Raw genomic sequence first — 130,844 nt, forward strand, 5'->3', positions numbered from 1 at the left:
TTGTCAATGTTGTTGTGCTTGCCAAGAAAGTTCCAGTACAGTGAGAGGGCATCATGAAAATCAAAAACAGAAAAAGTTTAGCTACGTCTCATGTGAACTAAACCTGAGTACTGGAAACCCTACACCTTCTACTCATGACCATTAATGTATGCTCCGTATCATGACCTTGCAAATTACACAGTAACAATAGGTGGACTTATTTAAAATTCCCAAGAAATAATGAAATCGACATAATACATTTCTATTTGGGCAGAGTCTTTTGTATCAGGTGATATCATAGGGTGTTGGTCAGACAATGAATTACTGTTCCTTAGGTCATGTGTCAATGAATATACAATTAGCTATAGAAGTTTTCCCTGTCTATAGCCGTACCACCCTGAATGCACCCAATCTCCTTTGATCTCAGAAGCTAAGTTGGGTCGGGCCTGGTTAGTACTTGTATGGGAGAAGTGTATCCTATATGATTCATGTGTCTGCAGCTAAGTGCTATGACCAAGGGAGTTTCTTAAGATGAGGTAGTAAGTAGGAAAGGAAATGCAAAACGTGAGTATCCAGCCTGGCCAGTATGGCTCAGTGGTTGAGCATTATTCCATGCACCAAGAGGTTGCTGGTTTGATTCCCTGTCAGGGCACATGGCCAGGTTATGGGCTTGAACTCCAGTAGGGGGCATATAGGAGGCAGCCTATCAGTGATTATTTCTCATCATTGATGTTTCTATCTCCCCCTCTCCCTTCCTCTGTGGAATCAATAAAAACATACTTTTTAAAAATGTAAGTATCCATATTAAGTGGAAATATGCCACCTGGAATCAACCACAGAATAATCCACTGAATTACCAGATTAGTTAGCCATCCTACAGTGCAGGATCTCAAGGTGATGGGAAAGACCAGGAAAAATTAATTGGAGGGAAGGAGAATAAAAGAGAGGAGTAGAAATTAAGTAAGCTACTCAGTCCAGAGGAGCATGCTTAGATGGTAAGTAAGTGAGTGATCCTTTTGGGCATATAAGGATAACACAGGAGGCTGGGCCACCTGTAGGCAGAGAAGAGGCTTGCTATCATGGAGAGTGGCTGTCAAAGTGGGGTGGATATAAAAACCACCTTTTCCTCTTTCTGAATTTTGCCAGAAGCCAGACCTCTGTGCGTGACATGAAATGGCAAATTTTCCATTTTTATCTGGAAGCTTAACAACACAGATATAGCCTTAATGTTCATGGATAATAAAGCAAGGAATGGAATGCAAGCATAAAACACATAAGCCACCAGAATCTTTCCAAGACTAAAGGGGCAGTAAACAAATACTAACAGCAATGAGCCTAACACATCTCCCCAAGCCACAGAGTTCTTCCTGGACACGGTCAAAGACTCAGATCCTTGTCTTCTCCAGGAAGGGGGTATATGCCTGCCAGTAAAACTACTTACCGTGCACTCTACGAGACCCCATTCCTTCCCAGAGGGTCCAGCTCTGTGCTAAAAAGCACAAGGAAAAGCAAATGGTTTGGAAAGAAAAGTTGTTGATGTCTCTTTTCCCCAAAGGTCCTTCAAGCAGTAAATGAACACACACAATCTGTGTTTATTTTCTTTTTAATATATTTGTGAAAATATCGTGTGATCCAAAATATGTGTTTTCAATTTCGCTTGTCATGCCCTGGCCATGAGTGATGTATTTTATCCATATTCATAACCATGCACAAACTTTCTATTCATAGCTCACGCTGCAGCATAAATTCTGGCGGTGAGGAGGAATTTCCTTGCGTGGCCCGCACATGGCAATCCTTTACCAGAGGCCTGGCTTCCAATCAATGTTTGCATTCTTCCAACGGCTCGGGTTAAATGTAAAGGAATGAGGTACCTGGGCCTTTCAAAAAAGTAACTGCGTTTACATGTCCAGGGAGGATAGGACAGCGTGTTCATAAGCGCTTGCTAGCTTCAGGAATGTCTAACCTGATTTCCTGTCATAAATATTCCTTTAAAAAAAAGACTTTAGAAATATGCCAGTTCAAACTCAGTGCATACCCTTCCAACACCAGCTCTCTGTGGCAGTGGGAAGCCAGGACCGCAGTCCCCAGTGCCCAATACCAGCAGGTCATGGGCATCCCCGCTGTTCTTTGCTTCATTCTCAGTGTGAGGGAGCCATTCCCCTGGGGTTTCTCTTGGGTGGTAGGAGCAGAAGTGTGGGTGGTAGCTCAGTGTGTGTGCACAGCTTGGAGAGGAGGCATGTTTACTAAGGGATGGCTTCAAAGCTGTCTCAGAGAGGAAGTATCTGTCCCCAGGTCCACCCCTGCTCCAGAGAACAGGCTTTTAGTTCAGGTAGGAATCTTGGTTGGAGCTTCCTCGCTTGATTGGAGACTGCCAGATCCTCTCCTTTGCATTTTGATGAGGAGGCACTGGCTCATCACAGGTTCCTCCTGCTGCCCAAGCTTGGAGGGTACCACGCAATGCATGCCTGCGGGCTCTGGAAGTGAGTGAAGTTGCCTCCTAGGTTCAAACAGTGAGCCCAAGGCATTTCATTTTTCAGAGTTCTTCACCCAGTTACATCTTCCCACTTGGCGTTCATTCCCGGGGCTGCCAGTGAACTGAAACTGAGAAGCTATGAAAATATACACAGGAGAGAGACGTGAAGGAAGGGCATTGGTTGTTCCCCTGGAGCCCAAAATCATACGTGTCTCTGTTTTCTTCTTGCCTTCCCTTACTTGGCAGTCCCGCCCCAAATCAGATATTCTCCTGCTTCCTTTGCTTTGCCCTCATTGGGAATGCAGGGTCAACGTTGGGGAGGAAGCATAGGAAGCACCTAAATGCCCTCGGCCGCCACCACAGTGCTCCTTCTTCCTGGCATTTCTCTGGGGTGAAACAGGAACAGAAGCTGGGTGTTTCCCTCCGTACATTTCCCAGGTGCAGCTCTCAGGTTTCCAGCAGTGCAACTCAGGAAGATCCTGTTTTTACTGTTAAACTTGGATTCATTCATGAAAGGTTGTTGCAATCGCTGTTTTGAGTGTTTTCAAACCGACTGGCACAAAGTTAATAACTTAGATCAAGGCCAGCTGTGTCAACAGAGGCTAAGGAATTTGAATGGCCAATTCATTGATGATATTTATAACTCAGACAGAAAACACATCAGTAATTATCACAAATAACAGGTAGAAAAGGTAGATCTACATTCTGCGTATACCAAAGACAACTTCATCAATATCCCTCATATTAATAACTTACACTTCTGACTTTCCAGGAGTAGTCTACATTCTGCTTTCTTCATCAATTGTATACTCGGTCATGTATCTAAGAAAGGTTAATGAGCAGCAACTTTTTCTGGGAACACAGAAAATACCAGTCAGAAAGATGGGGCTTTCTTTCTTAAACCAACAATTATGATACAATGCTATATAATGTAATTTAGAAGATGTGCTTAAGGTGCTATGGAAGTCAGAGGTCTATATCTAAGTCATATTGGAAAGTGGGGTGTCAGGAAATTTTTCTTTAGAAGGGAACTTTAGTTGACTCTTGACTGATGGATAAGATTTACCAGGTTTGGATGGGGTAGGAAGTTTAATGGGTTGTTCTAGCATGTGCAAAGATATTAATATGGAAAAGTATTAGGAATCTGAAGAATCCATAATATGCACTTTGGGAACACCAGGAGTTAAGGTGGGAGATTAAGTAACAGAATGATTGATTAAAACTTGGATGCCATTCTGTGGAATTGGCAATTATCTAGCATCATCACCTTCCTAGGGAAGCCAATGAAAGATTTTCTCAAGAGAATCATCAAGAGAATTTTAGAAAAGATAATTACAGAAGTAACATTGAAGACTGATTAAGAAACAGAGAGGGATGAGGCTGGATTTAGAGAGGCTATTAAGTAGCTACAGCAATTGGGTTTCAAAGAAAAATTATAGAGCTCTGAAGAGGAAATACTCTACAAAGTCCAGTGCCCATTTTGGGGGAAGGGTGAATACATGAGTGAGGGAAATGTCAAGAATTATAAAAGGTTGGAGATTTTACCCTACCTGTTATCTAACAATTTAGCCTGCCATAGTTTCATGGATGCTGAGAGAAGACACTAGTCTCTTAAGTCAGAAACAAAGGACTGTTTATTACCAATAACAGTAGCAATAGCCAGGGTATCTGCATTGTTGGGCCAGTGCCTTGGACCTCTATGTCCACATGGTGACACAAAGAAGGGTGAGATGACACCTATAAACACAGTAGGTTGTATTATGGGGGGACTGAGTTCTGGGAACCCAAATCACATCATGAGCATTAAGCCTGCCTGCCCTTTTCTCTGGAGGGAGGCACTATATCTGTCTTCTAAGACTGTAAGCAGATTTGTACTTTGCTCCAAAGAGAGACACTGCCTCTATCTTTTAAGTCTCAGCACTCTCCACACATCCTTATAAAGATGATCCAAAACAATGAGCACTTGGTGCTTTGCTTGCAAGATTTGCAGAAATGCAAGATACCCAGGGAGAATTAACTGTCTCACAACAGAAAACACCCAGGAAAAGAAGAAGTAGAAGGTCTTCTAATTCTGTGGCATGAGCAACTAGGTGAGAGGACTGAAGGAGGAACAGGAGAAGGTTTGGTTTCATGCATGTATCAGAACCAAAATGGCAAAGAACATGACACAAATGAATTCTCAGTATCACAAGGAAGAAATATCAACTCATGTATGGCAATGGTTGACCTGTAAGTTGTCTTCACAATACTGTAGTGATGAACCTTCTTAACCAGTAACATCCTTTCTGAAAGAAATTCAGAACTTTGCCAAGTTTGAACCAATGTCCAATTGAATATAGGTATACCTGTCCTTCTAGCCTCCGAGAAGAATCAGTGAGACCAACAAAAACCATTGCAAGAGCAGGATTAGCAACAAATGCCCAATTCAGCCTTTGACACATGCTATGAGGAACTGTAGATCCTTCTCATATGTTCTCAGACTAAGGACAGGAACAGGTTGTCTCAAGATAATTATCATTCACATGGCATCCTCCAAACTAAAAGAAAGACCGCTGAATTTGTTGTGGACTGAAGTATCATTTGGGAGACTCTCATACATCTATTTCCGACTCCACTGTAGCACTGACTTCTATGGTTACAATTGTTCATCTGTCCCAATAAACCAAAAGTTTCTGGAACTAGGGAATGTCTTGTTCATCTCTATATTTTCTCACACTCTATCTTCAGTCTGACTATATTATATAAATCAGAAATAAGAAGTCATTTTACTTGAAATTTAACATTTGCACCTTAAAAACTCTTTTGTGCTCCATACCACATAGCTTGGAAACCATACAATAAGTCAGATTATCTTCAGAAAATAAGTAGAATTGCTCAAGCAGTTTCTATAAGCAAGATTTACACAGTCTTCCTTACGTGCCATTAATATTTTATTCATGGATGAACATAATCTCCTCATGCCAAAAAAATGAATTGCTGTAATCCGTATTTTCCTTTCTAAAGGTCATTAATGGCTTTGGCTACTTTTATGGAACAATAAGTAGATTTGTAAAGAAAATAGTAAGATCACTATATTAATATACAGATTAAGTATATAATTTTAATTGCTCTGAATTTTAACAGCCCAATTATCATGTTTCTTGCTGTTAGCCTTTTAAAAGATGCAATCTATTTACTTGTGTTCATGTTTTGCAGTTGCTCTAGCTTGCCTAAGCCCCAAGGTCTATGTCAATAAAACCATGACAGCATTATAAAGTAATTTTGGTACTACACAGAGAACAATCCATAGTTTTGTATACCACCATTGACTTACATCTAAAAACTCAAGGTCTACTGTTGTTCCATAGGTGGAATGGTAATAACAAAGACAATCTGACAAGAAAGAAGGGGAGAGTTTTCAGACACTTGATTAGGATGGTTTGGAACAGGGTTATAGAGACTTTGCTAAAGATTTTCTTAAATCAAATACTTCCCTAAAGCGTTCAGCTATTGTATTAGTTTCCAAGGGCTGCTGTTCCTGGTCTGAATTGTATTCCAAATACATAAGGTTGCCAAGTAGATGAGTTTCTTAATAGACCAGGTGCTGAAATAATGAGTGCATTTATCTTGCACCTGTACAATTATGCTCACCTGCACATTTCAAACAGAGCTTGGATCTGTGTAGTGGTTAAAAGGCTGAGCTCTGTAAACTGGCCTGACTGCTTTCTTAACCACTTAGCAGCTTTGTGACTTTAGGCAAGTTGTTAAACCTTTCCGTGCCATGGTTGTCTCATCTACAAAACAGAGGTAATGACACTACCTAACTCATGGGGCCAGTGTGAAGATTCAATATGTAGAGTCCATAGCACCTTGCCTAGCACAGACGAGGCGCTCCATGAATGTTAGCTTTTATTAAATTGTTATTGCAAACCTAGAATTGTGGATCCTGTGTGTTAAATCACTAAGGTGATCAATATCCAAGGCTCATTTGAATTCTGCTTCCTGGAAAGAATGTTTCCAAATGTAATTGACCCTCTCTTTAATCAGGGAAACTTTGATCTACTTTTCTTTTGGTGTTTATCCAATTACAGTCATGGGAAAAAGCTCTATAGAGGGCAAGAATTATAGTATCGATCACCGTGACCTAAAGCACCCACATCATTTAAGACCAATTAAAAACTAGTTGTGAGTTGAGAGTAGACATATATTTATGTATTAGGCAGCTCTTTTACTCAAAAGGTATATGTACAAATCACATCTTGAGGAACATCCCTGCTTAATGATCATCTTACAGAGAAAATCTTGTCCTGGGAGTGAGTAATGTTTAACAGAAATATACAGTTTTCTAAGTGCTTTTTTGTGGCTGTTAAATCTCAGGCCTGCAAGTCAGGAGAAAAAACCACCACCCTGAAGACTGTGACTTTCAGTAATACCTGCGGGACTTTTCCTCTCACGCCCAGACCTTTCTCCAAGAAAAGGAAAATTAGTCCCTGCAGGGGATTTTCCAGGTCAATCCCCTCCCATGCTGCCCTGCTCTGGCAACGCTCGCTGACAGCCCAGATGGAAAATGTTGAAACTTTTATAAGAGTGCTCTTCCAACTACATCAAGCTGAGGCCTCTGGAATATCTTTGATATTCCTACCCTTTTTCATACTCTTTCAAGTCTCTCAAGTTAGGGGAAGGATGTGGATTAAAATGCATAACACTTGATCAGTGGTAACTGGTCTGTTTGAATCATTGCTTATAGGTTATAGTACTTAGATAGTTCATGTTCTATAAAAATATCCATGGACTCCACTCAAAAATGGGTTATGGCTGAAGAAGAAAAGTTGCCCTCTGTGGGGGGTATGTATTGTGTGGTCACTTCTAAAGACAAAATCTTGAGGGAAATTTAGAGAGAAAGAGCTTCATGTTAGGTACGGAGGAGGAGGTGGGAAGAGAAGCATTGCTGTGTTGAGGAGAGGGAGGAACTTGGCCTCTGAAGAAAGTACTACTTGCATGCATCCAGTTTCTTGATTTGCAAACATGCCCCCCCCCCCCCCACACACACACACCTCAGCTGCTCTCCTTCCCTGATTTACCTCTGAGGAGGCACTTTCCCTTCTAACCTTCCCTAGCCTGCTCTCCTGGCTACAACACAACCCAGCTAGACTGGTCTCTTTGCTCCACCTTGTGGCGACATCTAAACACCTTTTAAAACGGGGCTGTTTTGTTCCTGTTACTCAGGAAGATTCCCAAAGCCTTCCTGCAGCTCTTCCTTTTCTAATTAAATGTGTGGGTTTTTTAAAACACCATTTAAGGTAACCAAAAATTTCTTTCGTACTATTAAATACTGTAACAAATACTATTTTGTACTTCGGTAGCACAGGTTGTTAAGGATGCCTTACCACCCTTCGTATTTGTGTATTCTTAGCTTTAGGCTACTGATTAGCAACAAACTATTATAATGTAAACTTATTTTTCTGTTGAAAAAACTTAAAGCAGAACTACCATGGAATCAGTAAAAATAATAATATGAAATATATGCAATAATAATAACAAAATTTTAATGTAAGAAAGATATGGAGAAAGAATCATTTACTGGGCTTTCTACGGTCTGCTTATGGTTTCAGACCTTTGCATGTCACCGGAAACACAAGCTCTCCTGTTTTCCTAAGCAAAAGCTTCCTCAAATAGTCTACAATAATCATAGGCCTTGTATTGTTTCATCCCTTCTAATAAAAACTCTATAAATAATTAATATCTTCCAGCCCCTTTGTTCCCAAAGATTCCATAAGTTGGAAACTATATGCTACAGTGGTTTTAAAGGGGCCTGACACTGGATTTTTAGGTGGGTCATTTAGCCATTTTCAGTTGACAGTTCTCACATCCTCATTTGAAACCTTAATTGCTTTGTAAAGAGATTGACATTTTTTAACTGAAAGAAAACCTGGCATTCTTAAAAACTGTGGAGAAAGTTCATCTACACTTTGTGGTAGAATGTCCTGATTTTTATTCTATGATTTCAAAACTAAATTTAGTTATCCAGCCAATAATGTCTAGTATCCTAAGCCAACTGAATTAAGTCTAGGTTCTCAGAAAAATAAATGAAATGAAAGGAGTTGTTTTTTTAAAAAGTAATTCTTACACCACAAAAGACAGCTGTTTTTCAAATATTTTTAACTGGATGTTTAGTATCACCTATTAGAGCTTTGTTTTCTTCCTTTTTTGGAGACACTTTAAGTCGAATATAGCAACCCAAATCTACAGTTTGGCTCTCTTCTCTCCAGGCATTCTTATGTTCAATTCCCACTATTTTTAGCCTTATGCAGTTGTTCCAAGAACATACCTTTTCTCAGAAAGTAATATTTTCTCCACCTTCAAAGAGGAAATTTAGGAAAAGGTCAGAAAACGCAGATGCTCTAAAAATGTACTTGGCCTGCTTCTTCTCAGAACTTAAAAACAATTGGGTTTCTTTAGTGCAGTCACTAAAAAAACCAAGGCAACAGCAAAATCCATTGTTGTAACTATATAACTTAACCAATGATAAGCTATCCAACTTAGACCTCAGTCCCTTCAAACCACGTATGTCCCTATTACTCATTCACTTACTTTATTTTTTTAGTTGGTCCCTTATTTTCACTGATTCTTACAGTCAAGACTGGTCTTGAAAATCTAGAAAACATTAGCCCAAAAGACTTGAAGGTGCCTGGCCAGCATGGCTCAGTGGTTGAGCATCAATCTTTGAACCAGGAGGTCTTGGTTTGATGATTCCCAGTCAGGGCACATGCCCGGGTTGCGGGCTCAATTCCCAGTAGTGGGCATTCAGGAGGCTGCCGATCAATGAAGCTCTCTCATCATTGATGTTTCTCTCTCTCCCTCTCCCTTCCTTTCTAAAATCAATAAAAATATATTTTCTTACAAAAACTTGAAGGGAACCAAAGTTTTACCACCCTAAAACTGTCCTTTTGGGATACTGATTCAAAGCTGGTTATTAAGAAACAAAAGACTCAGATAGAACTTTTGACCCTCCCCCTTTCCTGATGGAAAGGACTGCTTCAGGAAGGAAATCTTAGAATGCCACCTTAGCCTAAATTGAAATAATTAAGGTAGAAAGAAAGGGTCCAGGCAGGGTTCTGGTAGCTAGATCACCCTCTGTGTCCCATTGAATCAAGAATTTGCCTGCCATGTGTGTTTTGCTCTTCCTCAATTACCTGTGAACTGCCAATTTTTACTTTTAAAATATAAGACCCAGTACCTCCTTTTCTCCTTTGTCCAAAATGACATACCCAATTTTCTCTCACTGTTTTGGGGGATTTTCATGTTTATGTGAATTCCCTATTCATAAGTATTAAAATTTTGCTAGTATTTTCTCCTGTTAATCTGTCTCTGTTTATTTTATTATTTTATTAGCCCAGCTAGAAGAATTTAGAAGGTGGGAGGAAAAGTATTATTTTAGCCCCCACAGACTCCATTGCTCTCTTCAGTTTTTCTGTTTCAGATTAATGGGAGCTTGGCAGGAAAATTATATATGAAAAACTTGTAATAATCAGGTACGGTACACAGTAATTGCACTGTTTTATTACAGGGATATGATATAATGATCTATTGTAGGGGTGTGACATCATGTAATATGTGATATAATGAGCTACAAATAGATCAGAACAATTGATACTGTTATCAGTGGAAGTGGAGTTTCTTGGGGTGCCGTGAGGAAAATAATTTCCTGAGGCTCCCATGGGAGGATAGCATTTCTTGGAAAGCTTAATTGATGATATAAAATTAAGGGGGTTTTCCTTCAAGATCCCATCTCTGTCCATTTTGCCATGGAAGAAGTCCAATCTTGTCTTCAGAAGAGCCAGGATCAAGGCCACTGCCCTGAATTTCTGCTCCATATTAAAGCACAGTCCACTCCAGTGTCTGACTAGCTTAGCTTGTGTTCCCAGCTGCAGTCCATTGCATGGGGGATTCTGTACAGCCATGGGCCTTGCGGCTGCTTAAGACCACATGTCAGGTGAGTGTGAGTCATGGAGCAAGAGAGAGAAGGGGGAACCAGAGGCAAGAGTAAAAGGGAGGGGAAATGCTCTGTCTGAGGAGTTTACCTTTCCTAGATTTCACACTCCCAGGAGCTCCACCCTCCTAGCCAATGGTCTTTTTCCCAGGCTATACTGACAGACAAGCACCTTCCCTACATCTCTTGACCTCACTGCGCATGCGCCCATCTCCCTTGTGTTGGACCCCCTCCCCCAGTGATCTACAGGGAATGGACTAGTGGTTCCCTGTGGAGAGTGAAGCTGAGTTTCCTGGAGAAGCTGCCCAGATGACCATGCTGATGTCTGGCCTCCCTTTTGCTCTCTTCCTATATTAATATTAATAAACTAGCTAATTATGATGATAGCAATACTAGTATAAAATACTTAGGAAAACATGAGTTCAAGAGTCAACTATAATTCATAGAGATGAAAATTCTTAAAAACTAGGGGTCCAGTGCACAAATTTGTGCACCTTGGAAGGAACTGTGGGCCGTGAGGCTGCGGTGGGCACAGGGGCGGGTCTCGGACCATCCTTCCCACCTCTGCTTGATCCCTCCTACCATGGCCCCTGGTCCTCTCTCTGACACCAGCAGCCCCACTCCCGCCGCCACCACTCCCACACACTGACTGTGAGGAGCAGTTAGGGCCAGCTCCAGCAGCAGGTGCGATTGGCGGCTGCTGCTCCCATCATCCCTCAGGAGCAGGGGGAGGTGGAGAAGCCCTCAGGGGCGATCGGGGCTGGCAGCTGCTGCTCACACCTGCTGACAGTTCCAAGTGATCTGGACCAGCGCCAGGCACTGGCAGCGGGTGTGAGCACCCAGTGGGACTGTGGCATGCAGGAACAAAGAAATTTCAGTAACCACCAGAGGCTCGCCCTGATAACAGCGACCTGCGCCCTGCCTTGGTCTGGCCTGCCCCCTCACCTGCTCCACCATCCCACCACGGTTGATGCCCACCATGTTCTATGCTCTGCCACCTGCTGCTGATGCCTGCAATGTTCCGTGCACACCCCCTAGTAGTCAGTGCACGTCATAGTGACCAGTTGTTTGGTTGTTCTGCCATTCAGTCTATTTGCATATTAGGGTTTTATATAGAGAGATGAAAACTGATTGCAGTGATTTCTACTTTCTAGGGGGTTATGTTTTGTTTGTTTATTTCTTTGTTTCTCTTTTGTTTTGTTTTGGAATAGAAGGAGGAGGTAAAGGAAGGAAGTTGCTATATTTTTTAGTATATATTCTCTTAAAGTAAAAGAAATCTGGCGCTTTTAGTTTCAATAATTGATAGTGGAAAAATAAATGTCTGTTCTGCTTACAGAAGCTGAAGGCAAAAAGCTGGAATTTTAAAGCCTATGTTATATGATGAGACCTGGAGTAGGAGGGGTTTTTTTGAGTGGGTCATATTAATGAGTCTTTTGGTGATGAGAAGTAGGCTCATTGATGAGAGGATGGTGGAGAGTCAACTTACAAGACTTACAGGACACCATTAGATGATGGGCCAGGGAAATGGAAGTGCAGAGTGAAGTAGGAGAGACCTTGAGAAAGGGCAGGGGTTGAGTAACATGACCTGAGTAGTAAAGGCAACCAAAGCACTTAAGAACATGATGGGAGATAATTAATTTTGAAATATTTGCATTCCAGCTGTAACCGGTTTGGCTCAGTGGATAGAGCGTCGGCCTGCGGACTGAAAGGTCCCGGGTTCGATTCCGGTCAAGGGCATGTACCTTGGTTGCAGGCACATCCCCAGTAGGGAGTGTGCAAGAGGCAGCTGATCGATGTTTCTCTCTCATCGATGTTTCTAACTCTCTATCTCTCTCCCTTCCTCTCTGTAAAAAATCAATAAAATATATTTAAAAAAATATTTGCATTCCATAGCTGTAAAAACTCACTGCATTGTACCTACTCTTAGGCAAAATCTGAAATAAATACAGTGCCACCCGTTGGTCTGGTGAACTATTAATCATTCTTAAGCATTATCTCAAATGTCACCCTTTCAATGTGCCTCTACCAACCCACCTCTGTGCTCTTATAGTACTTCAAACAGAACTTCCAGAATTTACCTACATGAATTATGTTACTATTTTACAAATCTGTTTCATGCATAAGACCATGTGCTATTTTAAATCGGGCATTTTCTATTTATCTTTGTAACTACAAAATCTGAGCACTATACCTGGTTGGCATCTAATAAACATTCAATAAATCTTGGTTGTGGGGATGAAAAGGGGCCACATGCTAACCTGACAAGTTCAGGGAAGGCCTGTGTAGTGGCCTTGCAAACTCAGAGACCTAAAATAACCACAAAGGATGGTCAGAAATTAAAACTTCTTAACTAAGAGCAGTTTATGACAGATAGCCATGTCCTAGGCTAGAATCTTCCCTGACAAAAGTCAATCTTTACCTTAACAGAGCCTGTCCATTGTCTTTTCTATCTACCATAACATACCTTTGGAAAGTCAGGGTAACTGCCCTTTTCCCAAACCCCTCAGGGCACAACCAACAAACCAGGGCAGAGACCATAAGTCATTTCATTGTTATTGTTATCATGTTAATTGTTGATTGTTAACTATCCTGTGCTGACCTATATATGTGTCTATCATTTTACTTTTCATCCAATCACAGAGGTCCCCCCACCTTTACTTTCTCCTGCTTCCTAATCTATCACCAATGGTTTTCATGTACTAACTCACTTATGCCTCCTCTTTTTATTGTAATGTATAAAATACCGTGCAAAACTGCCATTCTCCAGGAGCATTATCTCAACCCATTGAGATTTTGCTTCCTGGCAATTGTTGACAATTTGGCTCAAATTAACTCACAAAAACTCTCTATAGCAGCGGTTCTCAACCTGTGGGTCGTGACCCCTTTGGCAGTCGAACGACCCTTTCACAGGGGTTGCCTAAATACATCCTGCATATCATATATTTACACTATGATTCATAACAGTAGCAAAATTACAGTTATGAAGTAGCAACGAAAATAATTTTATGGTTGGGGGTCACTACAACATGAGGAACTGTATTAAAGGGTCGCAGCATTAGGAAGGTTGAGAACCACTGTTCTATAGGTTTGAATGTTTCTTACATTGACAGTTGAAATGTATTAGTTAAGGCAGCCTTCTAAAAATAAGTAAACTTTTAAAAAGAAAGATGAGTTAAAAATAAAAAGCATCAACAACCATGTACTGATCAGATAGATAGATGATACCAAAACAAATTGTATTTGAGTAGCAGTTAAGGACTTGTAACGTTTTGCAGGGTTTTCCAGGACACACTTGGTGCATGTACTCCGTTGTGGCATCCATAAGGTTGTCTGGTACTAATTCTTTCCAAGTCTCCACTAAACTGTAAATACCCTACTCTAGCTGGTTTGGCTCAGTGGATAGAGCATCAGCCTGTGGACTGAAGGGTCCCAGGTTCAATACTGGTCAAGGGCACATGCCTGGGTTGTGTGCTTCATCCCCAGTATGAGGTGTGCAGGAGGCAGACAATCGATGATTCTCTCTCATCATTGATGTTTCCATCTCCTTCTCCTTTTCCCTTCCTCTCTAAATCCAATAAAAATATTTTTTTTTTCAAAAAATAAAAAAATAAGCTGTGAACACCCTGATGCCAGGACTGTTTTGTATTCCTGAATAAATCTCCAGCCCCTGCGCCGTACCTGATATGCAGAGTCAAGAAACAGTTTGAGGGAGGAAGGAGGAAATGGAATGAAGGAGAGGAAAAACTATAACAGAGTGTGTGGGTGGGGAAAAGGGTAAACATTTAAGACTGTGGTATAAAAATATTACAAAAGGTTTTTTTTATGGGATTGGGAATACCAGGCCCAACAAAGTACTCAAAATATAAGAGTTTCCAGGCTGACAGTGATTGAGCCAAAAGAAAATCTGTTCTTCCCAATCTCCTCCTGGTTGCTCAGGTGCCACATGCGTATCTGACTAACGTTCAAACAGAACGCTGGACTCCTCATGCAAAAATGTGCTGGCAAGCCATCCGTGACCTTTAAGAATCAATCATTGCACATGGGCATCCGAGCAAGAGGAAATGATCTTCAGCTGGGCTGGTTCTCCTCGGCTGGCAAAGAGGCTGGCACACGATTACAAGGAGCACACTTTTTTGTTTTCAAACTGCCTGCCCAAATCTTCCAGTATTTTCCATAGCTTTACTGCAAAAACTAATGCTAGCCTCAAGTTTAACAGGATGTGAACACTCCCTCCATGTCTTGAGACAGTTCCCCTCCTAAGTTGCTGCTCAGCCCATTGGCCTCTCCTTATTCGCCTAGTGTGATCTGCGAAAATTGTTTTAGCAGCCAGATACCAAGAGCAAATATTGGTCTTTCTTCTTCCTGTGTCTCTGAGTTTTTCCTTTATTCACATGCACCTGGCAACTCCCCAAAGTCAGGAGACATGGCCTAGGACCTAGGTCGTATTTACTAGCTCAGTGTGGATAACCGCAGCTGACCTGTAGCCACCAGTCCTCCTTCCTCATTCGGCCCTTCCCTTTCCCTCCCTGCTCACCTGAAGCTGCCTACCTGTGGCTCTTGTCAAACACCACATAGAGTAGGGGGTTAGGCAACAAATGCAATACCTGTCGGCCATTTAAAAATTGACATAAAATATCCTTTCTAAGATAATATTACTCCTTTGGCATTTCTCAAAGTTCCCACTCACAGGCTTCCCATCTTTTTGCTACGAATAGTTCATGGAAATTGGCAGTTCCCGGTGTTCTTCTAATGCAGACACACACACAGGCACACACATGTGCAGGAAACATGTTTTGTTTGTTTATTGCTTTGTTTCTCTTTTGTTTGTTTTTGGAATGGGAGGAGGAGTTGAGGAGAGAAAGTTGGTTTGTTGTTTGGTGTATATTTTTTAAGGTAAAAAAAAATCGGGTGTATTAGCTTTCGGGTGTATCAGAACTTTGGATATACGTCATTTTTTCATAAAAGATAAATTTCTAGTACAAGTGAAGGAGGTCAGCCAGAATGAAGTTAAGCTGCTCTCTAAAGCAACAATCCAACTTTGTTATAACGTTTTGTCACCGATGATAAACAACTGCTTCACTGAAGAAGTTCGCATAATGTCCAGAAGTGAATCTAATTTTGTAGATGAAATACTACTGTTAGAAATGTTTCTATTTTGAACAAATCCGTAAACTATAATACATGTAATTGTCACTGTATATCTAACTGTGAAAAAATGTGTGGGTGTAAATGCTTTTGAATAAAAGTCAACCCCATCTTCTATATCATATGGGAATAAATGTCAAAATCTCTTCATCTTTGCTCTCCTAATCATATTTCTTCTTAGAAAACTTGCTGTGAATGTGTGTTCGGAGCCTAAGATCGTATAAGAGCCCATCCTGTCATCTCAAAGTCTACCTAAGCAGTGGGAAGCCTTTTTGTCAATCGGCTGGTGTAAAACTAGGCTTGCTGCACGGCGCAGGCGCCATCACTCCGCGGGCCCAGCACCCTCAACAGACATCACTAATTCAGCAAGTTACTTTCTCCTGCAGAGACTAGATTAGACTCAACCCTGCCAAATAGGAAGCTGCCCCCCCCCTCCCCCGCCACCACCACCCCCACCCACCCACCGCCCCAACTGGGGAAGCCTATCTCTTGAATTGATTACAGAACTGGAGGAAGCAGATGCAACCCTTTGATGTCTCTCTCAGTGACTTGTCACTGTGTCTCTTATCTATCACGTTCCCTCTGGGGGTTCATTGTGGCCAGTTTGGGAAACGTGGTAGCTACTGCTTTTCCGCAGATTTATAATAGAAAGGGGGGAAAAAATTTGTGTGTGTGTGTGTGTGTGTGTGTGTGTGTGTATGAGCCAGAGACTCTCCAGTTGTATGAGCCAGAGAACCTTCCAGAATATTAATAGCACTGGGCAAGACCTGCTCCTGGGGCAGCTGTGCCAGGACAGGAGGTCTCTGCAGCTGTGGGAGCAGCACATTCTGTTCCTTGTCTTGATCAGCCAGCCAGACTGATCAGGTGCCCCTGGACAGGTGCCCCCGACGTGCTCTTTCCTCCTGGAGAGGCGCTCGCATCCAGCAGAGGCTCCGCACGTGCTGGCCGGGGCGCGGGGTCAGCGTGTCCCCTCCCGCCTCCGCACACTGGCTTCCTCCGACCGCTGGAGCCAGTTATCCTTGGCACGGGGACGATTTATAATTGTTGTGTCTCAAAGCTCCTAACTCTCTAGTAACGACCAACTGGTGGAAATGTCAGTGAATGGAGCTTTGTTGCGCTGCGAACTCCTGCCGGGAGCTACAAACAGAAAGACCCTTTCTGCGGGCTGTTCCTGCACAGACCCCGTCTGGCTTTGCAGCCTGAGCCCCAGCAAAAGCAAGCTTCCCAAGGAGGCGCAGGTCCCGGCGCTCACGTCTGTTACCTCCTGGTCTCCTCCGCCCGCCGGCCTGCTCTGTCTGGACGCAGCTGCCTCCTTTCCAAGAAGCAGTGTGAGGGAGAGGGGGCGGGGGCCTGAGGCCTGTGCCACGTGGGAGCAGTCCTGGGGCCACCAGCTCCCCAAACCCTCCCGGGAATGTCACTTGGTCTCTGTGCTCACAGAGGTTGTCAAAGACCCGTGAGACTACGCAGCGGGGGCTGACTCCAAGCCCCAACCCGAGCACTTGACTTTGGATCCCCACCACCACCTCCTCCTCTAGCTCCCCAGGTGCCTTGACCTCACCAATGCGCTCACCTCACCATTACCAGTCTGTCTCCCCGCAGACCTGCCTTCCTGCTGACAACATGAACCTGTGCTCCGGGGTCCTTTCCCTCCAGATCTCTAGTGTCTTTCTGGAAACTTCCAGTCAAGAGCCAGCCTCGCAGAAAGCAGGAGGTTGGAACACAGCGCAAACAAGGGCGCCCGCAGGGTGAGGTGCTCGGGGCTGGAGCGGGGATGCTGGGATGACAGCACAGCCTGGGGGCCGTGGCCTCACCTGCTCCCCCGACCTTATGCAAGTCATACCTGCTCTGAGCTTGCTTTTTATTTTCATCCTAAAAAGGAGCTAGCACAAAAAGCCCAGGACTAATCAAATACTCTCTTCGAAACCTTTAGCCCGGCACGTGGTGCTTCTCAATATTCGTTTTTATGATTGCGGCGGCACTGACCAGCATGTGATCTCAGGATTTGCCATATCAAAATGCGTTCCAAGTTCAAATATGCCTGGGGAATGCTGTGAACTGAAGCTTACCCGAGGACACATGGAGGGCTATGATGTTCAGAGTTCTTGCACACAGTCCTGTCCACTTTCTCACCCATAATATGCGGCCAATAATCGTCTCTTCCTCCTATTATTATGTGAGCATGAGATAAGGTGCCATATATTAAACACTTAGCAAAATACTTGGCCTTGCACATGTGCCCAATATATGCCAGCAAGGAATGTTACTACTACTATTCAGACGGTGACTATTTAATGATATTGAGAACTCCTGAAATGTAAAGAAAAGCAAAAATCTTTTCAATCTTGAACAAAGTGTTTCCCAAACACATTTGACCACAGGGCTCCCTTCGCTCTGCCCTTTGTAAGTACCTAGATTGTGCTGACCATGTAGGAGAGTGTCTGTGATTCACTGTGTGAAGGGAATAATAGACTGGCAGGTATCCAATCACTCCTGTGTAGGAGAAATTATTCTTCCTGCATTAAAGTATTATTATATTGAATTCAATCGCAGAGTCCCCAAACTGAGGGGAAAAAAATCCAATGGGTATATTATTGTGCAGCCTCCGATCTTCCCTGATAGTGTGTTAATTCCCAGGCATCTAGTAGCTTCGGAAAAGCTGCAGAATGCTTAACCACTGCTGCTAAGGCATAAATCAATGTCACCTACTCTTTTCTGAACATTTTTGCTAAGATAATTATATGAAAAAGGAAACCTCTTATATCTGAAAGTCTTGTGATCTCAAATCTCTACTTTCTGTAATTGGACAGAAGGCAGAAGTAATTCTTGTTCATTTCATGTGTGAATCTGACTGGCTAAGGGATGCCCAGGTAGCTGGTAAGACATTGTTTCTGGGGGTATCTGTGAGGGTGTTTAGGGAAGAGGTTAGCATGTGAGTTGGTGAACTGAATAAAGCCACTGTCTTCACCAATGTTGTGGACCTCATCCTGTCCCTGTGGGCCTGCTTAGAACAGAGAGGCAGAGGAAGTGTGGGTTAGTTCTCTCCTGCTGCTTGAGGTGAGCAGCCATCCTCTCCTGCCCTGGGGCCATCTATGCTCCTGTTCCTGGGCCTGGGGCTCAGACCAGGACTTACCCCATTAGCCCCTGGTTCTCAGGCCTTGGGATTCAGACTGAATTATACGGCCAGCTCTGCTGCTTCCCCGATTTACAGACAGCCTTCTCTGCCTGTGAGCCAATCCTGTAATCAATTTCCTCTTTTGAAATATCTAAACATATCCCATTGCTTCTGCTGCTCTGGAGAATCCTGACTAATACAGACCTCATAGGATAGCCACGCGGTGCAGTTTTATGGTAACTTACATTTTATTTATGCTTTATTTTTGAAAGTTGAAAAAACAGCCATAAAAGTACACCACCTTTTGGGAAAACTAAATTAATATATACTTTATTTTAAAATGACTCTACAATCTAAATATTCATTTTAAAAAATGTAAAATAAAATTTAAAAAATAATGAAAAAAGTTATTTGCTTCGTTAGTGAGTGTACTTTTAAAGTAAGAACTGATCTTTTTTCTCTAGACAGCTTGTATGCAGCACTGTACCTGACACTAATGTATTTATCCGGCACTAAATACATTTTTAATATAATAATACCTCTCCAAGTACATTTAAAATATAAAAATTAATATACATAGCTTTCATTACCTAACTCATCAGTTTCATGAGAAGGATTCTGAATTCTTGCAGACAGGTAATATAATGTGAAGCTTTCTATTAATTCAATGAAATCCAATAAAACCAATATTATTATGCCAGACACCTGGTATTTACTCAAGTTTTTGGGATAGAAAATTTGAATTTAGCAGGATTTCTCCTAAATCGACATTAACAATAAATTTGGAGATGTTCCATTATTTGTTAAATTGTTTCCATTTGAAGTGGCTAGAAATATTTGGTCATGTCATTATGTTCCATAGATTCCACTAGTGTACACAAGACCAGATACTGTGAAGGAAAACACTATTTGGGGTCAAAACCAATACTATATAACAAATGTCTTTTAAAAGACTGTATTAAGATAAGTCTTTTGTTCTTCTTGCATAACAATAATAGAAAATATGAAATTCTATTAGGGTTGCATTAAGATTTTTATGCAGATCTTTTTTTTAAATATATTTTATTGATTTTTTACAGAGAGGAAGGGAGAGAGATAGAGAGTTAGAAACATTGATGAGAGAGAAACATCGATCAGCTGCCTCCTGCACATCTCCTACTGGGGATGTGCCCACAACCCAGGTACATGCCCTTGACCGGAATCGAACCTGGGACCTTTCAGTCCTCAGGCCGACGCTCTATCCACCGAGCCAAACCGGTTCTGGCTTATGCAGATCTTAAAATGCCCACCAGGCCATTTGACAAAATTCAAATCCTTCTTAAATTCTTACTTTGGAATCCTTCCAGGGAAAATTAGCATTCTCTTTGCAATGTGACAAGTCTACCACAAGAGGACACTGTACTCCCAATTCATTGCAAAAGAAGCTAAAATTAGAAACATTCTGTCCTGGCTTACTGCAGATTCCAGATGTTGCAAAAGGAACGCCTACACGTGTCTATTGTACTTGGACAAAGATGAAATAGAAGCCTTGTTAGCTCAATTCTTCCAAAGGCAAGAAAACAAATGTAATGAGAACTATTGGTTTGTCAGAACTTCAAGTAATTTCTCATTCGTCCACAAGGTGGCACCTCTTCCTTGATGATAGCTGTGCTGACCCACTGAGCCAGCTGCAAATTTTTTTAGAAACTTTGTCTTGACTGTCATTTTGAAAAAATAATATTTCTGGTAAATAGAAACTTTATTAAGAAAATTTTAAAGTTTTTTTCATCTAACTATGAACATTTTTTTTATCTTCAGAGAATGTGTTTCTGTTAACAGTGCAATAGAGACAATCTTCACTATGGCTAAGGAATTTTCACCAGTGCCTGAGCAGAGGTTCATTAACACAGGTAATTCTGAGTCTCACATGTCTCTCATTTCCCGTGCTCGGTTCACACTCTCTCAACAAAACTGACAAAAAATCCTTATTTTAATCCAGGGGTCCTCAAACTATGGCCCGAGGGCCACATGCAAATACAAATATTGTATTTGTTCCCATTTTGTTTTTTTACTTCAAAATAAGATATGTGCAGTGTGCATAGGAATTTGTTCATAGTTTTTTTTTTAAACTATAGTCTGGCCCTCCAATGGTCTAAGGGACAGTGAACTGGCCCCCTGTTTAAAAAGTTTGAGGACCCCTGTTTTAAACAATCAGTAACAATTTATCCAGGAAAACCATGAAAAAGATAAATTCTATTTTGAGGAATATGATTTCATTACTTAGTGTTGCAGTTAGGTTTTAAATTATGCTAAGTTTATCTGGATACTTTTCTCACTCATAAGATCCTTTTTTTTTTTTTGCCTTTTGACTTGCACAGTCTATATTAAAGTTCTCAAGCTCGAGGCATTTCTGGGCTGCATTGAAGTGCTTGGAATTGTGGTTTCTTTTTGTCACATTAGGGTGACCTACTCTCCCCTTTAGGAAGCGGAAAGAAGCAGCAGGATGGGTGAGAATGGGATTATATAAGAAATGTAGACGGGTATGATGTAACAATATTGATGAGCTATTTTTTTGTTAATCCTCACCTGAGGACATTTTTTCCATTGACATTTAGTGAGAGTGGAAGGAAGGGAGGAAGGGAAAGAGAGAGAGAGAGAGAGCTGGACATGCTTTGCTGGGAAAGTTGTTTGCTCCACAGCTTGTTTCTTGGAGAATGTTCCTCCACCACAACATAGGTACAGTGGTCAATGAGCCTGGGTAATGTTTCACACTACATGACTCCTCTTGGACTTTCAAATGCACATTTACATACTAAAGACTGAGAGTTCTACAGTAAGCCTGCTCAACTTTGTAACAGTTTTCCACGACTCTTTATATTTTCCATGAAACACAGCTCTGGCCAAGGGAGTTGAGAATCCTGCCATGAGTCTATGCAATTGACCATTTTCTGCTCATAAACTGCCAGTTTGATTCTGCTGGATTTGGATACAACTGTCGATCAAGGTCTTGCAGGGCTAAGATGGTCAAACTAACATATAAGCGAGATTCCTGGTCCAAATAGTCTATGGAGAAGTGATGGTCCATGATGATGAATAAGCTTTTCATTAGCTGAAAGGTTGTAAGTATAGTATTTAAAAACAAACAAACTCCTATATCCTTCATCCAGATTCCTCAATTGTTATCATTTTACCATATTTGAATTATCATACTCTCTTTGTAGACAGACAATAGATATAGATTGAATTCTTTTCTAAACTCTTTGAGAATAATTTGAACAAGTTGAAGACATCTAGCAATAATCATCAAAATTCTCAAATATTATAATTATTAAATAAAAATTCTCAAAAATATATAATTATTACATCTGTACTTGCACTTAAGGTAACTTATTGTGAGGAAATATTTATACATATGAAAGTTTTAATTATAAGAATGTTAATCATAGCAATGTTGATCATATTGAAAAACTGGAAATGGCCAGTATAGTCAACAATAAGCATTTAGTTGAGCAAATTGTATCAGGCAAGTAGATACTACTTGTAAACATCCTCCTGTCTGCCACTCCTCACTGGCCTCTGTAGCCATTAGGAGAAAGTTCAAAACCCCGAATATGTCTGCCGCTGTTGACTGTACCACTCTTCTCACTCCCAGGACTCCTTTGATCCTGTTTGATACTCTTCAGAGAAACTGATCACTCAAGACACCCCCAACCTCACAGGGCCTTGATGAATATTGGTTTCATCATATGCAGGTCTCTCCTCTCCCCACCCTACCTGCTTTAACAATCACACTGTAGACCACTGTACGTGGAGGCTCCATTTCCCCTCAGGACCCAGGCACTCCCAGCCCAGGACAGATAATGTGACTGGATCCAGTGCAGCAATGACAAGCCTGGGCTGTTCAGGAAGGTCTTCCAATGTTAAGAGCAAACTTAGAATATAATCAGAATCTTACCAAGTCTTCATTAGATAACCTATTCCAATTTCAAGTAGAGTCAATTTCTCAAAATTCTATATATTCATAAGAATTTGTAGCAGAACAATGACAGCTTTATTCTTAGCAACATCAACTGAAAAAACAGATTCCCATTTCTCCAAAAATGCAAGCTTCCCAAAGCTGTGTATCCTTTTCTAGCCAGTATGTTTACCTTCCTTACCAAGAACAATGAAAGCAGATAATATTACATGATTTCCAAAGGAAATCATTCTACTTTGACATCTCAGATTCAGACGTCCTGAAGGAAAAATAAACATAAAATTTCAGATAGGGATTATCATATTTCTTATATAAATATTTGGATGGAAAAATAATAAAGTCTGATATAGCAGTTGTAAAATAAAAAGAAGAAAAGCTAACTATAATATATGCCTCATAAATATTACAGACATTTCATTATGTGGACAAAATTCTTAGGACCAGGAAGGAAACACACCAAAACATAACATTTATTTAAAGGACAATATAGTTGGTATTGAAGACATTGTTTGCTGGGGAGAAAGGGCTTAAACACAGGATAGAAAATGCAAAGTGCTTAATTGATGTGACTGGAAACCTCAGTACAGAATCACTTCTCTCTAGGAGTGTACAAGATGCCACACAAAAAGTTACTTTCATTTGGTTGATTCACATGATCCCAACTTAAGAAATGAGGAAAGGACACTTAACAAGATTTCACTGAACTCTACAAAGAGAACCCAAAAACTCACAAGATTTTTCAATTGGTAGCAACTGCATTATGGAAAGTTAGTCTGTTACTTCATATAAAAATAAATCTACAATAGCAAGTGTGACTCGAATTGAGCCAGTAGGCAACACGTGCGACCCCGACCGCAGTCAGTGAGGTGCTACGTGGAGCTCGCACTCTCCTGGGCTGGCTCACACTGTCTGGCCTTTGACCTGGGACCCCCAAAAGGACCCCTGACAGCACAGGGTTGCAGCCAACTACATTTTTTCCTCGGCCTACAATTGGTTAGGTACCAGTTCTCTGTTTCCCACAGCCTCTTTCCTTTCTCCCTTTTTAGTGCCAGAGCTCACAAAACACTCACCTGGCCAGCCCAGCGCTGAGCAGGATGCAGATGTACTCCGAGATGGGTTAGGGGTTGTACCGACAGACTCAGATAAATGAGGAGATGAACATGGGCATCATCAAAAAGCACCGAGGTATGGGGCCCTCGGGGAATTCACAGAAAAGGACAGAACTGGGTAACACTGAAAGGTAGGGGACCGTTGTTTATGCTCAGGAAGTCACACCCAAAGAGCAATAAAGGGGAAGAAAACTGGAGTGGAGAGTACTTCCTTTGACAGTTTTTAAAAGGAATATAGAAGCCAAACCAACATTTAAAAATTAAAATAGCAATTACAAGTGTTTGCATAAATGTAATGCAGAAGGAAATAAAGAATTCTTTTACTTCCGCTTGACTTGGTCCACATTTTGATCAGGCCAGTTTTGCTTTATTGGTAATGGATACATTTTATCAGCCATGTCTGAGGAAAAGGAGAGAACCCAGGATATCTCTCAGGGGGACTGGGAGAGTGGGGAGGAAGGGAGTATATGAAAGGGAAGTCTCCACACTCCTCATGCCCCAAGTGTCTTTAACCCGCACATTAAACGAGTTTCCAATCACAGAAAACATCGTCACCAAGGACCACAGAACTAGGACCAGGAGTGTAGGCTGCTCAGCATGCTGCCCAGGACTGTGAGGCACACCAGCAGCTGAAGAGAGAGGCTTCTGTGCAGAGAAGAGGAAGAAGAGGTGCACATCAAGGGCTCTGCTTTGTAAGGTCTTTCTATATCTGGAGGTAAGGCCGTCATCCCTTGGATCTGAAAGAGCAGACAACGCCAATGAGTGTGCGATCACAGAGCAGGACTGTGGCCACGCTCGCTCAGTCCTTGCACTTCTGCAGGAATCAAAGGGGGGGGGATGGAGGTGGGGGGCACAGATGGCTGCTGAGGTTGTCAAACATGAGGACAGTCACAACCTTAAGGATTCCCAGGGAAGTGGGGAAGAGGGCCAGAGAGGCCTCTGGGACGGTGGGGGTGGGGGGAATACAAAACAGGCTTCATCACTTTTTGAAATTCTCATCTCATCCTATTCCTGCTTCACTACAAGTTTAGTTTTAGAATAAATTTTCTCTTAAAAAGAAAAGAAATCAGGAGTTTTTGGTCAACCCCAGGTAATCATTAAACAAATTATCGGATGGATCGTTGGATTGATGGGTATTCATCTGTTCCCTAGATTTCACCTGTTGTGGATTCAGGTAAAATGTGACATCTGGTTTCCCCCAAAGACAAAAACAAGCAGGGCTTACCGACCACTCTGCATTGTCGGTCTTGGAGCATCTCACGTTCACCGGCAGGCTCAGCACAAGCTTGTTGAAGGACAGACCTTCCTTTTTAGTCCACTTGAACTTATTCATCGCATCCATGAAGGAAAGGTTTTTATATTGCTTGGGGCTTTTGATAATGAAAGGCCAGGTCCTGAATTTAAAATGTAAAAAAACACACCCACAATTAGTAATATTCAGAATAAAAGCATTACATGTTTCCATTACTTTTTAGTAGATATCATGCTTGTTCATTTTTACAAACAAAGATGACCTAATGCAACACACTGATGAACTCATCAGCAGTTACTAGAGGAAATACATACCAAATAAGGAGGATGACATTTTTAAAAAAATGAAAGTCCCTGTTTTATTGGCAGATGGGTATTACTTTTAGACAATTTTAGCTCTGAAAGCTTCCCCAGAGTCTCACAATTCCTCGCTTATTTGTTTTGGCTCTAGTTAACAATATAACTACTGACAAACAGTTCTAAATATTGAAATGCTAATAGTGAAATAAAGAAATGTGTTGGTCCCGGCTGGCATGGCTCAGTGATTGAATGTTGACCTATGAACCGGGAGGTCACTGTTCGATTCCCCGTCAGGGTACAGGCCGGAGTTTCGGGCTCCAGACCCAGTGGGGGTTGTGCAGGAGGCAGCCGATCAATGATTCTCTCTCATTATTGATGTTTCTATCTCTCTCTCCCTCTCCCTTCCTCTCTGAAATCAATAAAGATATGTTTAAAAAAAGAAATGTGTAGCATCTTAAAAAGTACTGTAACTGAGATGGACATTTCAGTTCCATACAGTTGAGAAGACTGACCCCTAGTGGCCACCTTATTCTGGCTTGCTGACATGGAGATAAATTCAAAAGACTTGAAATTGAAACAATGTTTTTACAATTTTACTGAGAAAAGAAATATTCTTCAGCAATGAGCTTTGCTTCTACTTGCTGCTCTAATAAAACAAACCTGTTAAATGTCCAAGAAAGAAAGAACAAATCGCAGAAGAATGACAAGACCTGCTTGAAAAGTTACTCTTTGTTAAATATATTTATATTATTGATTCCTGAAAGAAGGAAAAGTGTAAGTGCTGATATATAAAAAAATTTACATAAATTATTCCATGGGCCTTCCAGTAGATTATCATGGTAACCATCAGGTATCTGGGTCCCATGACACACCAAGATGTTCCAATAATTACCAAATAATTAACCTCCAACTGAGGAATCTATATTTTCATATTTTATCTTCACAATTTCTTCTTTTAAACACATAACCTATTCAGGCACATTGAATATAACTTTATTAAGGAAATTAAACATCTTTTATTAATTTTTTAGATTTATAAAGATAAATTATTAATGTCTAAATTAAAATTATTTCCTCTATATTCTGGTAAATAATACAATAAAAAACAATGCATACCATACGATGATATTTCTATTCTTCAGTCCTAACTTCCTTTTTACCTTTAATTAAAGTCAATATATCTTTGTTGAGTTTTAAATGCACTATTTTGTACAGAGACTCTAAGGTTAAATGCTATAAAGGAAGAGCAGTCAGCATCACTCTACATTAAGCATATCTATCAATGACCTAGAATCCGTGGCATTTTAATATTTAAACATGCTGTGAAGATTTGTAGAGATGCAATTCAGAATCAGTATAAAGTAAAAACTTGACTTGAAAAGTGCCTATTATGTTTATGTACAATGTCCTTTTAAATACAATAAAAGCTACATCTAAGTTTTATTAAATATATAATAATTTTAAAATCAAATCCTGAAAATTAAATTTACTTTTCAAAAAGTTAAGGTATCTAGCTGGAAAAAAAGAAAATCAACTTCATAGCTAAGAGAATACAGGGCGGGAGGGGGAGGGGTGGTTATAATATACCACAAGGTGGCACTGGAATCTCTGCTAATGATCTGAGGTGGCCTAACCCCTCTGAGTTTTCAGCAGACTTGCTGATGAGAATGAATACTGTATTACTGTACGTTGATAAAATCTTAAAAAGCTTTGCTGCTAGATTATATCAGAAAACTAGTATTTCTTGACATGAGGTATAAACACATTTGTTAACTTACTTTTAATAAATGGAAAGGATTTTAAAGGAGAAGCTCAGTGGATCATATGTGGGAAACAAACAGCATAGCAAGACTGAGTAACCTGGGCATGGAGTCACCAACCTCTCTGAGATGGCATCCCTGGCTCACGCTTACTGCCTCCTTTCCATTCCTACTGACTTTGTCCAGGCCCCTACTCTATGACAACATCACACCGTCACTTTCAGCCTGTCCTACACCACACTGTCAGGTTACCGCCGGAGAAAAGAGGACAAAACAGAAAGAGGAGAAATCCTGAAAAAGTGAACATTTATCCTGAGTCCTTTTCCTTATAAGACTAAGCTTTAAACCAGAAATAGTTGACCTTGAAATAGCAAGTTCTTCTGCTATCACTAGGACTGGGAATTAGTTAGGAAGACTAAGAATGTTCTAGAAATTAAAACAATTAAATTTCTATACATCTAGGCATACTGTAAATGTCTACCCAGATAAACATTTTAAAAAGGGTATTATTTATATATTACTGTAGTTGATAAAAATAAATCACATTATATTGTTTAATAATGAGTAATTTTTCTTTGTAAGTTTAATCTAATTGATAAGTTGATTAAAAAATGTATACAAAAAAGAAATAAACTTAGACTATCCATAACAATTTGGAGGAAGAAAAAAATGACAATGTTTAGGGATTTACACCCTCTTATTTAAAGATATACTATTATAAAACTATAATAATTGAATGTGGTATTACATTAAGGCTAAACATGTACAACCATGATACAGAATTCAGAGTCCAGAAATAGTCAGTTCATGGTCAAATGATTTTAAACAAACATTCCAGTGTAATTCAATGGGAAACGGGTGGGTTTTTTCATCAAATGGTTCTTAAACAACTTGATATCCATAGGAAAAACAATGAACCTCAGCATTTAACTCATACCACACACAGATATTTATTTAAAATATATCATCAACCAAAATGTAAAACCTAAAACTATAAACTTCTTAGGAAAATAAAACACAGGAGAGATCTTCATGACCTTGGGTAGGCACAGATTTCTTACACAGGATACCAAAAGCACAAAACAAACCATAAATGATTAAATTGACTTCAAAAATAGAGCTGAAAAAAAGAAAACCAAAACACAGAATGGGGATATTATTTGCAAAAATATATATGACAAAGGACTTATATCCAAAGCATAAAGAACTCTTTAAAAATATAAAAAATTCTGATATGTCAATAATAAAATAAATAACCCAACTAAACAATAGACAAAAATTTGAAAAATTAAAGAGGATCATATATAAAAGACCAATAATCATGTGAAAAGAGGCTCACCATTGTTAGTCACAAGGGAAATGGAAAATAAAACCACAATAAGATATCACACAACATACACATTAAAATAGAGGAAATTTAAAATATTGTAAATATTGAAAGAATGTTAAGCCATAGGAGTTCTTGTATATTAATGGTGAGAACGTGAAAAGGTCCACCATTTTGGAGAAAATGATGAAAGTCTCATTAAATAAATGTAAACTTTGTATACAATCCAGTGGTTCCACCACTAGGCATTAACTCAGAAAATTGAAGACATATGTCCATACAAAGACAAATACAACAATGTTCACAGCAGCTTTCTTCATAATAGTCAGAAACAGAAAACAATACAAATGTCTTTTAACTGGTGAACTGATAAATAAACTTGGGTGTATCCACACAGGGGAATACTGCTCAGCAACAAAAAGGAATGGACTGCTGATACATGTACCAGCGTAGATGAATCTCAGAAACCTCTAGGTCAAAACAACAACAACAAACAACAAAAAAAAACAGGCTTAAAGAGCACATACTATATGATCACATTTTTATAAAATCTAGAAAAGATCAAACTAGTATAGTCACATAAAGCAGATTCACAGTTCCATGGGATTGTCTCCAGATGGGCCTAACAGTGGTCGGCAAACTGTGGCTCGCAAGCCACATGCAGCTCTTTGGCCCCTTGAGTGTGGCTCTTCCACAAAATACCATGTGCGGGCGCACATGTACAGTGTGATTGAAACTTTGTGGCCCATGCGCAGAAGTCAGTATGTTGTGGAAGAGCCACACTCAAGGGGCCAAAGAGCCGCATGTGGCTCGCGAGCCGAGTTTGCCGACCACTACTAGGAGAACCTATGGGGGTGATGGCAATCTCTATACCTTATTTGTGACAGGGTTACATAGGTGTACACAGCTGAGAAAACTTCCTAACAAAAATGGGTGCACTTTATTGCATGTAAGTTCTGCTCCAAGCAATTTGACTTTTAAAATAAAGGATAAAAAAGAAATAAGAATATACCAACAAGCAAATGAAAAAGGATACAACATAATGCCACAAACTTTATAATCTAACTGTTAAAGAATGAAGCCAGGAAATCTGACTGAACAAGGTTCAAGTCCTAACCCCCTTGGCACTCTAGCCGTGGTCGGCAAACCGCGGCTCGCGAGCCACATGCGGCTCTTTGGCCCCTTGAGTGTGGCTCTTCCACAAAATACCACGTGCGGGAGCACATACAGTGCGATTGAAACTTCGTGGCCCATGCGCAGAAGGCGGTATTTCTACACTACTGGGAAGTGCACCCTGAGGCAGTCTCCCTAGTAAGAACTGAGGGCTTCGGGCTGCAGGGGCTTTGGCAGCATGATGGACGGCCTGGGACATTCCTCCATGGAGAGGGATGCGGTCCTTACCAGTTAGAAAACTTCCTCGAATATAGATTTTTAACAAAATCTGAGGAAGGGTGAATGCATGCATTGTAATATAGAGTCTACAGCCCCACCTCCATACCCACAGGCCTTTACCATCAAAATATATAAAAGTAGGCACATAAAATATGTCACCTAAACCTCTAACTGTGATGTGGCAAGAAAGAAAGCTACTCTCAGATTCTCTTAGAAGGAAGTCAAGAATTCACCTACATTGTGTCAAAGGTAAGTTTTAGGGAAAACTGACTCCTCAGAAGGAAGAAATGACATGACCATGCAAACACAGGGAGAAAAGGAAAGTATTTCACACTTCATGTAAAGAGACAGAAAAAGAAACTGACTCTAGAAGAAAATATAAACCAATTATACTGGAGAAAATTCCTACACGTGTTTCATGTTATCAGCTCATTTAACAAGAACATGAATTCGATTAAACAAGAGCTCAAATAAAAGATGATGAAACAACAGAGTGAGATGAACAGGAAGATAGCAGAACAAAGGAAATAAATTTAGGACAAAACAACTTTAGTAGCAAATACATTTTTAAAAAGCAAGATGCAAAAGAGCACTTCTGAAAAATTATAAAATTCTTGAAAAAAAACTAAAGTAGATTAGAAAAAAATGTGTAGCTACACTAAAACTTCCCTGAAATGCAAAAAAAAAAAAAAAAAAAAAAGGCGGTGGGGAGTGAATGTATGTACTGAAAGAACACTTTGTGTCTCAGGAAAATTTGATTCAGATGCTCAACACTGGAATATGTTCAAGTTAACTTATGTGTTCTACAGGTAAAGGACGAATGCTCCCATTCATCCCAAGAGATCTTCTAAGGGGCAGGGAGAGGGAGAAAAGTGAACCCAAAATATCTCCACCCAAATGCTGTCTAAATATAAGTGCAGGAATTCAAAAAATGTAAAAGAACTCAGGGCATATAGCACCTGGAACCCCTTCTTGATTAAACAACTTGAGAAGAAAATATGATGAATCAAATTAAAGAACTCAAAAATGTAGAAATGATATAAAGGTTGTGAATTATCACTGAATCTATTTTAAAAGTATAGTTGCCTTAAATATTCTTAGAATTGGCTTTTAAAATTAAATGTGAAAATTGAAAATACAAAAATTATAATATGAATAACAAATATTTTGGAGTTTTAGAAAAAGGTGGTTAGAAACAATGGGAAAGTATGAGTGTTCTCCTTAGCTTTTATGATCTAAAATTAAAAAATGTAGTTTGGGGGAGGGGGAGAGAAAGAAAAAAAGAAAAGAATAACAAAACAAATATAAGAAAAAAATCATCAACAAAAAAAACCCAAAATTTAAGAAATAAGGGGAAAAAATGCCAAAAAACCCAATCATGTAGTTTTTAAAAAGTGAGTGTGACATCGTAATGCTTTTTACAATCTATTTTCTCAACATTTGTGAGCTCCTTTATTAAATACTGCCTCTTGTGGTTAAAAACAACAGCAACATTTATTTGAAGTTCAACAACTGTTCAGTATCTTTTTCTTCTGATAAAGTAAAACAAAATTAAATGTTAATGTTTCTGTTTAAAACACTGAACAAGTTATAATCTTTATAATAGTAATATATTCATCTTTATATCAATACCTACATAGAAAGATTCTGCAATAACTTTCAATTAATGTTAGTATTTAGTCTATTTTTTTTCTACCAGAAGTTGAGGTGATGGCTTTTATCTTCTTTTTGAAACTTTTTCTGCATTACCTACACTCTTTAATAATAAGCATTTGTGATTTTTACACATTATAAACATAAAGTGATTTTGCCTATAAAGAAAAAGAGAAACACCTCTCTCGGTTCTTTTACAAATAACACAGGAACTTTGTAGCATATGAACCTGCCTGGAACTGCATGGATGTGTGGTGCTGCAGAAAATAGAGAATTCATATAAACTCATTATCTATTCTGTTATCTAATCTTTGTAACTTTTTGCTCTTCTTTAAGCCTTGCCAGATCTGTAGGAGGCAAAGAAAAACTGCATCCTCCAGAACAGACAAATCCTGTAACAGGATATAGTTGTCTCTGTTTTCCTACCAAGTCATCCTCTAATCTTAGAATGGCTATGGGATGTTTAAAATGAAATAGGGCACCTAACTAATTATTATATTAAAAGCACAAAATAAGAGATTTAAGGTTACATGTTATATATTCCTTTTTAGTACTGTATCCTGAAACCAAATTAGCAATTTTCTTTTAAGCAAAACAGAAAAATCACCCAGACCATTCCTCTCTTTCTGATCTTTTAACCAGTACCTTGTTAGTTTGGCCTTCAATAATATTTATGTCACTGTGGTAATGAAAAATACGAAAGTTTGATTTAAAGTCCCGAGGCTTTTTTTCACTCAGAATTTTGAAGAATATTTAACCTGTAGTTAAGTGGTTTTAGGTGGGCAATGACATCTCAAAAGTGACCTTGTTCTGTGAAGCCATTTCCCTGTCTCTCTAAGTGACGAAAAACTCCACTTCCTGGGGGTAACCTAAGGCATGGGCATCACCGAGCTTGCTGGGACATGGAAACAGGGCATTTTCAGAGGCTTTACACAGATAAACACAGAAGAAAATTTAAGACTATATCCCAGTGTTTTTAACATGACATTTTATGTATTGTTTTGATTTTTACTATTTTACTAGAGGCCCAGTGCACGAATTCCTGCACAGGTAAGGTCCCTCGGTGTGGCCTGTGGGGATTGGGCCAAAACTGGTAGTCCAACACCACCTGCCACTCCTGACTGCCACCCCCGCTCATCCCGGCCCCACTGCACCTGCTGAGGGCTTGCACCCAGTCAATCCTGACCGGGAGAGGCTCACGTCTGGCACCCATCCTGTAGGGCTGTGGTGGGGGGAGGCCGGAATGCAATCAGCCCTCTAGGAGGGCAGTGGGACACCCTTGCCAGCCCAGGATCCAGATCCATCCCATTGATGTTCCCACAAGAGCCACCTGGCGGCTGCTTTTATATTGTTTCTTTCTTACGGAGCGTCTAGGGAGGGAAAGTGACTGTGGTGCCCAAGGCTGACTTCCAGAAGGCCGGCAGCACTGTCGGGATCCTGCTGGTGGTGCTGGTCCATTGGTGCCTGGCCCATTCTCCAAAGATTGGACTTGCAGGACTACTGAGGGAGTGAGTGGCTGCCGCCTGGTGGTCAGTGTGCATCATAGCAACCGGTTGACCAGTCGTTTGGTCATTTGGTCGTTCAGTTGCTTAGGCTTTTATATATATAGATTTCTTTTTAACAAAAGGCATATCCTATAAAATAAAAGCCTAATATGCAAATTGACCAAATGGCAAAACGACAGGTGGAACAAAGGGGAGTGGGCCTAAGCCAGCAGTTGGACATCCCCCAAGGGCTCCTGGACTGTGAAAGGGTGCAAGCTGGGCTGAGGGACCTCTCCCCTGCCACCACCCCGCCCCCCCCCCCCCCCCCGTGTGCATGAATTTCATGTAACAGGCCTCTAGTATACATATATATAAAATCATAGACCACAATATAAACAGTTTATTGTGAATTACAGAATGTCTTAATTCTCTCAGTTTTCATTTCCTGCTCTATAAAACTAAGATTGCCAAGTCCTGCTCTACCTATTGAAATTGTGTGAAAATAACTTACATGAAATCATGCATTTAAAAATACTTCATAACTACAAACTAATTTACATAACCATTTTGTTATTTGTATTTTAGTAGATCCAGATTTCTGTTTTGATGGTCACTGGGTTAGGTAAATAGGAACTCAGTACAACACATCTACAAATAATAAGTTTAATTTTTTTAAAAAGAGTCTTTTTAGTTCATAATTTCTAATCTCTACAATACTTAGAAATAAAAAGTAGACCATAATTGTAGTCTCCATCTGAATTGTACCACATCTTCATTCTTTTTTTACCCTCTTCTTAAATATACCCCCTCAAAAATCTATGCATAACTTTTGCCTATCACATTAGTCTCTTTTAAAAAGTCCTAAGCATTAGAAAATCTTTCTTTATATTAAATAAAACATATACTCCAAAATTTCCACTAGGCACCTTAATTCCTCTCCATTATTTTTTCTACATCTACCTTAATATATCCAAAACAGAATTTTCAATTTTTTCTTCAAACAAGTTTCCCTACACCTATACCAATAGACCATTCACACATCGTCATGTTTCCTTCACTCGTCTTCTTCTCTAACCAATTCCTTGTGATGCAATCAAGCAATTCCAGGGAGTGCTACCTTCAAAAGATAACCTGAAGGTAACCATTTCTCACTAACTCTACTGCCACCACCTTGGTCCAAGGTACCCTTACCTCTCACCTGAGCTACCACAATAGTCCCCAGATTGGTATTATTCTTTCCAATCTTTTCTCAACACAGTGGCCAAATTGACTTTTAAAAAACACACTGCAATGGCTTCTTTTTGCACCTAAAACCCCAAGTTCTGATGCTGTCTATAAAGGCCTACATGATCTGGTCCCACTTGCTGTCAGGCCTCCTCGCTCATTCCCTACCATATTCCATCTGCTCCAGCCAAACCCACCTTCTTGTTGCTCTTTGAACATGCTAGCCTCATACCCGCCATAAGGTCATTACCTGACTCTTCTCTTTGCATAGAGTATACTTGGATATCTTTGCGTGACGGGCTTCTCGTCACTTAGGTTTCTGCTCAAATATCACTTCCAGCCATAGAGATTGAATGTGTGTGTCCACCCCAAATCCATTATGTTGAAATCCTAACACCCAAGGTGATGTTATTAGGAGATGAGGCCTTTGGAGTCTCTTCCCTCATTTATGGATTAGTGCCCCTATAAAAGCAGCCTGAGAAAGCCCTCTTGCTCCTTCTGCCCCATGAGGTTACTGCGACAGGATGACTGTCCATGAGGAAGTGGGGTTTCACCAGTCACTGATTCTGCCCCGGCTTTGATCTTGGACTTCCCAGCCTCCTGGGCTGTGAGAAATCAGTTTCTGGAGTTGATAAGCCACCTTATTCAGACCTGAACTGTTTGTTCAAATGGTGTAGTTTATATTGAATACCGTTTTCCTCCTGGGAGTCTGGAATTTAGGTAATTTGCTAAGGAGACTAGCCCCCAATAAAAACTCTGAGCGCCCAGTCTCTAATGACCATACATGTTGTCATAATATTTTTGTTAATCCTTACCTGAGGATATTTTTCCATTGATTTTTTTTAGAGAGAGTGAAAGGGAGAGAGAGAGAGAGAGAGAGAGAGAGAGAGAGAGAGAGAGACGGAGAGAAACATCGATGTGAGAGAGACACATTGATAGGTTGCCTCCTGCATGTACCCTGACCAGGGCCAGGGAACCTGCAACCAAGGTATGTGCTCTTGACTAGAATAGAACCCAGGACCCTTCAGTCCACGGGCCGTGTTGCCATAATTTGATGCTGGTAGAATTAAGCACATTCTGTGTGACTCCACTGGAAAGGGTTTCTTGGGAACTTGCACCTGTTTTCCTGTTGACTGTCCCATATGCCTTTTTCCTTTTGATAACTTTCTTTTATATTAATTTCACTGTAATTAATATTAGCCACAAGTACAATTATAAATATCTCTGAACCTGGGGGTAGTTTTGGGGACCCTGGACAAAGCAACCAAGAAGCTCACCTGGTCTTCCCAGTTGAAAATACTCAAATAGAACAACACGTAAAGGAATTCCATAACATGGTGATAGATCCAGTATAAAAATAATGTCATCCTGTTCTGAAGTATATTACCCCGACCATGAGCTTCATTTATTACTTACGTGACTGGCCTATAAATCTCCTTAACACCAATGAACTGAAGTTGCTCCATAATGTCTGGGATACTTGCACATCGAGCAAGATTAATTCTTGGGTAATAAAGAAGGTATGAGAGACACATCTCATTCCTGGTGCTTAGTCCTCCCTGCAAATGGAGATGTTTTATTTAGAAAAGTATATTCGACTAATTGACACTTAGAGCACAGAAACCACCAAGATCAGACAGTTCCTTCCAGTGTTAAAATGTAATAAATCTTAAAGCTGAAAAATAATCTAAGTGACAATTTATTTATAAATTAATGTGGTGGCTATTATACAATGACTTTACAAATTGCAAAAATATAATGTCTTACTTGATGAGCAAGGCAGGATTGAGTAAAGGGAGAAGCCATTCTACAAATGAGGCTGCAACTGATGCCTCAGTAAATATCATATTTAAATTATTCTTGAGCTGAGGGGGCTAATTAGAATTTTACCAAATTGTAGGAAGAAAGCTGGGCCTTTGTATCCTCACATCAACCAGTCATCAGCTGCTGGCCGCCCCACTGGAGGGAGTGTAACTCTAAGTGAGGCATTCCCTGACGCCAAGGGCAAGGCCCAATGAGGGATACAGTTGTGAGCTCTTATCATCTGATATTTTCAGTGGCTGAGGTGTAGCTGTATTGGCCCTAAAAAGGGAGAGTATCCAACCAAAGCACCAAAATATACACTAAAATAATAATTTATTATATACTTAGTAAAATACGTTATGAAAACAAACTTATATACAAGGCATACCTTCTGTATGCTAATCTTCAATTCTCCTCTTCCCCACACTACACAAAGATGATGATCATCTTGATATTTTGTTTGTTATTTTATTGCTTTCCATCACACTTTACATTCAGTTCACTGATGTATGTATCCCAAACAATATAATGTTTACTTTTGTATGTCCTTGAACTTTAGATACATCATAGTCTGGTGAAAGTTTGCTCTTTTCAAGCAACATTATGTCCTTCAGAATGGCTTTAGTTCATTAATTTTCATAACTATATACTATTCATATATTATATGAACATATTATAATATATTTATTTGTTTTCCTTTTGATAAGTAATTAAGCTGTTCCCCAGTTTTTGTTCCTGGGTTGTTGTATGTTACTATGAATATTTTATATATTCCTCTCCTGGAACACTGCCCACAAAAGTAACCTCAAGGTTAAGTCCACATAGGAATGGAAATGGTTAGAGCGTGTATCAATCTTCAACTTTACTAGAGAATGGCATGTTTTCCCCAAAGTGGTTTTATACATTTATATTCATCAGCATATGAGGGGTCCAGTTTCAGTATATTGGAATTACAATTGTAAATACTGCCAAACTGGTAAGTATAAAATATCTCATTCTGGTTTACATTTGCACGATCTTGGTTTCAAAAGAAATAGAGGATCCTTTCATATGTTTATTATCTGTTTGGGCTTTTATTTTTTTGTTCTTTTTCTATTGTATATTTGTTTTATGTTACAGATTAATGAAATTTCTTTCAAATGCTGGATAGTAATGCTGTTTTAATCTATGTATTGCAAATATTTTTTTTTAGCTTAAAACTCCTTTCCCCTACTTAACCATGTTTTTTTATAACCAAAAGCTTTAATGTAGTCAAATTAATCAATGTTTTAATTCATAGTTTGTGCTTTTTATGTTTTGTTACAGAGTTCTTACCTACACCAAAGTCATAATGATATATTTATATATATTTCTCCTAAAGGTTTTTAAATTTTTCTCTTCACATTTAAATATTTTTAATCTACCTAGAATTGATTTTCTGTATATTGTGCAAGACAAAGACATAATTCTATTTTTTTCATTTGGATACCTAATTGTGTCAGTATTCTTTAATGAAAAGTCCATCCTTTTTTACTTATCTGAATGCCATGTCTATCTTAAACCAAGTTTCCATATAAAGGATTTGTAGGTTTGTTTCCAGGATCCCTACTCTGTTCCACTCTTCTAACTCTGGACCCAAAACACAATACAAATCACCATAGCTTTAAAATAAGCCTTCAGAGTTTTGACGTTCTGATCGATGATTCTCTGTCTCTGGATCTGTTTTTGTTCATCAGTTTATGTTGTTCATTATATTCCATAAATGAGTGAGATCATGTGACATTTATCTTTCTCTGACTGAGGGAAGGTAGGGGAGGGTGGGGGTAAGGGGGAGAGATCAACTAAAGGACTTGTATGCATGAATATAAGCCAAACCAATGGACACAGACAACAGGGGGGTGAGGGCATGAGTGTGGTAGTAATGGGAGGATAAGGACACATATGTAATATCTTAATCAATAAAGAAATTAATAGTAAAAAATAATAATAATAAATAAAATAAGCCTTCATCTCCAGTAGTTTGTTTCTCATCTTGTTCTTTTTAGTACTGTCCTGCCTATTATTAACATTTTGCTATTCTATGTAGATTTTAGAATCAACTTTCTTCATGTAAAGCTAAAACTGTAAAATATTTAGAAAATTAAACTAGGAGAATAACTTTGCTGTTATGGCTAGGTGAAGATTTCTTAATACCAAAATCCCAAATCATAAAATCTCTCTGAACTTTTTTACTGAAATTATATCAAATTTATAGACAAATTTAAATAGAAGAATTATTTTTATTTTTTAAAGGGATTATTTTCTTTAAAAAAAGATTTTTATTGATTTCAAAGAGGAAGGGAGAGAGAGAGAGAGAAACATCAATGAAAAGAGATAAGAGAGAACCACTGTTTGGCTGCCTCCTGCATGCCCCTCCACCTGATTGGGGTCGAGCCCACAACCCAGGCATGTGCCCTGACCAGGAATTGAATTGTGATCTCCTTGTTCATAGGTCGACAATCAACCACAGAGCCACCGAGGATGGGAAAGAATTATTTTTATTTTACTAAGTTTTTCTATCCATGAACACAGTACCTCTTAATTTCTTTAGGTGTTTCTTTAATGTCTTGCAATACAGATTTATAATTTTTTCCATAGAGATCAAACATAACTAATGTTAGATTTTATTTCTATGGAACTTAAGAGTTTTTAATCATATTTTCTTATATACTAAAGTATAATTAATTTTATATATTACCAAGTTTGAGATTTTTGATGTAGAAAATTACGTATCTGTGAATAAAGTGTTTTTCACCTCTTGGCTTCTTTTCTAGCCTTGTCTCCCATTTTCTTCTTTCTCAGTACAATTTTGAATAGAAACAGTGATAATGAATATCCTTGTCTTCCTGATTTTCAACAAATACTTCACCTAATACTTCATTTAATTTGATATTTGCTATAGATTTTTCATAACCAATTTTTATCTTAAGAAAATTCTCTCTCTTACTCTTGGTTTGCTAAATGTTCCTCTCTCCCCCATGGCTGACTTAAATTTTAAGCTGAGGCATATTTTTCCTTTAATATCTTAATTGAAGAATGGCACTAATATATTTTCTAATTTAAAACAATTTGATATTTCTTGGCAAAACCCAAATTGATCCTAACATTATATTTTTATATAATGCATTTTTTTATAATGCAGGATCTGACAATACTTTGTCAAAGAGATTTCCATCAGGTACATATTGATGACCTCATACTGCCATTCTTAGGTTTAAGTTTAAGATTACGCTAACTTCATAAAATGAGTTGGTGAGAGATGTTTCCCCAGAAAAGATAAGTAAACCATGAATGATCTAATTATTTAATGTTTAGCAGACTCCCCAGTAAATTGGTTGGGATGGAATTGCTGTTTGTGTCAGAAACCCCAAGGTCATGCAATTCGTTCTTCCTTTCGAAGTCTTGATTCATCTAAGTGCAGACTCATGTAGATGGTCATTAGTAGCCACAGGTATTTTATTAATAATATTTGGTGAGGAAAAATTAAAAGACTAAGGGTATCTTTTCATGAAAGAGTCAATAAATTACAATGCAAATATGACCATAGTATCATTAGTTATTCTGATAAAATGCTAAAACAGGTCTGTTTTCGCTTTTATGATGTTTCATGTTCAAGACATTCAGGGATTTTGCTTCCCAATGGGAATGTTTTTTAGCTTGTTTCCCCTCTAAAACCAAAGTTTATTCTTCCCTCTCTCTCCACAGATAAATTTTAATAATAAAAAATTTCTTACCCAAGTCATCCGGTCTCTATCTTTTGTGTTGTACCGACATTCGGTAATTAGATTATCTCCCTAAAACATAAAAGAATGAGCTTTCAGATTGCAGTTTCATTTATCTAATACATTTGTAGGCCAACAGTTTAACTTGCTATATGAAGGGATGCATTAAGTCATTTGATTCAAAAGAAGACCCTTGATTATTAAATTCTAGAATAATAAGCAAGCAAACAAGCAAGGTGCGCTGGGTTCAGGCAGGGCTCCCCCATGTTCTAGCTGCATGACCTTTAGGTCAGGAAATGAGTCACTGGGTACAATGTGCTCATCTAAAAAATAATAATAAAAATAGCACTTGTTTTTCACAGCTATTGCAAGGGGATTAAATGACAAAACACACATTTAATTTTTAGGAGAGATTAAACACTTCATAAATGTTAGCTATAGCTACTAGCTATTGTGATTATAGCTTCATTTACATTATTTTCTTTAAAGGTCTTTAGTCATGTATTTCCTTACAACAGAATTATGAGGCAAATTAATAGTAATTTACTTTTCCAGTGTTTTTCAATCTTTTGGACAATTCAGCACACGTGGAAAAGAATGATTTTTTAGGCCACCCACTCAGGTAAGTGAACAGGCTACTTATGAACCAAAGACAGATAGCTCTGTGTGCTAGCCCTCAGGCCTGCTCTCCGTGCCCTGCTCCTCAGGGGGACCAGGGATCAGTATCCCAACACACTTATACCCTATTCCAGCACACCAGTTGGGAAGCTCTGAGATAACAATAAAACTGGTTGGAAACCCTGAGACAAAACAACACAACAAGAGTGTGTAAGATCTTGATAATATCAGTGTTTCTCACACTACATCTTTCTATCCTCAGGGTGTAGCAAGGAATCTCTGCATGCAGAAATATTTCATTTCAAAAATAGTATATCAGAACTGTACTTTCAAGAATGAAATAAGGGTAGGAAATTGTATGATGATCTTGATAGTCATGGGATAAAAAGTTTTGAAAAAAATGATTGCAAAAAAATTTTTTTAAGCCTTCATTATTGTAAGGCATAAAATTCTCTTCTGCTTCCTCCTGCCATGACCCAAAGTATTGTTGCAAGCAGATTACACAGCACAGCATAATTAGCTATGTCCCAAACACCTTTGCCAAATGAAAGAATTATCCTTATAATGATGTTTACTAAAATGAAACTTCTAAAAAAATATCCTATGGGGTAAGGAATCCCCTGATTTTCCCTTTACCATAATTGCAGCCAAAAGTTTCAACTGGGGAGTCAAATAAGAAAAGAGCAACGCTATTGCTCAGAACCTGATTTTTATATTCTTTTTAAATCAACTTGAAGCGCCCCTGGGAATAGTAAGAAAAATGAGTTTTGATTTTGGAAAACAGATCAAACACATTCCATCTGGGTTGTGCAACACCCGTGGTGGGTGGCTTTAGGAATAAGGACACCATGCACAATTCATTTCACCACTAGAAACCTTGCTAATTATCAGCAGATATATGTCTCGTGACTTTTATAACATTCAGTGAAAAAAAAAACAACAACACAACATTCATACTGGTAAGATGGTTCGTTCTTCCTTTAGGTACTGAAACTCCTGGAAATTGAAGTCAAAACTGTCATCATAAGCAAGTAATTTCATTTCTTTCCCTTTGCGAAAGTGACGGAGCCTGATGCCTCTGCCAGCCAGGTGAGCGTGGAGCAGAACAGCAAACACGTGGATCCCGCTTGGCTTTTCAGCTTCCAGAGCCTGCAGGGTGGGGAGTGAGGAGTGGGGAGAGTGGAAGACTTGATTAGCCCAAACAAGTGTGTATTCAGACAGTTCTCAATCAAAGAGACTTGGAGGGACAACTGAGAAGAAAAACTAAAGCAATTTAAGTGAATGCTTGAGCCACCAAACATGTTGAATTTGGATTTTTCATGACATTCCTATCAGCATTATCATTATGAAACAATATTTGCTGGAAGAAAAGTAAAGCACTAATGCTACCCAGCTGGCATGGCTCAATGGTTGAGTGTCAACCAATGAACTAGGAGGTCACTGTTCAATTCCCAGTCAGGGCACATGTCCAGGTTATGGGCTCAATCAGAGAATCACTGATGGGCAAGAGGCAGCCCATCAGTGATTCTCTCTCACCACTGATGTTTATATTTCTCTTTCCCTCTCTAAAATCAATAAAAATATCCTATATAATAAAAGGCTAATATGCAAATCAACTGAACAGCAGAATGACCGGTCGCTATGGTATGCAATGACCACCAGGGGGCAGACGATTAATGCAAGAGCTGCCCCCTGGTGGTGAGTTCCCACAGGGGGAGCGTTGTTCAGCCAGAAGCCAGTCTCACAGCTGGTGAGTGCAGCGGCGGTGGCGGGAGCCTCTCTCACCTCCACGGTAATGCTAAGGACGCCTTGGAGGATGTCCGCCTGCCGGCTTAGGCCTGCTCCCAGCCTAAGCCAGCAGGCGGACATCCCCCAAGGGGTCCTGGGACTGCAAGAGGGTGCAGGCCAAGCTGAGGGACCCCCCCCCCCCCCCCAGTGCACGAATGTTGTGCACCGGGCCTCTAATTTAAGAAAAAAAAGAACTAATTCTGACTGAAGATTTACCAGATCACTCCTAAATGTTATCTTTCTTTTTCCTTCTTTTAGGAGGTAAAGAGGAAGTCAAGACTACTGGCAAAAATATCCCAGTATGTTAGTAACCTGCAAATTCAAACTCTTAAAAGGAGAAATTATTCCACACTAACAGATAAGAAAACCAAGCGGGAGAGGGGCATTAAATGACTTGCCCATGGTCCTACAGCTAGTAAGTGATGCCATGGCTATCTGAATTCTGGTCAAAATAACTCAGAAGAATATGTTTTCACTTCACCAGCCTGCCACACTCCCTACAACCATGCCAGCTTTTAATTCATAAAGAATATGACCCATCTTGAAACACTTTCATTGAAAAGAACTATACATGGAAGCAGCCATTGTTAAATATTTATACACTAGAGGCCCAGTGCTTGAAATTCATGCACGAGTAGGGTCCCTAGTGGCTGCCGACTGCCGGCAAGGGCCTCCCTTCATTCCGCGCTGCCTCCTGGTGGTCAGTGTATGCAAGGGCCTCCCTTCATTCTGTGCTGCCCCCTGGTGGTCAGTGCACATCATAGCGAGCAATCAAACTCCCGGTCGGTCAAACTCCTGAGGGGACACTTTGCATATTAGGCTTTTATACATAAAGATGTACTTATCTTGTCTAATATGTATTTTATGTTAGTTATTCTTGCTCTTTGGATAAAGAAGGGGGGAAAAACTATGAAGCAAAGAAAAGGAGAAAAAAATTGAAAATGGATAATGAAGAAAACAAATAGAGATGAAAGGTAAAGTTGACAAATGAAACTACACAAATGGAAAAAGAAATTTTAAAGGATAAAGTAAAGTGTCCAATATGAAATAAACAAAGGAGGTAGGGCTAGGAAGGAAAACACGCTGAAAGTCATTCTTGTCTTTAGAATTCTACTCCTGTAGCCTTCAAGATTTAAAAAAGCAATCAAAGTAAAAAAGCAATCATACTACTGGTAAGTAGTATGAAAATGGTTTTTTAAGATTAGTGACCACAAGGCCCATCTGCCTTGTTCATCACTAGTAATGACTATTGTCCCAGCTTAATTATTAATAGTACCCCCATTTACTCTAAAAAGTACCCTAATAATGAACAAGCATGGAATTTTCCAGTTTTCTAAGAGCATTGATTAATCTGTAAATAGCAGCACATACATGGAGACGAAGCATACCTCTTCCAGGCATTCCAGAGTGCAGTGACCCTCGGACTGGAACTCGGGCATACCGGGAGGGATGGTGTGGAAGAGGCTCACCCAGAGGCCAGCCTCTATCACCCCGGCATCATATTTCCTTATATCTGTTGTGTGAAATAACCTCAGTCCCGAGTTATCTATTAAGCCTAGAACAAGAGCAAATAAATAAAAATGAGTTTTCGTTCTTAAAAGTAATTCCCTATAAGCAATTGAAGTGGTTTGTTCATTTTCCCTAAAAATCTCACAAGGAAAATAAATATAAGCAAAGATTGATGGAAGACAACATTCAGCTTCACAAATGGAAACTAAAAGTCAAGTTGCTATATTGCCTGCATACCACAGGAGAAATGTCTGTGTTGTCTACCTGACATATTCCACAATTATCTAACATGAAGACAGAACCCTAACGTCATTCATTAAAATGTAGAAGAGCTCAATAAAAGTCTTATATTGTTTTCAGGTACAGTTCAGTGATATTTACATAAAGGTGAAAATTGTTTGGTCCAGAAGCCATCTGCTGACAGAGAAAACTATTAATTGCTAACTTTCTTTATAGTGTGTCATCATTCTTTCAGTTGTTCAACAGTTATTCAATCACTATTAATGGAGACTTTATTATGTAAAAAGCACTACAATAAGCATTGTGGAATAAAAGATGAATAACACACACTCCTTGCTGTGACATACTTATGAGGGAAATTATGAATCCCAAACTTCAAAAATCTGTTCCACTAATTTTGAAATTAGTTGACTCCTTCCTATAGTGGCACCGTACTACCTATGAGTACTAAATTGACCCTTTGGGTCAATTAGCTTATATATAATTTAATATTAATTGGTATGATTATTTTATTATTTTTCTTTATACTATAACTAGAAGCCCGGTGCACAAAAATTTGTGCACCCTGGCCTGGGAGGGGGGGTCCCCCAGCCTGGCCTGTGCCCTCTCGCAGTCTGGGACCCCTCAGAAGATAACGACCTGCTGGCTTAGGCCTGCTCCTGTGTGGCAGGGGGCAGGCCCAATCCCTAGGTGCAGCCCCTGGTAGGGCTCAGAGCAGGGCTGATTGGGGAGTTGGGGTGCCGCCCCCTGTCATGCACAGAGCAGGGCGGATCGGGAGGTTGCAATGCCACCCTCAGTCATGCTCAGGGTATAGCCGATTGGGGGGTTAGGACACCGCCCCCTGTCACACTCAAGGCAGGGTCGATAGGGAAGTCACAGCACCACCCCTTGTCATGCACAGAGCAGGGCCAATCAGGGGGTTGGGGCGCAACCCCCTGTCACGCACAGAGTAGGGCCGATAGGGGAGTTAGGGCACCGCCCTGTCACTCACAGAGCAGGGCAGATCAGGGGGTTGGGGCACCGCCACTGTCACACTCAGGGCAGGGCTGATGGGGAGGTTATGGCTCTACCCCGTCACACACAGAGCAGGGCCCATCAGGGGGTTGGGGCGCCTTCCCCTGTCACGAACAGAGCAGGGCGGATAGGGAGGTTGTGGTCCCGCCCCCTGTCACGCACAGAGGTGCAGGGCGATCAGGGGGTTGGGACACTGCACCCTGTCACACACAGAGCTGCAGGGCGATCAGGGGGTTTGGGTGCTGCCCCCTGTCACGCTGATCCGGTGCCAGGAGGCCTCTCAGCTCCGCTGATCCCGGTGCTGGGAGGCATATTACCCTTTTACTATATAGAATAGAGGCCTGGGGCCGGCTGGTTTGCCCTGAAGGGTGTCCTGGATCAGGGTGGGGGTCCCCACTGGGGTGCCTGGCCAGCCTGGATGAGGGAATGATGGCTGTTTGCAGCTGGTCACACCCCCTTCAGGGTGGGGGTCCCCACTGGGGTGCCTGGCCAGCCTGGGTGAGGGGCTGAGGGCCATTTTCAGGCTGGCGATTGTTGACTGAAGCTCCCAACCCCTCCTTTTTTTTCTCTTTTTTTTATTTTATTCTGGGCCAGCTTTAGCTCTGGCTCTAGCTCTGAGGCTTCGTATCTGGTTTGTTTGCCATTCTATAATCGAAACAATGTATAACTTCAGCTCTGAGATCCCGGCCGGCTGAAAGCTGGTTTCTACATTTGCAACATAGTACATAGTTGCTTAGAGTTGCAACTCAGAGGCCAGCAAGTGGGGAACGTTGGAGTCTGCAGTCACTGGAGCAAGCAAGCCTCATGTTCGCTTCCAGCTGCCTAGCTGCCGGCAGCCATCTTGGCTGACAGTTAATTTGCATAAGGATATGCTGATTAGCCAATGGGAAGGGTAGCGGTCGTACGCTAATTACCATGTTTCTCTTTTATTAGTGTAGATTTCCACAGATGGAAACAGTGTCTGTTTTTCACAAACATTATATCATTAAGCACAGACCCAGCACATAGTTGGTGTTCAGTATTTGCTGAATAATTGCATGAATCAATGTAAAATGAAAACTTTATGATCTTTCAATTTTTGGTTTTGGAATATTACATAAGTGAATTCAGAAATCAAATGTAAATAATTACTGCTCTTCATTTTAATATCCTATCACACAGTGTTTCTGTATAATTACTTTTTGTGTATACTTACGGTTTCCTATCACATAAAAAATACTATTTTCAAGTGTGATGAATGGTAGTTTTACATATGTATGGATAGAAAATCTTTCATAAGCATCCTGTATTTGGAGCTAATTTACATGACAAAGGGGGGAAGTCTATTTTTCTACTTCCTGGTAAGTAGTATGAAAATGGTTTTTTAAGATTAGTGACCACAAGGCCCATCTGCTTTGTTCATCACTAGTAATGACTATTGTTGCAGTTTAATTATTAATAGTACCCCCATTTACTCTAAAAAGTACCCTAATTTGAATCACAAACATATAAGTTAATTCTTTCTAATAATAATGCTATTTTATTTCAACTCTAAGACAGAAGTTACAAAACTTTGTAAAAATCATAGATAGAATATATAAAAAATAAACTCACCTTCCTCATATGTCGGATTGTCATAATGAACTTCCAGGAGCACATAACGAGGATCTAACGGAGTGCCGAGGGACAACCCAACATGAGATGGATAGGAAAAAGCCTAAATTAGGAAAATTTCATGAGAAAATGCCCTGTGAAAGTCCCTGAAAGTTTTACTCTTCTCAAAAATAAACTATTCTCAAAGAGATTTCAACATACTGAAACTCCAACAATCTATCATTGATAAAGTAAAATGGCTTAAGAAAAAAATTACTTTCCTTGGAAAGGAAAACAAGCCACCTTCATATCAAAAATAGTGTATAGAACTCTAGCCAGTTTTGCTCAGGGAATAGAGCATCAGCCTGCAGACTGAAGGGTCCCAGGTTTGATTCTGGTCAGGGGCACATGCCTGGAGTTGCGGGCTCGATCCCCACTAGGGAGTGTGCAGGAGACAGTCGATCAATGATTCTCTCTCATTATTGATGTTTCTATCTCTCTCCCCCTCCCCCTTCCTCTCTGAAATCAATAAAAAATATATTTTAAAAAATAATAGTGTATAAAGCTTTACTTATAAGTACATATTGGAATCATAGCGGAAAAAATGATCACTTAAGTGTGTTACATCTCAGTAATCATTAGCCCCACCTCTCCACCAATGGCCCAGGCAAAAATCACGGTCTCGCAGGTGTGGAAGGCGTCGGGCATGTTAGGGTGGTAGCACTCATGGCCGTAGTCCAGAACACTGTCGTTCAAGTTGCTGTTGCACTGATAGAGCAGGATGTGATGGACCAGACTCTCATGGCCTCTCTGTATCACTGGCTCAACCTACACAAGCACAAAGCAGAGGGAGGATGGGATGAATTAAATCCGTAATACTACCAACAGTAAAAAGTATATACCATTTGCAACAGCATGGATGGAACTGGAGAGCATTACGCTAAGTGAAATAAGCCAGTCAGAGAAAGATAAATATCACATGATCTCACTCATTTATAGAATTTAATGAACAACATAAACTGATGAACAAAAACCGATCCAGAGACAGAGAAGCATCGATCAGACTGTCAAACCTCAGAGGGAAGGTAGGGGAGGGTGGGGGTAAAGGGGGAGAGATCAACCAAAGGACTTGTATGCATGCATATAAGCCCAACCAATGGACACAGACAACAGGGGGATGAGGGCGTGAATGGGGGGGGGGGGGCACCAGGGGGAAAAGGACACATATGTAATACCTTAATCAATAAAGAAAAATAATAATAAAATAAAATAATAAAAAAGTATATGGAAACTCTTTGTACTTTCTGTGTAATTTTCTGTAAACTTAAGCTCTAAGAAATAAAGTCTATTAATTAAAACAATAAGTAAATAAATAAATAAATAAATAAATCTTCCTACCACACCACAAAAGCATCAAACTAGCATAAGTGATTATCAGTTTTCAAGAAATGGTTTTCTCCAATTATGTAAAGGTTATATGGCTCAGGTATAATTTGTTGTGAAGATGATAATGACAATGATGATGATGATGATGATGATGATGGCAACCATGGCAACAGCACAGAGGAGATAAGCATTTATCCAAGAATCATAGGACTTAACTTGCTTTCCTTCTTCCAGGCTCTTTTTCCTGGCTCTTCTTCAGCCTCCCTATCTCCCACCTCAAAATGTTATCTTCACTAATCCCTACTGGAGGTGAAAGATGGTATCTCATTCATCTATTTATCTATCTATCTTTCTGATGCTGAGCATAGAGCTTGACACAAAGCAAAGTTCAATAATGGATATTTTTATTTTAGGGTTTAGAAACAAATTCTATTTTCCCTAATAGTAAAATTAGAATGTGGGAGAGAGGAAAAAGAAAATATTGTAGTGATGTGCTCCTGTGACACCTCTCAAATTAGAAGAGGGGAGGTAGAAACCAGTGAAAATAGAATAAGCAGTGAAGCTAGGCCTCAGGGTGAAAGCACGGTCCATGAGAGCATGCTCCTTCCATCCTCCCTTCTGTGAGTTCCCTTCATGACACTCTCCCACTTCAGTCCAGGAGCTCAGAGAGAGCTAAGCATATCCTCACATCACAAAGAGCCTTATATCCAGGGCAAGTGCGTGAACCCTGTACTTAGCCTAGCTACGTCATTGGTGTTCCAATCGGTCACATGGTTCTCTAAACCTTCTGTGTATCTGACACAGAATCCCTGATGTGCTCCTAAATTTCCAAAAGGCTCACTGTGTTAGGGCTCATCCACATTTACGCTTCTAGCCTCCACTACTCAAATGCAGGTAATACATTTTGAAACTCTTGCTTGTTCTCTGCTTCAGACATGCAGGCAAAGATGAAGTGTGTTCAGCTACTTTCTCCTAAGGCTTCCTACAGAGTTTTCTACAGAGTTTTACCATTTTTTAAAAATAGTAAAATCCAAGCAGCAGAAGAAGGAAATGGTACATAGTAGGTAAAGATCTGAATAGGCAGTCAGGGACTTGAGTTTTTAAATCCAACTTTATTTTGTGTTGCAAGTGAATTATGACTTACTTACCATATGCACACTTTTCACATCACATACAGAGAAATGACATTGGCATGGCTTTGTCTGCACTTGTCTTTAAAACACTGTGTGCCCTGAAGGCAGAAACATTTTTTTTTTTTTGCTTGGAAATGACAGTTATGATTCAAGCATGGTTGCATAATACACAATGATTACACAAAAGGGTAACCCAGACTGTCTATTGGATTTTAGTTTCCACATGTAGTTTAAGCTTTCTTGTGAGACTTGGTTTATTTGGGCACCTCAGAACTCCTAGGGGGACAGGGCCCTGCTAATATATACACAGTAAGATATTTAGGCACATGCGAGCTTTTTGCTAAGTGTCTTATAAGTTCAGGAAGAACCTGTAGATTGTACTGAGTTCTACAAGGTAGGTCCTGGAAAGGAGTTGTTAGGACAAAATAGTTGGCTGTTGCCAAGGCAGCCACAGAAACTAGTAGTCCTCATCGAGGCATAGCAAGAGTGAGCTAAGAGTGCATGCAGAAATGTGAGGCTGGGTGGTGCCTGACATTAAGATGCTTAAAAACTGGGTGAGGAACCTAAATAGGCACTTCTCCAAAGAGGACATACAGATTGCCAATAGGCATGTGAAAAGATACTCAATGTCACTAATCATAAGAGAAATGCAAATTTAAAGCACAATGAGATATTACCTCACACCTGTCAGAATGGCAACCAAAAATAAATCAACCAACAACAAGTACTGGCGCGAATGTGGAGAAAAGGGAAACCTTGTGCACTGCTGGTGGGAATGCAGATTGGTGCAGTCACTGTGGAAAGCAGTACAGAGTTACCTCAAAAAATTAAAAATGGAACCTCCTTATGACCCAACGATTCTACTACTGGGAATTTATCCTAAGAAACTTGAAACGTTAATCCAAATTAATATATGCATCCCTATGTTCATTGCAGTGTTATTTACAATAACCAAGATTTGGAAGCAGCCCAAGCTCCCATCAGCAGATGAGTGGATAAAAAAAAGCTATGGTACATTTGCACAATGGAGTACTACTTGGCCATAAAAAGGACATCTTACCCTTTGCAACTGCATGGGTGGACCTGGAGAGCATCATGCAAAGTGAAAGAAGCCAGTGAGAGAAAGACAAGTACCATATGATTTCACTCATATGTGGAATCTAAAGAACAAAATGAACTAACAAGACAAACAGTGACAGACTCCTAGAGGACAAGCTGACAGCTATTGGGGGGTGGGGGGGCAAGCGGAAGGAAAGAGAGAGAGAGAAAAGAAAATTCATGAACATGAATAACAGCGTGGTGCTTTCCAGGGAGAAAAGCGGGGTGGAGGATGTTATAGGGGGGATAAATGGTAATGTATGGAGACTTGACTTGGGGTGTTGAACACACAATACAGTGTACAGATGATGTGTTGTAGAATTGTGCACCCAAAACCTGTATAATTTTGTTAACCAATGCCCCCCCCCCAAGTAAATTCAATAAAAAGAAAAGAAAAAAGATGCCTCAAATAAACTTCTTCTTCTTCTTTTTTTTTTTTTAGAGAAAGGCTTCTCTTATTCATGAAAGATGGAGAAAACATAGATGAAATGTTCCATAAACACCAATAAAGAGGAAAAAAGTATTCTGTCCCTATTATGTTACAACTGGTTTCATCTCTTTTCTCTCATTACTCTGAATAACAGCTTGAATTTCACTGGACAATCATAATAGAATGCTTGAAAATTAACATATACCATAGCTGCAAAATTAATACTTTTTCATCTCAGCCCCAGGTAAAAAACTGCAAAAATACAAAGCAAATACATGTAATGACAGTGCAAGATAAGAGCTTCAACACCCTTTATAAGATTGTGCTAATTCTTTTAACTCTAAAAAACGGCATAGAAGAGTAAATAAATTAAATTACATTTATATAAGAAACTAGCTTAAGTGTTATTTAAACTTGCATATATAGAGTTCAAAGGTGTAAGACAAACTATTTAATTTTGCTTTATATAAACGCAAAAATGGTAAATATATTTGGGAGAAAAAGAAGCTTTCACTAAGTACCAACATAATAGACTAAATCAACCAGATTGCATATAAAAGAGTTTCTTTCAAAAGTTCCATTAAAAGTAAAGGCAGAAGTAACCTTAATTAAATAAGAAGCATACAGTCCCACAGAGCTGCCTTACAGGCTTACAGTCTGGGGATGCCAGTGATCACGCCCAGTCCCCAAATGATGGCTGCTAGTTACCTTCTGCTTCCTCAACCAGTTCCACAAACATTGGAAGCAGTCCTGGCCCTGGGGTGATATTCTTCTTCAGCTCAAGTAACGTTGAGCTGAGGAAGGAGAGGGTGGCACACAAGTGCTCCCCAACACATCCTACTCGTTGGCTGCATGCAAGTGTTAAACATTATTCTTTCTTGTCTACTCAGTACCTGTCCGTGGGAAACAGACTTTTCCTTTTGCATCACTGTGGTGTTTGAAACAATGGCGCAGCTGTGCATTTCTGTATTAAAAATATTTCTGAGAAAAATAAGGCTGCAATGAACCCGTGCTATAAGGAGCAGCACTTCAAAAGGGTGCCCTATTTTGCTCACTTCGCAGATGTCACATTATTATCACAATCAAGTGCGAATGCCCAGGGCTGCTTCTATTCAAAAAATACGAAACTTACAGAAATTGTCAAAAAAGGTATGTCAACATAAAGTATATAAATATAGATAAACTGGTCTTTCTGGGGCTGAAATGCACATTTCAATTTTGTTTTAGGCTGCCTCGAGGATTGCAGAAGAAATAAATACCAATGAATAGAAAGCAGTGCATGAAGTGGGTGGTAATGACACAAACACCTGATGACGTATTAAAGCATGTTACTCATCACTGTGTCCTTGAGCACATAAGTGGGATTTACAGACCCACCTTCGTATGCAATAGATGCCAGGCGAGGATGGCTTGGCGGTTGGAGGTTAGCTATTAACCTCGGTGCATAGTAAAGGAACAGCCCAGGAACCAAAACAGATGAAAGAGAAGAAGAGAAACGAAGAACTGCTAAGAATAGCCACGACCAAGGTGGAAGTTAACATTGACCATAAAACTGAACCTGGAAAGTGAAAAGCTCCACTATGTATACTGTTCCCTGTGACCCGTCCCCTTCTCTGACCCTCTTTATCCAGGTCAAATGTGTCTAGCACACTCCCTGTGACACAAACCCTGCTTAATGACTGTTTGTTGAATGGAAGTGAGTAAATACTCCCCTTTCTCTGAAGCCTTCATCAATAAGCCAAGTCATCAAATTCAAATTAATTCATTTCTTGATTGTCTCAATTCCTTAGACCGACCCTGGGTTGCACTTCAGCAGCCCCACTGTCACTGTCCCACCCGGGGCTATACTCCTTCTGAAATTCTCTTTCCATCCCGCTTCCCTGCTCTTTTAGTTCTTTCACCCCTTCCAGTCACTCAATCCCCCACTTTTTCCTAGGAGACAACTTGAACTACTTACTCACCAGGTCCTCACAATTGACCCAGGTACTCACAACTGTGAATCAAGCCTGTAATCTGCTCCTTCTGAAGGGGTACTGAAGATACTTTCACAACCATGCATATAAGACCTCAAAACTCCTGATTCGCACTTGAGGCCTCCATACATCAGTCTTTCTTTCTTTTGGTCTGCATTCTGTTCCTTGGGCATAACCTGTTTGGTGCAGGGTATAATTTCCAGGGAATGGGAGAACTTTGTTCCCATTGCAAGCCTTTAAAAATCTGTACATAATCTGTTCCTAATCAGCTCTCAGTAAATGACTCAATTATTTTGGTGAGAGAGGAAGGAATGTCTATCTACTCTAGCTACATGAGGCTAGTTGGATTCACAGGCCAATGCTCTAACCACTGAGAAAAACCAGCCAGTGCCAAATATGTACATTTTATGCCTAGGTCATAATTGTCCCTCCATTTGTTTGTGACATGAACTTATCACAAATATCCATGCTCCCCTTTAAATGATTGAGATTAAGTAGGTTTCATTATCTATAGCTAAGTACATGTGTACTAGTATTTTGCTTTTGTCTTTATTTTGGGGAGCAAAAAAGAGGGGAAAATCCCTTTCTTGACTTGTTTAAATACAATAAGCTCACTGTGAGAAAAACAAGAGGTTATTAGAGGACTTACAAACAATTTCCCTATACTTATTTTTCCAGGTCTACCCATTTAAGATGTTGCTTGTTGAAACATGAGTGGAACATAGCTCTCCGCAAACAACTTGCAATTCAATAACTTAAAATTAAAACAAAAGGAGAGAAGCTATGGGTGGACTCTGTAATGAGCTGGAAATTTTGTAAATTCCCATCACTTTTATTCCTGTCTGTTCTTGTTCCTGGCATCAGGCTTTACACAGTCACCTGAGGCACAGGTTGCTATCCAAGTAAGAGCCAGTAAACCATTTCCCACAGAGGTTATCCAAAGAGCAGCTGGCTTATTATACATTTATAGATGCAGAAAATTAAACACATGTAAGTTAAGAAACTTGCCCAAGTGTCAGAGGCCAGATCCTGACCACTGGTGGCACTGGCTCAGGGGTCAGTGCTCCTAACCACACACTGACACAGGCGTATCTTTACTGACAGGATCATAGGTGGGGCAGTGCCAGTGCTCCACCAAGATCACTTCAGTGTACCCATCACCCATAAATGAATGAATGAATGAATGAATGAGATTTATTCATTCATTAATTTATGGGTGCCTTATTTCTAATCACTTGCACCTGTGACTCTCCTCAGAGGCGTGGTCTTGGGCTCACCTCTCAGAGAGCAAGAAGTACTAGAAAATGTATATTCCTCCTGGGAAGAGGAAAGGTAAGGGAGTATGAATGTCCAGTGATCCTGTGTCAGAGGAGGCAAATTCTAAACATATTTTATGTTCTCCCTGGGTGCTATGGACTGAATATTTGTGTCCACCCCCAAAAAATGTATATTGAAATTCTAACCCTCAAGGTGATGGTATCAGAAGATGAAGCCAGTGGTAGGGTATGAAGGCAGATCCCTCATAAGCAGGGTTAGTATCCTTACAAAAGAGAGTCCAGAGAGCTTCCTCGCCCCTTCTACCAGGTGAAGACCCGGTGAGAGGACAGCCATCGATGAAGAAGCAGTCCTCACTTGACACCAAATCTGCAGGTGACTTGATCTGGGACCCCAGTCTCCAGAACGCTGAGAAATTCATTTTTGTTGTTTATAAGCCACCAAGTCTGTCCTACTTCAGTTTTAGCAGCCTGAACAGACTAAGACAATGAGAGTAGTTTGAAGCCGAAACTACCATGCCATCACACCCTTGCTCTACATTCTTCCCTTCCCTGCCCTTTCCCTCCCCACAAGTGTTTTCTCCTGGCACTTCCTCAATCAATCATTTGTACATAAATCCTTGTCTCTGGACTGTATCTGGGAACCCAACCTGAGACAAGTAACTTCATGAAAAAGCATTTTTAAATCACATTTTCTTGGGTTTCAATCTTGCTCCATTTCATTCTTTCACTCACTCACTCACTTACTCATTTATGCATTTACATATTCTCAACAAATATATCTGCAAATGTTATTATTACAAGTTGGATTCTGGATTTATTAATACATTTTTGTAATACTGCGTGCATATAGATAACAAACATGTCTATACACGTAATCCATTCACAAGTTCCAGTGTTTAAAAATCTAAGTTCAAGGTGTGAATGTTACATTGAAACAAAGAATATTGCCATGATCAAATGTTTTATTGCCAAGCATGAAATATAGTATATTTATGTGTGCCATGTCAATTTATTTCAGATTTGATTTTCAAATTTGTATGTATAAGACTGAGATGTATTTTCTCTAGAGATCTTTTCCTGAACTATGACCCTTTCTCCAAAAGAAATTTAGCTACATTGACACTTCTTATGTGTGTGTACAATTCTAAATATAAACTCTCCTTATCATTTTGATCTGAAAATCTTCTCTCTCAGTAACTATCATTCATTCATGCACTCAACTAACAAACAAAAAACAAAACAAATAGTAACACCTATATATCTACCTACAATGTGTTCTTTGTTAGGTGCCAAGGGAGGAAACAAAAATGCATCCACCATGAATCTGACAGTCATACAGTTCATATTCCAGAGCAGTAGAAAAGCTCAAGCTAGAGAATGGTACTTTCTGATCGCCTTTCAGCATCAATTCCCCCAGAAAGCCTTCCTACCAGGATCCTGAATTTCTTAGTCATACCATTCAACTAAGAATGGATCCTCCTTCTCTTGATCGGCCTAAACCCACCTATGTGAGTCCATCTTGACATGAACTTAAATTGGTCCAATCACAAGACTTTTATGTGGTGGCTCACGGGAGAGCTGTCCTCTCCTGGCCCCTGGATGTGAGAGTTGGGGCTGCCATTTCTCTACCATGAGAGAAGACAAATTAAGGCTGAAGAAAACACAATGTTAAGGGCAAAGCTGAAAATGAAGTTGCAGCTCTTGAAACATGTAAACCTCTGGACCAGGGGTCCTCAAATTACAGCCCGCGGGCCACATGCAAACACAAATATTGTATTTGTTCCCGTTTTGTTTTTTTACTTCAAAATAAGATATGTGCAGTGTGCATAGGAATTTGTTCATAGTTTTTTAAAAAACTATAGTCTGGCCCTCCAACGGTCTGAGAGACAGTGAACTGGCCCCCTGTTTAAAAATTTTGAGGACCCCTGCTCTGGACAAATGGATTTGTTTGAAATAAACCCAAACAACACTCAGGTGAAATAAAAATGGGTTTGGTGCTGATAGTAATTACCAACAATTATGTTCTTCAGTCACCTTTTGTTTCTTTCCTCTCTTTAGACAAATAATGAAAACTGAGATAAGTACCCAAATTTGGATTAAGTTAGAAGCTTTGTTATTTCAGACTTCTGAAAATAATATAAAAAAGAGTTCCCAATAAAGAGCTAAGTTCTATAATGTGTTTGAAAACTGAATTTTGTTCTTGAGAACACAGACTATTTAAAACAGGCCAAAGTAATATGACTCATTCTGTTTCATATTTTTCATCTTCAAAATGTCCTCAGGTTAGTCTCCACTCATAGCAATCAACTAGTCCACACCTTCTATTCATTCTACCTGAATCATACTAAGAGCCACCTGCTAATCTTCTTGGGTGTTTAGATGCTCCGTTTGGACAATGCTTCTGGACAATACTCTGTATTCCAAATAGACAACTTCCCCAAATCAGCACTTTTTACCTTGTTAATCTGACTGGTAATATTCAATGGCTTCACACCACCCATCCTGTAATTGATGAAGTTCACACTTTTTTTCTGAGACTCGGGGCCCCCTACCACTGGCTGTGTGTAACCTACACAGTCCCATATGCATGAATTCTCAGTCACGGGAATCCCTTCCCTTTATACACTATGTTCAGTCTGACCTCCATGATTTCTTTCACACTGTTTCTCCACCCAGTAATCCTCTTATTCAACTTTGCTTATTAAAATCCTACTCATTCTTGAAAGCCCAGGTTTTGTTTTCACTGGATGCTCTCTCTGATTATTTTGGCTCACATTGGCTTTGCTTCTCTGAACTTCTTTCAGGAGGCAGTGCTATGTGGTAGCTTGAAACCAAAGACTTGGTTTGGAATCCAACCTCTGGTGCTCACAAGCTGTGTGACCTGAGGCAAATCGCTTAACCTTACTGAAACTCCATTGTTCTTTAAAATTTATAAGATGGAAATACAAATCAACTCAATCTATTATAAAAAAAATAAAGGAGAAAATGTGTCCAGCATATAATAGTTTATAGTAAGCAGTTGAAAACTATACTCAGTTCTATACAAGGGACTGTATAGCACATATATATTTTTCTATTGAATGCAATTATTTCATATGTGAATTTTTTTCTCCTTAATTGGAGTAGCAACTCATTGTTTCACCACTTGCTGACAACTCATTATCTGAAGCAGACTTTTTCAAAGCCTTTATTATTTGTGTGTTATAATTAGGAATATATATAATATCAAGACTAGATCTTGCTTGTTATTCTTTTACATGCTATTGCTTACATCTTTATAGGTGCAAGCTGCTTTTAAGTAAAAATTTGAATTATTTTTGCCCAGCCTCAGTGGCTCAGTGGTTGAACATTGACCTAAGAACCAGGAGGTCAAAGTTCGATTTCTGGTCAGAGCATATGCCCTGTTTGCAGGCTCAATCAGTAGACAACCAATCAATGATTCTCTCTCAACATTGATGTTTCTCTCTTTCTCCCTCCCCCTCCTTTCCTCTCTGAAATCAATAAAAATATATTTTAAAAATTTCAATTCTTTTTAAGGTTAACCTGCCTGTCAAAATCTGGTAACTCGTGGCATTAGAAGTACATACAGTTCAAAAGTATATAAAGTAGGCATGACTTTGCTGTTTCATACTGCAGAGAAATGGTTCAGAAAACTTCCCCAATAGTTTTATTGGTCACATGCTCTTTAATGCAACAACACCTACCTCAAAGGTGTGAGTATATCTGGATTTCTGCCAATCCTATGCAAGGTACAGAGACTGCATGGACCAACATGTTTTATGGAGAATGAAAATTGCAGAAATGGGAAACATCTTACAGGATTATCATTCCACATCTCAGAATAACAGGCAAAACAGACTGTACAGTAAAATGCATGCACACTTCAATTCCATTTTATGTGACCCATTCTCCTATCCGAGAGAAGTGACATAAAAAATTAATAGAGAAAAGAATTAGAAGCAACACTCTGATGAGCTAAGAAAAGTAAACACTAAATTACCAAAACAGTGGAGAAAATATTTGCAACATTTATGTCAAACAAAGGGCTAATACCCTTAATACAAAAAAACCATCAGTGAAAATGGACAAAGTACATGAACAAAAAGTTCATAGCAAAGAGATTACAGAGAAAAAGACATTAAAAGTCATTCATAACCAAATAAATGAAAAATGAAAAGGACATGCATTTTTCACTTATCAGATTGACAATATTTTAAAAGTTTGTTAATAGGCAATGTTGGAGATTGTTACGGACTGAATGTTATATCCCCCAAATTAATATATTGAAGCCCCAACCATCTACAAGCCAAGAGAAGAGACCTCAAAATGAAACCTATCTTACTGGCACCTTGAGCTTGGACTTCCCAGCCTCCAAAACATGAGAAATAAATTTCTGTTGTTTAAAGCCACCTAGTCTTTGGAATATTGTTACGGCAGCCTAAGCAAACTAATATAGAGAGAAAGTATGTATTGGCATAAAACTTGAAATTAACGGGTGCTGATTAAATTATGTTTACATTCAGATAATGGACTACCACACAATCATAAAAGAATAAGATAGATCTAAACATAATGAAGTACACCATTTCCCAAGAGATACTGCTAAGTAAAAGGAAGTATCAAAATATATAGTGTAATCCCATTAGGGTCTAAAAACCAAACAACAAATAACCAGACAAAGACATAAAGGTACGTGATTGCATATATATAGAAAATTTCAGAAAAAAATACGTTTATGGGAAGTGAAATGTGAGTGCTAGAAGTTAGAGATATTCGCTTTTCACTTTGTGGCTTTCTATATTTGAATTTTTTACAGTGAACAAATATTAATTTTAGAATATATTTTTAAATTCTGGTTTCATCACTTACTAATTGACTGGCCCCTGACAAGTTAATCAAACATGAGTCTCTGTTTCCTACCTCACAATGTGATCGTGAGAATTACATGAGATATTGGGAAACCCCACACAGTGCATGGTCTATACAAAGTATTCATCACATATAGTTCTTGTATTTCCCATCTATAATGATGTTACATGTGTATTGTATTTATGCTATGCTAGCGTACTTAATTTTATAATACAGTCTCCAAAAACCTTTGAAATTTTTTATTTCTCCATATAGTGTAACATGATCTCTTTGCTTTCATAATATTTTAAATTAAAATTTGTTATTTAGAGCAATAATTGACCAAGATGGATTTGGGACTAGGTTTCCAGAACAACATGTTGTTACTCTGAACACTCAATGATATCCTTTGAGTCTTTAGGCCCTTAGAATAATTTTAAATGTTTTCTTCCCAAACTGCTCTCCAGACTTCATAGCCAATGGCAGATGTCACCCCTGAGCAGGCACAGCTCCTGCTGGGAGGGTCCCAGCAATGACACCGAGACCTTTCCTTGGTTCTGCATCAAACATTTTCTATCTCTCTGGATTGTTTTTTGCTTTTTTGGTCTCCTTTGAAGCTACACTCTGCTTTTGTTGTTGTTTTGTATGGGGTTCTTCTTTTTTTATGGTTTAAAGGCCTAATAATTCCATCTATGAAAGGACAGAAACTCAATTACTAACAGATGATCTTCATGATAAAACTCCACAGCCCCAAATTAGAGGAAAGAAAAAAATAGTTTTTAATTTAGCCCACTATCACTTACATATAAAAATAGCCAATTTAATCTTGCATATTTTAAAACTAACTTTACAAAACTTATTTTCACATCCTGAAACTTCTAGTGCCTGTGTTTATATATAATTTATCATAATAATTTTGGCAGTTTAAAATAAAGCATATTATTTTAGCATTTATTCATCATAATTTAAGGATTGTATTTCCTGATGAAATTTAATAAATGGGCCATCTTCTTTTTCTTCTGCGAGAAGGAAAATAATCATTCTCTAAGCCACAACATAGCATTGCTTTAGAACTGGTAATAAATCCAGGTCTTCAAATCATAATTTACTTCACTGAATTTTGTATCCTTCTATGAAGTGTCTACAAGTAGCACAGCAAAACTGTTCTGTTCAGCCCTTAAATTAGACACCTAATCCACAGTGCCACAAGTTCAAAGTTCATTTGTTCCAGGGATAAGATAGATGTTTCTGAACATTGTTTACAACTCACCATCATTGACTTGAGTCTAGATTTGAGTCATTCATTCGACAAACATTCAGTAGGCAGCACTGTTAGGAACTATACCCAGGGCTGAAGACCCATGGCTGAGTGGGGCACAAGCGTCAGGGGGCTCAAGTTTTATGGTCAGGTAGAAAGATGAGTCCTATGGAAAATGTATGGGTGCTATGGTATCAATAATAGCTACCATTTGTATTTATATGTACCATGCCCGTTACACATGCTATCACATTTCATTTCATCTTTATACACTCCTAAGGCAGGTATCACTGCCTTCTTTTCACAGACAAGAAAATTGAGACACAGTTAAGTACACTGAGCATACTCACATAGCTGCTGAGTAGCAGACTTGAGTTTGCACCTAAGGCTAACTGGCTTCAGTCCCGTTCTCTGGGGAACTGTGCTTGCCTCCCTTTCTTATCTGTACCGGCCACAGTGGGAGTGTAAAGATGGGAGGTATGATTAAAACAGGATTGGAATAAGGCTCAAAATAACTTGGCACTTTAATGTTATAGTGTTTTTATGGGAATTTTGCCCTCTGGTTGGAAAAGGAATGATAAAGAAATGAGAAAAACTATGCTTGATCTCACAGAATTTGTGACTAACCATTACTCCAATTAAGACATACTGTCATTTAGTGCTGCCCTCGTGGCTCAGTGGTTGAGTGTCGACCTATGGTTCAATTCCCAGTCAGGGCACATGCCCGGGCTCAATCCCCAGTGTGGGGCATGCAGGAGGCAGCTGATCAATGATTCTCTCTCATCATTGATGTTTCTAACTCCTTCTCCCTCTCCCTTCCTCTCTGAAATCAATAAAAATATATTTTTAAAAATTTATACATATAAAAAAATAGTCTTTTGTACTTCAGGAAAGTTAAACAAATAAATGAATACCAGTGGATGGCTTCTGTAATTCTATCTCCTCTCTTTTTATCTGTGTCTGTAAACATGAGGCCTCCATAAAAGAAGTCCTCATTTGTAAGGCAATTCCATGAAAAAGTGCAAACAACAAACTTAACTCTGTCTGAGGCTATGACTGAGTTAAACCGTGGTCTTCTGTGGGTGAATCGCATTATAGGTAGATAACCCCATTCAAGGAAGTCTTTGCTTAGCTTCATAAACAGGTGCACACCTAATTCTCCTGCTGCCTTCCAGCTATTTGAATACGTAAGTCTTCTCTAGATGTGGGTTTCTGGAGAACAAAGCAACTGACTTATTAAGCTTTGGGGTTATTTGTTTGCTTTTGATTTAATTTGAAAAGTTCATAGCCAGAGAAAATAACATAACACCATATATCAACTACACAGAATTAATTAACATCTTGTCGTTTTTACTCTGTTCTTCAACTTTGCCCCCACTAACCCAGCACATTTCTCTGTTCCCTCTGGGTACTTGATGGTGACCACAATCGCCAAACTCCTACATGGAGGTGGGTCTCAAGGACAAACTCAGGGGTCATTAGTCTGAATAGGTTTAATCTGTTATTGTTTTTTCCTAAATATGTCAGCCATCACCTTCAAATTAAACTGAAAATGACTTTTGTGATTAATATTTTTTATCAGAGTTTAAATATTCTCAGGTCTGCAGTCATAGAACTCACACTAAAAATGGATTTACTTATGAAGGAAACATAAAAAGCATGGGTGATTTATTTCAGATTTTTCTCCATCAGATAAAAGCTACACTCAATCTAAACTTCCTAATTTACAACCTTCATAGGTATTCAAAGAGAAATTTGTGGTTTACGAAATGTGGCCAATCTCTTTTCTTGGCAGTTGAAAGAAGAAACCTACAAATGATCTGATAAATGAGTTATAAAATGGTTCCAAAAGAGACCTCATCATCTTCTCTACCCCATAAACCATTACTTCCTTTAGATTTTTATTAAAGTTCTAATCCCTAAAATCAAATGTTTTGCCAAGTGTTTGAACTTCTACCTCCAGAACAACCCTGTGTGCATTCTCTCCTTACTTCCAAGGCCACTGTTCTAGTTGAGACTGCCTTTTCCTCTCATATACACTGTCCTAATATGTCCTGGATAATGCCTTGGCTCTAATTTTCTGTACCCTTAACTCTACAATGAATCATGCCATTCCTCCCACAAAACCCAATAGTTCCACTTTGCCTCAAGAGAAACTTGCTTCTTGGCCTACTGTCCATGCTCTCAGCAATCCTGTCACAAGACCCCCCCCTCCCCCGCCACACACACACACACACACACACACACACACACCAAATTACCAAGAGTATCTGTCCTCTGTGCCTTTGATCATGGCATTCCAGGCTTCTCAGGTCTGAATATGGCAAAACGGAACTGTATCTATCAGAACTTGAGCTGTCACCAGAAGGATAGCTAGATGTTCTGAATGCCCCTTCCTTGGAAAACACCTGGATTCTCAAAACTTAAAACAAATATGCCTTGAAATGTATTGATCAGTTCAGTAAGAAAGTAAGGAAAATTTCCCGAACTAAAAATAAAAAGAATTTAAAATTGAAATCAAAGTGATAAACAAAAACAGAAACGAAGGCTCCTGTGAGAATGTGTATCTACTGGTCACAAGGATAGGTTAATCCAATGATGGGGGTGGGGGAGACTTAACTTGACACACACCCCTTCTCCCTGCACCCTTCATTTACACATAGAACCTGGGCCCTCCAAGTTGATACAACTCCAGTGAAGTGGTGGACTAAAAAAAACAAAAAAACTCAACTGCTAGTAAAGGTAGCCAATGAAAAAAAATCTGTCTGTCTCCTTCACAGTTCTCAGTTACTGGTGGACTGAATATTTATGCTCCCCCCACATCCATATGCTAAAGACCTAGCTTCCAATGTGATAGTATTTAAAAACGGAGGGGGAAAAAATAAAGATGGGGCCTTTGAGAGGTAATTAAAATTAGATGAGGTCATAAGGGTGGGCTTTGGGATTTATGACATAAGAAACCAGACAGCTTGCTCTCCTACCCCCGGCCTCCACTCTCACACAAAGAGGTCATATAGGCACACAGCGAAATGGCACCCACCTATAAGCCAAGAAGAGGCCTCAGAATGAAACCTATCTGGCCAGCACCTTAATCTTGGTTCCAACATAGGTTAATCTGAAAATAATTATGCTGCATGAAACCAGCCAGACAATACAAAGTATATATAATATGATTTCATTTTTAAATAAAATTCTGTCTAGCCTACAGAACAGTAAGATATATTTTCTGTTGTTTACCAGTCTATGGTATTTTGTTAAGGTAACCAAGCTGACTAAGAGCTGGGTAGAAAAAAATAATAACAAAATTCTCCCTGGAGATGTGTAAACATAGGTCCACCCTATGTGACAGTAGGATTTGAATTTATAGGCCCGAATGGTTAGGAAAATTCAAACCAAGAAAATAAAGAATCCCTCATGGGTTACCTCCCCTGGCTTTTGGCAAAAGCACATACAAATATAATACTTCCTGGAAGAAGTGTCCTCAGTCCAGTACCTTGTGATTCCCATAAATTAGGTTAATTTGGTAAAATTTATCAAGCACTTGGGGAAACGGGAGACTATCTACAACATATTTAAATTCCCAAGGACTTGAGTTATTGAAATTATCAAACATAAAATAGACAATAACTATATATATATATATATATATATATATCATGAATGTTCTTTTCTTTAAATGTTTTTTTAAAAAGGATTTGGAAAGATAAGCAAGAAATATGAAGACTGACAGCATATTTGAAAAAACAGAATATAATTTCTAGAAATACAAAATAATTGGAATTTAAAACTCTATGATCTGAATATCATATTAAAAGCCATTTAAGGAAGAATTAGTGAATATGATAGTAGCATTCTGACCTCAAAGTTCTCCAAGACAATACAACTAGCAGAATGGCTAAAATTTTAGAAGACTGACTATTCCAAGTGTTGAGGAGAACAAAAGCACCTGAAACAACCCTACATCATTGCCAGGAATGTAAAATGGTGCAACTACTTTGGAAAACAGTTTGGCAGTTTTTAAAAATGTTAAAAACATTGAATACCCTATGACCCAGCAGTTCCATTCCTAGGTATACACCCAAGAGAAAAGAAAGCATACAGTCATAGAAAGACTTGTGCACAAATGTTCACAGCAGCTTTATTATAATAACTCCAAAGTAAAAACTACGTAAGTATCCATCAAGCGAATGGATAAACAGATTGTGCTATATCCATATAATGGAATTTAATTCAACAACAAAAGAATAAACTATTAAAACATATGAGCATGCTGTTACATTGTTTTGAATAAACCTCAAGATAATTATACTGAGTAAAAGGAAGTAGACTAGACAAAGTACATTATGATTCTATTATATAAAATTAAACAAAACTAATCTATAGTGACAAAAAGCAGATATATGGTTGTGCGGGAATAGAGGGAGGGAAGGAATGAGAGAGATTACAGAGCCATGGTGATATTTGGGGGACATGCTTACATTTTTAGTGTGATGATAATTTCAGAAGTGAACACATAGATCAGAACTTATCAATTATACATTTAAATATGTACAATTTTTAATCCATATACTTTAACAAAACTGTTAAAAAATAACACCGTATAATAATGTTATGCTCCCTTTAGAATGGCTAAAATATAAAGTACTGGTAATATCAAGGACACAGGGCAACTCAAACTGTTGGAAAACGGTATTGTTTCTGGGCTCAGCCTGTTTCTTGGGCCAATCCAAAGACCAGGCCTCGACTGGCCATATAGTTTCTATCCTCTTATTTGGAACCTTGCTACCACCATTTGAATGAGCTCAATCTAGGCTTCTGGAAAATGAGATACTATACAGGAGAGCCCACTGTATAGGAGAGCCCACTTCCCAGAGAGGCCTTCTAGACCAGCTTACAAAGGGCTGACTCCCAACCATATGACAGAGCTCAGCCATCAGTAAAGAACTGCCTACACAACCCAGGCTGATTATAGACCTACTAGAGCAGTGGTTCTCAATCTCCTGGCCCTTTAAATACAGTTCCTCATGTTGTGACCCAACCATAAAATTATTTTTGTTGCTACTTCATAACTGTAATGTTGCTACTGTTATGAATCGTAATGTAAATATCTGATATGCAGGATGGTCTTAGGTGACCCCTGTGAAAGGGCCATTCGACCGCCAAAGGGGTCGCGACCCACAGGTTGAGAACCGCTGTACTAGAGGCTAGAGGCCTGGTGTACGAAATTCGTGCACAGGAGGGTGGGGGGTCCCTCAGCCCGGCAGGATCCCCCAAGGGGTCCAGGATCCCTTGGGGGATGTCCGACTGCCAGCAGTCGGACATCCCTCTCACAATCCGGGACGCCTGCCTGCCTGATCGCCCCTAACCACTCACCTGCCTCCCTGATCGCCCCTAACTGCCTCTGCCTGCCGATCACTCCTAACCACTCTGCCTGACTCCCTGATTGCCCCTAACCACTTGCTGGGGGGCTGCTAGCCGGGGAAGGGGCCGTGGTCATTCTGGTCTCTGATCATTCTGGTCTCCACCATTTCGGTCACTGGGCTTTTATTATATAGGATTTCATTATATAGGATAAGTAAAGCAATAAACATAAGCCCCTGGCCAATCTGTAAACTATACTACATGTGCATTTACTTAAAGCCTTTAAATTTGGCGTGGTTTGATACATAGCAATAACTCACTGATATAAATGAATAAAAATTATGGTATAATCACTATACAAAGATGAAAATGCACACACTATTTTCTACCCACAACAGCATGGGTGACTGACATATCATGTTGAGCAAAAGATGCCACACACCGAAGAGCACTACTGTCTGATTCTCTCTACATAAAGTTCACAACTGGCAAAATTAACAAAAGGATTTTTTAAAAAGGAATTGGTAAAGGATTGCACAGTAAATTCTCCAAAGAGGAAATATAAATGAAAAGAGCCCCAGTCTCACTGGCAGTCTGCAAAAACCAAGCCAAAACTATCTTAAATATTTATTTCACCCATCAGTAGGCAATAAGCTGAAAAGACTGAAATATTCAGTATTTGAGAGGGAATGAGGAAATATGTACATAGTTGCTAGAGTGTGAAGTTTAGAAAGTAATCTGATGACTATATTAAAATTTGGAATGTATATAACCTTTACTCAATGCATTTAGGAATCTATCCTACAGAAATGAAACCACTAATACATTAGAGCATACTTACAAGAATATTTACTGTTTACAGCAGCAAAAAAATAAAATCACAAATATGTGTATCAGTGTGGATGGCTGCAAAAATTGTGCTTTTTTATACATAATAAGGGAATTATGTAAATATTAAAATAAATGTGTTACTATGTTTTGACTTATAATGATAGGAGTGGTAATTTCAAAAAGCAAATTTCAAAGTAATATATGTAGTGATATTTTGTTTTTAAAAAAGAAGGGAGATTTACTCAATAAAATCCTATATAATTTTATAAATGTTTTCTTGAGCATAAAGTTATAAAAGATTACAAATTCATCTGTTGACATTGGTTACCTCAGGGAAGTAAAATTTGGAGGAAGGAGGATGCCATAATTTATTTTATACACTTTTCACTTTTTTCTTGTAGCAAGTACCTATTACATTGAAAATTAAAGAAAAACACACGTTACCAAGTACTTCTAAAAAATTCCCAGCATTTTCAATAAAATAAAAATAAGAATATCAATCACTTGATTAAACAGTTTTCAAATCTTATGTCAAATCAGCACAGGTAGACACACACATCACACATCATACAAAATAGACCAAAGAAAAGGAGAAAAAAATAAGCATTCTCTTGAGAAACAGTGTACAGAACAAATTCCTTAATCTCTCAAATGATGAGACAAATTAAACCACTGTGATCTCTTTTCAAGATAAGTGAAAGCCAGGCCAGGAGCCCATCATATCACATATGAATTTCATATGATCATTAACTCAAGCTGAAAAAGAAATGAATTATTCCATAAAATATTTTTTAGCACTTGGAATAAATATACTTGGAAATTATGTGACCAAACCAAAAATCTGTTGGAAAATTTAATTTGCTATATGAGTGGAAAAAATTACTCAGAGTACTGACATTTCCTGTTTATCATAAAAAAGGAACTTAGTTCTCTAACCTTATAAATTTAATTCAATTGTGTCTCTTATGACATCTTGCCTTTCATAACAAATAAGACGCATTTGGCAGGCCAGCTTAAAAGAACTAAGCTTTATCTTCAAGGTCAATATAGAATTAAAAAGCTAAGGTAGTGAAATAGTTAAAGTTATAAAGGAACTATTATGGCATATAAAAATCCAGTTGGATATAAACAAATATATTTCAACGCTTACCTCTTTTTAATGTCTCAAAAAATCAATGAAATCAAAGTGAGTTTCACAACTACTTTAAGTTACTAGATAATTACAAACACTCTAAAAATTCTTTCATTGTAGATTATTAGAAGATGACAGAGTAGAAAGGGATATAAAGTTTGTGTAAGTTATTTGCCTTGATATTGTTTTACATTTCATATGTTGAAAGAGAGGTACACACAGGTAATAGCAATTTGGAATTTATGACCTAAACTTGAATCCCAGTTTCAATTAATTAACTGGATAAAAAGGGCAGTTTTTCAATAGCCCTCATTTTCTGTAGCAATGGAATCAAATTGACAAAAGCAAACAGAAGGTTTAGAGTATCAGAGTAAAAACAAAAAAGTTACTATTGAATGATAATATTTCACATCTATCTTGCCTTGGGTGCATTATAACCATTTCAAATAATTTTCACAGTAATCTTATGAATGAAATTGATAGTATATCAATTTTGCCAATAAGAAAATGGAGAATCCAAGAGTATTTAAGTTACTCAAGAGTAATTAAGTTACTCAAGGTCACATACGTGGTAAATGACAGAGCCAGGATTTACTAGTAAAACCAGCTCTAAGTGACCAGAAAGACAGGGCTCTCCAAACTTAGGCCCATGGAAGTTAAGTAAATTGTGCAAGTCCCCACTGCTCGCTAAGTAAATGATGCTTTATAATACTAAATCCTCTGTGACATTAGGCAAGACTGTTCTTTTCTGAGCCTCCATTTCCTCATCTGTGAAATGGCATTAGTAGTGAATAAGCCACTTACATAATGAGCAATCAGCAAATATTTGCTTTCTAAAATTCAAATTTTTGAAGTACTTTCAGAGTAATTTTGTTATTTCCATTTTATGTGGTATATGCTGATACCAAGATCACAACAATCAATACTATGACCTGTTATTGAATGTGCCCATTGTTATGATGAAAACCCTGTGTTCAGTTTCCACCCAAAAGAACTGACTTTGCCTTGAAGTCAAAATTAGCTATTATGGAGAAGATGCCCAATTTCATTAATAAAGATGGTTTTAGAAAACCTATGGAATTGTTTTGTAATTACAAAAAGCATACATCTTTGGAGGGTGGTTTTAAAACAGCATTTTTTTTTCAAATCTTGGGCCATAAATAAATAAATGATATCTTGAAATAGATCTTTATTAGGCCCATGATTCAATAAACCAAAAAGTTAAAAGATACAAACCTCTTCTATAAAGAATCCCACATGCATTACATATATTTAAACTATTAAGAAAACATGACTAACATTGACAATGGGAATGGGCAAACTCAACAGTCCAATCACTTCTAGAGAAGACGCCTTTATTGCCACAAGGACTCTGAGGCCATCTCTCTCTTCGGAGGAACTGCTTGCAGCTTTTCTTTAAAGAACTAAATGGTTACATGCATATGTGTGCAATTAAGAGGTAGCCTGGATTTCTATTTCCGAGAGTATGACGCAACTTGCCAGAGTATTAACATGAAGGAAAACTGGTAAATTCATGTCGAGGGATAAAGCTACACAATGGTATCATTCAAGATGAAATCAGTGACCCATTTAGGTACTAAACGCCACCGTCTGCAGTCCCTTTCAATATTTCACACTAGGGGCTTTGGTATGGATAAGGCATTCTCCCATCAAAAAATGCAGTTGCCCTGACAACAAGTCACTGCAGGGATTCTGCATTCTCATCTGACATAACTAGACTGTGGATTTAAAGTTCAGCCGGCAGCTGCTGGCTGGCTCTAGCACAAGCAGATGCTGCTCGTAGCATCAAGTATTCTTTGCCACATGTGCGACCATGTGGAGCTTCTGCACACAGCAATGTGTAACACTTCCGAACTTTAACAAGGAAGCCAGATTCCTGTTTTTCCATGTTTTCCGAGTACCTAAAAGTCATATTTCGAGGTTAAGCCAGCAAACATGCTCATTCGTGTTTATTTTTAAAATACACAACATTCCTCAGGGAAAAGTATACAAATAAACTATCAGCATTGAGCAAGCGACCTAACCTCCCTGGGCTTCAGCGTCCTTGTCTGCAAAGTGAGGATAAGACCACCTGCTTCCTGCCGGTTTTATAAAGATTGACGGTGCACAAAACATACAGGGCTCTCATAAACGTTGTCTTATCATCTGATTTTACTTTTGCACTTAAATGCATAAACAGAGAGGTGGCCTCCTAGCCATCCTCACCACACACCTCAGATCCATCTAGGGGTACTTTCCCCAAATTATTTTTCCCATATGGCACAGGACTACCCTCCACTGTTCTCTCCTTTCTTTTTGCCTCTACTATGTACTTTCATGCCAATGTCTGCTCTCTAGCTTTAGGGTTTCTCTATTACTCAGTGTACCCCTTCTCCCCATCTAGACTGAAAGGTCCTCGGGGGGAGGGGGAAGCCTATGTCTTCTATTGCCTCATATATGACAGAAGACATAGCACTGAGCACTGTCCATAGCAGGCACTCACTAGACACTCACTGTTCATTCTTCCTTGTAATTTAGAAGTAGTGTGAAGGGGTATTTCCAGCAGCTTTAGCTATATAGTGTATGAAGTGCACATCTGACTTACTGAAACATACCACCAAGCAAGCGCTTTTCCTATATTCTCAGGATTTCCTCACACTAAGCTAAAGGCTGAGAGGCTATGGGTAGCATTTCTATTCTGATTAACAGTTATTTACATGGTTTTGCCTTCACTTAATATTTAAAATTCCACATTCAGAGAAATTCAGTGAGACTTCAGTGATGAAAAGATCTCTTTATTGGCAATGGAATGCATTTAAAGTGAGCAAGGTGGCCTTCAGCATACAATTTCTAAAATAGGTCCATTACATTATAAGCATTAACGTATAGAGTTAACTTTGATGTATATATTTCACTAGAACACAAATCTTTTTCCCTTCATAAAAGAAAGTATCCCTTATATCTGAATTAGTTCATGGTGAAATTTTATAATGAAAGTCAGCTGCAACTCCAGGAAACAGCTGGTGTTTTGCCTCTTCACTTCCACAAAGAAATATGCAATGCATCAAGGAATAAACTGTCTCAAAACCATAAGTTGCTTATACTTCTTCATGTGCAGACAACTAAAGTGCATCTTATGGTCGATGTTCAATGTGTGTTCAATTTTACAATATTTTTTGAATAAAAAACAATGTATTACTCAAAAAAATGTATATTCATGCTACTAAAAATATAAAGGGTGTTTTGCTACATGCTATAAAATAGAACTTAAATACAGTATCCTGGGAAGTTACAGTAAATATAAAACAATGATTCTCAACCAGGGAGTTTGTAATAAAATCACTTGGGGAACTTTTCCAAAAGACAGCAACAACCAACACCAATGGAAGGGCTTTGACCACACACCTAAAGATTCTTTTCAGGTGAGTATGATGTGCACCCTAGGTTAAGAATCAAGATAAATAGCCTGGCCGGCATGGATCAGTGGTTAAGCATTAGCCTATGAACCAAAAGGTCTCTGTTCAATTCCTGGTTAGGGCACATTCCAGGGTTGCACTCAATCCCCAGTAGGGGGCGTGCAGGAGTCAGCTGATCAATTATTCTCTCTTATCATTGATGTTTCTATTTCTCTCTCCCTCCCTACCTGAAATCAATAGAAATGTATTTTTAAAAAAGAATCAAGAAAAATACAATGACTCAAAAAAACAAGACTCAACCATAACATTTTTGACATGTGAGTGTAATATTTTTCTTCATAAAATAGATATCCAAGGTGTCCCCCCAAAAATATATTCACACTTAACAGCTGATAGCTCAATTGATGTTTATTTCAGATTTAACCCATTGGCCACTCTGAGATGCCAACACTCCTAGTTCCCTTTCCAACAACATGGTTCTTGTTTTTATGGTACTTTCTCAGGAATTTTGCCAAAAATTAACTTCTTTTCAAAATTCCCTTTTTATAGACCCTTATGGTGAAGGGGAACAAAATAGGTCATTACTATTATTTTTACTTAACTCCAAAGAGGATTATAATTCAGTTTAAACAGAAGGCTATGGATTGTTTCCAATGACATGTCCAATACATGATGTGTCCTTAGCAGGCTACCTTCTTGCCACTGAAATTACTTCCAAATCCTTTCTCCCTCATGTCATTTTGTAGCCATATGTATAATTTTTTTGCCTAATCATCCTAATTCTAATTTTATTTAACTGACTTTCTAAATCACAAATGAAACAGTATATATCATCCCTTGTTAACAAGCATTTTCTATCCCCAAGAGTGAAGACAGCAGGCTCTGTGTACTCAAATACCATCTGACTAGATTTAAGTTAATTCCCAGTACCTCTGAACTGGATATATCTCTGCAAGGTTCTGGTGGGATCTGTTCATGTAGCCATTGGTCTATGTGCTGATTCTGTAGGACACACAGCAGCCTGGATTCTGAGAAGCATATTCAAAGGGCCAGTGGCGGGATATAAGCTATCAGACATTTCCCACGTAAATGATTTTTCATTGTAGCATATATCATCTGGAAAAATCATAAGGCTTGAACTAGTAAAAATTGTATAGAGAAAGGTCCAGCAGTTTTGCTAAGAAGATCTGTGTCCACTCTTAGCTCTGCTTCACATAATTTGTGTAATATCAAGCAATTCACTTACTCATGCCATGTCTCAGTGTGTGCATCTGGAAAGTGGTGGTAATTCAACTGACCTCGTGGGAGGCTGTGAAAATCTAACAAGATAATGTATTAAAGTAGCAAAATAATGGGTATTTTACCTACATACTTCCCTGTATGAAAGTAAAAGTCATTCATATCTTAATATTACCAAACTTCTTAATCTTATTACACCATCAACATTTAGAATTCAACATAAATGTCTTAGCACTCTTTCAATAAAATTGTTAATAAAATTATTTACAATTTTATACTTAATAATTATTAATAAATGTGCTAATGCTTTTCAATCTAGTCATTCAACCTTTGAACTACTTTTAAAAGATGTACTAAATTAGGGAGAGAGTTCAGTGGTAAAAGAAGAATAAACAGAGGAGAATCGAAGATGGCGGCATAGGTAAACACCGGAGATTGCCGCCGTAAACAACCACTTCAAAAATACAACTAAAAGTCGGAACGGACATCAACCAGAACCACAGGAAGGCTGGCTGAGGAGAGACTCTTCAACTAGAAGCAAAAACAACAGCATTCCGACGCTCAGAGGAGGCGTAGTGTGGAAAATTTAAAGGTACGGTGGTGCGGTGGTGCACGCGCAAAGCGGGCTGGCGGCTGAGGGCGCGGTTGTCGTTTTCAATCAGGAGTGAGTCTCAGACTCTGGGCTACAGATCCGGGCGAGTCTCTAGGGACCCAGACTCAAACGGGAGAAGCGGGACTGTCTGGCTACGGCCCCTCCGAGGTTTGCAGCGGTTGTGGGGACAGAGAGGCAGAGCCCCTGGGGACGGACTGAGAGCGGCCATAGCGGCTCCCTCCCCCCGCCCTGTTGAGCCCGCCCCGCCCAGGCCCTGCGCACAGCCATTTGCCAATTGCCTCAGGCAAAGGCTGGATTAGCGCCTCCCCAGAAGACAGACGTTTTCCGCTCAGCTGATTCCTACAGCCAGTCGGCCTGGTGGTCAAATCCCTCTAGTGTTAACTACAACAATTAAGACTTGGCTAGAACAAGACTGCGCACAGAGACCACAAGGGGGTGCACCAAGAAAGCATAAAAGATGTGGAGACAAAAAAACATGACAGAAATGGAGGATATGGAGCTAAGAATCGCAATTTTGAGGGCTTGCCATAAATTTGTGCAGAGCCTCACGAAAACTAATGAGACCCTCGATGCTACGATAAAGAAATTAGAAAGTAAGCATACACGGACTGAAATAAAGAATATTATACCCAATAGCAGACCAGAGGAGCTCAAGAATCAAACCAAAGATTCGACAAAAAACACCCAATTGGAAAAGCAAAATGAAAAAAGAATCCTAAAGTGTGAAGTTAGTGTAAGGAGCCTCTGGGACAGCTTTAAGCGGTCTAATATCAGAATTATTGGAGTGCCAGAAGATGAGAGACAGCAAGATATTGAAAACCTATTTCAAGAAATAATGGCAGAAAACTTCCCCCACCTGGAGAAAGAAATGGACTTACAGGTTCAAGAAGCGCAGAGAACCCCAAACAAAAGGAATCCAAAGAGGACCACACCAAGACACATCATCATTAAAATGAGAAGAGCAAAAGACAAAGAGAAAATCTTAAAAGCAGCAAGAGAAAGAGACTCAATTACCTACAAGGGAATACCCATACGACTGTCAGCTGATTTCTCAACAGAAACTTTGCAGGCCAGAAGGGAATGGCAAGAAATTTTCAAAGTGCTGAATACCAAGAACCTACAACCAAGATTACTTTATCCAGCAAAGCTATCATTCAGAATTGAAGGTCAGATAAAGAGCTTCACAGATAAGGAAAAACTAAAGGAGTTCATTACCGCCAAACCAGTATTATATGAAATGCTGAAAGGTATCCTTTAAGAAGAGGAAGAAGAAGAAAAAGGTAAAGATACAAATTAGGAACAACAAATATGCATCTATCAACAAATGAATCTAAGAATCAAGTGAATAAATAACCTGATGTACAGAATGAACTGGTGATTATAATGAATCAGGGACATAGAAAGGGAATGGACTGACTATTCTTAGGGGAAAAGGGGTGTGGGAGATGCGGGAAGTGACTGGACAAAAATCATGCACCTATGGATGAACTCAGCGGGTGGGGAGTGAGGGTGGAGGGTGGGGTGGGAGCTGGAAGGAGGGGAGTTATGGGGGGAAAAAAGAGGAACAAATGTAATAATCTGAACAATAAAGATTTAAAAAAAAAACAACACAAATGAATCTAAGAATCAAGTGAATAAATAACCTGATGTACAGAATGAACTGGTGATTATAATAGAATCAGGGACATAGAAAGGGAATGGACTGACTATTCTTGGGGGGGAAAGGGGTGTGGGAGATGCGGGAAGTGACTGGACAAAAATCATGCACCTATGGATGAACACAGTGGGTGGGGAGTGAGGGTGGAGGGTAGGGTGGGAGCTGGAAGGAGGGGAGTTATGGGGGGAAAAAAGAGGAACAAATGTAATAATCTGAACAATAAAGATTTAAAAAAAAAAAAGAAGAATAAACAAAAGTAAATATATTTTTATTTTTATGTCTGTTGAAAATGGCATTATGAAAGGCCATAGAATGGAAGGCTAATGGGTGAGCTTGGAATGAGAAAGAATATTTCCCAGAGGATAGTCACCAGCTGGGTTTTATCCTCACTTAGACAAGAACAGGAGGAAATTAGCTTAAATTTCACTTGGTTTATAACAATGGAAGCAAGCTATGAAATCTAATTCCCAGGGAATCTTTTCTTCAAAATAAAATAGAGACTTACTGCCTACCATAGTTTCAGTGCAGTCCTACTCAAAGTATGAGAAAATATTAGATGGAGTTTAAGTTGTCCATCTCTATAATCCCCATCAAGAGAAGAAAACAAGCAATTACAAGCCTATTACGTAACAGGTGTTTTCACTTGTATTCATTTCATCTGCACTGGAAATTATTTTTCATACTTCACAAATGAAGAAACAAACTCTGAGAATTTAGCTTGCCCAGGGTAATTGAGCTAATAGAAAGCAGAGTTAGACTACAACCCCTACTTATCTTCAGAGCCCATCCTGGACACTATACCAACCTGTAAACCTTGCTCACCTTGGCACTCTTAATTTCTATTCTATATAAAATTACATTATTTTGAAGATTTAGATTATTTACTTATTTATTTAGATTTATGTTATTTAAATTATTTCCAAGATTTAGAGGTACATGAAGCCAACATAAATTGGGAATATAGCTAGTACTTACTGAGCTATCTAATAATACTAGAGGCCCAGCTCACGATTAAAATCGCATGAGGAGGCACCCCGCCTCCCGCCGTAGGAGGAGGCACCCCGCATGTCGTCCCTGGAGTCAGGCCGGATTGGTGCCGTGGGTGGCTGGGACCCGCGCCTGACTTCTGCCCCAGGCCCGCCCTGCCCCCCTGCCTGTGTTCACTCCAGGGCTGCCCAAGCCAGCGCGATGCAAGCCTCACCTGCGCGCACAACCTCCTCCTGACTGGTCGTGACCCGTTACGGACTAATTTGAAGAGAGAGAGAGAGAGAGAGAGAGAGAGGCCAAACATAGAACTCTAAAAGATATCTCATTTAATGATGACTGCCACCAGTTGAGACAAGTTATTACTATTATTATTATTCCCATTTTCAGGTGGAAACAAAAGCCTCAGAACATATGCTAAGAAAGCCCATGCCCAAGAGACTAAAGAAGGAGGCCTTTTAACTCCAGGGAGGCAGTGGAGTCCTACACATTTCACCCTGCCATGCCCAGGGACAGTGAAAAGCAAGCATATCAGGAACTCAGACCACAGGGCATCCAAACCCCAACACAGATTTCACTTCTAGTTTGTAGCAAGTCATAAATATTTACAAGTGAAAAGAGCCAATGGAAATCATCTGGTCCAGTCCCTTTATTTTACAGACAGGGAATTTGAGAACCAGTGTGAGGTTAAGCACTTTCTCTAGGGTCAGAAAGATAATTAATGACAGAGTTAACAATAAATCACTTCCATGAAAAGACATGCTTTCAAAGTGAATTCAATTACCTTGTACCCTCAAGTGGTTATTAAGAACACCCATGTAGCTAGACAATCGCCAGTATTTCTGTGAAGTAGATGTAACCCAAGAGGATCTAAAATGAACTTTGCAAAATTGAGCAAGCTAAGTCAACAATTTTTAAAATGCGCTAATTTGAGTCAACCCAAAGTTACAGTATCAGCCATGTAAATGCCCAAGTATTTTCATCTCTTCTCTAGCAGATAAAAGCAATATAAAATGTAATTCACACTTGGATATAAGGGTATAATTATTTTTGTTTTTATAAACTGTGGATGACGAATTCCCAAAGAAGAGGATTCTTTTGCATTTATAGCATAACTTTTCCTAGAGGTCGAAAATGACAAAATCACAGGTGCCAGTGGTAATGAATTGGTATTAAGAATTCAATAACCAAATAGAGTGTTACAAATGCTTAAAAGGAGTGGAAAGTATTTTCACATGAGGCCTCTTTGAAAGTTAATTCCTTTCAACAAACTAAATAAATCTGCCTAAAGATTCACAGATTTGCCTTTAGGAAATACTAAATTAGTAAAAGACAGAAGGGAAATATCGGTAAGCCAAAAGAAGTCATACAAAGTTAGAATGGAAATGGGTAAAAATACAAACAACCACTCAGTCAAGAGTCAATAGCAAATACCTACTAATCTGCCACATAATAAAGTGAAACAGAAGGTGAACACATGAAAAAACAACGAGAACTAAAGAGGAGAGTCTGTGGAAATGCATCCTGATGACAAACCAAAAAGCTATTTCCCTCAGGGGGAAAAGCACATCAATTAAAATATATTTTGCAGTATTTCATGGGGGTAGGGAGGAAGAAGATATACTGACAGGGAAGAGATGATTCTAACAGTTGTCAAATCATGTAGTTTGAAATTTAGAATTCCCACAACTTGCTAAGTTTAACCCTGAAATCTTATATATTTTCAGAAATAGAAACCCTCTCTCATACTTGACATTTCAGAATGTGTCAATGCTAAAATTTGGCATTTAATGGTGTCATTTTAGTAAAAAGAAGAGAAACTGGGCTGGCTGCAATGTCCATTTAACATAGCATATAAAGTCAAGTGTTCATACTATGAGGCTAGTATAGGAAAATCAATTTTGAATGACTATTTCATGGATATATAGTACCCTGCTTCAAGGACATTTCATGGTTATTCAATGACAATTATGCTTAGATTTCCTTGTCCTAGGAACTGTTCCCCAATTAAATCATTCAGATTTATGAATGCCACCAACAGAAAAGAATAGTAGCATCTAATTTCGTGGCAAGAAAGACATTCTGTCCAGTAGCAAGTAGAAAGCATAGCCATTTCTTTCCTTCCTGCATCTATTGATGAGGATGATTGACAGTGCTTGTTCACCTCAACTTCAGATTTCTCCACAACAGGTCATTCTCAAGATGGTCTCCCTAAAGGAAATGAGTGACATTCTAGGTTTTATTTGAAACTCTAACTGTCTGGAAAGTGTTGGCTTGTTTGAGATTCCTCAGCAACCAGAGACCTAACGAGATGATCAACAGATTAACAATTGTGTATTATTAGTGATTGACATAAATTTATTTAATTACTTTATTTAACAAACACTGTGTACCAGACACTGTTCTAATTACTTACAAACATTAAACTCCTTTGATTCACTTAGTAGTCATAAGAACTCTATTGGGTAAGAACTATTATGCCCATGTTCCAGATGAGAAAAACTGAGGTTCAGGGAAGTAAATAATTTTCCCTAGGATACAACAGATAAAAGTAACCCTGTCTTAAAACTCAGTAATGGTCAACCTTTTTGCATGATGCTCTATCCTTTTCTGGGCCTCCTCACTAAATAATTCTCAATGAAAAAGCATTCAGCATGCAACACTGAAAACAAATGGCCTAAATAATAATAGTTGGATTTATTAAGAGCTTTCTATGTGTCAGATACTGTGCTTAGTGTTAACAATTTTATAAAAAAGAACTGATGTTTATTCTTCAGGATAAACAATCATATAAGGAAGGTACCATTATCATTTAAATACAAAGTTAAGCTGTGGGTGACAGTTAACTTTCCACAGTTAAACAACCAATAAAGGAAAGAGAGGATTCAACCCTGGCCCTTTGGAATGAAGAACCCACCTACTTACCGTGAATCTGGTCCTTTAAGAAGAGACGACTAAGAAATGATGATTCAGTCTGGCTATTTTTCCTTTTTTCCTCTTTAACATCATATGCCATAAACAACTATTTATTATTATTGAATAGGACATATCATGTTAAAACAGATGAGTTAGGTGTTTAATTTATCTATGAGAATTTCCTAATAATTATCTTCAAAAAAAAAAAAGAGTGTGTTAAACTAATTGATAACTCCAGCTTCTATCAGAGTATACCCAATCCTTACTGGTAGGTGATAACAATAATACTATTACTAAAGAAAATGGAAATAATCACTTCCCCAAAAAATTTTAAATTTAGGGTAAAGTCCCATATTTGGCAAAGCTTAAGTAGGGTCATGTTTATTGCATATGAAGAGATCAGTTGGGCAGTGGGTCTCATGACAGAGAGACATAGATGAGCTCATATTAGAAGTGTGGTTTTAATATAAATCACCAAGAATTTTATTTTTTACAATACCTATATCTGTATGCAAGTGGTCCATGCTGTCATATGACGATACAAACATTTTCAAGTCACAATTTTAAACATTTGTACAAGATCAAAATACAAATCAAAAACTAGAGTCTCAAGTAAATAGAAATCACCAATAATTTTTATTATAATACCATTTTTAGTGCAGATGAAAGTATTTATCTTTGTCATTTTATAATTTTAGAAATTATTCACCATATATCATACTTTTAGTAGTAAATATTTTTATCATTACATGATTAAAATTTAAATTAATAATGTAATGAATATTTTGAATTTTAGTAATTTCATTAAATATATTCATGATCATGGCACTGATTTTTTAATCTGCTTAGCTTTATAATTTTTATTACAACTAAAAGTGTACTATCAACATTAAACTGCAATTACAAACTTTTTCTTGGTTTTAAATAGAGTGCAGACAGTAAAATTGATTTCTCACAATACTACTCTAATCAGTATGTTCTTAAAACTCACTTCAAATGATATACAACATAATACAATATGAAAACAATATTCTTTTTTCTGAGAAAGTACCTTGGTTTGTATCAGAGAAGGACAGAGGCTTTTGGATATAGTGATTTGTAAGACCTATGCTAAGGAATAATTAGCATTTAGCGAATAGCTTTTCAAAACATAGGAGTCTTTAATTCTATGAAAAAGATATACTTTTCTTATATTTTAGAAATCATCTCTGCTAAGGAAAAAAGAATGAAAAGGAGGTTAAGTTCTTAAGATAAGTTCTAAATCTATGAATTTTACTATAGAAATTCATTAAAATTATTGTCAACTGCCATAGGCTACAAGTTAAAACTCAAAAGTTACACAACCTGAATGTTGGAATTTACTTTTCCAGTAAACGTTCTTGGTCTTTTTGTATATTATCCTACTTGAATTCATTTTTAAGTTAAATGTCTCATAAAACTTAATGAACTTTAAGATATTTTAGGGTTTAACAAGCTCAGGAATTTATTATAAGCAGTATTCTTAAATAATAATAGAATTTTAAAATCTGGTCACCAACCCTTTACCCTGCAAAAATGAAGGCTCATCTCTGACCTGTTGCCCTTCCCTCAAATCCCCTTTGCTGGGGTAAAGAACTTTTGCCTTTTATAAACTTCCAAACACTGAAAAGGATGCTCCAAAACCTTTCAAGTCACTGAGAACCCTCTTGATACCTAGTAAAGACAGCAATGTAGACCAAAGAAATACTTAATTCTAAGCACACCCTTAGATGTAGATGCTCACACATCTGAGTATTACTAGGATGTGCTTGTCAAAGGACATCTACTAAAAATTCTCAGATGAGATACCAAGCAAATGTCCTACGTGGAGGTGAGAATACACGATCCCTTAAATGCAGACAATTATTTTTATTTCATTCAACTTAATCATGAGCATTAATAAGGAAAGGATAAAAATGAATTAGTTTAAGTGATTAAGGACTTTGCATCCTATCAAATGAATCAAGTACCTATTTTGTGAAACATTTGTTCTTATTTCTGAACCTATGGTTTTTTATATGACCCTTAAGTGAGGTTCCAGTTAAATTTACTGCAAATGACACACAGTAGTATATGCTCACAGTTTATAAAGAGTGGGGCAAAAGTAAGTTTATAGTCATTCGTATGGAAAATAACACAATAATTAATAAATGATAATACAAGAATACATTCTGTGTTTTGTGGATTCACAACTGTAAGCCTATTTTGCCCCACACTGTATAACTATAGCATTCTCTTTTCTAAGAAAGACTTTTCCTTGGTATCAGGAAAGAACTTAGGCACTGTATTAATATGTAAAGCTAGAATTTGTATTTCCCTTTTACAAGTAAGAAGCAGAAAAATTACATTGTACAGAGGTAAATGACTCATCTGCAGTCATATCAATGCTGTCTTCTGATGGCAAAAATATTCTCCAAATATTTAGATCAACTTGCTAATTCAGTAAACATTTCCCCACCTGCTCCTCTTGCCTCTCTAAGTAGTTATGAATCATTCTGTAAATGAAAAGCAGGTATGTGCCACAGGGCCAATATATGAGAAAATGACAAATTTATGTCATTTCTTAGAATACACTCAGTATTTCCATTTCTACCAAAATGCTTTGAGGTTGGTAGGGAAAGTGTTATGACTGACCACACCTTTTGCAGATGAAGAAATCAGGGCCTACAATGCACATTACCTCAGAGCGAATTACCTGAGACACAGTTAATTAAAGAGTCGACACGGGAATCGTACCTATATATTTCCCTCTAGATTCCAGAATCGACAAGTTTGCTCCTTTCTCACATCCACACTATTGCATTACCCAGTCTGAGGGCTGGCAAAAAGTTGGCAATGTCTGGCCTCCCAAATGTTTACAGTGTTTGATATGCACTATTTCATTCTATCTTATTCCTTCCTATGTCTTGGTCCTGACTCCTACCATCTCAGTTCAGTTGAGACCACGGATATCTTCAGCCACCGTGGAACAGCCAAATAGTTACCTAGCACAGAGCCAAGGACCTGTGGGGGTTTTTAAATACTTGTTCATTCACCAACTACAGGCAAAAGTTTTGGGAGATCTATCCCTGAGGGAGTGGGGGGAATTATATACCACAGGCAAACTGGGCTTATTTACTACACAATTCTGTATTTTTTTAACTTCTGTATAAATTCACTAATTTTCTTGTTTTCCTAGTTTCAAAAATACTGTAACTTTTATTTTTACGAGAATATTCAGTATTTTCAATGAAGCAGATATTCTCAAACAATTTTGGTGGGGAATGTAACCTTCCTGGATATAATTGATCAATGCATAAATATATTATTTTAAATTGGAATTCCAACAAATCCAATTTTAGAAGTGTTGTCTAAGAAATAACTAGAGCTGTTCAAATGCATCCCAAAACTTTTACCTTTAACATGTAAAATTTAGAACAAAAATCCAGAAGACTAGCTACAATCCAAGCCTTCTCCTTAAATTCAATGACTCTCAAGACAGTGTGTGTGTGTCAGATAAGCCAGTTCCTTGTTCTCTAAATAACTTTCATAAAATGGAAAACCATTTCTATACATGTTTTACCATTATCATTTTTAGAACAATTTCTACTCCATTCAAACAAATTCAGTTTAGCCTGTGAGTGAGTCACATACCTTTATTACATGATGCTTTTCCTGAAACACAGGGATCTTAAACATTTGGCACCAATATGTTGTACCTTTGTTTGGGACGGGGACCTGTCTTAATAAAAAGGGGGGGGGGAGAACACAAAGTCACATTCTCTTGACAAGCGATTAAGTACAAGTAAAAGTTCTTACGCACTTTTAATAATCCCACTCCTACAGTCATAAAACCTGAAGAAACTTACGTTCTGATTTACCAGCTCAAAGTATGGTATGGCTGTAGGCAACACAATGGTTTTCTCAGGATTCAGCAGCCGCAGACTCTTGGTGCCACGATTGGAGTTGTGGTACTTGGGACCATCTTCTCCCACGTCTTCATGGTGGTAGGCCCAGATCACTTTCACAGTGCTCTCCTGTGATCGGACATGGACACAATTATCTCAGGAGAAGTGAAGAAAAGAGAACAATAACATTTGGAATTCTCTACCATTAATTGTGTAAATCTAATTTGATCATTAAGTATCCAAATAGACGTGTGTGTGTGTGTGTGTGTGTGTGTGTGTGTGTGTGTGTGTGTGTTTGGGGGCGGGGCGCAGAAATTATCTCTCTCAACAGGAAAGATTATGTGTTCCAAAGCACAGTGAAAGACAACTGACAAATAGGTATGCTTTCAGGCATTCAGAAATAACAAATCATTGTCATGCTAAACCTCCAAACCAGCAACTGGTAGTTACCAAGCAAATATTCTTGTTAACCAGCAGAGATTTTGGAAAATTAAAAGCTGTTTTGATGCCACAGACATTTTAGGGAAAATAAATAAATAGATGGAAATTAAAATTATTTTCCAGGTCAGAGTTTTTACTTTCACAGGTACTAGCCCAGTTATATGTGTGAATTTACATAAAATGCAAATACAGGAGGAACTTCTGATTCTGGGTTTGTTTGTTAACCTTGAATCTATTTAATAGTCACTTTATGAATCTTGGGACTTTCTAAGGAATCAGTCCATTATTCATTTTGATTTTAGAAGTTCATGAAGGTGAATCAGTTACAGATCAGATGAACTGCTGTATTCCAACTAGAGGAAGTACTGTCATATGACATTGGTCTCCATTTAGCAACCAAGAGAGATTGCCCAAAAAGTGGTGGGGCTGGAGGGAGGGTTTGCTGGGTATAAAGGAATTATTTAGTCGCCCCACCCCGCCCCGCCCCGTAAATAAAGGTGCCTTTGTCAGATCTTTGTAATAAGAACTTTGAAAATAAATAATACAGCAAATGCTATTTATTTTAAAAGTTATATTCTTGCTCTAGCCGCTTTGTCTCAGGGGATAGAACATCTGTCTGTGAACTGAGGGGTCCCAGGTTCGATTCCAGACAAGGGCATATACCTCGGTTGCAGGCTTAATCCCGAGCCCTGGTGGGGCACATGCAGGAGGCAACCAATCTATGTGTCTCTCTCACATCGATGTTTCTCTTTCTGTTTCTCCCACTCTCTTCTAGTCTCTCTAGAAATCAACAGAAAAATATCCTTGGGTGAGGATTAAAAAAAGCTATATTCTTTCTTAATAAGTCAAATGACTATAATTATTATTCCATTAAAGTATAAAAAGTGATCCATGTCTTTGCATGTGTTTTTTCTTCCTCTTTTACTCTTTAAGCTGGATGTTAATCAAAACAGCTTCAGATTTTTACATTCCTATTTTTAAAGCTTTGATTGACCAAATAAAACAGATAATTTTACTGGTCCTTACAAAGTGAAATTGATCTAAGATATTTGTGGAAACTCCCAAAGTACCACATGAATTATATAGCCTCTAAATATTTAATTTTCGTATGTATAAAGATATTACTTTTTGCATGAGGTCTGCCAATAAGAAATCTTGTATAATATGTTGATAGGCAATTTTAATCAGTTTACTATTCATCTTGATTTTAGAAGTTTACTAAGATGAACCAGTTACAAATCAGAGGAATTATATTCAGGATCATACTTCTTTCTCCTGTAATCATTTCTCACAATCTTTATCTATTGTCTATTTTCAAACATTATAGAGAAGAAGCAAAAACTCTTTTGAAAGTCAATACACTCTTCATACAGCTCTTCAAAGTTTGAGATTAACACAAAAATTGCCTTTATTGATATTTATAGTCTTAGATTTTGGGGGGCTTAGAAAGAGAATTCTAGAACATTCCCCCAAAGACTATGTGACTTAGTTATCAAAGATAATTTTTAAATATTTGTTCCTTTTATTCTAGAAATGGTTTTACAACTGTAAGTGTACAATGTATTCATACATGCATTCCCTTGGAGACTCCTTACCGTTATGGTCTTGTCATTGATGTCACATGTATGCAGCTCTCTGGTAAATTCAATTACTGTGTGTGTGCTATTTTCCATGGCATAGTCTAGGTGGTAATCTTGCTGTGCATCTTTTTTCAACTCTCTATTTTCATTTGTGAAATAATCCTGTAGAAAATATGGGGGGAAAGTCAGTATATCCTAAATTCAGAAAGAAACGAGTTCAGATTAAGAGGACCTTTAAAAACTGATTCTGGGTTTGCCTATTACATAATCCTGTATCTGTAGGCATTTTGTAAGCCCTGGAATTTTCTAAGGGTCTGGGGGTTCCCAATTAGATAATCAATTCCCTAGGAAATTGGCCCATTTTCAACTTCTGGACCTTCAGGAAAAGGCAGTGTGGATATATAATACCATAAAGCATCAAAAGAGATGGAACATTCGAGATTGCTAAGTGTGAAATTGTTTGCCCCAAAGTGAAATAGCTAGTTCATGGCAAAGCAAGAACTAGCCCTACTATTTTCCTGGATGGAGTGTCCCTTCTGCACTTAAGCAAGGAGACCCATCCTTACAATGATAGGCTGTTTTAGTATGAGCTTTAATGGTATATGCTTATTAAAATGAAATATAATGAAAAGTAAAAAAAAAATAAACTAGCTGAATTATAAGATATTGAAAAACTAGGGAAGTTTTGTTTTTGTGGATCAGCTGTAACTTTTGTACTAAACTTCTTCAATGGTATACAGTTCACTTCTAGGAGGCAGACAGATGCATCAGAGAGGGCATGGACTTTGAAAACAAATGACTAGGAGTTGATCCCAGCCCTCCCCTAAATGCCCTGAAGAACCGTTAAAATCAAACTGTGAGCTCTTATTCTAACATTAGTAAAAGGGGGATAATATATAATATGCCCCACTTTATGGATTTTGAAAGATAAATAAATGAAATAGCATATGAGGGTGTGTGTGAATGCCTACCATGGTTAGTGTCCATTTAATGACATTTCCTTCCCTCTTCTAAATTGTAATTTTCCCCCAAAATATTTCCCTATGCCTTTTACCATTAGCTTACTATATTGAGAGTTATAAAGATCGTATTGTTAATTTTCATCACTTATAGACACAAATTTTGCCTTAACTATTCTGGTTTTTCAGTACATAATGATACTTTATTTTTGGTAAATCACTAAGAATTTTTTTAGAATATACATACTGAAATATAATTATACTAACCTTTACTAACACTAAAATTAAATTTGAAGAAATGATTGCTATGTTTGGGAGAGAAGATACAGTATACAAGGAAAAAACACCTTAAACCATCAATAAATTTGGAACTTTTATTCCTAGTACCTTAATATCATGTGTGTGTAAATTTGACATCCAGGATCCCAGATCTAGACATTGTTCGAACCCCACATTATTGGCAATGCTCAGAGCCTAAGTTTTTCACTCTAGTAACAACTATAATTTATTGAGAACATACTATGCCCTAAGCCCACTTGAAGCATTTTACATGCATTAACTCATTTACTCTTCATATCAAGTCTGTAAGCTAAAACTCTATTTCACAAACGAAGACACTGAAGCACGAAGAGGTGAGAAGCATCCTGCCCAGGACCACATGGCGGGTAAGTGGTAGCAAAGCCAGTATTCAAACGCAGGCAGCCTGTTCTAACTGTAGCAACCACTTTGGGAAAAGTATAGCTTAGTTCATTTTTCTATGAAAGAAAATGTACATATCAGGTTTTTCACATAAAATCTTACTTTTCCTACAAAGTGAAATTGATCTAAGATATTTGTGGAAACTCCCAAAGTACCACATGAATTATAAGTTGGGGTTTGTAAAATATATATATATTTTGAGAACTGGCTGCAATTGTGAAAGCAACTCAAATGAAATATTACTATGAAACTGTGATTTTTCCCACTTTTAATTACACAGTTTTTCAATATGTAAATGAAACAACAGTGTCTATAGACAACATGGAATTTAGAGAAATGAACTGTGCTTTATACTAAGCTCACATTGCATTACATGAATCAAGCAATCACAGTTCCACAAACAAAAAGAATACAGTACAAAATGTAATCAGTTTGAAGAGTAGAATAATTATCCTAGTCTTACAAACATGTTTCCAAAATCATTAGTCTCTCAAACTATCCAGCTGGCTTGCCAATTCTCCATTTGTTCTGTTTCCATTCACCAATACCAATTCCTTCCAGCTATTCTACTTTTTCTGGCTTTCCAGATAACCTAGCTCTGAGAAAGAAAATGGAAGAAACTTCCCTCAGGTCTCACTAAAAATCCTAGGGTTCATCTGCCCTGTGTAAACTGCTAAGTTTTCATTTTTTGTAAATGTTCAATATAGAGAAAAGACAGCTGCCAATTATGTTGAGATTCCAGACCCCTGGAAAAATGTGATTGTCTAAAAGAGCTAATATCTCCAACCTTCATGAGGGAAAACATGAATGGATTTAATTAACACTAAAATTGAAATGCAAAACATTCCATTACCATTTTGTTCCCATTTTTCAAAATTTAAGGCTTATTTGGAAACATCTTCATATTAGCTGTCCAACTAGTATTATTAGTTACATGTCTACTTCGGGGGGGGGGGGGGGGGCCTTATTAATGCTCGGAAATCCATGTTACTCTCTTGCTGTTTTTTCAGGAAACCACCCAAGATAAGTATCATAAACCTTCTCTATACAAGATGCCAACACTTCTCCACTCTCAGTTTATGATCATACATCTCATTTTATTGAAAGAATTTCGGTGAGAACTCACACCATGCCTTCTTTCTATCCTAAGTAATATCTACTTTATGAAATCATAAAACATACTTAATCTAAATGAAATCCTGCCCAGCTTACGTGGCTCAGTGGTTGACCAACAACCTATGAACCAGGAGGTCACGGTTCGATTCCCAATAAGGGCATATGCCCAGGTTTTGGGTTTGGTCCCCAGTGTGGGGCCTGATCAATGATTTGCTCTCATCATTGATGTTTCTATCTTTATCTCCCTTTCTCTCTGAAATCAATAAAAATATACTTTAAAAAATAAGAAGAAAAGAAAAGGAATCCTGAATAAAGAAAATTAAAACAAGGAGCAGAAGGGACAAGTAGAAAACAAGTAGATGTAAATGAAATGAAAAAGAAACATTAAAATAGATCCTACATACATAAAAAAGTTAATATTATGCACACCTTGATATATAAAACTTGGATAATTTAGATGAGAAACAGACAAACTCCGCAAAAGACACAAACCAGCAACTTAGTCAGAAAAAGAGATACTCTAAATAGCCCTACAATCTACTCATGGGTAAAAAACCTTCCTACAAAGAAAATTCTAAGCCAAAGTTCTTTTACTTGATATTTTGTCAAATAATTTAAGGAAGAGATAACATCAATCCTTCTCAAACTCTTCTATGAAATAAAAAGGAAAGAGCACTTTCCAACTCATTTTTTGATGCTAGCATTACCCTGATACCAGAACAAAGGCAATACAAGAAAATTTACAGATCACTTTCTTTCATGAGCCTACCTGCACATTTTTTTAAAAATGTATATTAGCAAATAGTTATATATAAAAAAGGATACTATATCATGACCATGCAGGGTTGGTTCAACATTAGAAAATCAATGCAATTCATTGTATCAAAAGTCTAAAAAAGAAAACCATATGATCATCTTGATAAATGCAGAAAAACCATTTGAAACATTCATCCATAGTTAAATCTCTCAGTAAACTTCCAATAGAAGGGTATTGCCTTAAACTTATAAAAGGCATCTATAAAAACCTTACAGCTAACATCATACTTAATGATGAAAGACTGAATTCTTCCCCCTCTAAATTTGGGACAAGTAAATCCTGGCAACAAGGTAAGAATGTCCACATTCTCCACTTCTAGAAGCCTCTACTATTGATTGCCCACCTCTGATATCTGCCTCTATCATTCCCATCCCCTAACTTGGACATTAAAGTTCTCTCTTTGACATTATACTCCTTTGCCTTCATATTCCTTCCTTTGGGAAACTCATCCACTCCATGAGTTTCCAATCATCACCTTTATTCAGTATCGCATATCCAAAAGTCTATTGGATCCCTTCACTTGGAAGTCTTATTGTCATCTCAAGTGCACTATATCCAAAATTATATTCACCTTCAATCTGTAAGCTTATTTTCTTTACTTACACTGCCCTTCCCCAAGCCATCCAAATTCAAAACCAGTCTTATTTAACTTCTTTTTCTATTACAACTTCACAGATAGCCCCCGCTCCTATCATGCCTTCCTTTGAAAAAAAATAACCCACCTTTTACTTCCACTCCATTTCAGCTTCTCCTGTCTCAGTTTAGACTCTACCACCTACATATTTCTGTCAGGTTCTTCCTTCAAAGTTATTCTCAGTGTGTCAATAGGTCTAATTCAACAGTATACAGTACAAAGTTCTGTAACTTAGATGAAGTTTCTCTAAAATTTAGTCTCACTTGATTTTCCAGATGTCTATCATTAATCTTACCACATGATCTTTATTATCAATTTTTTACTCCCCTTAAATACTCTGCCTTTTCCCAGCTCTTTCCTTTTGTTTACATTGTTCCCATCTATCTCCCCTGCTCTCCTCCCCGCACTGAGATTCCTCTCCACCAACTCCACCCATTGAAGTACTTGCTTCTCTTGAGACCCATGACTCTATCTCCTCTATAAAGTTTTCTTTGATCATTCCAACTGGAAGTGACCATTCCCTTTCTGAACCCATATTCTTCTACCTACACTCCCATGTAGAATGCAATATATTCTAGACGCAGCACTATCTTCTCAGTCATGAGACAACTGCCCAGAAATAGATACCTAATCTTGTTAACCCAGTTATTAATTTGTAACTTTAGAGTAGTTGTTTACATTGTAAATAGAACAAGAAGAGGGAGACAACAGATTATTTTTTCACTTGCTTTCAGTTATATTTACATATGGTTAAGATCTGAAGTGGAATGTGTTTAACCAGATGTTAGAATGAGTTTGGGTCTGCATGATCTGCCATGCAAACACATCTGGCACTGAACTCTGGGGATCTTGTTACAACCTTTTAGGCCCTAAGTGGACATGAATCTTATGAGACTGACATCAGCATTTAGGGGGGGGAAAGCTCATGCATGCAAACGGTCTTTGAAATCCTTTTACACTGGGATGGCATTCCCTACTTATTTTAAAGGGAAGAAAAAACAGATCTGAGAGAGAGAAACTATGTTTTAGAATGTTTTCTAATGTTAATTTATATATTCAGTGTCTAACAGAGTGATTTGCACAGAGCAGAGGCTCATTAAATATGTGTAATTTTAAAAGGAGTATCGTGCCTTTCCTTTAGCTAATTCTAAATGAAAATAAGAACCATCGTCTAATATTCACATCTTTGTGATAAAGGAATAACTTGGTGGGAGCAAAATGTTCCCCAGTAGCACCTCTTTTCTTCCTTCACCCTGTGTTAATAAAATACATGGTCTATAATCAAACACAGTCTTAATGAAGTTGATATTATACAATAAAAAGTGGCATATTGGCAAACCTTAGAAGAACTAATAAGTGATGCAAGAGGAGAGAAAAAAAGCCAGGTCCCAAATTCCTATCATTCAACTATTATTGCCTGGAGGAAGAAAGAAGTAGGGGAGGGAGGGAAAGAAGGGAAAAGAAAAAGGAAAAGAAAATAAGTCACTCAAATACCTGTCAATCTTGAAAATCCTTCATGCAGACTGGCTAAACCTTCAAAAGTATGTTTAGTGAGTTTAAGAGTTTCTGACAGTGTGACAAAGGGATAAAATTGGTCAAATAAATCATTGAGTGGAATAGTTATTTGTAACTATCATCCTGTAGGGTGAAAAAATAGAGAATGAATTGACAGTAAAACATCAACCAACTAACAGTTTGAATATCGATAACATCACTTATAAATTTATATTCACAAAACCATATGGTACTTATGAAATATTTAAAAAGATTTTCCCAAGTCATTTTTACTAATTTTCACCTTTGGGATTAGAACCGAATGGTGTCTCTCACCCCCACTCCCAGTCCCATTTAGCAAATGGACCCAGAGGCAGCTCTACTGTAAATCCATGGTGAAGGCCATTCCTCTGCTGTCTTCCTATAGTGCTTAATATTCCAGGACTTTTCAAATAAAAATAGGAATTTGATCATAGTGCACGCTCAGTGCACAATGTCACAGCAGCCATTATAAAAATCCAATTGTATGATATGTATTAAATATATTGTATATTTTATAAATATCACATAACATACTGATAAATAAAAGTAGGCTCCAATTAAGTGTCATTAAAAACAAACTCTGAAGGCAAGAGCATTGAGGAGGATTTGGAGAGTCATGATTCTGTAGGGGTTTTGTGAGAGTTTAAGAATAAAAATATGAAGATGCTTTAATTGTGTAAATATAAAAGCTGGTACACAGAAGCCTTTCTTCTTTGTACTTACTCAGTTGTAATGTTCTGTGAAGTGGAATGTGAAGTAATATTACCCGAGATCAATGGCTTTTATGTGGAGGTCAATCATTCCGACACAAATATCTGCATTAAGATCAGCTTCAATATGAATCATCATTGAGACAGTTTTGTTTTTATTGTAGATTATCACATTAATTAAAAAGTATAAACACTGTTTATACTTTTTAAAGATAAAATATTACCTATTACCCTTGAAAATCTAAGTTAATAATTAAACTCTGGCAATAAAGTTAGTCCATAGTTGTGTCATAAAAAATATTACTCCTAAAACATGTTCTCACAGGATATTTTTTTCTTTTGAACATTTTATGCTTTGAAAAAATTATGAACTATATCATTAAGGTTTCAAACTGCTGTGTGGCAACAGTAAAGTCGGCATTAGCAGAAGTTGGCATTTATCATTAAGCATGAGAGCACTACTACTGGCTGCTACTTTCCAGCTAACATAACAGCCCCCCAAATGCTAGCTTTTATATTCTACAAGACTGCTATGACCTCTTGTTAAAAAAACATGATTGCACAGATGTTACATGGTTCTCACTCATTGTCAGCCTTTTTTTCTCTCTTGAATACAATCTCTGTAACAGAAGAGAGCTTTGACTGGTGCTATGTTAAACAGGATAATGTGAAAACTCAATGGTGTAATAGAAGATATGAATAAACTGCTGGTCAGCCTGGAGAACTGAATGTAAGCACAGCTGCGGGGAAAACCTTGAGAAAAACGTTGCCATCTGTCATCACTTTCTTCAACAGGTGCTTGCAGTTTTTCTTCTTTTTCTACATCTCAAAGGCCTGTTCCTTCAAGCATTTGCTTGTAATAGCAATTTCTGTAAGTATCATGGTGATTAAATAATATTGATAGTAAAGTGATAAATATTTTCGTGGTAGAGGGAATCTTTGGCCTAAAAAAATCATAAAACTATAAACAAACTATATAAACAATCTTCAGAATTTCAAGATCAACTGATTTCAATGTTATTTCTTCACTAATCTTAGAAATTTGAACAAAATGTCAAAATGGAAGGGACTTGCCTCCTAAAAACCACTTCAAATAAAGCTGAACTCTAGATCTAATAAGGGATCAGTTAAAGAGCTATCAGAATGCCAAAATCTGAGCACTGTTGGCATGCATTCCATGGAGGGGCCCACCTGAGCAGTCTGTTTGTTCTCTAAGTGCCACCTTTGAAAATACACATCCTTAATTCTCTCCCACAATCATCTCATCTTCATTTTATCGTAACCTGATACTGTTCTAAAATTATAGAAGTATCAGAGATACAGTGAAAAATTAAAATTTGACTCTTTAACAGTAAACTTCAATAAAAAAGCAGCTTCAGACCTTACTATTGAAATAAAAAATTATTTTACCTTCATCCTATTCCCTCACCATAATTTTTAGAAAATTTTAGATGACATCTCTTAACTGTCTATGACCAGTTTATGCAAGGAATAAATTTTGAGAAGAAAGCTCTTTTCCTCCTTCATCACTCCTTTCCTCTTCTTCTTTCTTCCAACACATATTTTATTGAGTGACTACTGTTCCTCAGCCTGTTTTGTAAGGCTAATGGCACATGATTGTACAAGATAGTAGATAAAGTCCCTACCATAATAAGACTTATTGTTTAGTTGGGGGAGAGTGCAGACACTTTTTTAAACTTAAATAACAATATAACAATAAACGTTTAGATAGTAAGTGCTTGTAGGAAAATAAAACAGAGATTACATGAAGGGAGTGGAAAGCCTTCAGGTTGAGTCATCAGAAAAGTCCCCGCTGAGGCAATGATACTCACTCTGATGAATGGACTGCCATTAGAAGCCAGCCACACACAAAAAAGTGTGGAGGAAGTAGATTCCAGAAAGACAGAGCAGCTATTGGAAAGGACCTGAAGTGAGGGTGAGTTTATCCAATTTGATGAAGCAAATAAGAGCTGGTGTGACTGCACTATAGTGGTAGGACGAATACATGCAGTGAACAAGGATCAGCTGAGGTCCCAGATGTGACACCTTGTAGGTCATTATAGAGAATTCAAATACTAGGCTTACATAAAAGATATCTGAGCTTTAAGCAGCAAGTGGCATATTCTGATTGACATGAAAAATATATGTACGTGTGTGTGTGTGTGTGTGTGTGTGTGTGTGTGTTACTGTGGCTACAGAGTAGAGAATGATGAGAAGAAGGAATAAGAGTGGTGATCAGAAAGATAATTAGGCAGTGGTCCTAGAGGTTCCAGCTAGAATGGTGGCAGGTTAAAAACAAGACAGTTTCACAGCCACTAATGTCCTTCCTTCTATTAATTTCTTGAATAACCTAAAAGCATGAATATGGGGTAAAATTATTTTCAACATCATACTCAAGTTGGAAGATAACCTGAAGGCTGCCTAAATCTTAGCTCCCACCAAAAGAGGATTTCTCTCAGAATATTTCTTAAGAGATGATGACAGTATTTAATGCCTCCAGTGACAAAGTTCATAAACTTACAACCTCAGAAAGCAAATCCTATAAGTTAAATACCTCTGATTGTCAGAAATGTATTTATCATATAAAGCTAATGTCTTCTACCCTTTCATGTACATTGACGGGGTCTTTTTTCTTCCTTTTGGGCTTGAGAAAGACTGTCCACTCTTTCAGACAATCATCATGTCTTTCCTATTGTTCTTTCTCCAGGTACAACGTTGCCGCCTTTTCCCATTATTCTGGTACCTAATTTCCAGATATTTCAACCATCCTTGTAACCCCCCTGTAGACTTCTCCAGTTCACCCACACATTCTTTAAAAATGTTATTCTAAAAGGTTTCTTCTGGTGTGATTAACTAGTACAGAATCAATATTATCAGTATTATAGTATCAACATTACTTACCTTGATATACGAAGTAGAGTTTACAGGCTAATATTGCATCTCTGGGTTTAGCAAGCACAGCTTTTGAGTTTAAAATGAACTAATAGTTATATCTTTTTCATATGGATTCCAATTAAGTCCAATTTTATACTTTTTGTGTACACACAACCAATTTTTTAACTAAGTGTTTAACTTTATTTGTATTCTCATTGAACTTATAACTTAGTTTCCTTTCATTATTTTAATATATCACTTTCTTTTTAGTCCTCATTCTGTAGCCTAATGTAGCCAGTTTGTTATCAACATATTTTGGGTATACATGTTTAAATATCTATGATTGTAACTAATTCAACTTTATTAGTCCATCTTCTATAAGGACATCATGAGAAACACTGATAATTACCTATCATCAGATGCACCATTTATTTAATATCCCAATTATTGGCCCCGCAAATCAAATGCAAAAGAAAGTGCAATCTTGTCAGTATAATCTATGATTACTGAAACTCTCTAGTTGTTAGGGATTGCAAAGTGTTCACAAACCAATTGCTTAAAGTTTGTCCTCAAATTTTCCCCAAAATTTCTATCAATCTCCCCTATCTATACATTTAACAGACACCTTTTCCCATGTTGAAAAGCTGGAACACTTGTCTCCATGTAATCTTTTGATGACATTTTACTAAGTGATTGATTAATTATATTATATCTTGTATTTATTAAGTACTTTCAATGTGACAATATTTCATTTCACTTTTTCCTCACAAAACCCCCATGCATGATGTTACATTATCTCCCCAGTTACTGTATAACTGGAACTACAAAGGGAATATAGTCAATTTTATTGTAATAACTTTTGTCATTGATGGCTTTTAGACCTATGGTGATTGCATCATAAGGTATACACATGTTGAATCACTATGTTGTACACCTGAAACTAATATAACACTGTATGTCAACTATATTTTAATAAATAAGTAAATAAAATGGACAAGAGGGTCAGGTTTAAAACAACAAAAACCATGCATTAGATATGATTCCCTTCTTCATAAGAAACTGTCACTTAGAAAGGTTAAGGAATTTGCTGAGGGCAACATAATGAATGAGCAGCAAGCTGTGCTGGGATTTCTACAGCGACCTCCTGCTTTTAACCACTCAGTAGTTATCCAGCAGGTGTTTTGGGGGGACTTGCCAAGTACATGGACTTGTTCCGGGTACCTCGGAAGATGTGGCAGCCATCAACTTGTAAAAAATACTAATTACATACCGCTTCTGCTACTTTTCCTCTTTCTCCCTCCTGCAACTATAGTTGTGGGCATTTCACTGCTTTAGAGAATGTGGGGAGGGAAAGGCTAGGTGTTTATATAACTGGGGAAACACTTGAGGAGAATTTTTTTCCAAATACAAAGGGAGTCCATTTTGTTACTGTTAATTCTAATAAAAAACTTAGAGCAGGACACTTTTCTTGGCTTAAATACAGGCTGAAAATTACCTGGGACATCCCTTTAGTAATGTTCCACTGATGCCTTGTGATCATATATAACATATATTTTAGCCTTGGTGTGGGCAAATATTCCTGTTGCTTAGATATACAGCAGCTTGTACCAACTGACTAAAGGTGTACAAGAATGGTAGAGCTAGGAGGAGGAGACAGATTTCTGGTTCAGCCTATTTTGAAATACATCACTACCCACAGTTCTTCCATCACTACTCATTTATGTAGAATTATCAATCAACTCATTAAACTCATCTCACAATTTTTTCCATCCTAGGAAAACCACTTTATTTTTGTTTTCACAAAATAATCTTAAATACCAAATATTAGCTGTTGCTTCCAACATCAAATGGTCTCTCTGGCTTGCTTTGCATGGAGTCCTGCTTTGCATTCCCATGCCCCACGCCTGGGATCTTCCAAGCTTCTCCACATGGACCACAAAAGGAATCACCTTATTCCTACCAAAGAGCCTGACCACACAAGGTCAGTAGTTCCTGAACTTGTATGTACACTAGAATCACTGGGGAAACTTAAAAATATATTAATGTCTGTGCCCCCCTCCCCCAAGAGATTGCGATTTAATTGGCATGGGGGAGAGAAAGGATTTTCTGGACATTAAAAAAGTTAAAAAACACCAAGTGATTCTAATGTGCAAATTTCAGAACACCTGACATAGGCAGTGTCTTTCCCAGTTCTCAGTTCTCTGTTAGCTCTGACTACCCATCACTAGACTTTAATCTGCCACAGCATAAATCTATCTTGGCCTTGACCAAAGATATCTAAAGTACCAGGAGTCCTAGCTTCTATATGGTTTTATCTACCATGAGTTTCCTTGTATGAGTGAGTTTCCTTGTATGAGTACATGGACTTTGCCAGGGGAGGAGGAAAAAGGAAACTAGCAATTTATTTTTATCTAAGAAACTAATCTTTGAAAATTTTAGTTTAAAAATTGCCTAAAAGATGGAAATCTTCCCCAGACACATGTGGTTTTGTTGGTCTAGCTTCTCAAAATCTATAAGCTCTCTAAGATTATGGAAGATGAGAAAGAACACAGGGTAGAAGAGAAAAACACTCACACCTAGTATTAAAAACTTCTATAAAATCACCAAGTCTCTAGATCAAAGGTTGAAAGACTCTAGCTGAGCTTACTAAACATCTGTGTAACAATGCCACAGAAATAGAAAAGAGAGCTCATGTGGTTCAGACACATTTGAAAAAGTATTAATTATATTTCCTCCAGGTAGGCAGTTTCTTATATTCAAGGTCTACTGAGTTCTTTGATGCCCATGCCAGACAATCTTCTGCATAGTATATAACATTTTGAATTGTAAACACGATGGTTAATCTTGAAAATAACCTTAAAAACTTGGGATACTTATTTTCCTTCATGTTTTGATTACAAGCACCTTATGTGAAATAGCCACACTGGCCCTTAACACATCACCCAATTCTAATTCTTGGCACAGCACTTATCACTTCTGATATTTTTGTTGCTCATTTATTTATTTGTTTGCCCCTACCCCCCATCAAATTATACGCTCCATAATACCACTAACTTTATCTCACTCAATGCTATGTCTGCAGCATCTAGAATGTGTTCAATAAACCTTCAGTAAATATTGATGGAATAAACGAATGAGCATTCCAACATTCACTGTCTATAGGTGAGTATTTTACTGAAATAGCAAAAGTCACAAGTGATCCCCAAGCTGTATGATCTAGAAGCTCAGGATTATACATCTACAAAATGGAAGAAATAAGATATTGACATCACAGGGCTACTGTGAGAATTACATGAGAGAACACACTTTAAGGACTTACCATCATGTATGGTTGGTTATATTAAGAACTCAGTGATGAAAAATCGTATCATAGAAATGTACATCTATGACATTTACAGTGAAACAAAAGTAGCAAAAAATACTATGATTTTTTCTAATCAATCTGTTTTAAAATGTATTTTATTACACATGTCCTTTCACTATTCAGGAAGAAAACTGGGATATGTTTTTTTGTAAGCTACAGTTTGCTTGCAGGAGAAGAAAGAACGTCAAACTGGAACTCAGTGGGCAACAAGCTATTTACTTAATAGCTACCCCAAACTTGGTTTTGTCACCTTTAAAATGGGAGGGCGATCATTGGGAGATTTGGGGTAATATTTTATGGAACTCCAACCAGCCAAGCTCTGAGCTCTTGAGAGGCAACAAATAAATACATAAACCATCAACATTTAACCTGTAAAAGCAAGAGCTGTCCGAAGGTTTTCTTATAATTTTTGCTTACATTAGATCAATAAGAAGACTTCAATAGTTAACTAAATTTGGTCTATTCATTATTTGTATAGCACTCAGCTATATAATTCCAAATTTAGAATTAGCAAAAATCATCTACTTGAAATTATTTTGCAAAATTCCCTGCTTATGCACTATAACACTGTCCTTAGGAGTAGCTTTTGTGTTTTTTGTCTACTCTAGAATTCAACAAGTTACAAAGACATGGGTTTGGAAGAGGCTTCCTGGAGAAATATTTTTCTCTTTAAAAGTTCTGTATGATGCCAAAACCGGTTTGGCTCAGTGGATAGAGCGTCGGCCTGCGGACTGAAAGGTCCCGGGTTCGATTCCGGTCAAGGGCATGTACCTGGGTTGCAGGCACATCCCCCGTGGGAGATGTGCAGGAGGCAGCTGGTCAATGTTTCTCTCCCATCGATGTTTCTAACTATCTATCTCTCTCCCTTCCTCTCTGTAAAAAATCAATAAAATATATTTAAAAAAAAAAAGTTCTGTATGAGTTATTGTTTTAAAGTTACAATAAACAGCATTGTGTGGCACCTTCATGCAGTTTTTTTTAACATATGGATCAAACATTTCCAGAAACGTGATGATGTATAATGAATTCGTCCCTTTTGCAGGCAACTTTATTTTAATGGGGCTCTATTACAAATGATGAATCAATAAACTACCATTTACTTTCTTTGAAGTGGAATCTTGTGTCTCCTTTCAAGAATTCAGAAATTGCCGTTGGTTGCCTGAAGCCTTGAACTCTGCCAGTCAATGCAGGTGCATTGTTCCCTTGGCTGTTAGGTCTGTGGGTGTCCTCCCACGGGCATGAAATCATCTGCTCTGCCAGGGAGAACCACACACTGAAGACGATCGCCCTGTGTCAAGCATTACACTAGCCATGTGTCCATATTACTAATGCACAAAGCACGACGCTGGGAGAAGTCCCGTTGTCACCTGGTTGTTTGGAGGGGGGCGGGGGCATAATCCAAAGATTTACAAATATCTCTTTACAAAGCCCCCCTGAGCTGTGGCAGGATTGCACCCTCTCTTCATCTTTCCCTCCAGCTTTTCAATTTGCTTTCGAAACATTTCTTTGTTGCCCTTGGCTAGGGAGCACTTAAAAGAAGCACATCTTTAACCACAAAGAGTGCTCACTGTTTTCTGTGATTTCAAATCAGTTCCAAGCACTTCCTCAGCCCCTTAGCGAACAGCCGGGCAGCAATTACCCTGCTGCTGAATGAAGACTTACTTCTCATCACAGAGAGGCTTCAGTGTTAGACACAGCCAACAAGCAAGGCTGTAACAAATGATGACACATATTTCAGCCTCCATGCCGATTTACACCCCCAAAGGAAGAGTGAATCAATTTGGTGCAAATTCAATAGCACATCCGACAATGCTGCCCTCTTCTCTAACTCGCACAAACTGGGCATTCATCAACCCAGATCACTTGCCTCCAATGGGGACTTACAGTTGCTAAGTGGCTCCGGTGGGTGGGATTGCTCTGTGTCAAAGAGGGGCAAAGTACAAGGAAAGGACACGATCCATCAGGGAAGTGAGCGTTGACTTAACTCATTGAGACAAAATTGTGAGCTTTTCGAAAGCCAATGCCAAAGGAAGGACTGCTTCCCACCCCCACCCCTGGCAGTTCTGGAAAGATAGTGTAGAAAGTGACCTCAGCAGCATCCCAGAGTAACGTTTCCCAAAGTGTAAGCCACTCCAGAACAATTTATCTGATAGAGTACACTGAGGCAAGGCTTCACTTCACAACCACATTTCTCTCTCCTCTTCCCCATTTTGATTGTACCCGGTTATATACCATTTCAGGAAATATCTCCGGACAGGGTCCGAGGGTTACAAAATGGGCAGGGCAAATTCTCATAAGGCCTCCTCTCTGGGGAGAGTAAGTCTGTTGCCCTTCTAAGGGGCTTACTAAATCTGGGTTTTCATTCCACCAACCCACAAGCAAATGTCACACTGCCCTCTGGAGGCAGTTTCATTGGGTGGTTGGCAACCATGGGACTAGATGGGTTGTGAAGATTCAGAACTCATTTGGGGGTTGGGGGGCGGGGAGTGAGTGGAAGGAGTATGGGACAGAAGGACAATGGAGAAATTATCAACTGTTCACTAATTTCTTATAGTAGTGGAGTAGTGTGTGTGTGAGGGGGAGTGGAGGGAGAGGCAGAGAGAGAGAGAGGAAAAGGAAAGAAGGTGAATAAGTAAACATTGCCTCCAAATCTCGGCAGTGTCAAGAGAGTACATGCACATAGACAGGTGGCAAGTGTGTAGGATGGGTGTGGGAGAATGTCTATTCCAAAGATGGCCACTTATATGTTTCATTCCCATGGGACCTCCATACAATGTGATGTTGAGGTGGCGTCTCTGTTCCCTCTTGAATCCTGTGGGACTGTGACGACAGCAGAGGACACTCTACAGGACTCAAAGACTAAGTTGAAAAGGCGGTACAGTTTCCACAGGGGCCTCTTGGGATGCTCACTCTTTTGACCCAGCCCCTGTGCTGTGAGGCAGCCCAGAAGCTGCATGCAGAGGCACGTTCCCACCATGGTACCAGCTGAGGTCCCTGACAACAGCCAACGTCAACTGCCAGGCAAGCAAGCCAGTGAAGCAAGCCTTCAGATAATTCCAACCACTCACTTGGAGGTGACACCAAGTGGAGCAGAGATCTGTCCCCACTAAAACCTGCTCACACTGCAGATCTGTGAGCAAAATAAGTGTTATCCTTGGATTAAGCCAGTATTTTGGGATGGTTTCTTATACAACAATCAATAACCAAAACAGTAGGCGAGGGCCCCTCTGACATTGGGCAGAATGTTCTTGGAACAGAATAAACCTGGCCTGAAAGGAAATGGACCCCACCTCTCTGCCTCTCCTGGATTCTCCTTATTGAGGTTGATTCTTTACTAACATTAGCTTTTTTCCTCTTGGTCGCAGACTAAGTTGTCCACAGGATCTATCTGAATGGAAACCATGTATGTATATGAACATTACATGGTGCTTTGTACAAACTAGAATTGTGGCCAGTATTTAGCAGTCAGAAGATTTTATTGCACAGACACACAATTAAACTTCTGTCTTGTCTCAAAAAACAAAACAAAACAAAACAAAAAAAAAACAGTAGAGTGGGCAATACTTTATTTGCATTCACACATAACAGTAATTCGCTTGCAAAAACTGGTTTCCTCAATCACTTCTACTCTGTGGTATTACATCCTGCTTGTTCCACTCAAGCCCATCACTCTTTTACATTTGCTCTCTGGCCTCTATAGGCATTTGGATCTGTAACATCTACTAGTAGTTAGCCAACAATTCTCTACCTGGTTGGTTGGAACTTATTCTTATGCAGTTACTCAGCAGTTACCATTCCACTGAAAAGAAGTCAAAATATTCAGAAAAATAAAATTCAGAATAATAAAAGAACAAAAAAATCTAAAAGTCAAGTTTGTAAAACAAGAAAGGATGGCCCTGGCTGGTGTTGCTCAGTGGGTTGAGAGTCGTTCCATGGACCAAAAGGTTGCTGGTTCGATTACCTGTTAGGCACATACCCAGGTTGCTGATTCAATCCCTGGTCAAGGTGTGTATAGGAGGCAACTAACAATGTTTCTCTCTCTCTCTCTCTCTCTCTCTCTCTTTCCATTCTGTCTCTCTAAAATCAATTTTAAGAAGCATGTTTAAAAAAAAAAAAAAGAAAGGATGAAATCAAATAATAAGCCACTGGGATGTCATCTTAGGTTATCATACAGCCTGATACCATCTCCCACTACCAGTAGCTGCTGCACATGCAAAGATGCCCTAAAAGCCAGTGCTTTTGTTTCATTGTTTCACATAAAGTCTGTTCTTCCTGGAAGTAATATTACACAAAATCCAAAGTCTACTATTGGAATTGCATATGTTATGATTAGGAACACTATTTACCTTGGGTATAGTCACAGAGAATAAATACCCTTATCACACCACTGCATGAAGACTCTCAAACAATTTATACAAAGAAGATTTAATGCCAACTGTTAGAAAATGGAATCACCCAGCTTGGTCTTTAATGTCTTTAATTTTACTAGAGGTTTTTTAATACATTGTCTTTGAACTTAATTGATTAGCATAATTTTATTGTAACTTATATGTCCTAAAATGATTAGGTTGTTTAAGGAAATGAAATAGTAAAAAACATCAGGCAACTAAGAAAATTATTATCTTTATACATGAAAATAAGGATTTTTTTCCTTAGGAATAAAAATAGAGGGAAAAATCCCATTTCTTGCTCATTAAATATATTGGGAAAGTGTCCATTTTAAGGTTTAGCTCATAATGATACGTATTCACTAATTATTTTAAGAAAAGTTCTATGGTTCAAAATCAACCTAAATAGCACTTAATTAATTCTTATGCAATCTTTATAAAAGAACCACCAACAGTGTGAAAACACTTTAGTTTAACAAAGTCTATGCTTGAGGTGGGCCCATTATGGCATGTTGAAACAGGATTCTACTCTTGGCCTTTCATTTAATATCAAATTGAGTGGGTTTTCTAGAAATGCTCCTCCTTTGAGAAAAACAGTATCAAGTTATCTTTGATAGTACACCCTGTTTTATGATATTAACTTAGTAAGATTTACTATGTCCCCTTGAATAAAACATGCAAGGATAGTTAAGGGGCATTTAACCCTTACCACCCTGAAATAAAAAAAGAAACCAGCATAAAGCTTTGACTCAGGTAGCTATTTATATAGGGTACTATCTATCTACTCATATTATAAGAGAGTTAAGTTACTCAGCTAGTGAGGCCTGTGTTTGGGGTCAAATTTGTGGTTTACAAATTTAATGTCTGAGATGCTGCAGCAGAATAAAATTTATACATCAATGACTTCAACTGAGTGTAGTCCTCATAAAACTTTATTTTATTGGAGTTGTAGAGTACTTAGTTTGGGAAGAAAGGATTAATTTATGGGGAAAAATTAGAGAAGAGGGTGGTTATGAAGTTTTAATTGCTATCATTTTCTTTATTTCTGGCCAATGTGAGTAGATCAGTGCCAGAATTAGGGTTCAAATTTGATGGCATGTTAGTCAGAACATTGTAGAAATCAAACTTAGAAGCCAGGGATACAATTACTGAGAAATGCACATTGAAATTTATGGGGTACATTGATTTTAACATCATCAAAGCCTAAAACAATGCCAAAACAACCAGGAGTTTTTATCGGAATCAAGAGACTTTTAGCAAAGGGCAGTATCTTTGGATAAACTTTGATAAGTAACAACGGATGTGTATTTACTACGCTGTTATGTCACCGTGGAAAGATGTCCAAATGTTGGTCAAGATCAAATAAACAAAGATTTCCAGAGAACCTGACTACGTACTCATTCTGGTCATCTCGCAATTTTTCCTTCTTATCTTGTTTATAAAGACATCTACGAATAAGCAGCCGTCTCTCCTGGGGCTCGTCCAAAACCAATCGCCAGCTGTCCAATTAGCTTTACTAGCTATTAAAGTAAGCGAAAAAGTTTTGCCACTTGATAGGGGATTTTGCCTGGGGCTCTAGGTTCTGCAGATCTTTAACAGCGGCTCTCAGACTAGCACCATCCTAAAGGAATCTTGGAGACTTACCTTCATCTCTCTGAAGTAGCTGGTACCAGCCGCGCCTGGGATTTCCCAAATAGCCCTGATTTGGGGCGTTCTCTCAGAGACCCCGACCCCAGCAGCAGGTCAGCCAAGTGCTTAAAACTCTCTGGCCCCTCTGACCCTGAGAGCCGTCAATTAGGTCCCCAAAGCCGGGGCCCCTCTCCTTTCCCATCAGCAACAGAGGGGGATGCAGGCAGGTGGCAGGAGGAGGTCTATTCAGTGGGGTGCTGGGGACAGAGAAGTGCACAGAAACGGAAAACTGCCTGGAGTCACCTGCGCTCTGCTTCCCGGGGAGCAAACTCGGAGCCGGGAGCGGGGCGGCGGGCTGGGGCTCCGGGTGCAGGAGCGGAGCGCGACCGGGAGCGTGCGCCCGGCTGCGCGGCCGTCTCGGGTGGCCCGGGTGGTCCTGGCACCCGCGCCCGCGCCGGGTCGGGACGGGACGGGGCGGGGATCGGGGGACGCTTACCTGGAGGTAGGGTCGCCCCTGGGCCACCCCGCCCACCACGATGTCCGCCGCAGACATGGCCCCGGTGGGCGAGAAGCCGAAGCCCACGTAGCCGGCGGTGCGCACCTCGAGGCGGAAGGCGAGCCCCGCGCCCCGCGGGCCCCAGCTCAGCCAGTACTTGCCCTCCGAGTCGAGGAGGGTGCGGTGCGGGAAGGTCCGGCCCGAGCCCCCCGCGGCCGCGCCGGGGAGCAGCGCCCACAGCAGGAGTAGCCACCGGCCGCACATCCTCCGCGCTCCTGTCCCGCAGGCACCTGGGCTCCCGCCGACTGGCGAGCGGGGAGGAGGCACGAGGGGTGGCGGCCAGCGTGAGCCTGGGCCTGGGACCGCCCTCCGCCCGCGCCCCCCGCCCCCCGCCAGCGGGGAGGGGCAGGACCCGCGCTCCCGCCCGGGCCGTCGGGCCGGGTCCTGCCGGCTCTCGCCCTGTCTCTCCCTGGCCGCCAGGCCACCTGCCGCCCCGCAACCCCGATGGGGTCCCCGAGGTCGGGATTGGGTGGAAAGGGAAGCGCGGGACGTCCTGGAAGGAGAGGAGGAGGGAGCGTGCTCGGGCGGGGAGGGTGCGGACACTCGCTGGGGACGTGGGGCCGAGGGAAAGCAGGAGTTCCAGGGTAACTGCTTAACACCCTTCTAGCCATTGCTGTTGACTTTCAGGAGCCTTTGTACCCAGCGATGGTGACCCTACCCCGTGGAGGGACAGGACTCACCTCCAGCGCATTTCCCTCACCCTTTCCCCTGCTGGGGCCTCAAGTCCGGGGAAGTCTTGTTCTTGACCTCAGTACTCAGCATCCTGATGCTTGCCTTCCACCTGGGTTTGGTGTGGTTGGGTTGGATGGGTTTGGTTTGGTTTTGAGAGGACAATTCTGCCTGACTACTTTGCCATCGGCAGAGTAGGTCGTGATTAAAGCACCATTTGGCAGTTAGATGGTAATTTGAAATCCTTTTTTCTTGCTAAAGTGTTTTTGCCTCTACCTTTGACCGCAGCACTCCTGTCTTCAGAAGGCTAATTACTGAACCGTGGTAACTGTAAATTACCTCTACTTATTCACTTACTTATACTCTGCCATGTTTTCAAAAATAGTCCTAAAGTGGCTTACAAAAATACAAACAATAGAAAAATAATATGAGAGGATAGATGAAAAAATGTGGGTAAGAAGAATACTACAAATATGCACCATTTACTCTGGGTTCAGAAGCTCCACATCATTCTCTTCAAGACATCTTTCAGCGGGTTCTTTTTTTTGCTCCTGTTTTCCCCACCCCATAACTTTTCCAGCATGGATTAACACTGTGTTCTTCCAAAGATTCCGGCATATTTGAGTGTCTGGAAGACAACCATCATGTAGATCTTCTTACCAGGGAGTTCCAAGGGTTACCTGGGAAGGGACTCATCCCAAGGAGAGAGAGGTTTAGGTCCATAGTTTTAGCCAGGGACAATAGGCCAACATCAGAGAAGAGTGATGTTGAAACCTTGGGAAAACGCAAGAAATAAAAGAGTCTTGGAAGCCTTAAAAGAACGGAGGCATTGAGAATATGAGCTATCAACAACCACAGGGCCCACTGGACAGACATTAGGACAGCAGCATCAGTTGCTGCAATCTAAGAGCTACAACCTTAGAACTGAGTGTCTGCAGGTACCAGGGACTCGGTTACTATTGCTGGCTCCAGCCATGAAGAGGAGAATATATAGAGAGAAACAAATGGTGGACATGAAAGCCAAGAAGAATGCTCACCATGAAGGGGGCGGGCAGGATTTCAGGGAGTTAAGTTACTCCAGAGTGATCAAAGATCAACTTCTTGTTTTGTGACCCTACTTTTGTTCTTAGCATAGAGGAGCCTGGAACACATGGCTTGATCTGCTTCCTGGGGCTCATTATGCAAATCCCAAATTCACATCTAGAATCTACCCTCATTTACTGTTCTAGTTTCACCTTCCATCACTTTTACGGCCTTCACGCATTGCCCTCCAGAACATGACAACTACTTTGAGAATTCTCAAAGGAGAGTCCTCTCTTTCATTCGCATCACTGCGCCTTTTCAGATGGTGCACTCTGTCAGGATTGCCTTTTCTCCCCTCTGTTCTTTGAAGTATTTTCCCACCCTCCTCTCGCCCTTCGTGGTGGTGCCTGTGGAAGGGTCTGTGCAGGCCTCACATCTCGCCCTAACACTTCAGTGTCTGTCTGTGTGCTCCTTGCCCTCCCGTAGCCTGTTTAGGTCAGGAACAGCTTCTGGTGCCTTGTTTTAAACCCATTGCCAAGACTAGGGACCACCAGCATGCAAGAGAGGCTTAATAACAGTTGTAGGAAGAGTGGATGCATTTCCTGATCCTCCTGGAAGAGGAGGATTATGGGGGGAAATCATGGCCCCCAGATATGATTGAATATTTTTTTCTGCATTTGTATGAGGCAAAAATATGACAGAAGAGGATACATAAATATACCAAAGAGAACGTTATAATGGTTTTTATTCTTTCTTTGGGTAAAAGCAGGTCGTTGAGTGTGAAGGGATTGTCTTTTGTTGGCCTATGACTGGAATTCCATCTAAAATACCCTGAGTGCTCAAGAAGTATTAAAATTATATAATCATTTTAAGAACTGGTCAACAAACAGAATATTATTAGCACAATTCATACTCAAGAGACCCACTCTGCTTTGGTTTAAATTACCACAGTAAATGAAAACAAAAGAAAACATTTTCTAAATGTGCTTCATAAGCTGCCTGGCTTCCCTAGGTCAAAACCAACTCCCCACTCAGTTGCATAGTGGTCTCAGTTTCCCAATTTGAAGTTAATGTCTATATAACTGCTTGTCTTATATCTGTAAGGAAAGCATAGATCCATTGAAAGCTTGGGGTACAATGTAGGGAAAGGGGGGACAGATGTAATAATTTCAACAATAAAGAATTATTTTTTTAAAAAAAGCTTGGGGTATATGGCAGAGAAAAAAAATCAGTGGTAAAGGTTTTCAATTTTCTTTTTTATAACAAACATTGCTGCTTGTTAAGGAAATTTTTTTTAAGTATGAATAAGAAAGTAAACTAAAAAAAAATCACCTTAAATTCCATCACCCAATAATAACAGTGAGTATATTCTGAAAACATCCTTCGAGAACCTAGGTCCATCAAAGCCTTGAAAGAACAGCCTATTGGACAATAATTTGTAATGAAACAGGTGAATTAATTTTGTAAAATTCCACTTGAAACAGAGTGGCGTTACCATTCCAGTTACAATATTTTTGTGGATTTTTTTCTCTCCACATGTATCCAAAAAAGAAACAGAGTAGGCAAAACTAGATATTCAGTGAGTTTTTATTTAAATTCCAAACATTCACCCAAATTACTCATTCTTAAAATGAATCATTTTCTCACACTTTCGATCAGGAACTTTGAATGTAATGTTTATTTTGGATCTTCACCCATTCTGATCCACAGCTTTGGACCAGCCAGTGTGACTGCACCCTTGCTGAGCTTCTTCACCTTGGTTTATTTATGTTTCCACAGTCATCAACTGCGGGGGGTGGACGGGGGGCGGGGGGGGGGGGGGGGGGGGTGGAGCCCAACAGACAGTAACAAGCCAATGCACAGTTGCTTGGTATGAATGAAGATTGTCTGAAATAAGTTACTTCTTATGTAAATAGGGGAGTATCATAATTTTCTGTCTACTTGTACCTAAGGTGCAACAATAATACTAAATATTTATAAAGTTCCTGTCTTCTAGGGAGCTCAAAGAGAAATATTTATGTAAGTGATCTCAGCACGTCTCCAACATTAAAATAGGAAAGCTGCGGCATTTCCTCACTTTCTCCTCTTTTAACTGTGCTTCTTGTGTGGATAGGTGACTGGTTCAAGTTAATGCTATGAGTCAGTGGCAGAAAAGCCAAAAATAGAAGTTTGGTTGCTTTCCTCTTTTTTTTTTTTTAACTGCATATTTTCTTTAGCTCTCACTTCATCTCCAATGAAAAAATATAAATTTTAAAGCCACCAGGTCATCACCATGAAACATTCTTTCTCTAGGGCTGATTTTTTCACATGAACAAGGTGCTATGATCCACTAGCAACCCAATGTTATATTCCTCATTTTAATAATGGATGATACTAATGATGATGATGGTGTGGATAAAGAAGGTGAAGCTATCTATCATACATTGATGTTTATTAGCCAGAGAGTGAGATGGGCTTAACTGAGTTCTTGAAATTATTCTGAAATTGAATGCCAGTTGGCATTGAAAATCACTCTTAGTCTCTTTCATATGAAAATAACAGCAAGCAAATCACTTTCTCTGTGCAAAAGCTATACTTTAGTATTATCTGTAAGGTATGTTCCAAAATAAAGCTGTTTGAACTTAAATTAAGTATGGGAAAGAAAAAATAATACTTTTTAAAATCACTAATGATCATTCGTTAGAATTTTCTTTTTTAAGGAGCCATGACGTATATGGATAACATGATAGGGAAGAATCTGATATATACTAGAAGTCAGCCTATATTATTGTAAATCCATGTTTATAAAATTGCTTGGGTATTGATGAGAGCAATAGGCCCTGGCATTGTTCTCTGTATCAGAGTGATGTTTATGAAAAATAACCAGCTCCCCAGCATTTTGACAAATTTCACTTCTATGGGGATGAGGCAACTGAAGCTGTCAGTGACTCTGGGAGAAGAAGTGAGGAGTAATATAATAGTGCCGAGTTGGTCCCAGGAAATGTCAGCCGTGAAAGGAATCTTAGGGACCCTCTCTGTAGTCCATGCTTTCATCTTACAGATGAGGAAAACAAGTCCTGGAGAGAAGTGAATTGTTCAAAATTATAATTTTTAAATAGACAAAAGGAAGAAGGTTTGTTTCCTGGCGCAATTAACAACAATGTCTGGCTCCTTCCACTTCCTCCTCTTAACATTTATTCTTCTGGGTGTCTATTGGTATTTGCTTAAAACAAGTTTTAACTTACATAAACATTTTGGGAGAAAGAGTAGAGCAGAAGAAGGCATTGTGAATACAGTGATATTCTCCCCAAGCGTAGGACTCCCTAGACATCACCATTCTGGATTTGGCATTTAACTACATGTGCTTCTATGAGTTCATACTTCTGCTATTGGCCCAATGCAAGAGTAGGCCGTCCTTCCCCTGGCTGCTGGTACCAGCTTACCTCTGGCACCCAGGACCTAGGCTTCCCTACGGCCCCCAGGACCTGGGTTTCCCTCACAACCCCAGCTTTGTCCGGAAGGTCTTCCGGAAGGACGTCCAGAAGGACATCTGGTCTAATTAGCATATTATGCTTCTATTATTATATATAGTTATCAATTTAAAGAAAAGTCTACGTGCTTAGTTGAAATGAGCAACCAGCATCAGAACTGAATACAATTTTAGCTCCACACTGAGATGATCCAGTACTACCTGATTCTAATATTCCACAAGTGGTTTTGGAAAAATTTAAAGCAATTATGTACTATAATTGTAAAAAAAAAAAAAAAAACATAAAAATTAGAAATATAAATATAAGAATTTAATTATCCAAAACATAATTAAAGTCATTACAATTATTACTAGGCATAATACATAATGAAAAGAGGTTCCCTTAAATGGAAAACTGGAATAATTCGCAATTATTTTTCCATATGGAAACTGGCAAATATAATAAGACATAGTCTGAGAATAAGTGTTAAACAGGGCATTGGAACTTTCTAATCAATACTAAGATAAGGAGGAAAAACGTGTGTGCTTATTTCTTATGCTGCAAGATTTTACTTCCTCTCATTTTTAAATCTACACTCTAGTCTTAACTCTTTGGAAATTTTCACATTTAAAAATCCAAATTAGAAATTAAAGATTGATTAAACTAGCCTTACATAAATGCAATTTGTTTCCTAAAAGGCATCTTTTACCTTACTCTAGATAATTAAACAAAAGACTAAATTTTAAGCTAAATAATTAGATTGACTGCCACTGCTAAAATTAACCAGACAATTGCTGTCACCTCTCTTACAGTAGAGTTTGCCCAAACAGTCTGTCAAAACCCCAGGCTATTAAAAAATTAGCCTTAGAAGTAAAACTATCAATAATAATAATACAGGAGCATAACAGGTGGGTAATTTCTAGGGAGCCCTGAACTTGGGGGAGAATATCAGTGTGTGTCTTCTTCCTCCTGACTCCTTTTTCCAACGTGTTTATTGAAGTCGGTATTTGATAAAAACCAGTTCCAACGGTGAGCTTGAAACAACAAAGCAATAAAGAATAACTGTTGAGGATATGCGAGGAGACAGATATTGCTAGTCTTAGGAGTAAAACAACCATAATAGTATTGATAATGATAATAATCAGAATAATAATATACTTATTGAGTATGGAAGGTATATTACATGAATTGTATCATTTAATCTTTACAATAACTTTATGAGGTCAGTAGCATCTTCTCTCCATTTGGAGGAACAAGCAGAAAATTGGTTTTCAATTATATAAGAGCAAAAGCAGCAGGATCTTCTCTCAACTATGAAGGAAGAAATTTCTTGTAATATTAAATTATTAATACCCTAAAACATATATATTGGAAAAATTTTTACATCTCTTATCAAGCAACTCTATTTGTAGTATTTTTATTGAATATAAATAAACAAACAAACAAAAACACAGAAAGCCAAATTGCTACAAAAGTTTGGACCTTTTCTTGATACAAATTTCAAAAATTGTATGTGGTTACTGAGTTCCATAGAGTGGCTATATACTAAAGTTGGTCCTATGGCAATGGGACATAAAATTTAATGTTAAAAAGGTCATGATGGAGATTTCATGTGAAGAGGGGAAATGAGTTTGAGTGAAAGTGAGTCATCTTTTTAAAAAATGTTTCTGTTATTCTCTCTCTCTCTCTCTCACACACACACACACACACACACACACACACACTAAAGTTAGTGAATTATTCTCGTTAAGGGGAATAGTAATTATTAATCCATTCTTCTTTCAGATGGGAGGGAAAGGAGAGGCTAGACATGTTGAAAATTTAAACTTCATGCAACATAAAATGAGAGATGTTTTATAAGGAACAATGTAGAAAAAATAAGTAATTAGCTCCCTTTCTTAAGTGTATAATCAGTGCCCAGCATTCCCAGCAGCATAAAGTTATGGAGAATATTGCCAGGATCACATTTATTCAGACTGCAGATTTATTATGTGACTCCTAGTGACATTACAGAGTGAAAGCATTTAGGTAATTCACCCTGTGACTACAGTCTTAACCAGTTAGTGGACATAAAATATTTTGAAAACCTAATTTTAAAAAGAAAAGGTGTTCTTAAAAAAATAGGCAAATAATGTTTTATTGTTGCTACTTACATCGCAGGACTAATCTAAAATCTAAGGGAGTACTAGTAAAACATATCATGATTTAGGTTATAAACCAGAGAAATCAAAACATTATTTCTGTGACTCCAATACTGCTAAATAGCTTTTTTGACTAGCATAAAGAATGTATTGGTTTGAAAATATTTCAAAAATAATCCTCGTGAGGTAAGTTTATCCATATAGGAGGCCTAAATATTCCAGAGAAGGGGACTGGCCTAACTTAGGGATCACTTTGCCTCCAATAAAGAGGAGTCAGGTAATCAGAACCATCTGCTGCTCTGTTCTTCCTTCCTCTTTAAAGATGATGCCTTAATTCACTCTTGCAGAAATTCCTGGATTAATATATTTGCCAAGGAAATAATAAGCAATACTGAGTAAAGAACATTAATTTTCATTCCCTAATTCACTGTGAGAGTAAACACCATGTGATAAAATGCATGTTATTTGAGGGCAGCAAAATGACAAGTCACTTGGTAATGATTTCTTAAAGTACGAGAGGCCTGGTGCATGAAAATTCGTGCACTCAGGGGGTCCCTCAGCCTGGCCTGCACCCTCTCGCAGTCCAGAACCCCTTGGGGAATGTCCAACTGACGGCTGGCAGTCAGACTTCCCTCTGGCAGCCCGGGAGCCCTCGGGGGATGTCCGACTAACAGCTTAGGCCTGCTCCCCACATGGGCTTGGACATTAGTTGGACATCCTTAGCACTGCCAGGAGAGGCTCCTGCCACCACCGCTGCTCTGGCCAGCCATGAGCCTGCTTCTGGCTGAGCAGCACTTCCCCTGTAGAAGTGCACTGACCACTAGGAGCAGCTCCTATGTTGAGTGTCTGCCCCCTGGTGGTCAGTGCACATCATAGTGATCAGTCATTCCTGGTCATTCAGCCATTAGGGCCAATTTGCATATTACCTTTTTATTATATAGGATATTTATTGTCAATTCTGAACAACCTATGACCCCTCTAATATGAAGAACTTACTTAAAATGTGTTAGTCATCCTATATAATAAAAGCCTAAAATGCTAAGTGTCTGGTCGTCTGGTCAGCCACTCAACCAATCAAAGTGTAATATGCTAATGATATGCTAAGGCCACTCAACTGCTCGCTATGATGTGCACTGACCACCAGGGGGCAGACGCTCTGACTGGTAGGTTAGCTTGCTGCTGGGGTCTGGCCGATTGGGACTGAGTGAGAGGGCTGGACATGCCCTGGAGCCCTCCCGTAGTCCCTTCCAGCAGGCCAACCTCCCGCATCCCTCCCTGGCCCCAATTGTGCACTGGTGGGGTCCTTCGGCCTGGCCTGTGCCCTCTCGAAATCTGGGACCTCTCGGGAAATGTCGAAGAGCCGGTTTCAACCCAATCCCACAGGCAGGCCGAGGGACCCAATGGTGCATGAATTCATGCACCGGGCCTCTAGTTGGTAATAATACAGAAGCTTGAAAATACTGGTAGTTCTTCACCAAAGGCTGGATAAAGCAAACTTTTCCTTTATAGAATGTATGCTGTGAACATTTCTTTCTATGAAATATTTGAAGAGCATTTTTACATTTTAAACTGTTTAAAACAATTTCAAGCTGTTTAAATTAGTGTGGATTCTGTATGTTCCTTTGGTGGCCAAGAATGAAAAAACAGAGAACTAGGAAAAAGCAACAGATTGAACCCCACTGAGTCAGAAGAGTGGGTGATGTGTAAAAACGAGAGGGACAAGAGTGACAGCAGGCTGCCAGAATCCTGTCAACATCAAGCACATGGCCTCAGCCCACAGTATTTCACCCTCTCCCAGACAGCTGGGTTCAAGGAAACTCTCCATTGCTTATGGTCATCGCCTTAACTTGGCTAGTGTTTGGTGTTTCACAATAGAACTTTGAAACCAAGAGAGCAGAAGCTTGGGATGTTCCTACAGAAAACAGAAACTTAAATAGATGAACCAAGACAGCTCTACACAACTAACATAGACATTATGAGAGGGAAGGCAAGCTAGTACCAAGAGATGATATAGTAGAGTTTATCTAAAGATCCAACCTGAAAAGAAAAGTTAACGATTAAAATGAATTGTTAATGCATATGTGAGATATGGTATCTGATATGTAAGGCATCCTCTGTGCAATTTTGGTTAGAAGAAAGATCAGCATCTTTGGGACAAGTTTTAGGTTGGGGAACAGCAGAAGTTTAAAATCAGAAAATCTAAGAAACTTGCAATTTTTATAGAAAAAACAGTTTACAATTAAGAAAAATTACTCAACTATTTAAGAGAAATGTTTACAGTATACATTCTATAATGAATATTTTTTATTCAGCCTTTTGTGAGTAACTAACAGTATTTACAAGCTTCTATATTTTTACCAATAATTAAAAATTATTAGAGCAGTTGATTTTCATGAAAGCTTCTAAACAAGTAAACAGAAAACAATTTGACATGTATTCTGAAGCAAAACCTTTCTAAAAAACCATCATGTTTACACAGCCCTATAAATATTAATCCCTTGCCGAAACCGGTTTGGCTCAGTGGATAGAGCGTCGGCCTGCGGACTGAAGGGTCCCAGGTTCGATTCCGGTCAAGGGCATGTACCTGGGTTGCGGGCACATCCCCAGTAGGAGATGTGCAGGAGGCAGCTGATCGATGTTCCTCTCTCATCAATGTTTCTAGCTCTCTCTCTCTCTCCCTTCCTCTCTGTAAAAAATCAATAAAATATATTTTTTTAAAAAAATATTAATCCCTTTAAATATTTTTGCTTGAAAATTGTATTTACATTTAAATTGCTTTCCAGGATGTTATTTTATTCATTTATTCACAAGTCCTTTTGGTAACCTATTCTGTGTCCATGCTTCTAGACACTGGGGATATCTTGCTGAACAAAACTCATTAAAAAAAAAAAATCTGTTCTATCATGGACCTTGAATTCTAGTGATTTAAGTAACTCAAGAAGTATTAGACAAAGAATCAAATTATAGGTACTCAAAACCTGACACTTTTTTCCCTTTTGAGTTGGACATAGGACACATTTTTCTTCAATACAAAACCATTTTTGAAATACTATTACTTTCTTATTTTGAGTTCTTTCAAAAGAAAGAACACAATAAAGGCCTACATCCGCCTAAATAAATAGTGTTGAAATGTTTTGCTCCATGTGGTAAGAATTATCGGAACATGGAGAGTAACTAAAACAAAGCCAAAATTTGGGGGAAGAGTATTTATATAAGAGAGAACTGCATCAAGATACTTTCAGCAGAGCCAAGACACAAAGTTTAAACCACCATAAAGAAATAATGTGTCCAAGCACTAAAGAAACAAATGGAAAAAAATAATAAAAGCATGTACGACATTATTGAGTAAAAAACAAAACAAATGGAGATGTCTCATTCTAAGCAGGACTAGAGTATAATGTTCACAGAGGTCTGAAATGCTGATGCAGTTTGTTGTGATGCCCTAAAGCATAGGTTTAAAATTATGGTGTTAATTTATTAGGAAGCAAATTCAATCATCCAAATGGATGTTGGGTATGACCTTTTGAATTAGCTTTGTTATATAAAATTCTCATCTCCTCCTGTTTTATATTTACTCAAATTGCTTCACACACAATTATTCCTCCTCTCTCTCTCTCTCTCTCTCTCTCTCTCTCTCTCTCTCTCTCCTCCCTCCCTCTCTTTCTCTTTCTCTCCCCCTTCCTTCCTGCTTGCTTTCTACATGCAGATTATACCAATAGGTAACAAGATACAGGTTCAAATTGTTTTTTTAAAGTTGCAACATCGATTTTGGAGCAGTGAATGACCAGGAGTTGAATCTCAACCCTAACGTTTGCCAGCTATGCAAACTTAGGAAAGTTAGTTAACTTTGCGCCTCATTGTTTCATCGCTTATAAAATGTGGATAAAATTAATAGTTATAGGATTGTTAGGATTACATGAACTCATACTTAGAAAGGTCAGGATGTGCTATATAAGTACATACTAAACAAGATAAATAAAAAAACCTAAAGGTAAAACTGAACTTCACTCCTAGAAATAATTCCTCTAGAACATAACCATGGAAATTAATCAAGCCACCTGTTCCTGCACAACAAATATATTCTACTTCAGGAAATTGAAATTGATTCCCTTTGTCCATTTAGTTCACATTTGTAAATAAAAATTCCAAAATGTATCATTGATTACATTCCATTTGTCATTAATAAAAGGCAGGATTGTTTCTGAAATTAGATATCAGCAGAGAAGTGGAAGGAAAGAAAAGTGAAGAAGTGACTATAAGTGACATACAGGAAAGCAGATGAAAACATTTAAAAAACCTTGTAATGAGAAGCATGCAGAGTCCTGTTGGCCTCGGCTGACTCCAATAAGAGAAGTAGTCTACTCCAGCATGTCGCTAACTGTAAACACAGAGGTGCAGAGTTCCAGGACAAATAACATCAAAGGCAAAGGGAAAGTGTGATGGGGTGAAGGACCCAACCTTCCTGGATGAGCTGGGTTTCACATCATTTTCCAGCAGACCAGCCAAACCAGCAGCTTTTAACCCTAAGTGTAAACTTTCACCAACCCTGGCAGACATGCCTGCAAGTACAGTTACAGGCAGTTACTCTTGGGGATCAAGGAGCGCACTGAAATTAGAGACAGACCTTTCATTCCCTTGTCTCTTTGAGTGGTGACTTGAGTTTGGCTTGGATGAATAAAGCCCCTCTCAGACTTGCAGACTGCCCCTAAGGCTCTGACATCACTGGCAAAGCATTCTCCGCATCACGTTGCCCTCTGACCTAATGGGAAAAGCTGAAAGAGTTCTGAGATAACTACCCATCTGTAAGAAAGTTAAAGCACGAGTCTGTGGGCCTAAGGAATCATTTTGAATGGTCATTAATTTTGGAAATTTAAAAAGTGAATGTCTTGGGTTATTTTTATTGATCCTTAATTGTTCGATTTACTAAATCACTTTTCGATATCTACTCTCAATAAAATAAAATAAATGGATAAGTAAAATGTGTAGCAAGAAAAAAGGTCGAAATGTTTTTATTTACAGTTGTCAAGAAAAGGCTAGTATTTCCTGTGAGATCAAGAAAAATGTAGCTTCTTGGTGTGGTACAGAAAGGGAGTTCCATTTGTCTACGATGACACCACAGGATCACTCTTGGGATACATAACTCTCCCTGCCAATGGCCAACCAGCAGCCTTGTCTTGAATGTACCCATTTCTGAACATGAAGTCTTTCTAATCAATTAATTTAAATTGTGAAAACTTCCTGGCACACATATATTTTAGGGCAAGTTTGTCAATTTTTGCAAGTCTTCTGCAGTAGAGAATTTGGAGAGAATTGTCCTCTTAATATTGACCCTTCCAATTCATAAACATGAAATGCCTCTCCATCTATTTATATCTATAGATCTGTAAGCTTTCTGTGTATACATCTTGTACTTCTTTTGTAAAATTTGTTCCTAAGTATTTAATTCTTATTGATGAAATTGTGAGTGGAACTGTTTTTCTTTTTTTTTCAGATTGTTGTAGTATACAGACACAACATTAATTTCTGTATATTAATCTTGTATCCAACCTGGCTGAACTTGTTTATTAGTTCTAATAAAATCCTTGGGGTTTTCTGAATACCTGATCATATCATCTGAATAAATACAATTGTACTCTTCCTTTCCAAACTAGATACCTTTTACTCCTTGCTATAACCTCTAATACAATGTTGAAAGAAGTAATGAGTGGGTACCCTTGCCTTGTTCCTGATTTTAGGATAGAAATACATAGTCTTTCATCATTAAGTACCATGTTAGATATAGGTATTTTATAGATGCCCTTTATCAAGTTTTGGAAGTCTCTTTCTATTTCTAATTTGTTGAGATTTTTTTAAAATCATAAAAAGCATTGACTTTGTCAAGCACTTTTTCTGTGTCTACTGAAATGATCACATGGTGTCTTGTCCAGCTCTATGGTTGTTTTTTAGGGAGAGGATTTACCTGCCTCCTCACTCTGACATGCCACCATACGAGGCCCTTATGGGATTGTAATTTTGATTATTATATATCACTTATTCCTAGTTTGTGGTTATTATTCATTTCAAACCTGACTTATCGTTTTTATGTTTATTTTTCTTTTACTATTTTACTACATTAGATTTTGATTTTCATAATCCTTTAGTGTGAAATACTAAGTGTTCAATTCTATAGTTTATAGCTTTTTTGATTCTCATAATGTCTTTTTCCTTGAATGCTTTATAATTTTCTAGTGTATGCTCATATATATTAAGCATATACTACATAAGAAAAAAATTTTTCCCACCTGAACTCGGGTCAATAAAGATGGCACTTAAGGTTTTCCTTTCTCAGTGGACAGATTTTTTTCTAGTCCCACTTTTGCTAAGCGTGGAACTGTTTCAAGCAGCCTGCAGAGGGGCCCACATGGGGAAACACTGAGGCTTCCCACCGACAAGCAGCATCAACTTCCCAGCTCTGAGAGGGAGTCACCTTGGGAAGCAGATCTCAGTGATGCCGCTTCTGAACTCCTGATCTACAAAAACTGAGAGACAATGAACGTTTCCTGTTGTTTTATCCACTAAGTAATTTGTTATACAGAAATAGAAATCAAATACAGGTAGATTTAGCATATCTACATCTAAAAATATTTTCTAAAGGGAATGTTCACATTTTTTTAGCCCATCAGAGTCCCAGAAACAGAAGTACTGGCTGTGCAATAAACACAGATGCTCTCCTGCCTCAAAGTTTTTTCACTAGTCCCTTCCCTGGTCATCTTATCTAAAATTTTCAAGCCCTTCTCTCATATTTCTTACCCTCTTTCCCAGTTTCCCCACCCGTCCTTAGCACTTATCACTATTAAACATACTAATAATTTTATCTATTTTATTTTATTTTTTAAATCTTTATTATTGAAAGTATTACATAGGTCCTCCTTTTCCCCTCATTACTAGTAAGCTCCTCCAGTCCCCTCCACAGGCCCTCACTACCCCACTGTCTGTGTCCACGGGTTTATGCATATATGCATGCAAGTTCATTGGTTGATCTCTTCCCACCCACCCTCCCCCGCCTTCCCTCTGAGGTTCAACAGTTTGTTCATGCTTTTATGTCTCTGGGTCTATTTTTGATCATCAGTTTATTTGGTTCATTAGATTCCACATATGAGTGAGATCATAGGATACTTATCTTTCTCAGCATAATACTCTCCAGGTCCATCCATGCTGTTGCAAATGGTAAGAGTTCTTTCTTTTTTTTAAATCTCATAGTATTCCTTTGTGTAAATGTACCACAGTTGTTTTTATCCACTCATCTGCTGATGGGCACTTAGGCTGTTTCCAAATCTTAGCTATTGTAAATTGTGCTGCTATGACCATAGGGGTTTTGAGCTTCTTGGGATATATTCCTAGAAGTGGGATCACTGGGTCAAATGGCAGTTCCATATTTAATTTTTTGAGAAAACTTCATACTGTTTTCCACAGTGGCTGCAGCACTCTGCATTCCCACCAGCAGTGTACTAGGGTTCCCTTTTCTCCACAACCTCACCAACACTTGTCCTTTGCTGATTTGTTGATGATAGCCACTCTGACAGGTGTAAGGTAATATCTCATTGTCGTTTTGATTTGCATCTCTCAGATGATTAGTGACTTTTGTTGTGGAGCGCGAGCGACAGAATGACCAGAACTCCAGACTGATTAAAATTTAGAGAGCCTTTACTGACTGGCCAGTGTCTGCTCCTCCACTCGGGAAGCCCAAGAGAGAAGCAGCCCCAACCATCTGCAGAGTTCAATATTTAAAGGGGACAACTACATCCGTGCTCAGGTTCCCATAGCAAGCAAAGCCAAGTTACAAAAGCTAATTGCGTAGTTTTAGCCAAGCTATTCATCATCCTCCTGTTATTCATTTCTGGGTAACTTAAAGGTAAAGACTATTCTTAATTTTGATCTGTTTGTTCTTTGTGGGCCATAGCTCAGGTGTGGGAGCTCAGTTCCTAGAAACTTTGTACAGGCTGTCAAGCTGCTGAGGTGTCTAGATAATTAAGCAGGCCTAAAAATTTTCCTACTCTGTAACACTTTGAGCATTTTTTCATATGTCTCTTGACTTTCTGTAAGTCCACTTTGGAGAAGTATCTATTTAGGTCTTTTGCCCATTTTTAAATTGGATTGTTTTTCTTCCTTTTGTTAGGTTGTATGAGTTTCCTATATATTTTGGAGATTAACCCTTTATTGGATGTATCATTGGCAAATATGTTCTCCCATGTAGTGGGCTCTCTTGTTATTTTGTTGATGGTTTCTTTTACAGTGCTGAAACTTTTTATTTTAATGTAGTCCCATTTGTTTATTTTCTCCTTAGTTTCCATTGTCCTAGGAGATGTATCAGTAAACATATTGCTATGAGAGATGTCTAAGATTTTGGTACCTATGGTTTTTTTCTGAGATTTTTATGGTTTCATGCCTTACATTTAAGTCTTTTATCCATTTTGAGTTTATTGTTGTGTATGGTATAAGTTGGTGGTTGCATGAAAAGTTCTTAACACAATGCCTGGTCCAAGTAAGTACAGTTATAAATGTTAGTTATTAAAGATGATGTGCATCATCACAATAATTATGAATAATTGTCATAAATACCACAGGGCCAAGAACTAAAACCAAGAAAAAGTTAAATGAAAGGAGCTAAATGCATAGTATGAGCAAGGGCTGATTTCTGTATATTGTTCAAAAGCCCAAATCTTTAGTAAAGTTTGATGTAATACAAAGTATCTAAGTAAAACTTTGGAAAACAAGTAGATGAGGCGATGGTCAGGTGTTGAGGAAAAGAAAACTAGAGAAAAGCTATAGCAATCAGTAGAGCAAAGAGGCAGCAACACAAATCAATAAGTAATTAAGTTTGCTCAGGAATCATTGAAATAACTGGAGAAAATACTGGATTTCCAAAACAACCTAGAATGGAGATTCAAGCTATTTTATTTGGATATTAATGTAAAACAAGGCCCCAATATTCTGAAAAACTTGGGAAAATTTGAGTTGCATAGATATAGCAAAGCCTCTGGCCACTTTGCACCAGCAGATGATCTGCCTTCAAGGAAAACCATCGCCTCCTGGATCCCCAGCATCTTAAACACAGGCCCCCAGGCATGCCAGGAGACGGTGGGTTGATGATGACTCCAGTGTGCTCTCCTGGGCCCATTTTCTCCCCCAAGCTGCCAGAGCTCTTCCTTCCTGCCCAAGGTCCCTGGACTTAAAATGGTGCTGGCTGCCTCACCTAAGGTATGTCGATGGCCCTGCTGATCAAGATGTGGCCTGTGCTCCCGAGACACCTTACATGCTCTCATTTCTGCTGTCCCCTGCCTGAGATCCTCACTGTGCAATATGCTGCCTCACCCCCAGCATTGACTTCTTTCTAAGCCAATTAGAAAGCATTGTCCTCTCTCTGTGTCCAGCTCCCAAAGAGAAGTTTTCACAGCAGACAAATAGCCCGGTGGCAGTCCATTCTGGTCTTCTCTTCCCTTTCTAGTGCAACCTCATGTTCTAAAATGAACCACTCAAGCCCTGTTGATGAGTCTAACTGCCAGACAGTTGAATTACTGCTGGGGATTTTCCCCCAAGGTGCCTCTTATCCCTCCTTGAAATCTTTCTTCATTTCTACATTCACAATTCTGCTCACCCTTCTCAGTCTGTCCATTGGCATATCTCCTGTTGAAGAAACCAAAACTCTGAACTGATTTCAAGATCATTTATAGGGATGTTATGCTAATTGCCTTCTAACATTCTGTGACAGAGATGCTTTCATGGCCTGTTTGGCAATGTACATAGACACCCTTCAAAAAGATGTCAGCTGTGGTCAGAGGAGGGCTTATGAATTACCATGTTGTTAATGAAACTTAATCTTTAGGGGCTCTCACTTGCTCCTATTCTAAGACTTGCTGTGTTCTCTGGGTAGCTAGGGAAGAAGAAGTGGCCCTGTCTATGAGCAGGAGGCAGGAAGTACTGCCTAGCTTGGTGGCCACCCTCTACAATCTGGGGGCGGTACTGGGACTGCCGTGGGACTAGCAGGTTGCCAGCAATACTTCCATATCATCCTAGGCCCCCAGATACAACTTCAGATTCTTGGAGCCTATCTATGACCACAAGGAGAAAGACCAAGGAGATATCTCCCTGATCGCGGGCCACTATGACCCAGGATTCAAGATTATTTTCTATCCACAATTTCAATTACTACTGCCCAGTGGGAAGAAGGAACCAAAGTGGACCACCTGCTGTGGCAAGAGCCATGAGAGTCCATACCCAGTGTTGTCGAAAGGCTGGAGTTTCCCAGGATTTTCCTGATCACTGCCTGAGTAAGATTCCAATGTGGCATCACCAGTAATGTAGGATGAAATTGCAAGAAAGCTTTCTGATCCCTCAATTTCCATCTATCATGATAGAGGAAATATTTAATTATATTGCTAGTCTTTCTAGAGAAAAAAACTACAAGATTGTTTTATATAGAGAGATAATCTAAGCGTGTGCAGCCCAAAAATGTAGGAAAAAATTGTTAAAGAGGTATTAGGCAGATCATCATTGTCATCGTCATCATCATCATCATCATGACATTGTTTTTCTAGATTTTGTGATGTTTCTGCTATTTAACCTGCCCAATGCAATTTTTTCTTACATTGTGATGGTTATTATGAGGAGAAAGGAGCAAAATCTGTTCCTCTGGTGGTTTCAATGTGGAATTGAAGTCACTACCCACTAAAGAGAATCTTAATAAAAGAGAACTGCCTCTTTGCTGGTCAAAGGGAGTGGCCTAGGGAATGGGTGAGAGAATGTCATTGTAAACTAAGAAGTTCTGTATTCAATTATAGTGTTTTCATTCTTTTTGAGATCCTCTAGTTGTGTATTATAACTTAAGTGGAGACAACCACTTAGCTTTATCCCCTTAAAATATTGCTATTGGAAAGCTATTTGTAAAAAAAAGAAGGCTATCTATCCTCTTCCTGTTAACTACTTTCTTAACAGCCCCATTAGTTTAAAGAAATTACAAGGGCAAAGAAGCTAAGAGTCTGGAGAACTTAGTATAATCGATGACTCAAGTAAAAGTAGAGTCCCTATTCAACAGATAAAATTGTGCCACTGTAGTGTTTGCCTGTGTGTGTCTCTGTGTGTTGTTTCTCCTCAATAATTGTTTCAATAAAAAAAAAGAATAATGCCTCCCAAATAGTATTGTCCTTATATAAAAGACAATTACACCATTAAATTAGATAATTTGGAAATAATCTTAAGCAGAGAAACAAAAATAAAAAGTATTGTGCCCTAGCCAGTTTTTCTCAGTGGTTAGAGTGTGTGCCCATGGACAGAAGGATCCCAGGTTCAAGGCTCAATCCCTGCTGCATGTGGGAGGCAATCGATGGTCTCTCTCACATTGATGTTTCTCTCTGTCTCTCACCCTATCTTCCAGTCTCTCTCTAAAAAAAAATGGAAAAATATCCTCCCGTGAGGATTAACAATAACAACAACAAAAAAGTATTGAAAGTAAGGAACTGAGATTTTTTTTTGTTTACAGATAATGATTCATCCAACAAAAAGTCACTTTCTCTTTGCTCTGCCCCACAGAGCTCAAGGAGGATTTTGAAAAAGAAGAATACAAATGTCATATTGGAATCATTAAGTGGGATCTGTTGGCCTTTTAATTTGCTCTTAATACAATTTTTAAAACAAGATTAAGCAGTACTGATGCCATTGTAATAACCTAGTTATTATTTTTTATAAAAAGGGTGACCAAATAATATAGCCATGTAATTTATACAGTTTTGCCAAAAGCTACATTTAATATTCTCCAAGTCTGTCCCCCGTTGATGGATGCGGGGAGGGACTGGAGAAAGGCAGTTTAGATGCAGGTCCACTGGTCTAAGTGACATGGGAAAATGCTTCCCCTCAATCACATCTGGAAACAGGTAATTGGACAGGATGGGTATGGCCACTGCAAGCAAGCGAAATCTAAACATATAAACTTCTAGACAAAGGAGCCACACTCTCTTGGCTCCATGGTGTCTGGCTCCTGGGATTTCTGTTGCAGGGGCACACTCCCCTGTGCCCCGCATGGCTCATGGACAACTGTTAACGGACTTTAATCTGGCCTGAATGCTGAGCCACACCTGGCTTCAACATGGCATGAAAACTCTGGACACTTGCCCTGTTTCTGACTCTGCTGAACTCCCAGCTGCCCCTCTTTCAGGACGGGCTTAGGGGAAATGGAACATCGCAACCCAGGGAATGTAACTCCATGCAAATAAAGCTTTCTTCTTTTTTTTTTTTGGTTAATCCTCACCTGAGGATATTTTTCCATTGATTTTCAGAGAGAATGGAAGAGACAGGGAAAGACAGAAATATCGATGTGAGAGAAACACATTGATTGGTTGCCTCCTGCATGCACCCTGAGCAGGGCTGGGGCTGGGGAGGAGCCTGCAACCAAGGTATGTGCCCTTGACTGGAATCAAACCCGGGACTCTTTGGTCCACAGGCCGAGGCTCTATTTGCTGAACCACCTGGCTAGGGCATAAAGCCTTTTCCCACATTCCATCTTCCCGTGGGGGCTTCTGAAAATGCTTCTTTCAGTGGCATCCCAAGAACCTCACTCCCCCAAATGACAGGGGAGCTTCGTCCTCTGGCAACATTACCACTTTGGAAATTGTAAGTAGCTTTGGGAATTAGGAAAGGGTAGACCTTTAAGCACTTTTCTTTCTTTAGTCAGAAATGACTGGCACAACCTCACCCTCGTTCTCTGAGGCACGTAACTATCAACTCTTAGAAAAGCAAGTTAGCAAAAGCCATGGATCTGAAAGACCCTCCCATACATGTGTCCTCCAGCCATGTTCAGTGTAAACCAAACATTGTATAGTGGCAAGATAACATCTGCTTTGTTTTTATAAAATCCATATTACTTCGTCATTGTGTAATATATTTGGGATTAAAGTTTGCTCCTTATTAGAACTATTTAGGAAGAAAAGAAGTCTAGAAGACCCCAAATCAAAGAATGCTATTTGCTGCGAGTGATCAAATTCCTCTCTGAAATACCCTTCCCCTCCATCTGAGAGGGTTAGCTTGACACATAAGCACAAGGCAGGGGTCCAATGGAAAATAAAGGCAGGTGGAACATAGGCAGAGGTAGACACGGCAGTTTGAGCAGCCTATTCACAGAAACCAACCAAGCAGGAATAACAAAATGGTTTGGGACTCAAAGTGGGAGGCATGTGAAACTAGGGAGGGTTGCAACAATAAGGTGAACTGACGCATAGGAACACGGAAAGTTCAGGTCCGGTGCTGGGCAAGAACAATTGAGGGAATCAATCAGGTGATGACGTGGATGGATTGAGAGCACTTTTGTAGCAAATATATATCCCTAGACTATAAGGCTTCAAGGGGCAGCCCAGCATTGGCCCCTCCTCCCCGTGCAGGGAGTCTGAATTTGCTTGTAATAAATTTTCCACACTTTTGCTTAAATCTTCTGGTCCGTGGAGCTCATTCTTCAGCGTCTCAAGACACAACCCCAGGAAAATACCTCAGCTCACCGTTCTGGTTACCATATCTACACTTTAAAAATTACAGAAAGATTAATAGATTTTTGTAATGCAATCAATGTTGAATTGTTATCTAAGAGGCTAAGTAAGTGCTTAGGATACAAGCAAAGTCGAGGAACCAGAAATGCCTAAGAAAAGTTCAATTGAGATGGATTTACATGGCATTTCAAAATAAGAACACAGCCAGAACGGGTTTGGCTCAGTGGATAGAGCGTCGGCCTGTGGACTCAAGGGTCCCGGGTTTGATTCCGGTCAAGGGCATGTACCTTGGTTGCAGGCACGTCCCCAGTGGGGGGCGTGCAGGAGGCAGCTGATCAATGTTTCTCTCTCATTGATGTTTCCTGCTCTCTATCCCTCTCCCTTCCTCTCTGTAAAAAATCAATAAAACATATTTAAAAAAAAACAAAAAAGAACAAAATAAGAACACATAGGACAAAAATAACTTGATTTCAGTTTTTATGTGAGTTTTATGACCTTTTGAAAAAATAAATTTAAAAAATTACACATGGAGTTGTCATCACAATCTTTTTCCTATTTGAAGCTTCAACAGTCTCAATTCAAGCACTGGATACAAAAATTCTAAACACTGAGGGTTAAAGCATCAAAGACGAAAGCTAGTACACTCACAACTATTTACATTGCAAAAGCTTTGCCTTTCTACAAGAACATGCACTTTCCCAAACACTAACCTCTCTTTACAAGGTTATGCTTATTAGCTGGGATTTGTAGCTCAATAGCAACACTGTTCATCCTTGGTTCAATTCAGATTGTAATTTCTTTTTAAACTACCTGACCCTTATAATCATACGGTGAGTAGGTTTGATCATTCATCTTCCCCAGGCCAAGTACTTGGTCTGAACACAGAGTCACTTGTATTTCTGAAACCTCTCAGCATCATGATGATTGGGGGAAAAACTGTTGGGGAAAGTTTGAAGGAAACCTTTCATACAACGATTTTATTGTCTTGTTCTTTTTCTGGAACTAAAATTTCGATGGCAAAAATAAAAGTCTTCCTAAATACAAGGATGAAGTTTTAAGAGATGATCTTTGTCTCTAATTAAGTATGGAAGCTATCAGCTATTTTATTGTCCCCCATGTTAGAAATTGCTGAATAAGACTTTGCTTTTGCTCAGGGCCCAGTAGTTATTTAGCACTCAGCAGATGCTTGTTGAATGAATGAATGACCCAACCTCACGTCTCTAGCCTGAAGCTGTATCATGCCTCATGGTATTAAAATGTTGCATTAGTGTCTGACTTCATGACTGAAGCACCACAGTCCACAGCACCAATGTTGCCCAAATTGGATTACAGGTTGGAGGAAAGTAAATCCTGAGCTAACTGCCTAGACCTGACTTCTGCCCATTCCTGAACCAATCACTGAGGCAAAAGGAATGTGATTGGGTTGCTGGTTTCCGTAAAGCAGTGGGGACCAGCTCTGGAGTCAGGATGGAGTCAACTCCACCCAAGGCACATGGCTGCTACCCAAAGAGGAGAGAGAATATTCCAAAGGAAAGTGTGTGACCATTTAGAACTGACATATAATTTCTACTTTCAATCTGACTCATTGAAGGGGGGTCAAATAGATGGTGACAGATTATTTGACTTTGGGTGGTGAGCACATAATGTGATATACAGATCATGTATCATATAAATGATCGCTTGAAACCTATATAATTTTATCAACCAATGTCATCCCAATTAATTTAATAATAATAAAAAGAACCCAGCTTGAAAGCAGCCAGAGAAAAATGATGGAAAACAACATGATGGAAAATAGGAAACCAACAATTCAAATAACTGTATTTCTCATTAGGAACTACGGAGGCCATATTAAAGTAGAACAAAATGTGTACAGTACTGAAAGAAAAGAAATTCCCATCCAGAATTCAAAATCTAGTGAAAATATACTTCAGAGATAAAGGTGAAATAAAGACATTCTCAAGTAAAAAAACCAAGACTGATGAACATAACTTTTGTGTTAGAAATAATTCTCGATCTCTTAAGATTTAAAGAAAATCTCCTTTAAATTAGTTTAAAACAAAAGGCATTTAGTTACATTTGGCACTATGCTCGTTTTTAAGGAAGTAACCCTAAGATAGGGTCTCACCTTTGTGTTTCAGATTCTATTTAGACATTGAGCAGCTGACTGGTCTTGAGTGTTTCTTAAACAGTTAATAATGCTATTTCCAGAGAGGTATTAAATAAAAAGTGGTGACCTTATGCAGAGTATGGTTAATATCTCCTGCATATTTTCTAAGAAATAGTTTGTTAATTAAATGTCATAAAAATATTCTTCTAACAGTTTCCTTATAGATCTTTTATGCATGCTTGAGTAAAACATGCATTCTTTCATTTGGGGGTGCATGTATTTTATGTATCAATTAAATCAATTTAGTTTATTGTGTTCTAAATATTTTGCTACTTGAGATAAAAATTGAGAGGTATATGAACTACAATCTAGTAGGTTTCTCCATTTTTCCCTGTAGTTCTATTAATTTTGAATTTTTTGCTGGAATTGTTATCCCTGGAATTGTTATCCCTTTTAATTTTGGATTTTTTGTTTGGAATTGTTATCCCTGCCTCATTAGTTGAACCTTTTATTATTTTTAGACACCTTTTATTCCTATTAAGGCTTTTTACCTTAGTATTTATAAGGACTAGTATTTTTTTTTAATCCTCACCCAAGAGGATTTTTCCATTGATTTTTAGAAAGAGTGGAAGAGACAGGGAAAGACAGAGAGAAATATCGATATGAGAAACACATCGATTGGTTGCCTCCTGCATGAGCCCTGACCAGACCCAGGCTGGGGAGGAGCCTGCAACCCAACCAACAGGTGGTTAAACAAACTGTCAGGCATCCATGACATAGCCTTAAAAAATGGACTATGATGTACTTGATATACACAACAACATGGATGAATTTCCAGAGAATTATGCTGAATAATAATAAAAATAATAAAAGCTAAAAGGTTACATACCATACGATTCCAGTTATATAATATTAAGGAAATAATCCTAATATATAAAGAGCCAGGGTCCGTCACGACCTAAACATCCAGATGGATGACCGAACACCAGGCTAGGGTCCCAGCCGGTGCTGCGCAAGTCGGTCCTGGGTCCCGGTGGCCTGTGGCGGGAGGGAGCTGTGGGAATGGAGCCATGTTGCGATTGGACTGGTCTCTTCGTCCCTCCCCTCACCCGCAGGCTCTGGGGAACCAGAGCCATGCTGTGATCAGACTGGCCTGTTGGTCCCTCCCCCACTGGCCTGTAGGCCCAGGGAACCAGAGCCATGCTGCGATGGGACTGGACCCTACCCAAGGGGTCCCGGATTGTGAGAGCATGCAGGCTGGGCTGAGAGACCCCCCAGTGCATGAATTTTTGTGCACCGGGCCTCTAGTGAAATTATAAAAATGGAGAACAAATTATGTTTGCCAAGAATGAATGAGGGGGTTAGGGAGGAAACACAGTGGCTGTGGCTATGTAAGGGCAACAGGAGAGGTCTTCATGCTGGAATGTTCTGCATCTTAACTGTATCAATGTCAATGTCCTGTTGTAATATTGCACTAGTTTTGCAAGATGTTGTCATTGGAGGAACTTTAGTGAGAGGTACATGAGCAGAATCTCTGTATTGTTCCCTACATTTGAAAATAAAAGTTTATCTCAGAATAAAAGTTTAATTTAAAATATTAGCATTATACTTAGTTTATACTTTATAGAGAATGGGCTCTTTATTTTAAATGTTCATGCCCTTTCAAAGGAAAGCCTTGGTCAGTTGCCTCCATTCCTGGCTTGATAAAGGTTTAATGCAACATAGAAAACTCCTAAATTACTAAGAAAAATATTTGATCTTAGCTCAGGAAAAGATACAGAGACAACAGGGTAGCCCTAATTTAGAATATCCTGTTGCATCAAAGATAGAATTAATATAAATGATATATGATGGTTGTCTTACTAAATTTTGGTATAAAGCCCACCACAAAATAATAACTAAATGTTAAAATTATGGTAGCCTTTGGGGCAATTAAAACATTGAATTTGGCACTGGAAAGAGGTTGGATGTGGTCAGGAACATTGAAAACACCTTTAAATGAACTTAAAATGACCATAACACCTAGATGTGGAAGTAACGTACATATACTATTCTCCACTAAATTATAATTTGGCCTTTTGTTTCTGTAATCATTATTGACAGAAGGATCAGCTTTGACCTGAGACCTTCTCATGATCAGGCCTTTAGCTACGTGAGTTACTAAAAGCTTGTATCTCCCTGTTGGGTTTAAATGTCTATATCCTAGAGCTGTGAACGGGGCTCTCCTTATCCCAGTCTGACTTCGTATTTCAGATCTACCATGAAACAGCTGGTATAAAACTCAGAGGATGTTAGAAATCAAAACTAGTATCAGTAAATCTTTGTCGAGACTCAATGACTGCATTTCTAAGTTTTCCTCCAATGCTAACAGGTTTTGGACTTAGCAACGACTGTCAAACAGTACTTACAGTAAACACTTAAAAATTTGTACTTTGGGTTGCCAAAGTGGGAATTAAGGCCCTTTCAAGTTTATTTAAAGACTCAGTTCAGTTCTAGCAGACTCCCTCTAAAACAAGCAAGGGTGTTATGCATGCAAGAACTGCACAGGAAATCTGGTTTTGCCTTCCGCCACTTACATTTTCAGCAGAAATGCCATCACGGCACAAAACCTACAGGAATCCCACTCTGAGTAATTGAGTAACCAACCTCTTAAAAACTTGCCAGAAGCAACAGTGTCTATAAAAACGTATGTAGTGTGTCAGTTATTCGGATCTATTTCTGCCCTTCAAATTAGGATTATTTGGAGAAAAATAAGACATTATACAATTTTCATTTGTTAACCAAATGATTGCCAAAACCAAGCATTAAGATGGACATACTGACATAGTATGTGAATTATAAGAAATGGGTTAAATGAGTCATTTAGCGGTTGTTCTTTATTCCCTTTTGATTAAGAAAAAAAAGATTTGCTAAGGGATAGGGTAGGGTTAAGTTAGACACATTTTAAAGAGCATTTTGCCAGGAGCATTCGTCATGCATTGGCTTTGAATGCATCCTAAAGAAATATAGGTTCCAAATCCCCCTTGTTCTTTCCCTTCTTCCCAATGCTCTGTGCTTTACTGGGAGCAATAATTCTGCAAAAGTCCTATAAACGTCAGTCCTATCAGGACGCCCTACCTCTGAATCCAGATGCTGCCACCAAAAGAAGCAAGGCTCCTTTTTTGGAGACATTACACACAGATTGCCTTTCAAATTAGTAGCCACTCTTGAGAAAATTATCAATTTTTTGGCAGTCTGTTTATGGAGCAAAGAAAATGAAATTCAGTTACTTGGTAAGGAGGGAAGAGGATACACAGGAAGTCAGTCCCTAAGAGTGAATGGTCCAGTCTCAGGTGCCAGGCAGTCTGAGTGATGATCTTTCCTCTGTGCCTCCTTCCTCTCCCACCCACCATTTTCTTTCTTGCTTACACACCACGAGTTTTTCACATGCTGAACGCCAAAAGCTCCTGACGGCAGAGAACATATTCTTTTGGTTCACTCTTATACTCTGTGCCCAGGAATGTAGCAGCCTGGCACAAAATAAGTGCCCAATTAAGCCAGCAAATGTTTATTGAGCAACTATGGAAAGAGAAAACAGTTAGGTGGTTGGGCCTCCATGTTGGTATATATAGACTTTGTTCTGGTTGGAAAAACTGACATACCATTTAGAAGCAGTGCTTCTAAATTTTTCCCATCAAAGAACCCCTAATAAAAGAAGAAAATTCTGGGAGGCCTTCTGCTTCACGTAGTTTATGGTCTTTCCGCATTTCAGTGTTTCATTACCGCAACATCACTGCGTCCTTCTGAAGTGTGTGTCCTCTGTATTGTAGGGAAGCCAGGAACTACTCTTCCCAGACTCCCCTTCACCTCTGGTTCTAAGTCAGATGGACCAATGAGAGGTATCCCCAGAGAAAAGGGGGAGGCTGAAGTGAAGGGCAGGCTTCCCAATCTCTTGCAGGCCACCTGCTCTGGTGCTCTGACAGCCAAGCAGGCTGGTGGCAGCCCTTAAGTCCCACTGGTGTTACTGCTACAAGCTGAGGAGGAACGAACGTCCAATGTTTGGAGATTCAGTGACTCAGGGCCATCCTTGCTGCTGCTACACTCACCTTCCTGGCCTGCCCTTCTGATGCAGGTAGAAGCTCAGAAGTCCGTATACTGAAACGCTTTTCTTTTACATCAAGTGGCTATTTCCCTGACTGAATCCTGATTAGAGATGTTAAAGTAGTTTAAATCATCATAAAGAGAGAACTGAGTTTTCCCAGTCTTATTAACTTAGTGAATGAGCTTCACTGTGACCATGGACTTTGGGGAACCCTGCTGACCCTGTGTGTGCGCATCCAGGCGGTCTCTTTACTACTACCTGTGCTACAGTGTTTTGGGACACAAAGTCCTAAATATATGGGGGAAATGGTCTTCTCTTCATTGACTTATGAACTGTAACTGGGCAATATTAAGTAGAGATGTCATGCATTTTGTCAAAGAAGGGGCACCAAATACATGTTTCAGTTCCTACTGGTGTAAATTTTACTAAGTGTATTTCCTTGCCCAGATGTCAAGCTACTCAGATCCTATGGTAAGCTTAGCGTCTAAGAAGTCTGAGATCCACAGGTCAGTTTTTTGTTTTTATTCATTGAATCATGAAAATATACAACTTTATATTTTGTTTAAGATGCTATTACTTACCACTAATGAGGAATTTTTATCACATTTAAATGAACTAAAAATTGTTACTTAACTCATAACTTACCCAAACAACTCTCTTCATTCCATTCTGAAATTTTATTTTTA

General features: G+C 38.8%; 1 protein-coding gene across 1 annotated transcript; it reads right to left on the minus strand.

Annotated features, from left to right (window-relative positions):
• Positions 1-23,081: 23,081 nt before the first annotated feature.
• Positions 23,082-103,393, minus strand: MOXD1 (monooxygenase DBH like 1). Its single transcript, XM_070417709.1, has 12 exons — positions 103,118-103,393; positions 83,911-84,057; positions 81,836-82,003; positions 81,621-81,704; positions 47,066-47,245; positions 46,439-46,541; positions 43,471-43,637; positions 41,252-41,443; positions 39,689-39,748; positions 35,550-35,692; positions 24,968-25,136; positions 23,082-24,479 (listed from the first exon to the last, which is right to left on the minus strand). Exons 1-12 carry the CDS (start codon positions 103,379-103,381, stop codon positions 24,312-24,314), a joined length of 1,845 nt encoding a protein of 614 aa, XP_070273810.1. The 5' UTR covers positions 103,382-103,393; the 3' UTR covers positions 23,082-24,311.
• Between the last annotated feature and the right edge of the window lie 27,451 nt (positions 103,394-130,844).

Source organism: Myotis yumanensis, unplaced genomic scaffold (genome assembly GCF_028538775.1).
Source record: "Myotis yumanensis isolate MYYU_CA2020_CCGP unplaced genomic scaffold, mMyoYum1.0.hap1 SCAF_6, whole genome shotgun sequence".
Taxonomy (NCBI): Eukaryota; Metazoa; Chordata; class Mammalia; order Chiroptera; family Vespertilionidae; genus Myotis; species Myotis yumanensis.

What these genes read in the sequence shown, in the direction of transcription:
- MOXD1 (XM_070417709.1), bottom strand. Translation starts at nt 103,381, where the DNA reads ATGTGCGGCCGGTGGCTACTCCTGCTGTGGGCGCTGCTCCCCGGCGCG. An exon ending in TCAATGACAAGACCATAACG is followed by an intron (nt 82,004 to 83,910) that starts GTAAGGAGTCTC and finishes GTCCGATCACAG; the next exon opens with GAGAGCACTGTGAAAGTGAT. An exon ending in CTCTGGAATGCCTGGAAGAG is followed by an intron (nt 41,444 to 43,470) that starts GTATGCTTCGTC and finishes CCCACCCTGCAG; the next exon opens with GCTCTGGAAGCTGAAAAGCC.